Source organism: Tasmannia lanceolata, unplaced genomic scaffold (genome assembly GCF_043159265.1).
Source record: "Tasmannia lanceolata isolate RefF3 unplaced genomic scaffold, GAP_Taslan_0.1 ptg000037l, whole genome shotgun sequence".
In the NCBI taxonomy this organism is placed as follows: domain Eukaryota; kingdom Viridiplantae; phylum Streptophyta; class Magnoliopsida; order Canellales; family Winteraceae; genus Tasmannia; species Tasmannia lanceolata.
This window is the reverse complement of record NW_027518714.1, coordinates 44,468,633-44,596,093: the sequence shown is the minus strand read 5'-3', so window position 1 is coordinate 44,596,093 and position 127,461 is coordinate 44,468,633. Positions and strand designations below refer to the sequence as shown.

At 38.3% G+C, this 127,461-nt stretch overlaps 4 protein-coding genes across 6 annotated transcripts; 3 read left to right on the top strand and 1 right to left on the bottom strand.

The window, feature by feature from the left end:
- Positions 1–19,885: 19,885 nt before the first annotated feature.
- Positions 19,886–53,262, top strand: LOC143862548 (uncharacterized). Of its 2 annotated transcripts, none has more exons than XM_077373620.1 (15): positions 19,886–20,126; positions 22,893–23,064; positions 23,176–23,287; positions 23,398–23,544; positions 40,004–40,108; positions 46,453–46,536; positions 46,616–46,731; positions 46,847–46,948; positions 47,214–47,327; positions 47,529–47,585; positions 47,676–47,742; positions 47,847–47,900; positions 52,494–52,568; positions 52,774–52,809; positions 52,946–53,262. In XM_077373620.1, exons 2-15 carry the CDS (start codon positions 23,036–23,038, stop codon positions 53,057–53,059), a joined length of 1,212 nt encoding a protein of 403 aa, XP_077229735.1. In that variant the 5' UTR covers positions 19,886–20,126; positions 22,893–23,035; the 3' UTR covers positions 53,060–53,262. The 2 variants fall into 2 exon arrangements, with proteins under 2 accessions (XP_077229735.1, XP_077229734.1); XM_077373619.1 differs by having other exon boundaries at positions 19,886–20,209.
- A 1,282-nt stretch (positions 53,263–54,544) lies between these two features.
- Positions 54,545–55,483, top strand: LOC143861469 (uncharacterized). Its single transcript, XM_077372397.1, has one exon. The coding sequence runs from the start codon at positions 54,545–54,547 to the stop codon at positions 55,481–55,483; it is 939 nt and encodes a 312-aa protein (XP_077228512.1).
- Positions 55,484–61,695: 6,212 nt separating this feature from the next.
- On the top strand, positions 61,696–72,585 carry LOC143861099 (uncharacterized). Of its 2 annotated transcripts, none has more exons than XM_077371995.1 (15): positions 61,696–61,965; positions 64,514–64,623; positions 64,767–64,878; positions 64,998–65,162; positions 66,860–66,964; positions 69,425–69,508; positions 69,589–69,704; positions 69,828–69,929; positions 70,009–70,122; positions 70,260–70,316; positions 70,392–70,458; positions 70,533–70,586; positions 71,307–71,381; positions 71,505–71,540; positions 72,253–72,585. In XM_077371995.1, the coding sequence occupies exons 2-15, from the start codon at positions 64,595–64,597 to the stop codon at positions 72,397–72,399; spliced, it is 1,263 nt and encodes a 420-aa protein (XP_077228110.1). In that variant the 5' UTR covers positions 61,696–61,965; positions 64,514–64,594; the 3' UTR covers positions 72,400–72,585. The 2 variants fall into 2 exon arrangements, with proteins under 2 accessions (XP_077228110.1, XP_077228109.1); XM_077371994.1 differs by having other exon boundaries at positions 64,460–64,623.
- A 1,445-nt stretch (positions 72,586–74,030) lies between these two features.
- Positions 74,031–123,153, bottom strand: LOC143860642 (Pseudouridine synthase family protein). The gene is made up of 9 exons (XM_077371385.1): positions 121,993–123,153; positions 107,729–107,784; positions 107,566–107,648; positions 94,807–94,885; positions 86,567–86,677; positions 85,746–85,855; positions 85,464–85,547; positions 75,196–75,233; positions 74,031–74,356 (listed from the first exon to the last, which is right to left on the bottom strand). Exons 1-9 carry the CDS (start codon positions 122,903–122,905, stop codon positions 74,286–74,288), a joined length of 1,545 nt encoding a protein of 514 aa, XP_077227500.1. The 5' UTR covers positions 122,906–123,153; the 3' UTR covers positions 74,031–74,285.
- Between the last annotated feature and the right edge of the window lie 4,308 nt (positions 123,154–127,461).

Genomic DNA, 127,461 nt, shown 5'->3' with positions numbered 1-127,461 from the left:
TAGTTGCTAAAAAGATCTAATGATTAATAGCGACACAATATGTTGGTTGCTAAAAGTGCTTTAGCGTCGTGAATTTAATCTTATCGCTAATAATTACTATTAGCAACCAAAATATATCGTCGCTACAAATATATTAGTGACCGCTCCCACTGTCGCTGATGCTTAATTTAGTTGTCTTTTTTAGTTGCGTACAAACCTTTAGCTACGACTGTATGATGTCATTAGCAAAGGTTTGATGGGTCGCAAATGGGTAACATTTAGCGACTCATATTAATTTGGGTCGCTAAAGACTATTAGCGACGCTCGAATTAGCGACCACACAACGACCCAAAAAATTGGTCGCTATTACTATTAGCGACGGTATTTTTAGTATTAGTGACCTAATTTAGTGGGTCGCTAATACCAATATTTCTTGTAGTGGGTCCTAGAATTCAAATTTTATTTAAGTTCAATAAGAACTTGGGAATTATGAATGATTCTTACATAATCCTCAATCATTTTCAATGAAATTCGATAAAATTTAAATTCTAAAGAGATCCAATAGGAAATTCATTAGAAATAGGTTTCTAATAACTCCTTTAACATGTCCGGATCTTAAAATTTCAAGAGAATTAAACAAAAATTCTCGAAGAACTGGAATTTCGTACGAATTTTCAACTAATTTTTGTACAAAATTATTCATACGAAAAATGATTCCAATTCGTACGAAAAGACAGTTTCCAGGGAAATTTTCAAACATTCAAATCTGGATAAAATTTCATACAAAATTTATGGTAGTTCTGTACGAAATTACATAACATCGTTAATTTCATACGAAATTTCAGAATAAAAGATTAAGCTAGTGAAGTCTTTGAAACTTTTTGCAAGATTTGATTCTTAAGACCAGATTTTCTTGAGCGTGAGTGATGCCTAACACCTTCCACTCAAGTAACCTAGTACGACCTAAAATCTCGGCGAAGCCAAAGCATTATAATTAAAGGTACCTAGTCCGTAATCCTTGGTGGTGATTCTACAAATCTTCATCAGATTAACTTCTGATGAGGATCTTGGTTTGATCTTCACAGGAATTTCACATTTCAAAAACAACAATAAAGGGAGATCAAACCTGTAGATTAAAGAAAAAGCGCTACAGGATGAGCCTTTACCTTGTTATGATTATTTTTTAATGTTTTACTAATTTTCTCATTTCTTCAAAATTTCTAAAATTCATATTAATATATTATAAGTATTTTATTTTTTACATGTGGCAAACATGTGGTGGGTCATAATGTATTTTTTTACAATTATTTTATATTTTCACATATATTTTTAATTATCTTATTTTCTCAAAATTTATAGAAACTTATATTTCTAATGTATAATATAAGTTATATATCATTTTGTTTCAATTTTCTATTTATTTAAAATGATACTTTTTAATATTAGCCCATATTCTCCAACATATAGGCTGATATCGGATTTATTGATGTTATTTTGGCCATTTTTGGCAACCATGTACTTTTTTATCAGCCCATATTCTCTAATATATCGGCCGATATTCTATTTATATTGATGTTTATTTTAGCCATGTCTCTTAATCATATACTTTTTTTCCCATGGAATATAAGTTTAGTGAATGGTGAGGGTGGGAGGAGAGGGAGGGCCCTTAGTGGGTGTGAGCGACCAAAGGCAGATAAACAACCAAGGAACACTACTCAAAATATGAATTATTTTTCTTCCTGTTGTTTAGCTCTCTCTCTCTCTCTCTCACATCCAACCCTATTAAGTCTCTCCTCACACCCTCCTTACGCTCTTTGACCATGTTATAAACTAATATTTCATAAGAAAAAATTTCAAGGTTGCTAAGCAAGGCTTTATGTATGTAAAAAATTTAGAGGTTGCCAAACATGGCTTTACATGTCAAAAAGAAAAAAACCAATAGTGACATATCTGTATTCGCTACGGTCCGATATGACCGATGGGTCTTTTTAAACCTTTGATCCATGCCTTATGACTTTATGTGGCCGTTTTCCATCCACCTCATATAAGATATTTCCATACACGCTGAGCCATCACTAAATTAACCCATGCACCTCATAAAAAACGTATGGTGCAACGCGGGATCTTATTCTTATCCTTACATTACAGGCATGGGAGGGACCATTAAATTTATAATTACTCAAAGTAATAACCCAAAATATTACTTAATCACACTCTCTTTCTCTCTCCGTTACAATATTATTATATTCAGCAAAAAATCAACCAAAATGATAAATTCACACCCGCTGTAGGATTATTCGCGCCCTGTTAACGTGATTTGACTTCAAAAAGCGTATAAAAGGGAATAGACTTTGACGCTTTTTGACGTGAAATCACATTACAAAGGGGGTGAATAATCGTACGGTGGGTGCGAATTAACCCTACCCCAAAATCAATATAATTTTAGAAGAAAGACAGAAAGACCCAAACAAGGAAAATATGCATCAGCGTTAGAATCGCGGGATATAAAAAGGGGAAAAAACAACAGAAACCTCTCTCCCTCACAAGAAAAATCAACCGATCATCAAGTCCACGGGAGGAGAATTTTCGTTTCGATCTCACTTTTAAAAACCGCGTTCACGCCATTTAAACCTTCATAGCTTCTCAATCCACATTGATTTCTACAACAAAGGGCGAGCAGAAACTGCTATTTTAAAAGGCTCGTCTAAAACCCTGAAGATCTAGGGTTTTTAGAAATCCGTTTCGTACTTTGTTCTGATTACAGGTGCTTATTTTTCTCTTCTTTTCCTTTAATTAAGTTTTTTTCGATGCAAAGATTCCCTTCTTTATATTTGATTATCATTTTGTTAAAGGGGATAGAGGATGTTGTAATCTAGGATTATAAAATCCTGGATTTTACAAGCTAAAACTTGGATTTCATAAGCTAAAACCTAAAACCTGGATTTTATAAGCTAAAATCTGGATTGTACAATTTCATGATTGTAAAATCTAGTTTTTAGCTTCTAAAATCCATGTTTTGGATTGTAAAATCAAGAAATTGTAAAAAATCTAGGTTTTAGCTTATAAAATCCATGTATCCAAACGGCCAGTAAGAATACTCAGTTTTTTTCTGTATTAGTTGAAAGTTTTTGGTTGAAATTAGCTCTCTCTCAAGTTGCAATGCTTAGGGTTTGTTTGAGGTTATTTTCTTCTTTGTTTTGATCTTTTGATTTTTTGAATATAATATCAGTATTAGATTCTGGTTTGTTTGGAGAGTCTAAAGTCTGTGGAGAAGTTCAATAAAAAAAAAAAATTTAAGCCTTTTATGTTTGAAATCACGGCCATTTGACACATTAAGCACATATGCTTTGTTTTTTCGGCTTTGACCATTTAAATTATGCTTTTAGATTATCTTTTTTTTTTTTTTTTTGACTGATTCCATTTTTTTCAACTATTTTTAATGTAAGTTCAGTAATTTATAGAGAAAATGACCAAGAAAAGGGCTTTGATATGACAATGACCTGTCAAGGGGGGAGACTTGGAAATGACTGATGTAGAGTCTTTTGAACGAGAATGCCCCTTACTCTACATTTTTCTCTTTCCCTCTCTCTCTCTCTCTCCCTCTCTCTCTCCCCCTATCAAATCAAATTACAGGCTATGATGATTACTTTCAGTTGTTAGATTTTTTAAATTTGAGAAACCCAAAGCACTTTACAGTATACACCCACCCACCTCTCTCTCTCTCTCTCCGGCGGTCTTCTCCGGCACTCTCTCTCTCTCACCGGTTCTCTCTCTCCCCGCCACCGGCACAAAAGAGGTCGGTACCCCTCTCACTGTGACTTAATTTTTCTCTAATTTTTTTGAAATGGTTTTTTTTTTTTTTGAAATGGCCTCACTGTGACTTTCTCCTTCACTTTTGTCAAAGATCAATGGTTTAAATCAATAATTTCTGAAACATTAATGGTTTAAACCACTAAGTTTTGGAAAAAATGGTTTAAATCAATATTTGTGAGAAATCGTTTTTTAAAACCCTTAATATATCGAAAATCAGTTGTAATTTTTCAAAGATCAATGGTTTAAACCAATAGTTTATCAGAAATTTATTTTTAAACCCATAATCTGCATGGTTTAAACCACAAATTTTTAGAAAATCAATTGGAAAATTCCTAATTTCTGCAAAATGAATGGTTTAAACCTACAGTTTGTAAGAAGTTATTGATTTAAACCACTAAGTTTTGAACTATTAATGGTTTAAACCAATACTTTGGGTGAAATATCTGCTTTAGAACATTGTTAAACAATTAATGGTTTAGACCGACAATTGATAACAAATTATTGGTTTAAACCCACGTATTTTGTAAATCTGTTGATAAAGACCTACATTTTCACAGATCAATGGTTTAAACTTATAAGTTCACAGACATTATTGGTTGAAACCTCTAAATTGGGAGAAATCATTGGTTTAAACCCCTAATATTTCTGAAACCACTTAAGAAAACCTCTTATTTTTAAAAAATCAATGGTTTAAAAGCTATAGTTTCTAACACATTATTAGTTTAAACCCCTACAGTTTGAGAAATAAATGGTTTGAAGCAATAATGTCTTAAAGATCAATGATTTAAACCACTAAAGTTTGAAAAATCAATGGTTTAAACCAATAATGTGTGAGATGTCATTGGTTTAAACCCATAATATTTTAGAACTCAGTTGAGAAAACCCCTAATGTTTCAAATATCAATGGTTTAAATCAATAATTTCTCACAGATTATTGGTTTACACCCCTAAAGTTTGAACAATCAATTGTTTAAATCAATAATGTGTGAGATATCATTGGTTTAAACCACTAATATTTTAGAACTCAGTTGAGAAAATCTCTAATTTTTCAAATATCAATGGTTTAAATCAATAATTTTTCACATATTATTGGTTTACACCCCACAATCAATTGTTTAAACCAATAATGTGTGAGATATCGCTGGTTTAAACCACTAATATTTTAGAACTCAGTTGAGAAAACCTCTAATTTTTCAAATATCAATGGTTTAAATCAATAATTTCTCACAGATTATTGGTTTACACCCCACAATCAATTGTTTAAACTAATAATGTGTGAGATATTATTGGTTTAAACTCCTAATATTTTCGAACTCAGTTGAGAAAACCCCTAATGTTTCAAATATCAATGGTTTAAATCAATAATTTCTGACAGATTATTGGTTTACACCCCTAAAGTTTGAACAACCAATTGTTTAAACCAATAATGTGTGAGATATCATTGGTTTAAACCACTAATATTTTAGAACTCAGTTGAGAAAACCTCTATTTTTCAAATATCAACGGTTTAAATCAATAATTACTCACAGATTATTGGTTTACACCCCACAATCAATTGTTTAAACCAATAATGTGTGAGATATCATTGGTTTAAACTCCTAATATTTTTGAACTCAGTTGAGAAAATTCCTAATGTTTCAAATATCAATGGTTTAAATCAATAATTTCTCACAGATTATTGGTTTACACCCTAAAGTTTGAACAATCAACTGTTTAAACCAATAATGTGTGAGATATCATTGGTTTAAACCACTAGTATTTTAGAACTCAGTTGAGAAAACCTCTAATTTTTCAAATATCAATGGTTTAAATCAATAATTTCTCACAGAGGATTGGTTCACTCCAAAGTACCATTCTATTGCATTGCACCAATACTAACCTCCCTTCCATGGAAAGGTATGTAGTTCCCTTTCCATTCTCCTCTCTTTCCATTTTTAGCACATTTAAATTGCTTTAAACAACTTCTAATTAGTGTTTTATTGTCTTTACAGGAGAGAGGAACGAAGGGCTTCTTTTGTCTTACACATCGACAGCATTCTAAAGGATGTGGTATCATTTGAATACGTGGGCGGGAAGATGTTGCCTCTTATTGTTGGTCGGAGAGCAAAATATAGAGATTTTAACAATCTAATTCATAGCAAAATTGGGACCAATCGAAGTGAGGTTTCTCTATCAATAAAGTGTCGATATGTTTTCGACTCATCTCATATCATCTTATATGATATTCGAGATGACGACGACCTTGATCTAGTAATGATGCTCTTTGATAGTACGGTCATTAACACTGTGAGCCTATATGTAACTAAAGAGTTAAGATTCGGAGGAAACAATTCTCCGGAGCCTACAATTCCTTCCTCATTTGCAGAGGCTTCGAGATCGAATATTAGTACTGTCCCCGTGGTTCCTGCATCACCGATTCTAACGGCCGTTGCTCGAAAAGAGAAAAGAACGCTTGGCGGTATTCATACCATACATCGGTAAATTATAGTATTGAACAATTGTTGGGTGCGATTAATATTCATTCCTTTTATTTGTAAATCAATTACTTTAACTTTAATTGGCTACCGATCTGCAGGTATGAAGTGGACTTGAATCAGGATTTTGAAGATCCCACTTTGAATGAGACCGACGCGACTGAGACCGAGTTTGAGAAAACCCAACCAGGCAGAAACGATTGGGACTTCTGTACGGATTTTGGAGGTGATATTCATGCTATTGATTTGGTTCGACCGAACGATGACAGTAATAACGACGATGAAGAGGACTTCGGTTATGATGAAGAGGACTTCCGTTATGATGAAGAGGACTTCGGTGACGATGATGAGATGGGTGATGAGAAGGAGGATGAACCTAGTAATTATCAAGGCGATGCTTTGGAAAATACCAATATAAGGCAGCCGATGGAAGCGGATGAAATGGTTGTAGGGGGTGATGAAGTAAATGTGATCGTGGGACCTGAGGATTTCACGGTCGGGGCAATCTTTCCAAATCTTAAAGTCTTTCAGAAGAAAGTCACAGAGTACGCAATCCGGCATCGGTTTGTGTTTGTCCCGCAAGAGACAAATCCCACAAAGTACGGCGTTAGATGTAAGGATCGTACATGCCCATGGCGTATCACATGGACCACTTATACATATTATGTTAAGGTAAAAACATTTATCCCTCAACACACATGCTCAAGCACAATGAAAGGGAACGATCATCCCATGGCCACTGCAAAGTGGGCTGCTGAGTGCTCTCTAGCCTTATTCGAAAGCCCAGAAGATGTTAGGGCTCCTATGATAAGACGGTACATCAAGGCCCACTGGAGTATAACAATGTCGTATCGAAAAGCCCACATGGCAAAGATGATCATACATGAAATTATGTGTGGGAATGCCGAGGCGTCATATCGCATCCTGCCTGCATATGCTGATGAGTTGGTAAGAAGGAATCCTGGCACAGTAGTGCGGTTGTGCCGAACTCGAGAGCTGCGGCCAAGAGGGGATGATACATTTGGGCGTTTCTTTTGGTCATTTGGCCCTAGCATTAGTGCGTTCAACCGAAGTGTTAGGCCCCTCGCCCTAATTGATGGGACCCATCTGCGGGGGAAGTACAGGGGGACTCTACTAGCCGCAACTGCGATAGATGCTAACAATGGGTTATTCCCGCTGGCACTTGCAGTAGTCGAGGCCGAGACGTATGATAGCTGGGTATGGTTCCTGCATTTGTTCCGTCAGAATTTCATTTCGACAGGACAAGATGTCATCACGATTGGGTCCGACCGGATGAAGGGGTTGCCTAGAGCTGTAGCGGAAGGTCTCTCAGGGTCGCACCATTTCTATTGCATCCACCACCTCAGTGTGAACTTCCATGGAAAATTTAAGAGTGAAGATCTGCAGAAACTTTTTATGAATGCTGCATATTCCCTAAGGGAGGGTGCTTTTAAGGATGCGATGGAGAGTATTAAAACCATGAGTAAAAGCGCAGAGAAATGGATATCGGAGATTCCTAAACAAAATTGGGCCAGCGCTTATTTTGAAGGTTCTAGATATAACGTGCTGACAACTAACGCGGCTGAGAGCTTCAATGCACTTTTAAAGGGCGCAAGGGAGTTGCCTATTGCAGCACTTGTCGAACAGACAAGATGGAAACTATCTGACTTCTTTCAGTACCGTCAGAAGGCAGGTAGGAAGTGGACGACTCGTTTGACCCCAAACGCGGAAGACTGGTTGGCCGAACAATGTATTCTAGCAGGTGCTTATATGGCGCAAGTGTGGTTGGACCGTATTTGAGGTCAAGTCCAAGTACCACGTTGATGAGGTGGACTTAGAAAAGAAAACATGTACGTGTCGTTTGTTCCAAACGATGGGAATGCCGTGCTCCCATGCGATAGCAACGAGACCCATACAGTTACTGCGAGGAATGGTATCATGCCAATACGTATCGGAGGATTTACGATGGAGCAATTGATCCCACGTTAGACAGATCGCAATGGCCGGAGCGTACCCATCCTTTGCCGTTGGTATTGCCGCCAAAATCAAGATGACAGCCAGGCCGACCGAAAAAAAGTGAGAACGGAGAAAGGGATGCAAAGAGGAGTGCACCACAAGTGCGGTACTTGCGGTCAACTTGGACATAATAAGAGATCGTGCAAGAATCCGCCCATCGTAAGTCCTCAGCCAAACGCGGTCCCAATCGGGCCTTCCGCACCAATGGGAAACCGGTATGTAATTTTTAAACTTGTGTTTTCTCTTATATTATGATCCTCAATACAATCCGTGCCCCAGCTTTAAACTATTCTTCTAAATTATATTGCAGGCCCGTCCTATCCCGGCCGCCTCCGTTCTTTTAAGTACGATTCTTTTGTTTTATTTTTGGGATCATTTGAATTGAAGGGACTTGGATTTCGTTGATAGAAACTGTTTCGAGGGTCGTCATCTAGACGCAACTCCAAAACTTCTAGTCTAAGGACCAATGAACCACTGCGCAATTCAACCAGTGAGGATTCATCTGAAGATTATGAAGTTATATGGGAATGGCCTAACATTATGTGTAGGTATGTTTTTTGAGAAATTTTACTGTTTTATACCCTATAATGTACAGCCTTCAATTTGTACCTAGAAAATGGTTGATTATATAACAGCTCCGGCGTTGGATTTGGCGTAAGAAAATTGTTTGCTCTCTATATTTCTCCCATCAATGAAGTTTGCAACACAGGTTTCATTTTATATGCTACTTTCATGCCATTTGCAAATGGGGTATCCTTGATCTTTATTGCACCGGGGGCAATTATGAAGCCAAGTTTTGTTCTGCCTAAAATGGGTATCCTTGATCAAGCACACTCACTGTAAAAAAGTATAAAGCTATATAAATATAAAGCTCCAAAAATATCCAACCATCATATAGCAGCTGTAGAAATATAAAGCTAATACAGCCCAAAACATCCACAAAGAGACTATGAATATAGCAAAGGAGTCGGACCCAAAAATTTGAGCCATCAGCAAATAACTGCATCCATCTACTGCTCTGGAGGAGGTGGTGGTGGATAAGAAGAGGAACGAAACTGCCCGGGTGCTAACTCGACGGACCACCGGAGAGGTACTGATAAAGGGTAGAGAACTGGGCATCAACGTGAGTGGAGAGCGACTGGAAACGAGTAGACATCTCTGTGTCAACATGGGTAGTGAGCCGCTCAAACTGCGTGGTCATAGATCGCTCAAGGGCCTCCTGCATGGCTGCGAAACCCTGAGAGAAATCCGAAGAGGCATAGGGCGCCGCAGGGGCCTCAGTGTCCGGAGCGTCCTCGTCTTCTTCTTCATCAGGGTCAACGGCAACAACTTCATTCGCAAGTGCCATGCGCCGGAAGGTCCGATCATCAAAAGGAGCGGTGGGAGTGTCGGTGGCCTCACCCTCCAGAGTGATACCGAAGTGGTGAAATACACAGGTAAGGAGCATGCCATACGGCAGTGAGGCGCAGTATTGAGAAAGAGTCTGGAATATGAAGCGAAAGATGATGTATGGTAGACAAAGCCGGCGACCCTCAAAGATGCAATATATGAGGTATGCCTCAAGGGGTCGGATGACATCGGTCATGCCACCGCGTGGGGTGAAGTTGTTGAACATGAAGTTATGAAGCATTTTGGCCACGGGTATGAGGTCAGAAGTTTGCACAAGCATGTTGGGCCGATAGTGCTTGGTAATTCGGCCAAACACAGTGTCATGATCAAGATCTGGGAGGGAATGGATCCCATTGCCTGGCCAAAAGTAATGGTCAAAGCCGTCAGAACTAATTGCGAGAATCTCAGCAAGTTGATGAATATTGAGTTTGATGGGAGTGTTCTTGACACGAGATTCAATTCGGAAGTAAGAGGGAGTGATAGTGAGATTGGTATAGAAAAGACGAACTAACCGAGGGTAGAAAAGCTCGTAGAGATGAAGAAATTGAGTCAACCCAACAGCTTCAAATCGCGCTTGAAGGTCGAAATGGTGGAGAACGTCGGGCTCAATGAATCGGCCGGTGAGGATGCCCCGATTAGCCAGTTTTGGCCATGTCTTCTTGCCTTGGGCGGAGGAGAAGTATGAATCGGAAATAAGCTCTGTTTCCGGAACCGGAGCTTTAGCCTTGGCTTTCTTTCTTGATGGTCCTTCATCGTCTTGCCCGCCGGAGGAACTGCCAGGGTTTGGATTTTTCGTTCTAGGCATGGTTGAAAAATTAGGGTTTGAAGAGAAGGAACAAAAAGAGAGAAAAAGAGGGATTTGAAGCCCTAAATGGAATAATATGATGAAAGAAGGGGAGAGAAGGAAGAAAAACGGGTTGGATGTAGGATGGAGAGGAGAGATTGGGGAAAAGAAGAGGAAGAGACACCTAAAAGATGGAAAAATGAAAGAAAGGGGAAAGGGTTTCAAGAAAAATGGTGTGGGTAGGGTTTATGAGAGAAATGTAGGGTTTGCTAAGGAAGAAGAGGATCGAGGATGGAGGGAGGATGGATGGTGGATTTAGGGAAAAAAAGCAAAAACAAATGAGGTTTTTGAGATGGAGGAGAAAAAGGGAGAAAGAAATTAAAATGAGTTCAACGAGTCGATCCAGACATTATGCGCGCCTGGGCCGACTCTCGGAATTCCGAAAAAATAATTCGGAATTCCGAGAGAAAAACTCGGAATTCCGCAGTAACATATTCATCTGTTGGGGTTTTGTATATGGCTACTGCGGAATTCCGAATCTTTTCTCGGAATTCCGGGTTCGGAATTCGGAGAATTTTGTCGGAATTCCGCAGTAGAGTTTGGACGTTATTTTTTTTTTCAGTTTCCCCAACCGAGTCTGGGTTCAAAACTGATTATTGGCCACAAATTTACTTTTATAAGTTCGACTGAAGTAATCAACTTTCGGCTAATATTGGATCTCAAAATCTTAAGCAAATTTATAGAGTACAAACCATCATCCATGTATTTGATAAGATCCACATATAGAACAACAGAGATGTTTTCGTGTTGGAATGTGTACCACTTACATATCCGTGTAAAGCCTATCTTATTTACAACAACATTTTCTGGTTGTTGCTACAAAAAGACAAACCAAATACAATGTTGATATGAAAAACGATTTTTGGCATCTTCCCAGCCTTTACCCACATATAAACATTACAAGGATATTGTTTCTTACAAGCCTACATTTGAAATGGAATTCAACCTCGCCAAGCCTGCCTCTTTATCAAGTCCTACAAGTTCAGAACTGTGCCACACCGGCCTTCTAAGAAATCCTCCAACAATTGTCCTCTCATCAGCTCTATATCTGCCTGACTAAACTCTGGCGGAACGTCACGTGCCAGGCAGTCCATTTCCTTAAGCACAAACAGCCCGCAATCATTGCTGCAAAACAACAACACATCATCGACCACGCTCTTCCACAATTAATTTAAACTTCCAAACTGATTTTAAGTGACATTTATTACCTGTTGAGTTGCAAGGGCCTCTTCTCGACTTCCACCACTCTAAACTTGCTTACATCCAACTCCCACATACTTAAGTATATCCGTTCAAGGTATCGTATCTATAAAACAATCCATACAAGCTAAGGATTTTATATACATTGAAATATAACCAAGGAAAGTGGGACCCGAACTCACCAATGGTACAACATCTCTATAGTAGATCTGCTCTCTCAAGGAGTTGAAGATGTAGAACTTCTCATCCTCCATATCGAGGACCAGGAGAATCCAATGCTGAGGGACATGCACCGGGAATAAGACTCTTTTTAGGGTATCCGGCGGGTACTCGTTTAAGCGTTTCATAAACTTCATAAGACTATCGGAGCCAGTGTACTCTTTGCTAGTTAGACAATCCTAAAAAAATAATACAAGAGAAGTTAATGGAGTGAGCAAAACAAATTCGAACCTTGTGAACAACCACCTATAAAGAAAATGATTGGGAATGAAAACTATCTATTCTTACATAGAGGAAGGTAGAAATGGCCACACAGGCTCTTTCTCCAGGCTTTCTTTTATTTTCGTCTCGGACGTTTAGATATTCGGCGTATACATTCATAACCTACGTAAAATAACATATAGAGATTTGAGACAAATATCGATGGTGAAAGAATTCAGCTCTAGAATAAATAGCCAAATTATTTACCGGAGAACTTAACCACTCTATGGGGTTGTTAAGGATAAGCAAGTCCTCGGCACACAGGAACTCGTCGTTGACCTGTATAACTCGTTTGCTGCAAAACACCTGATAGTTTAGGATTTACAAAGGCTAGATAACTATATTGCAAAAGGGCTTCAATCCAATTTACCTTGGGGGAAGTGCAAGAAGCTTTGGGAGCAACCAATGGCATTGCGGGTCTGCCACCAGCAATGCTTTATCATTGACCTTCTTAGTCCCTAAAGCCGTATACGGTGAACTAGTGTATTGAGAGGGTTTACTTTTCCTCAAACGCTGCTTCACTCCTCTCTCAATACTCCAAATCACTTTTGCCACAAGTTTCAGTGGACTGTCAGGGATGGAAATCACATTCCGTTTTATTTCCTCCTCCAAGGAATCCTGGCTGGGGATGACTACCACCCCTCGGTCATCCCCTCCCATCATCTCCCCCTTTCCTTCATCCTGCGATTCGGCCTCCATTCCATCCGAGGGAATGATCCTCTTAAGCTCGGCTATTTCATTTTCATGTCGTACTGACCTCCTTCAAGTTCTCTAACCCTCTCCACTAACAAATCAAAATCAGCCTTGCTTATAGACACATGGTCTTCCTTTACTTCCCTATCAACATCTCTTTTTCTCCCTGTCCTCCCCTTAAAAGGTATGCTCATCTGAAAAGTGAAAATGGAAAATTAGTAACATATCACTCAGAGAATGTACTCTATAGTAATTGAATATAGACTTAAAATTCAGTACCTTAAGTAACATATCACTCAGAGACGCTATCGTTTCTTCCTCTAAAATTCGAATGTCTTGGAGGCATTCCTCAACTGTTGGAGCGGTCGCAGAAGCTTCTTTCTTATAAAGCTATCAACAATAGAGAAAATTTAGATAACTTGAATATAACGACCCTCTGCAAGAAAGAGATTGATGTTCGTTACCTCTCCCATCAGAGTATCAGCCTCATCTGCCGTGAAAGATAGCAGGCCCTCTTCTCGAGGAAGAGGTAGTAGGCACCTCACAACCTGAAATCGAATAGTTAATCTCGGTTAGAAGAAGTGAGTACTAGGGGAGTACAGAAGCTCTAGGTCTAACCTGGGTCTTCTTTAGCCTCCCATCACGGATCTGTCTGATAAGGGTTGCATGGTCACTCCTCCGTGTATTGATCCCTGTGATCCACTTTAATAGGCGTGGATGTGCATTTGGAGCTGAAGGTGCCCACAAGGTAGTATGCTCAAAGAGCCACACCTGGAATGAAGACAGACAGTCAGCCTTTAGAGAACAAAAAACCAAACTTACAAAAGAGTAATCATGTATATAATATATGTATTCTTCACCTGTAGCACAATAGCGCATCCGGTGATATATCCTGTCTTTCCGTTTTTGGAATATGAATCCAATGACTCTACCAGGAAGTCGTAGACAGGGTATGCCCAAGCAATTCTTCCCACGGTCTCTGCTCCTAAGTAGGGGAAGAGGCAGGATTTCGTCCTGTGATCCACAGGGTCAGCTCGGGCAAAAAGCACAGAGTAGCACAGAAGCAGCAACACATGTCTCACTGTTGCGTGGACCGATGCAATATCATCCAATCTGGACTCCGCCCTTATAACATCTGCAATCTCACCAAATCTCGCCCAAGCACCGGAAAACCTCTAACCTTCGACCTCCTCTGTCGAATGCCAGTCTATTCGTATTCTATCTCCTATAAGGCTTAGGCTCAATGCCAATGCTAAATCCCTGACCTCAAAGGGGAGTAATATGCCACCTATTTTAAATGCCCTAGACTTGGGTATCCAAGATCGCACGAGGACGGTCACTATTGCCTTGTGCAATTTCAGACCTTCCAAATTAAGCAAGGCCCCAAATGGGCCGCTCTCTAGCATATCGGTATGTGCTTTCCTCAACTCAAGGGACCTGAAGAATTCGTCAAACTTAGAGGGGTAGCATCTCGACGTAGCATAAGACCCCTGCAAAACAAACCATTATTAGATATATACAACATTTTAAAAAATACAAGGCTTAAAAGAATAACGGAGGCATTACCATGGTTTGATGAGATGATCACTTGGAGGAAAAGATGGAATCAAATCCACTAAATCAGATTTCGACCTGTTCAAACATAATGTGATGAAAAAAAGTTAACAACTGATTTAAACCAACTTATTTCTCAAATATTTCGGGTTTAAAATAATGATTTTTGATCAATTTTTTGTTTAAACTATTGATTTTTCAAGATTTAGGGGTTTAAACAAATGCTATATATCAAATATTGGTTTAAACAATTGTTTTTCAAAACTTAGGAGTTGATTTCAAAAATAGAAAGGGTTTAAACAAATGATTTGTCAAAAATTATTGATTTAAATCATTTATTATTCAAGATTTAGGGGTTTAAACTAATGATTGCTCACAAATTATTGGTTTAAACTATTTATTTTTCAAGAATTAGGGGTTTAAACCAATGCTTTATATCAAATATTGGTTTAAACCATTATTTTTCAAAACTTAGGGGCTGATTTCCGAAATAGAAGGGGTTTAAACAAATGATTTGTCAAAAATTATTGATTTAAACCATTTATTATTCAAGATTTAGGGGTTTAAACCAATGATTGCTCAGAAATTATTGCTTTAAACTATTGATTTTTCAAGAATTAGGGGTTTAAACCAATGCTTTATATCAAATATTGGTTTAAACCATTATTTTTCAAAACTTAGGAGCTGATTTCCGAAATAGAAGGGGTTTAAACAAATGATTTATCAAAAATTATTGATTTAAACCAATTATTATTCAAGATTTAGGGGTTTAAACCAATGATTGCTCAGAAATTATTGGTTTAAACTATTGATTTTTCAAAAATTAGGGGTTTAAACCAATGCTTTATAACAAATATTGGTTTAAACCATTATTTTTCAAAACTTAGGGGCTGATTTCCGAAATAGAAGGGGTTTAAACAAATTATTTGTCAAAAATTATTGATTTAAACAATTTATTATTCAAGATTTAGGGGTTTAAACCAATGATTGCTCATAAATTATTGGTTTAAACTATTGATTTTTCAAGATTTAGGGGTTTAAACCAATGCTTTATTTCAAATATTGGTTTAAACCATTATTTTTCAAAACTTAGGGGCTGATTTCCAAAATAGAAGTGGTTTAAACAAATTATTTATCCAAAATTATTGATTTAAACCATTTATTATTCAAGATTTAGGGGTTTAAACCAATAAGGTGAGAGAAATGATTGGTTTAAACCATATATTGTCAAAATATTAACGGTTTTCTCAACTAATTTTCGAAAAAATAGAGGTTTTAACCAATGATTTACAAGAAATATTGGTTTAAACCATCATTTTTCAAAACTTAACAGCTGTTTTCCGAAATACAAGGGATAGAAGCTGTTTTCCGAAATAGAAGGAATTAAAACCAATGACTTTTCAAACATTATTGGTTTAAACCATTTATTATTCAACATTTAAGGGTTTAAACCAATAATGTGTGAGAATTATTGGTTTAAACCATATAGTTCTGAAAAATTAGGACTTCTGTAAACTGAGTAGGGGTTTTAACAAAATATTTCTATCAAATATTGGTTGAAACCATTATATTTCAAAACTTAGGGGATTTCCAAAATATAGGGTGTTCTCAACTGATTTGGGAAAATATAAGGTTTCCTAAACTCATTTTCTCAATTTTAAACCAATGATTTCTAACAAATTATTGCTTTAAACACATAATTTGGGAAATTTTGGGAGCAATTACGGGTTTAAACCAGACTTTAGGGCTATAAACCATACATTTCTAACAAATTAATGGTTCAAACAAAACTTTAGGTCTTTAAACCATATATTTCTTAACAAAATAGGGTTTTAAACCAAACTTTAGGTCTTTAAACCATAGGTTTCTAAAAAAAATAGGATTTTAAACCAAACTTTAGGGCTTTAAACCATAGATTTCTAAAAAATAGGGGTTTTGAGAGAGAGAGAGAGAGTACCGATTTTCCCAAAACTCCTAAACTAATTTTCTCAAAACCCCTAATTTTTTGTTTCTAAACTGATTTTCTCAAAACCCTAACTTAATATCTCAAAAACTAACTGAGAGGGAGAGACTACCAACCTGGGAGAGGAGGTTCGCTCAGAATAAGAGGCTACCGGAGAGAGAGGGCCGTCGAGAGGGTGCCGTCGAGGAAGAGGGTGCCGTCCAGAAAGAGGGTGCCGTCGACAGAGAGGGTGCCGTTGAGAGAGAGGGCCGGAGAGAGGGAGAGAGAGAGGGGGTTCCGTCGACAGAGAGGGTACCGTCGAGAGAGAGAAACGCCGGAGAGAGAGTGCCAGAGAGACAACACCAACAGAGAGAGAGAGAGAGAGAGAGAGAGAGAGAGAGGTGAAAATAAAAAAGTAAAGTTTTTGAGGGTAAAATAAATGATTTTTACCTAAGGGTAGATTTGTCTTAAAAATCTCAAACCAGTCACTATCACTCTACATTGGTCATTTACAACTCTCCCCCTTCACACGTCATTATCATATCAAAGCCCTTTTTCTTGGTCATTTTCTCTAATTTATATTGTCTTAATCAATTGGAAGCTTTTAATTTGCATATTCTGTAGGAGTAATTGCTGACGGTTAGTTATGTGCTTATCGTATGATGTCTTGATTGACTCTATACACACCTGTCTTGAAAGTTCTCCTTGGAATTACTCAAATTTTGTGATTCTAGTACCTTCATCTAGCTCTACAAGTTGGGCCCACTTATACTTTGTCAATGGTCCACAAGTAGGCTCCACTTATACTTTACATAGCCCCATGTATTTCATTCCATGGATCTACCATACCAGTGGACCCACCATTTATTTCATTCCACGAATGCCACTCTATGAGGGGACCCACAGCATAACTTTTACATGTATTTTACAATTTTTTATAAGTTTGGGTGGGCCCTTACCTTGTTATGATTATTTTTTAATGTTTTACTAATTTTCTCATTTCTTCAAATTTCTAAAATTTATATTAATATATTATAAGTATTTTATTTTTTTACATGTGACACACATGTGGTGGGTCATAATGTATTAATTATTTTATATTTTCTCATATATTTTTAACAATCTTATTTTCTCAAAATTTATAGAAATATAATAGGGAAATGATATCAGCACTACTGTATTTTGATGATGCCACTCCTAACTTTATTGAAAGTACGTTATGGCCCGCACCATAGGATGATCGAAACCGTCCATTAGATGGTCATAGCCTAAATAGGTGATGCAGTGCCAACATGGCAACCACGTCATGCCTAGGTGGATTTGGTGGAGTTCCAAGGTTCCTTCCCGCATTAAAGCTTCTGACATGTGTTCTTGAGTTTTAATTTTCTTCTTCTTCCCTTTTAAGCACCCGCATTAATAGGTTGTGCCCCAAAAATCATTTCCATAGGTTGTTCTTAACCCTCCGATCTATAAAGGGTTAGGATCAACCTATGGAAGTGGATCCATATACAGATTGGAGGGCTAGGATCAACCTATGGAAATGATTTTTGGGGCACAGCCTATTTAGGCTGTGGCCCTTCTAATGGACGGTTTGGATCATACCGTACTTTTAATAAAGTGAGGAGTGCGATCATCAAAATACAGTAGTGTTGATAACATTTCCCATATAAATATAAGTTATATAACATTTTTTTTTCAATTTTCTATTTATTTAAATGATACTTTTTAATATTAGCCCATATTCTCCAATATATAGGCTGATATCGGATTTATTGATGTTATTTTGGCCATTTTTGGCAACCATGTACTTTTTTATCAACCCATATTCTCTAATATATCGGCCAATATTCGAAGGGAAATGATATCTGCTCCAAGGTGTTTCAATAAACATGCGCTCCACTTGTTTGTCGTGTAGTATTTAAAGGGTTTAAAGAGCTTTTTGAGAACCATAATATCCTCTGAAATCCTATTAAATACTACACTGACAAACAAGTGGAGTGCTTGTTTATTGAAACACCTTGGCACAGATATCATTTCCGTATTCGAATTATATTGATGTTTATTTTAGCCATGTCTGTTAAGCATGTACTTTTTTCCCATGGAGTAAAAGTTTAGCGAATGGTGGTGAGCGTGGGAGGAGAGGTAGGCACCTAAGTAGGTGTGAGCGAGGAAGGCCTTAGAAACAAACAAAGAACACTACTCAAAATATGAATTATTTTTTTTCCTGCTTGCACGCTCTTGCTCGCTCTCTGTCTCTCTCCTCACACCCTCCTTAGTCCTTACCCTCTCTCACCATGTTATAAACTAATATTTCATAGGAAAAAAATTTATGGCTGCTAAGCAATGCTTTTATGTATGTAAAAAATTTCATAGAAAAGATTTCAAGGTTGCCAAACATGGCTTTACTTACATATGTAAAAAATAAAAAAACCAATAGTGACATATCCGCATTCGCCATGGTCAGATATGGCCGATAGGTCTTTTTCAACCTCGATCCACGCCTCATGAGGTCGTTTTCCAACCACCTTGTATGAGATGTTTTCACACACATTGAGCCATCAGTAAATAAACCCATACCATATGGCTAATAAAAAACGTATGGTGATAAAAACGTATGCGAAAGGACCGTTAAATTTATAGCCATGGTCAGATATGGCCGATAGGTCTTTTTCAACCTCGATCCACGCCTCTTGAGGTCGTTTTCCAACCACCTTTTATGCAGGGGCGGAGCCAGGAATTTACGGTTGAGGGGGCCAAATTAATTTACACTTGTCTGCATCTGTCATTGGGGGGCCATGGCCACTAAACTAGCTTAGGATGCATGTGTAGCCATGCACCATATAAAGGAATTCTGCAAGTCATGGGGGCCATGGCCCCACTCAAGCTATATGTGCCTCCGCCCCTGCTTCTATGAGATATTTTCATACACATTGAGCCATCACTAAATAAACCCATACCTATGGCTAATAAAAAACGTATGTGATAAAAACGTATGCGAAAGGACCGTTAAATTTATAATTACTGAGAGTAATAACCCAAAATAGTACTTAAACACACTCTCTCTCTCTCCGTTACAATGTTTTTACATCCAGCAAAAATCAAGTGAAATGATAAATTCGCACCCCCGTAGGATTGATTATTCGCGCCCTTGTTTTGTGATTTGTCGTCAGAAAGGATAATGTGAATAGACTTTGACGCTTTTTGATGTTAAATCACATTAAAGTGGCACGGATAATCCTACAGGGTGCGAATTTATCATCTCCCAAAAGTAAATATAATTGAGTAATTCTAGGGAAACCGAGAATAGGACCTAAAATGGGACCCAGCAAATTGATTCACGCCACAACATCACAAGTGACTTCAGCAAACCCTTATTTTAGGGAAATCTGAAAAAAGTAAAATTTTTTTTTAACACATGGGCATATTCTCATTGCAGGTCCCCCCTGTAAGGTCCTATTATCGGTCTCCATATCATTTTCCACATAATTTAGAAGAAAAAGACCCAACAGGGAAAACACGCATCAGCGTTAGAATTGTGGGAAATAAAAAGGGGAAAAAACAACAGAGAACACTCTCTTTCTCTCCCAACCTCACAAGAAAAATCAAGCAATCAAGTCCACGGGAGGAGAATTTTCTTTTCGATCTCACTTTTAAAAACCGTGTTCACGCCATTTAAACCTTCATAGCTTCTCAATCCACGTTTATTCTACAACAAAGGGCGAGCAGAAACTGCTATTTTAAGGCTCGTCTAAAACCCTCTCTTCTCCCCAATTTCGAAGATCTAGGGTTTTTAGAAATCCGTTTCGTACTTTGTTCTGATTACAGGTGCTTGATTTTTCTCTTATTTTCTTTTAATTAAGTTTTTTTGGATGCAAAGTTCCCTTCTTCATATTTGATTTTTGTTGTTAGGGTTTTTCGAAGGGAGATTTTTCACCCCCCTGTAGGATTATGCGCCTCCCTTTTAAAGTGAATTGTGGCAGGCTTTAACGCTTTTTGATGTAAAATCAACTTTAAAGGGGGGCGCATAATCCTACAGGGGGGGGGTGTGAAAAAATCATCTCCCTTCTTCAAATTGTAAACGGGATAGATTCGCTGATCTCTATGAATACTCGTTTCTTTTGTATTGTCTTTCTACACAATCAATTTCTAAGAGTACTCGTTTTTTTTTTTTTCTGTATCAGTTGAAAATTTTTGGTTGAAATTAGCTCTCTCTCAAGATGCAATTTACTTTTTTAAATTATGATTACTGGTATATGTGATGCTTAGGGGGTTTGTTTGAGGTTATTTTCTTCTTTATTTTGATCTTTTGAAGCTTTGAATATAATATCAGTATTAGATTCTAGTTTGTTTGGAGAGAGTGTAAAGTTTGTGGAGAATTTCAATGAAGTGCAATAAAAAATATTTAAGCCTTTTACGTTTGAAATCACGGCCAGTTGACACATTAAGCACATATGCTTTGTTTTTTCGGCTTTGTTCGTTTAAATTATGTGGTTAGATGATCTTCTTTTTTTGTTTGTTGACTGATTCCATTTTTTTCAACTATTTTTAATTTGTTAGATGATCTTCTTTTTTTAGTTTGTTGACTGATGCCATTTTTTTCAACTATTTTTAATGTAAATTCAGTAATTTATATTGTCTAAATCAATTGGGGGCTTTTAACTAGTATATTCTGTAGGAGTAATTGCTGACGGTTAGTTATGTGCTTATCGCATGATGTCTTGATTGACTCTGTATACACATGTCTTAAAAGTTCTCCTTGGAATTACTCAAATTTTGTTATTCTTCTAGAGGAAAGCCATTGCAGAATTCTCTGTCCATGGAATTCGATGACAAAGTATGAAATGTTTTTTGCTATCTCTAACATCGCACCTTCATGGACCTTCTCAACCTTATTTTTCTTCCTCCTCTATCTCATGTATTTTTCTTGGTTAAATTCATTCCCATTTTGTTTGCCAGATCATTTCTGTTGTGAGAATTTTTTTTTTATTTACTCAGGGGATTCCTTCGCCTATTGGGGAGAGTTGGGGTGTAATTAGCATTTTCTTAAGTCTTATAGAGTTCAACCTTGGAAGAGGCCGGCGCCGGGGGGGGGGGGGGGGGTGGATATTTGGTTGTTCACTGTTTTGCAGCCAGTGTTTGTTGAATCACTGTAATATCAGTCATAGTTTTAAAACTCCGCCTTCTCATCGTGGACTCCCTTGAATCAACTCCCTTTTACCTTGGCCGCATTCCGCATTTTGCCACTTCGTTCTGCCCTTTAAAAACTCATTTGACTCTCCCAAATTTTTTCTATCCTTGAATTGAGTCTTACTCTTCACCCCTTTTTCATCATTGGGGTGACTTCTATTTTCTCTTTCCAACTTTGCTGTAGATCTTCACTAAAATACCCTAAAATGCTTTTCCTTACTAGGCCAAATGGATGATTGAGTTCTTGATCCCACGTGCCAGCATCCAAATCGGAATGGCTCTGCTTCAAATATTCTCTTGTTCCTTTCACTGTGTGAGGAGTGGAAATTTTCTTGTAATCCATTAATTAACGGGCAAAGTAAATGTTTGGGTCTACCTATGTTGACAGCATAGTTTTAAAACTACTCCGCGAAGCCGTGGTCTCCCAATAGTTGACTCACATTTACCTTGGCTGCATCCTTCTCCGAGTCCACGTTTTTTCCCGACAAAGTCATTAAAAACTACTTCGACTCTCTCAAGTTATGACCACGTCAACTGAGTACGTGATCGCGTCGTGTCGAGTTGATTAGGATTTCCTTTGGCCTTGTTTTGACCCGCATTCGCATTTTGAAAGACCGGTTGAGAGTATAGGTGCAAGTGTCAATCTGACATGGTTTCCGTTCATTATGCAATAGTAGAATTATAGTGATTTAATGTAAATGTAGTGGGTTACTTAAGTGTGATGTTGACTTCCCATAGCGAAAGCTTACTATTAGGAGACATAGAACTCGACACATGGTAATCACATGTAGACCATTTCTAGTCTAGAGGTTTGGGCCCCTCAATCTGTGAGAAATATTGTGGTGCATAGATTTTTTCTTTGAGACCTTCATGCGTTCCCACTTGCATACTTTTTTAGTCTGGTAATACAATTACAGAAATGCATGATCTTTTTGGTGCATTAACTTCTGTCATTATTTTGTCGTCATAAATGATTGTAGATGTTGGATGCATGTTTTTCTACCCTTCCTTCTCTTCTGAATAAATTGCTCTGTGAGTTTCAGTCCAAGGAGTACTCAAAATCGTATTAATATGCATTTCTCTTCAGTTTTTATTGCTTTCAACTAAGCAAAACATTCGTACCTCTAGCTTTATGTCTTTATCAGAAATATCTTTTCACTAATGGTTCAAAATGAATGCTTGTTTTCCTGCTGCCTAAATTGGGTTTCTGAATAAATTTTGTCGTGAATATAATGTGGTCATAATTTAACTGTACTTTTTATTATGGAAGGAGTCCCTTTCAATTACACCTCTGTTGACATTAAGCTCAATTGGGTTTTAGGTCCCGCACTCTATCTTTGCTGCAATGGTAGTGATGAGGCTCTGTGTCCCTCTTCTGAAGCCTTGACAACTACAAACTTATTGAAAAATGTGGAGCAGCTTGCTAGAGTTTAGCTTTCTCTCTCTCTTAATAATCAGAAAATAATGATGAAAATGGGGAGCCTTGGCCGCAGGTTTAGGAGTTCTTTTGGAATCTACCATTTTCTTGATGAAATAGAGTTTTAATCTCTGTATATTTGTCATATTTTCTTTGACTGTTTCCTATAACCTGTTGTGGGTTGCAGTGGATTTTTAAGAAAACCAAATGAAACTATGAGGCTTACTATAACAACAATCATCGGAGTTGTGGTTGGTTTCTTGATAGGCATTTCCTTTCCAACAGATTCCTTAACAAGGGTCAGTAGCTTTGCTTATAATCTGTTTTAATTTTTTCTCATTACTCATCTCACCGAATGCTCTTACATAAGAAAATATATTTATTTAATATTTGTGGCTTAATTTGGCAGCTCAACTTCTCATCTGGCCTTTTTCCTTCCATCGATCTTACATGTGTTGAAGACAGGAACACTGGCCTCTCAACCCAAGCAATATTGAACCATGCTTGGGCTAATAGAAGCAGCGCAGACAAAAATAATTTGAATGATACTTCCAAGGTATTTCCTTGTTAATTCAAAAGTGAGCTTTGGGTTCTGATTTTTTTTTTTTTTTTTTTTTTTTTTTTTTTTAAAGTTAGAAATTGTATGACTATTAATCCCATTATGTCCACTGGTTTTTTGCACAGTGCATGCTTCCTGGTAACAAACAAATGGCTTGATAAATTTTTATGCACAGATAGACACTTAAATTTACAAGCATTCAGGATGCTTGGGTACCTGTAAAAACATAACCAAACATAATATTTCTGATATTTAGCAGATATTTGCTTGTCCTTCAACATGAAGCGTGTTTTATTGCTCTTCCTGCTTTCATGTCAGAGCTGTTCTTGGAATGAGCTAATTTTGCTTTCCTACCCTGATTTTTCTGGTGGACTTTCCTACCATGATATGATGCTCATTTCAAGAGTGTTGTAGTGTTATTTATCTATATTTGACAGGTATGAGCTTGTCAATAGGAATGCTATTTTTCTTCTCCATTTTTTAGATTCAAACAAAAAATTACCATCCTTGATTGTTGTAAGGATAGCTGCGAAGATCTTTGATTGTTCTCCGATTTCTGCAATCAAAGCATATTTCATAAAGGAGTTTTATAGACATTTAGAACTAATGCCCTTGCCCGTTCCGTTGAAGGGAATTATGCCTTCTTTCTGGATTTTCAATGGTACTAAAAATCTTGGTCTGCACATCCTGCAATTCATGGGAGCTATCATTTTCCACCTTCTAGTTTGCGATCTAATATACACAACTTTTGAGATGCATGGTATAACAAGCTTTTCTTTGGTATGGAAGGAATTTCTGGAAACAAATATGAAGAAACAGAAATCAATTTCCAAGCTTTAAGGGGTTCCATATGGAAGTTTGCTGTGTTTGCTTTACAATGACATGGTCATTTTAAAAAAGGCATGCAGGTTGCAAGGTTCAAAATGTTGTAAACTCGAGCATCTCAACCAATGAACCATATAGAGCATTCCTTCTATAGGTAGGTTTTTTTTTTATTGGTAAGAATTTTATTGAAAAGAACAACAAGAAAGAGACAAGTTACAAGAAAAACAAAGAGACTGATCAGGGACCAAGAATCCGCTTAACTATATACCATCTACCCCCTTTACTTTCTTTCAAGGTTGCCAAAAATCGAAAATAAATAAATCCTTCCTTGAGACACCTCCCTTTGCCATTCTATCAGCTACGCCATTAGCTGATATCTTTACATGAGAGAAAGATGTCAATGAACCTTCAATTTTGTCCTGAATTTCATTGTACCATTGAGCGAACCTCCAAGGGACTGGTAGGCTACCCTTGAGCCTCTCGATCACATTAAGGGAATCCCCTTCAACTACCACCTGGTCCAAGATATCAGAGGCTAGCAACCTTAATCCCTGAAGCACTGCCCTCACCTCGGCATCATTAGAATCTTCTATGCCAGTTGGCCTTGAAGAAGCCCATATAATCTTTCCATTTTCATCCTTGAACATGCCTCATATTCCTGCTGGTCCAAGGTTGTTCATGCTAGAGCCATTGAAGCTAAACTTTTGAAGTCTGGGCGATGGTGGAGTCCAAACTTGGTTTTGAACTTGTGCTGCCTCTGAATGGCCACAAACCTCCCTGGCTCCCTCCACCCATACCAGAAGTCCCTCCACCCATACCATAAGTCATGGGCTGATATAAACCCACAATATGGTTAGAGCAATTACTTTCCAGAAAATTAGTTCGGTTCTTTTGGTTCAGCCTCTGGACACTGCCATTCCTTTCTTCCCACAGGACCCATAGACCTGCAAGTAACATCAATTTCCATAGAATCCTTCCTTTCTCTTCCCATGGGACCGAGAACCATCCTGCTAGAAGCACTCTAAGAGTAGCGGGCATGACCCATGATGAAATACCAAACCTTGATAGAACGCAGTTCCAAACCTCTCTTGCCAGGCTATAGTGCATGAACAAGTGGTCCACTGACTCCCCCGACAATGCATAGGGCGTAATGGTCTATTATCAACATATTGCAGTTGCATAGAAAATCCATTGTCTGAATCCTATTAAGGACAGTTGTCCATCCAAAAGCACCAACCTGGGGCCGTGAAGGAATGCCCCAAACTCTGGCAACGGGCGAAGCTATAGAACCAGAGGCAATTTGGCAACATAATGATTTGAAGTAGAATACCCCGGAAGAACTCCAGATCCACATCCTCTTGTCCTCCGCTTTCCTTCTGACGTATTGCGACTCCAAAAGCTGGATGAGGTTTGTTACGCCAACTCCGATTCTAAGAAATTCCTTCTGAACTCGATTTTCCAGGAGAGACTTTACTGCCCCTCCATTCAAAAGAGTCCTTTACCCAAGCTTCTTTGTTTACCACCACTGCAAAGAGTTCAGGAACACTTGCTTCAATGGTGCGCCACCACACCATAAGTCGTGGCAAAACAGGATTCGCTCCCCTGAATATAGTCTATATCTTATCCCTTCATTGAATTTCACTTGCTGCCTCCAACCTCGCACCACACCGTTAATCCTCAATGTCTGAATTTGTCATTGGAGCTCCAATGACCAAGTAGAGATCCATATTTACTACCAATAACCGTAGTCCAGAGATGGTGCCTCTCGTCTCCATATCTCCATAACCATTTGCCTAGGAGAGCACTGTTCACTGATTTTATCTTTCTAATTCCGAATCCCGCCATCTTTCAGCAGTTTGCACACCTCGTCCCAGTTTACCAAATACAACTTTCGCTTCTCATCAAACACCCCCCAACCCACATAGGAATCTCTTCTGAATTTGCTCTATGCGGTTAATTACTCTCATCAGGTATTTAAACACAGATAGGATATAGATTGGGATGTTGACCAAGATTGCGTTTATGAGTGTTATTCTTTCTTCAAGAGAAACCAGATTTCTCTTCCACGTAGCAAGCCTCTTTTCCACCCTCTCAATTACTGCGTCCCATTCCCTCTTTCTTGCTCTTCCAATTCCCAGTCGTAAGCCAAGGTAGGAAGTTGGAAACTTGTCAATCTTACATCCCAACTAGCCAGCTATTCTGTCAATCACTTCCAAGTCTACATGAATTCCCTAGATTCTTGACTTACTAAAATTCGATCTTTGACCATAAACGGCCTCATAGCATCGAAGGATTGCCTTTAAATAAAGAATCTTGTCTACTCCCGAAGAGCTAAAAATCAAGGTATTGTCTGCAAATTGTAGGTGAGATACCTCTAAACTTTGGGACCCTACCCCAATTCCTTCTATCAGCCCCTGGGATTTGCCTTTGTCCAACATTCTGCTCAGAACCGCATCTATCATGACAAATAAGAATGGAGATAAAGGGTCCCCTTGGCGAAGTCCCCTAGAAGACTTAAAGAAACCTTTTGGAGATCCATTACTGAGAATTGAGAACCAAGCCGAGGAAACACAACTTTTCATCCAAGCTCTTCAACGATTCCCAAAGCATCTTTTCTTGCACAAAATAAGGCATTCCTAGTCCACCCGATCATATGCTTTCTCCATATCCAACTTGCAAAGGTTGCCTTTAACTCCATTCTTGAAAGATTTATCAACCAATTCATTCGTGATCAAGGCACATTCAATGATTTGCCTTTCATGAATAAATGCCGATTGAGTCTGCGAAATAATCTTTGGGAGGAATTTCTTTAACCGTTTCGCCAAAACTTTGGATAGGACCTTATACAAGCAAGCACCCCACCATATTGATAGGGTGAAAGTTCCCATGTTGACCGCCCCCTTGATCTTAGGAATCAATGCAACGGACGTAGCACCCCACCCATTCCTCTATCTAGTTCAAGACCATTGTGAAATTCCTTAAAACAAATCAGGATGTCTTCTTTCATATATTCCAAGCACAATTGAAAAAAATGCTAAGCAAAACCCGTCCGGTCCCGGGGCTGTCTCTTCTAAGGGAAAATAGTCCTAGAATGATTTCCTCCTCCGTGAAGGGCTTCTCAAGTTCCATTTTCTCCATTTTCTCAACCCACTTATTCTATTCCCCCTCCTTGCGCTTGCTAAACTATGGGAGTATGCTGTATTTTTGCCCCCTTCTTTTAACCATTTGACTCTATATTTTTGCCTCCACTTTTATTTCCTCTTGCAACACCATTTGATTATACTCTTATTTCAAACGACCTCTCTCTTCTACTTGCTTAGGACTATCTCGACCCCCCCCCCCCACATCTTCTCTGTCTATCTGATTTATTCTGCTTAGGAGCCAGTCTTTTCTTGCTGTGATGTCATTTTGCCTCTCAAATTTCCATTCCTCTAGTTTCTTTTTTACGTATCGAAGTTTTTATCCAATTACGATCGGTGTTTAAAAACACGGGTGCGGCTCAGAACACGACCGAAGAAAATCCTAGTTGACTCGGCACGACATACTCAGTTGACGCGGTCATAATTCAGGAGAGTAAAGGAGTTTTTATTGACTCTTTAGGGCAAAACGTGGAATGCGGTTAGCGACCAAGGTAAAAGGGATTCGTCTCAGGGGAGTCAACGCGGACACGCGGGGGGGGGGGGGGGGGGGGGGGAGGTAAACTTTGATTACTACATCCGAAGGGCCATCTACTATTGCTTCATTCCACCACTCTCCCATCCTCGGTTTTAAATTTCTGCTGAAATCTGAAATTTCGGACTGGAAATTCAGATTTCGGTTGAGACCGAAACTGAAATTTGGCGAAATCCGAAATACTGAGTTTTTCGAAATTTCGGCGAGAAAGTGAATTTTTTTTTAAAATATAGAAATATTCCGAAATTTCGGTAATTTCGACCGAAACTTGGTAAATAATTAAATCATTACTTTTTATTATTACCTGATTTCAACCGAAATTTCGGTTTTGGCCAAGGCCGGAATGGATCCCGAGACCGAAATTTAAAACCATGCTCCCAACTGCTCCTCCATCTTAGGAGACTCTAGCCAAGCTACCTCAAACTGAACATGACTCCAACTTGGGATCCAAAAGATGAGGGCAATGATCCGACACGGTGTGAGGTAATGCTGCCTGGTACACTTCTGGGAGAAGGTCAAACCACTTAGGGCAGTACCGATCTAGTATGCTATTACTTGAGTGCCTAGACCATGTGAATTGAGCTCCAGATGGAAGAAGGTCAAACATCTCATGCTGATTTATGAAGACAGAGAAGTACATAATGTTTTTTTTATTCTGCCGGCCCCTTCTCTTTCCTCCACAAATCTGTTCTCATTAAAGTCGCCGCTGATACATCATGGGCAATCCCATCTGCTTCTCACCTCCAACTCTGTCCATAACTCGTTCCTCTCAGATCTCGGAGTTGGACCATATACACCTGAGAACATCCATACGGTGCTATCCGCCAACTTTTTTAACACAACTGTTGGTACGAATTTGTCCAAGCAACAATCCGTCATCTCAAAGTTCAACGAGTCAGAATCCCCCCTGATTGACCTACTACATCGATGGTTAGGAATCCCACGATGATCTTCCTCCTGACTCCTTGATCACTGTTTGATTTATTGCTTCCATTTTTGTTTCTTGGATACATAATATATCAGGTATGACCTTCCTTGTTAACTACTTGACGTGCGCCCTCTTATATAGATGGCCCAAACCATTAACCTTCCAAGATAATATCTTTATGATATTACTAATTGCCACGATCGCCTCCCCTGAGACAGAAGTCTTCATGTCCTGCCTCTTCCCCTTCCCCTTCGTCTTCGGTTGGGTATTGCACCTCCTTCATAATTCACTGAGGAATGCAATCGAACCATCTCCGTGAGTACTTTTCATGTTGCTTCTAGGTTTGTTAATTCTGACGGATCTCGGGCTCGCCTCTCCCTATCCTCCATTTGTTGGAACAACCTTTTCAAATTCTCCTCCAGCCCCCTGTATTGCAATCCTAGCACCTCATTCGTCGAAAAGATGTGTTCCACCCGTAGTTACCAGGGTGGGAAATGGATTTGGGAAGCGAAACGTGAAACAAAAATGGGAAACTCAACTCAACAAAGCCTTTGTCCCAAACTAGTTGGGGTCTGCTAAATGAATCCTTGAGAAAAAATTCATGAAGAAGGTAAAAGGAATCTACCCGGCTCTAATCCTGGTTCTAGTTGGGTTTTTCTACGTGGATCATTTTCTTCCATTCTATCCTATCCAAGGTCATGTTCTCTGTTATGTTCATAGCTATCAAGTCTTTCCTCACTGTTTCTACCCAAATTGTTTTCGGTTTGCCCCTACCTCTTTTTACTACATCAATTTGGCACGAGTCGCCTCTTCTCACCGGAGCATCCAAAGGCCTACGTTGGATATGTCCAAACCATCTTAAGCTGTGCTCTCTCATCTTCTCCTCAATTAGTGCCACCCCCACCTTTTTACGAATGTCTTCATTTTTAATTCTATCTAACCTTGTGTGGCCGCACATCCATCTAAGCATTCGCATCTCCGCTACACTCATCTTATGCACATGCTGCTTCTTGGTGGCCCAACATTCTGACCCTTACAGCATGGCTAGTCTCAAAATTGTCTTATAAAACTTTCCCTTCAACTTGGTAGGGATTTTACGGTTGCACAGAACTCCTGAGGCAAGCTTCCACTTCAACCAACCTGCTCTTATTCTATGGTTAACATCCTCTTCAATCTCTCCTTCCTTATGTAGAATTGAACCAAGAGAGCGAAAGATATCCCTCTTAGGTAAATCCTGTCCAGTCATATTTACTACATCCTCGTCTCCCTGCTTTACATTAGGGAAATGGGAGACACAGAGAAAAAAAATAGAGGGGAAACGAGAAATGGGAAAACGATAGAAAATCGCATGAGAAACACATTGAAAAATTTCATAAGAAATGCAATAGAAACATTTCAGAAACGATAGAGGAACACAAATGAAAACACATGAAACACAAGGAAAACACGAAATAGATGGGAGATGAGGATAATAGAAGATTGGAAACGAGAAGGGGAAAGAGGAAGGAGGGAGAAGAAAGATAGAAGAGGAGATACCTTGCGTCCAAGGAGGAGTTTTCCACGATTTCCATGACCTCCCAGGGCTTCCTCCCTTTTGATTTCGTATGTAATAAAAATAGTAGGTTCATATTTACTATAAATAGTTATCCTACATTTGCTAGTAACAGTTAATCTGCGATTACTATAAATAGTAAATTCGCTATTACTACTGCATGCGGTTCATATGTTGATGTGGACATCCCCCACATCTAGGAAAAAAATATAACTAAAATATAGAAATAAATCCCAATTAAAATAGCTAAACAAATCTCTCATGAAAAAAGAACTAAGTAAGATCAGTCTATGGCTACTGGATCACATCGTGCCTTAATTTCTTTTGTGTGGTTTCTTATGGATGACTCATGTTGTTAACACTCAATCATGATCCCTTTATTTGTGTAAGATCAAAAGCCTTAAAAATATATTGTAAACATGACTACTCGTATGTATAATCTATAAGTAATTTGAAAACTAAGCGGTTCTAATCTTAAGTTTATTTGTTCAACACTCGTTCAATGACCAAATAGGTTTCCTTCCTGTTTGTAATAACCCGAGGTGTCGGATTCGGCAAACCCCAAAAACTAGGATTCGTGGATTTGGTAATTTTTAAATAAAATAAAATTTTAAAACTTTAAAATTTATATATATATATATATATATATATATATATATATATAGAGAGAGAGAGAGAGAGAGAGAGAGAGAGAGAGAGAGAGAGAGAGAGAGAAAACGGTTCCTACACATATGTGTAGAGAGTTCTCTACACACTAGCTTAAAATACAGTGGGGGCCCACATTGTTTGGGTGATCCAAGCCATCCATTTTAAAGGCCCTCACATAGATAGGGTGTCTACAAAAAATCAGATTCATAGGATCATCCCAACCCTACGATTTGTGGAGGTAAAATGGATGTCTTTAAACCTTCACAAATTAGTTCATTTTTTGCCTCCAAAGTTCGAATGGTTAGGATGATCCTATGGATCTGATTTTTTGTGGACACCCTATCTATGAGAGGGCCTTAAAAATGAATGGTTTGGATCACCCAAATAATGTGGCCCCCACTGTATTTTAAGCTAGTGTGTAGATAACTTATCTACACATGTGTGTAGGAACCGTTTTCTCATATATATGAGAAAAATGTTGGTACGCTTAAGCGCACCAAACGTTGGTGCGCTCAAGGCTTTAGTGAATCTTCCCATTGGTAAAAAAAGGTGGGTCCAATGTCGATTCACGAAGGAGAGAAATAGGGTTATCGAAGTCTTTCTCGACTACTGGAAGGAAACCAGAGCGCGCCTCTCTCTTCTCCCATGGCTTGAGCCAGCCTCTCTTCTCCCTCACGCCGACGGCAAACCAGAACCAACAAACGACCAGGTGCGTACCATTTTTTGGTTTTTCATCATTGCAACCATTTTTTTTTTTCTGATTTCTACGTTTAGGGTTTGCTGATTTATGGTTCCCTAATTTTTAGGGAACCATAAATCAGCGGTAGTCTCATTTTTTCTTCTGATTTATGGTTCATTAACTCATACCATTTTTTTTTTTGATTTGCGTGTTTAGGGTTTGTGATTTAAAAAATCTTGATTTTTTCCTCAAAGAGAGGGTTAGTCTCATTTGTTCTGTGATTTGTCTGTGTTTCTATATTTTTTTTGTTGTGTGATCCTAAATATTGGTCATTTTCTGGGTTTTTTTTTTGGGTGAAATCCTAAATCATGGTTCTGGGTTTTTTTCTTTCCTTCCAAATCTTAATTTCAAACCAAGGTTTTTGTAATTCGTGGCTACTTTTTCAATGTAGGGTTTGATGTGCAAGATTTTCTGTGCTTTAGGGTTTGTGATTTAGGCTTCATTTATTTTTTCCTTTCAAAACAGGTTATCTGTGATTTATGGGGAATACTGTATTTCTTTTGGTGAACCAATATTTAGGATTTCACCAAAACTGTTTGAAAGACAGCAAGGAATAGGACTGGCATTTTTACATTTTTTGGTGAAATCCTAAGTGAAGTACGGTTCCTGTCTCATATGAGGATGATCACTGACTGGCTTGAGTTGAATTCTGTTAACACAATTTTGGTTAAATATAAATGCACTTCTGCCGATCATTGTTTTGATCCCTCAAATATGTAAAGATTCTCTGTTAGTTAGTTCCCTTAATGGAATGCATATCATCTGTTTTAAATCCGTTTAAAAAGTTTTTGTTCATAGGACCATGTAGTTGAAAAAATTGAAGATTACAAATTGTGTATGAGCACCAAGTAGCAAAGGAAGGGAATTCCATAATAAATTAGATCTGTGGTTATTGTTTTGTCCATTACATCTGAGTTACTGAGCATTCCCCCTAATAGGACAGCGTGCTATTATGGGCTGTAGAATAGGGACTATGAAGGCTCTATTCTACAATGTTATGTCATGATGATGATGCTATTAATGATGATGTACAGAGCTTCTTTTTTGATGAATTAATTGATCCAATGTAGTTTGAACAATGTAGTTATTTGTCTGGCATTCTCTTATTTTGCATGTAAGATAAACTATCCCAATGGCTTCCTCAAGCAACAACAATGGTAATTCATCCAATGTAGTTTGAACAATGTTATGTCATGATGATGATGATGATGTACAGAGCTTCTTTTTTGATGAATTAATTGATCCAATGTAGTTTGAACAATGTAGTTATTTGTCTGGCATTCTCTTATTTTGCATGTAAGATAAACTATCTCGATGGCTTCCTCAAGCAACAACAATGGTAATTCATCTGGTGTACAAGCAACGTCCAAGAACTGTCTACGTCAGCAGCCACCAGTGTTGAAAATTACCAAAAGTAACATAAACGGAAACAGAGGTCGACCATACTACAGTTGCAATATGAACTCGGTGAGTAAACATTCATTTTTTGTAATCTAGTCTTCTTTTATACAACCTGTGAGAATTCTAATGTGTAAGCAACGTTCAGGGCAAAAAATGTATCTATTTCCGTTGGGCTGACATTGATTCATACGGGATCGAGTTTGGCAGGGTGTCAAGGCCTTACAATGGACGAGAAGGAAATGCCGAGAATAGGACGATTGAAGACCACATGATAGCATTGGAGAATGAAAATACCATGTTAAAGAAAGAAATTTAGATGTATAAAGTAGTAGGAATTGTAGGTTTTTTGTCCATATTTTTCTGGAAATCAAAGTCTTAAATTGGGTTGAAACATTATGAGGGTGTTGGCAATGTACTTATTTTCATGGTTGGAGAAACATGATGGGGGTGTTGGCAATGTACTTATTTTCATGCTTGGAATGTGAATTATTGTAAGCTTGGTACTATTTTTTTCTTGTTCTTCTTGTTTGGTCTTTGCGTCTCTCATTACCATTTAAATTTAGAAACCGGAGTAAGGTCCTACCTCCAGCATGACATAAAAGGATTCATTGCCGACATGGTTTTTCAAATTTCTGAACATTTGCCTAAAAGAATTATTTGTATTTGTAACCATGACTACCATGTTTTTTCAGTTACGCTTGGATAGGAGTAGAAAGAGATAGGCTAAATGTGCCATGTTTTTTCAGCTACCTATGCCAACAATGTTAGCTATCTATCAAAGAGGCCCAAAATCTGTCATGTTGCAGAACCTTAATTCTGTTGTGGAGTTCACTACAGTTCATGCGGTTTATGCTAATGATTGGGGAATCTAACAGTATCATAAACCGCATGAACTGTAGTGAACTCCACAACAGAATTAAGGTTCTGCAACATGACAGGTTTTGGGCCTCTTTGACAGGTAGCTAACATTGTTGGTTTAGGTAGCTGAAAAAACATGGCACATTTAGCCTCTCTCTTTCTACTCCTGTCCAACCCTAACTGAAAAAACATGGTAGTCACATGGTAGTCATGGTTACAAATACAAATAATTCGGTTAGGCAAATGTTCAGCAATTTGGGAAAGCAGTTATCTTATGTCTTTCTGATTCTGTCCATTTGAAGAAAAAACATGTTGGCAATGAATCCTTTTATGTCATGCCGGGGTAGGACCTTACTCCTCCGGTTTCTAAATTTAAATGGTAATGAGAGACCCAAAGACCAAACAAGAAGAAAAGGAAAAAAATAGTACCAAGCTTACAATAATTCACATTCCAAGCATGAAAATAAGTACATTTCCAACACCCCCATCATGTTTCTCCGGCCATGAAAATAAGTACATTGCCAACACCCTCATAATGTTTCAACCCAATTTAAGACTTTGATTTCTGAAAAAATAAGGACAAAAAACCTACAATTCCTAGTACTTTATGCATCCAAATTTCATTCTTTAACATGGTATTTTCATTCTCCAATGCTATCAGATCTCCGATTCTCGGCATTTCCTTCTCGTCCATTGTAAGGCCTTGACACCCTGCCAAACTTGATCCCGTATGAATCAACGTCAGCCCAACGGAAATGGCTACACTTTTTGCCCTTAACGTTGCTTACACATTAGAGTTCCCACAAGTTGTATAAAAGAAGACTAGATTACAAAAATTGAATGTTTAGTCACCAAGTTCATATTGCAACTGTAGTATGGTCGGCCTCTGTTTTCGTTTATGTTACTTTTGGTAATTTTCAACACTGCTGGCTGCTGACATAGACAGTTCTTGGACGTTGCTTGTACACTAGATGAATTACCATTGTTGTTGCTTGAGGAAGCCATCGAGATAGTTTCTCTTACATGCAAAATAAGAGAATGTCAGCCAAATAACTAAATTGTTCAAACTACATTGGATCAATTAATTCATAAAAAAAACAGCTCTGTACATCATTAACCGCATCATCATCAAGACATAACATTGTAGAATAGAGCCTTCATAGTCCCTAGCCAATAATAGCACGTTGTCCTATTAGGGGGAATGCTCAGTAACTCAGATGTAATGGACAAAACAATAATCACAGATCTAATTTATTATGGAATTCCCTTCCTTTTCTACTTGGTGCTTATACACAATTTGCAATCTTCAATTTCTTCAACTACTTGGTCCTATGAACAAAAACTTTTTAAACGGATTTAAAACAGATGATATGCATTCCATTAAGAGAACTAACTAAAAGAGAATCTTTACATATGTGAGGGATCAAAACAATGATCGACAGAAGTGCATTTATATTTAACCAAAATTGTGTTAACAGAATTCAACTCAAGCCAGTCAGTGATCATCACCCTCATATGAGACAGGAACCGTACTTCACTTAGGATTTCACCAAAAAAATGTAAAAATGCCATAGTCCTATTCCTTGCTGTCTTCCAAACAGTTTTGGTGAAATCATAAATATTGGTTCGCCAAAAGAAATACAGTATTCCCCATAAATCACAGATAACCTGGTTTGAAAGGAAAAAATAAATGAAGCCTCAGTCACAAACCCTAAAGCACAGAAAATCTTGCACATCAAACCCTTCATTGAAAAAGTAGCCACGAATTACAAAAACCTTTGTTTGAAATTAAGATTTGGAAGGAAAGAAAAAAACCCAGAACCATGATTTAGGATTTCACCCAAAAAAAAGGGAAAACTACTAGAAACTCCCCGGATAAAAGCATATTTACACAAATCCCCCCAAAAATTTCGTAATTACCTATCACCCCATAAATAGATTTTAATTTTGCAGATTACCCATTTTACCCTTTCTATTGAGAAATTTTTGGTGATCCAAGCCATTCATTTGTTATAAATACAGTGGGCACAATTTATTTTAGTGCCATTCATTTGTTGTTCCCTGACATGGATAGGAATTGCCCAGAATATCTCCTCCGTAGGATGATCCTAAGCCTCCGATTTGTATAGGTTTAAAATGGGGATCGGAGGTTAGGATCATTCTATGGAGGTCATTTTCTGGGTACATCCTATCTGCGTCAGGGACCAACAAATGAATGCCTTGGATCACCAAAATAATGTGGGCCCATCGTATTTGTGGTCTGCACTAGGGGTGGACATGGTTCGGTTCGGTTCGGTTTTGGGCTAAACCCAGAACCGAACCATATATAATCGGTTCCCTGAAATTGGAACCAGAACCTAACCATATATGTATGGAACCGAACCGAACTATAACCATATATAATCGGTTCGGTTCGGTTCTGGGTTTACCCAACCTTCACCAATGGCCCTGTAACCCCTGTTTAGTGTTTAGTAGATGTCCATTCTGCTAAACATCTACATGTGTCATGCGACAAGGCGCAAACCATAGTAACAGTAATAGTAGTGGGCTAGTAACAGCCTGGGTGATATTTATTGTTTTTGGTCGTCATTTTACATTTGATTAAGGCATGAAAAAGCAGAAAATGAACGGTTTGGATATTCCTATGAAGTGGGCCAACAAATGAACGGTTTGGATATTCCTATGAAGTGGGCCGTACATTACTTTTTTGAAAATACTAGATTTTAGGGCCACACCCCACACCCTATAAAATCTCGTGGAAATGATATTTCCATCCCCTGCATGAATTAAAACTTATAAGGGGGTGAATTAAAATGGGCGTGGGGTGATTTTATCAAATGAGGAGGTATGGAACTTAAGGACTAAAGGTGAGGGTCGGTTCTCGGTTCGGTTTTCGGTTCCGGAATCCCAAACCCAGAACCGAACCGAATTGGCACCGGTTCCCGGATTCCGGAACCGGAACCGAACCATATAGAAATGGAACCGAACCGAACCGGCACATTCGGTTCCTCGGTTCGAACCGGAACCATGTCCACCCCTAGTCTGCACATGCATGCCCGCCCGTCCCATATAATTTCTCTAATAGAGAGATAGACCAAAAAAAGGACATCTCTATGGGGTCTGTATGGTGGGAGTGTGAGATGGACCAATGAGTTAAGAGGGGATGGATTGATGGATGGAGAGGTTTGAGAGAGAGAGAGAGAGAGAGAGAGAGAGAGAGAGAGAGAGAGAGGGAGAGAGGGAATTCAAACCACAGTTGTAAATTTCGTTTCGTTTCACCCGAAATGGATGAAACGTTTCGGTTTTGGCCGAAAACCGGAACGAAATGACGAAAATTTTGTTTCGTTCTGGATTTCGGCCGAAATTGACTGAAATCAACCAAAATTCGACCGAAATTGACCGGAAGTGACCGAAATTTACTGAAATTTATAAAAATTTGACGAAATTTACCGAAAAGTTTCGAACGAAATTGTCCAAAATTTTCCGAAATTTCGTTTCGGGGGCCAAAACGAAATGGCCGCAGAAACGAAATTTACAACTATGGTTCAAACAGTTAATGGAGGGAGAGATTTTAGGGATTTGTAAGGGTGATATAAGGGTATATTGGGTAAAAGGCAAAATTATAATCTATTTAGGGCCCTATTGGTAATTAAGAAATTTTTGGGGTGATTTGTGTACATAAGTTTTTATTTGGGGGGTTTTTAGTAGTTTTCCCAAAAAAGAAAAAACCCAGAAAACGACCAATATTTAGGATCACATAACAAAAAAAATACAGAAACACAGACAAATCGTAGAACAAATGAGACTAACCCTCCCTTTGAGGAAAAAATCGGAATTTTTTAAATCACAAACCCTAAACACACAAATCACAAAAAAATGGTCTGAACCATAAATCAGAGGAAAAATTGAACTAATGCTGATTTATGGTTCCCTGATGCAGACGAAAAAATTAGGGAACCATAAATCAGCAAACCCTAAACGTAGAAATCAGAAAAAAAATGGTACGCACCTGGTCGTTTGCTAGTTCTGGTTTGCCATCGGCGTGAGGGAGAAGAGAGTCGAAGGGAGAAGAGAGAGGCTGGGCTCAAGCCATGGGAGAAGAGAGAGGCGCGCTCTGGTTTCCTTCCAGTAGTCGAGAAAGACTTCGATAACCTTATTTCTCTCCTCTGTGAATCGATATTGGGCCCACCTTTTTTGACCAATGGGAAGCTTCACTAAGGCCTTGAGCGCACCAACGTTTGGTGCACTTAAGCGTACCAATCTCTCTCTCTCTCTCTACATGTTGTGCTTTCATATTAAAAAAGTTAAGAAGAAAATACCTTTATAGGGAAAATATTCAGGATTCTTATTTTAAAAGAGAATCCGATGAGTTGGATTCATCCGAAAAAACAAGATTCGTGTGGGACACTGCTATGACAAGAATCCAGGTGTGTCCCATTAGAATCCATGTTCGATTCTCGTGTGGAGGCGTGTCCTATGTCACAAATATCTCCGATATTTTCAAAATATAGCGTTTTTATCGCGAGATTTTGATAAAACGACAAAATCCCGAACTAATCCCGAGATTTTAAAATATAGCGATATTTTCATTTTTTATCATAAAATATCCCGATAATATCGCGATATTATCCCGGTATTTTTACGATATTTTCATTTTATATTTTTTTCTTAAATTTAATATTTTTATATATTTTTTAAATAATTTTAATTTTAACGTTTATTTCCCGATATAAACCCGAAAAAATTAATAAAAATTAATATATCCCGAGATTTTCCCTTGTCGAGAAATTCCCGAAACCAACATTTGTGACAGGGCGTGTCGACACGAATTCGGCATGGGGGGTCAAAGAATCCATGCAACAGTGTAAACTAGATCATATGGAAGCAACCTCGTCATTTTCAAAAGCCTTCCTCTCTAAGTGGAATGCTCTAGCACATGGATGATCTTCCATGGGGTTGCTGCCTTAATTTCTTTCGTATGATTTCTTGTGGATGACTCATTGTTAACACTTAAATCAAGATCTCTTTATTTCTGTTGGGGCAGAAGTATAGAAGCACGAAGCTGGTGCGGGGGCAGGGAAGCGTGGGGGTCTAGATGAGTCTAAGGTTGGGAGCGCCGTGGGAGCGTTAATGTATTATTTTCATCATATGTCTTTCATATTCAAGTGTATAAAAAATAGTAATTTTTAACTATCTTCATATAAATCTTTCAAAATTTAAGTCCATCAATAGTACTAATTTCTAACCGTCTTTATTTTCATGCCCTCTTTCCTCATGCCTTCTTAAGATTTGCCTCCGTGCTTGCTCCAATGAAGTACTTTGAACAATTGGAGGAGTTTGATGCAAGGAGGGTTACTAAAGGTGTAATAGGAGCGGGTTGGGAGCACCATGGGAGCGGTTTCCATCTCTTTGGGATTGCACTCCCTGGGATCTCCTTCCTAAGGAGCGCCAAATCGAGGTTCTGAGTCCGGAGCGGCACCCTGAGAGAAGATTCCTGCTTCTAAGGGCAGAAGCCTTAAAAATCAAAATGATATTGTAAACGAGACCGCTCGCATGTATAATATATAAGTAGTTTGAAAACTCAGCGGCTCTAATCTTAAGATAATATATTCAACACTTATTCAATGACAAAGTAGGTTTCCTTCCTGTTTGTAATATTGAAACTTGCTCATATTGAAGTAACCTGGAACCTTCCTGTTTGTAATATTGAAACTTGCTCATATTGAAGTAACCTGGAACCTTCCTGTTTGTAATATTGAAACTTGCTCATATTGAAGTAACCTGGTCATTTTTTGCAGTGGCAGTAACTCTTCATATTGTGATCTTGATGCAGATATATGTTCCAACAAATCCGCGAGGCACAGAGAGACTTCCCCCAGGCATTATTGTATCTGAATCAGACTTCTATCTCCGAAGATTGTGGGGTAAGCCCAGTGAGGTGTGTCTTCTACTGTAGCCTTTATATGAAAACATATAGCTATGGATTTGCTGTTTGTAGGAAAGTTTTGACTTGTGTGGATAATAAACACCTTTATGTGCATTTCTCAGCGAGTGTATACTCAAACCCTAAATCTTGCTCATGTGCATCCATACCTACTGATTTGTGAAAATTATACAAGCATTTAAATAACTACTTCTTCTATTTAATAATAAGTTGTTTATTTATGATTCAAGGGATATTAACAAGGTGGTTTATCATTCTTGAATAATTTGATACACAACAGAATAAGTAATAGATAAGTCAGTCTTCCTCATGCCAAATATATCTGTGGTCTGACATTCTCATGATGATTTACACACGCTACTTCTTGCAATAATTCCTTCTCATTTTCTTTAAACAGTAAATGTTATTTTGAATCGAATGAACAGTGAATGTTTCTAAAATGAATAGGCGAATTATGTTATCATGCAATAATATCTTGGAATATGTATTAAATTTGACTTGTGTCTTGAACTTGGAGGAATACTAGCTTAGTTGTCAATTCTGTTTGTTATGTTATTCTCCAAGATTGGACTGTTCCGGAATTCCACCCGTTCCGTTGTTCCATTCGGAAAAGATAACAGGATTTGGATTTTTTTTTTTGAAGAAATAGAAAGTATTTAGACAAAAAATGATGCCCGTAGGTGTAGAATGCTTTGGAATGTTGGATGTATGAGATCTTACTTGAAACTTGATGAGAAATTGTCATCTTCAACATCTTATTAGGGTTTTTTATTAAAAGCGTAGAAAATATTAAATGTATGCAAAGAGTGTTTTCCGACGTGTGTCTTCTATTGTAACATTTATACAAAGACATATAACTATGGATTTGCTGTTGGTAGTTGTACTATCTTTTAGTGCTCGTAAATTTTGATGTGTGTGGATATTAAGCAGCTTTATGTGTATTTCTCAGTGAGTGTATATTCAAACATGAAATCTTGCTCATGTGCATCCCTACCTACTGATTTGTGAAAATTATGCAAGCGTTTATACTTTATACAAATTCTTCTTCTATTTAAAAATACGTTTTTTTATTTATGAAACAAGGGATGTTAAAAAGGTGAAATAGATAAGTCAGTCTTCCTCATGCCACATATATCCGTGGTCTGTCATTCTCATGATGAATTATATACGCCACTTCATGCAATAATTCCTTCTTGTTTTCCTATACTTTTTTTTCCCTTTTAAACAAGAAATGTTATTTTGAATGGAATGAACTGTAAATGTTTCTAAAATGAAAAGGCGAAGTATGTTATCATGCCATAATATCTTGGAATCCGTATTAAATTTGACTTGTGTCTTGAACTTGAAGGAATACTATCTTAGTTGTCAATTCCGTTCTGTTTTTTTCCAAGATTGGAATGTTCCGGAATTCCATCTGTTCCAATGTTCCATTCTGGAAAAGACGACAAGGCTTGTTCTTCTGCCCTAATCATCTCTCTCTCTCTCTCTCTCTCTCTCTCTCTCTCTCTATAGCTGCTCAGATAAGCTTATCTGAGCAGAGCTCACAAACCTTTGGGGGTGATCCTAAGCATTCATTTGGAAGGCCCCATCATGGATGGGGTGTGTATAAAAAATCAGCTCCATTGGATCATCCTAACCCTTCCATTTGTGGAGGGAAAAAATGGGCAGATTTGTGGACAAACAGTATCTGTCCATTTTTCCCTCCATGTTTCTCCTCCATCGCAAACAGTAGGCATTTAACTGGGCTTTGGTTGGTTTAAAAAAAAACTGGGCTTTGGGTGGTTTTTATGATAAAGATGTGCTCTTAAAATTATGTGTCTTTCTTTTTCATATTTTGGATTCTTTTCATAAGTTTTGAGCCACGCTTGTGTGATTTTTCTTTCAAAAAAGAGTCTTCACCATGTCGACTCAGTAGAGTCTTTGTGGACAGGACCGAATCATCTTAGTCTTTCTAGAATAAAACCGAACTCTTCTCTCCTAAATTTTTTGGCTTAGATCATAAGCAGAATGGAGTCATATTAGGTTAGCCCTTGAAGGAGTTCACTAAGTCTAGCTCCAAATTGCTTCCCTCATTTCTAAATTTTGATGTCGATTGCCTTCTTGGTTCTTGACAGTATTCACGGGCCATTGAGATCATTTATTACAAGCTGCCACAAATATCTCCAGCATGTTCAAAATAGAGCGATTTTATCACTACATTTTCATAAAACGTCAAAATTCCGAAATAATCCCGAGATTTTAAAAAATAATCATATTTTTCATTTTTACCATATACCATGGATTACCACGATAATATCGTGATAATATTACGATATTTTTATTATATTTTTATTTTATATCTGTTCTTAAATTATATCATTTTAAATAATTTCATTTTTTCGTTTTTCCAATATAAACCCGAAAAAATATAAATTTTTAACATATCCTGAGATTTTCCCATGCCGAGAATATTCCGAGAACGATATTTGTGACTGAGATTACAAGTGGAATATCTTTGCAGAAGTTCATCCAATTCCTTCTCACTGGATTATATTTATCGTTGGTATCCATAATCTGTACACTTGGTAGGGGTTGTATGTCAAGAATTTCTCCCAGCCAGAAATTCTGTTATTTAAACCACTACATATTTTTTTTGCAATACCCAAATGCGACCCTTGTTTTGATGATAACGATCCTCTTAAAATTTCATTTCATTCTTTTCTTTTTCATATTCTGAACATTTTTCCAAGGAAGCAGGATTCTTCCCTGGGAGCCTTCGATTCCCGCTTTCGATTCCCGCTCTGGCAACCTGATTTTTCATAAGTCTCGAGCAATGCTTGTTTCTTTCAAAAAAGAGTTAGACAAATTTTGACTTGTATCTTTGTGGACAAGACCGAATCATCTTAGTCTTTCCAGAATTGAATCAGACTCTTCTCTCCTTGATTTTTTGGCTTAGATCCTAAGCTGAATGGAGTCTTATGTGAGTACTTGAAGGAGTTCAGTAAGGCTAGCTCCAAATTGATTCCCTCATTTCTAGATTTTGATGTTGACCGTCTTTTTGGTTCTTTTCAGTATTCACAGGCCATTGAGTTCATTTATTACAAACTATGTCACAAATATATCCGACATTTCAAAATATTGCGATTTTATCGCAACATTTTGATAAAACAACAAAATTTTGAAATAATCTCGAGATTTTTATAAATATAGCGATATTTTCATTTTTATCACCTACCATGAAAATACCACGATCATATCATGATAATATCACATTATTTTTATTTTATATTATTTTCATAAATTATATGATCATAAATTATATACCATGAGCAGGATGTGGATGGTGTTAAGGCTCCCCCCTTCGGCGACGGAAACCCCCTTTTGGCTCCCCTCCTAGGGCGACGAAAACCCTAGGGTGGGGACTGCCTCCCTCTCTCTCTCTCTCAGATATGTCTCCCTCCCTCCCTCTATCTCTCTCTCTCTATTTAGAAATCTCTCTCTCTCTCTCTCTCTCTCTCTCTCTCTCTCTGTCTCTCTCTCTCTCTCTCTCACAGCCGTGACGCTGGCCGGAGCTGGAGCCGTGGAAGGTCGTGGCTCCTCGGTGGAGGCCAGATTTGGAGCCGTGGAAGCCGGATCTGGAGAGTGACTCTCCCGTGGAGGCCGGACTGGAGCCGCGGAGGCCGTAAGGCCGGATCTGGAGTGTCAAAGGCCGTGGGTAGTTGTGGAAGGCCAGTGGGTTTCCGGATATGGAATCATGGGAGGCTGTGGAGGTCGTGGGTTGCCGGATCTGGAGGCTGTGGGTTGCCGGATTTAGCAATGGGCCTGCCTGATCTGATTGTAGGAGGCCGTGGGTTCCGGACTCAAGATCATGGGAGGTGGCCTGAGGTTGGGCTTGGTGGCCAGCGGTAATGGAGGTCGCCGGATTTTGATTTTGTTGGGGTTAGTGGAAGTAGAAAATGGAGGGGATGGTGGCAAAAACAACTATGTTGACAGATTTAATGGGGGTTCGCCTGAGTTTGGTGGTGGTGCGAGGTGGAGGCCGCCGGAGATCGGGTGGTGAAGATGGGTTGTTGGCTATCGTGCACGATTAGGGGCGCACAATAGCTCTAGTTCTTCGAGCGGGATTTTTGAAAATCGAATTTGCCAGCTAGAATGTGGTGGATAAGTCTGTGTGGTATGGCGGACACGGATCTTGTCTTGATGGGGCCCACAAGTTTGGCACTTTTTGTTTGGATTCGATACAAGTTAGGCTATTGGGTAATTTAATGGGGAATGGGGATGGGTAGCATATAACAGATCTGTAAGGCTAATCCTACTGTATGTAGGGGGCGGTACAGTTGTAGCCTGTTAGGGGGCAGCTTGTCCCTTATTTTGGCACTCTTTGGAATAATAAATGTCAATTTTCAAAAAAAAAAAAAATTTAATTTAATTTTATCGTTTTTTCTTGATATAACCTAAAAAAATAAAAAAATTTAATATATCTAGAGATTTTCCCTTGCCAAGAAATTCCCGAGAACAATATTTGTAACTTCGATTACAAGTAGAATATGTTTGCAGAAGTTCATCCAATTCCTTCTCAATGGGTTATTTCTATTGTTAGTATCCATAAAAAAAAATTAATATATCCTGAGATTTTCCCTTGCCAAGAAATTCCTGAGAACGATATTTGTAACATCGATTACAAGTAGAATATGTTTGCAAAAGTTCATCCAATTCCTTCTCAATGGGTTATACCTATTGTTGGTATCCATAATGCGCACACTTGTTAGGGATTGAATGTCAAGAATTCCTCCCAGCCAGAAATTCTATTATTTAAACCACTAGATATTTTGTGCAATACCCAAATGCAATCTTGGTAGGGGTTGACTAATAGCAACTCCTCTTAACCTGCACTATCTTGCTGAAATTCTAGTCTTTAAACCATGAGGTAGAACATATAAACTTTTTATTTTTTCGAGAAGGCAATTAGCATTAAAGAAAGAAAAGATTACAAAGGGGGCGGATGTTGCCCCTCATAAAGGTATGTGCGTTTCTTTGAAATATAATTTTATAGATGAGTTTGCATTATTGAAGTCGCCTGTAAGTATTTGAAGTAGCGGTTTCAGAGATTTGTTGTAAAGAAGTTGCTGCTTGAGATATATAGGACAGTAATTTCCAAGCTGCGAAGATGTCAAGATGAAGAAAATCAATAGCACTTCTACAATTTGATTACTCTTGAAAAATGATTAAAATCAAATGACACCATAAATCTTATGGAGCAGTTTGCCAAAGGTTTGTGATAATCACAACAGTCGGATGAACCCTGGACTTAGCGAGATTGCATTTAATGAATCGTTCTTGATGATAAGGGACACCGAAAACCTGTTTTTGAAAATTCTTATTCTAGTGAGGGACCTGATCTCTCCCTCGTTCAAGTCACTACTTCCAATCGGTCCTGAAAATGAGAATAGAATAGAGACATTGGACTCTAAAAACACTGCTGAACCCTCTGTCCCAGGGTTACTGATTGAGCAGCCATCAAAATTCATCTTGACGACATTTGGCATGTCAGGTGGAGCTATCTACAATTCCATCCCCGAGCAACAGTTCAATGGGGGGCGTGAATGCGAGATGTTGGCAGAATGATCGGCCGGACAAAGTCTAGGGTGGATGGTTTACTCCCTTTCATAACATGTCTCTTCTTTAGGATACGCCCTAACAGAATCTCCCCACTTCCCAGTAAAATCCTGAAATGAATATTCTTGAAATTCCTGCCTCACCAAGGCCCAATTGATGATGGACCTCATTATGTTCCAAATCCAGTGCTTGAGAGAGGAGGATCTGGCATCAAACACCATTGTGTTATCCTACCAAATAGCCAAACGTGTAGCAAAAAAAAAAGCCATAAACCAAAGGATTCTGCCCATCTATCTCAAGTAGCAGCTGCCTTACCCACTTCACACCAAAACATTTTAGCACTCAAAACAAAATTCTGTTAGATGACTTCCATGTAAAAATGGTAGGTTGTTAGTCTTTACTTCCTTGCATGTCAAGAAGTCCTCCATACATCTTGTATGAAGTGATTATGTGCGGAGTAGTAGTAACTAGAGTAATATGAGAATGTGAGAGTACATGAGTTGCATGGAGGTGATGGCGAGGCTTTAGATTGCCAGAAAGTTATGTTTTGAATTTATCCAAATCTACTTATTTCAACACTGGACACTCTAATAGTTTTATTAATCTGGATGAATCAAAGATTCCGAGTATGTTTTTGGAAAATATTCCATTGACGAGATGCTTTTGGTCCTAATGATTCTTGACCCTAAAGTACGCGTATGCTTAAATTCATTCAAACTTGAGTGGTTGATTGACACGTGCAGGACCTAGCCATCCAGAAGAAGTATCTTGTTACATTCACCGTTGGATATGATCAGAAAGAAAATATTAATGCAGCAGTTAAAAAGGTTAGCAAGGAAGAAAAATCTATTTTATCATTGTTTTTTATTTTGCACTTACATGATTATGAAGTGGCTGCTCCTACAGTTCTCAGAAGATTTCACTATCCTGCTATTTCATTATGATGGCCGGACTAGTGAATGGGATGAGTTTGAGTGGTCAAAGCGGGCTATTCATGTGAGCGCAAGGAAACAAACTAAATGGTGAGGAAACAATCGCTTTTTGTTTCTACTGCTTGGTGTTTTACTTACTAAAGCGTAGTCTTAAGCATGCTTTACTATGTTGACCAAAGCACCTGACTCTGAATCTTGATTCAAGGTGGTATGCTAAACGGTTTTTGCACCCTGACATTGTGGCGCAATATGAGTACATATTTATATGGGATGAAGATCTAGGAGTGGAGCATTTTAATGCAGAAGAGTATGCATTGTCCTTATTAAACAATATCCCATTTATTTAGGCTACTGATATTAGCACTACGATGGTTTAATAATTGCACAACTCGGGTTGTCTTTTCTTTTTAAATTTGCTTCTCAGAGCACCGTGATAACCTTTGACAGCTGTTTGAATAATAAAAGACAAGATGTGTTGGTGCAATTATTAAAATATGGCAGTGGCAATATCAGTGGCCTTTATTTATAATGTTTTTACTTGAAGTATAAATTACGTTTTACCTCGATTCTAGATACATTAAACTGGTGAAGAAGCACGGGTTGGAGATTTCACAGCCTGGTTTGGAACCAAACAAAGGTTTAACATGGCAGATGACAAAACGGAGAGGTGACCGTGAAGTCCACAAGTAAGTTATCTCGAAGCCCTTCCATTTCAGCTAATTTTTGTTTTGCATGAATATTTTTTCTTATCCAATTCATCCAATTCCTATAGTATAAAGCACGGGCAAAAAGCTGCAATTTTACTTCTCTTCATAGAAAGATCTTGTAATTGATAGGATTTTGTTATTTTTAGTGGGAGTTGTATTGAAATTGCTTGCTTTTACCAGAGAAACAGAGGAGAGGCCTGGTTGGTGCTCCGACCCACATTTGCCGCCCTGTGCAGCGTAGGAGATGAATTATTTATGTTTTGCATCCACTCCCTTCTTCTTTGAAGTATTCTTGAGGCAAAATTTCATTGCTCTTTACTATTACAGATTTGTTGAGATAATGGCAACCGTATTTTCTCGAGATGCGTGGCGCTGCGTTTGGCATATGATTCAGGTATGCAGATTATCTATTATCTAGTTTTGAACAAAGGTCTTTTGGCCCTCGTAGTCTTTCAATGTTCACTAAATGCCATATCTTGTGGTATCTTGTGACTGCAGAATGATTTAGTCCATGGATGGGGTCTTGACTTTGCTCTAAGAAGATGTGTAGAGGTAAGTCATGTATTCTTTTTCTCATGCTAGTAGCTTGAAAATCTTACTTGCATGCAGGATTTTACATGTATAGACTTTATATTTGTCTTGGTTGTATAAAGAAAATATATGGTTGAAAGTTCCTATTGTAGTTATGCCAGTTATTCCAAAAAGAGCTCTGTTACGGGGAACCATATCTTTTTTTGGAGTGTTTATTTACCCCTTAAGTTTATAATACTGTATTGGGACAATCATGGAGTACCATGTTTCAACCCCTCTTTTAAAGAGAGAACCCCAAGTAGTTATGTCCTACGCGCACCCATTACCATGTGCCAGCCTCTCTTTTAAAGAGAGAGCCCTGCGTAGTTATCCAAGTAGTTGTCTTGCAAAAACTGCCCATTGCCATGTGCCATTCTCTCTTTTAAAGAGAGTCGTAAGTAGTTACTAGGAAGCACGGGTACTCTCCCGGGGCTCCCGTACCCGTACCCGTACCCGACAAGTATTGGGTACGGGTACGTTCGGGTACGACCTGGACGTACCCATATTTAGAAAAAAAAAAAACCCAATTTTGGTTGTCGGGTGCGTTTAGGGTGCGCACCCACGCGTACCCGACACATCCTGCTTCTCTTATCTGGTGTATATCCTTCCTGCTTCTTTCTCCTCTCTCATCTGGTGTAAATCCTACCTGCTTCTCCCTCCTCTCCTGTACTTAGTATTTACATTTAAGTAAATGTCTTTACTATTTTACTTAAGATTTACATGTAAATAACAGAATACCCCCCCCCAATTTGGATTTATTAAAAATAGTTTCAAGACCCAAATCTAAAAGGAAAAAAAGTCAACTCTCCTGTTCTAGTACAAAATTCGAAGAAAAAGGGTCAAGTCAAAATTTTAACTTTCGTAACTTCCAAACGGTGGGGTATTTTTCAAATTTTAAAAATTCATAAAATCTATCATGTCCAAATATTATTAAATCCCTAAAGTCCGGTATAAAAAATCTCATAATTTGGTCTTTAAAAATTATCGATGCCTCATGTTATGAAATATGGAACTTAATCACTTATGAAATGAAGAGTAATATTAGAATTTTCCATTTTAGTGATGTTATTGTTATTTGATTGCTCTCCAATTATTTTTTTATTTTTATAAATATATAATAAAATATTAAAATATATTATTATATTCGGCGTACCCGAACGTACCCGCACCCGGTTTTTTTATAAAATCACGTTCCCACGTACCCGTGTCGTGTCGTACCCGTACCCATGCTTCATAGAGTAGTTATGTCCATGGATTTGGATTCGGCCGAAATGCCGAAATTTTGGCCGAAATATGTTAATTAAAAAAGTATTATTTTATTATTTCCGAAATTTTGGCCTAATTTCAGAATAATAAATATAAAAAAATAAATCCATTTCTCAAAATTTTGGCCAAAATTTGGGAAATCCGAAATTTCAGATTCGGCCCCAACTGAAATCCGAAATTTCGGACCACAATTTCTGATTTCAGCCAAAATTTAAAACCATGGTTATTTCCCTACCAAAACCACACATTGCCATGTGTAAGTTTCTTTTAAAGAGAAAGCCCCAAGTAGTTATGTAACTACCACAATCTCCCATTTCTTGAAGGAGAAAGCCATGTACATTTTGCAGGAATTAATGAATGAATCTTTTGAATGTTAATTTTTGCAATAACTTACAGTTGGAGATGCGATGCCTTGTCGTTAGGTGTGAAGCCTGGAAAATACTAGGGTGATTCTTGTATATTTATCTCTTGTGACTCTTAATATTGATTTCCCACGATTTTCCTTCTGTTTACTGTGTGATACACTCATCGAGTCATCGGCCTTGATTTTCTTATTGCTTTACTTGATTTTAAATCCCTAACAAACAACCCCCCCCCACAACAGTCCTAAATCAAGCTTAACCCTTATGACAGTCCCTTCCCTTTGTTCGTTAATTATCCTCCAACTCTTCTTGTGAGTTACATCGAAAACTTATATAGATTGGTGAAATGCTCTTCTAGTTGGGATTTAAATTGAGCTAAGTCAGGACAACAATGCATGGCAAAAGGATATCTGAGGAACATATGAATCATTATTCAAGGATACATGAAAGATGATCATATTTCTTTGCTCAACAAAGTTGAATTCTTTGAAGTAGGGGAGTATGATGGGGGACCATCCGCAACAAGAAGACAGCCACAAGAAAAACTATAGATTCAAAATGGTCTTTTTTTTTCTTGTATTTAATTAATTCTTTGTAATCTTTATTAATGTGTTATAATAGTTAGATGGTATGATGTGTCTATAGTTAGAGGGTACCATGTGTCTATCTTCCATTAAGGGAGAGCTCCCAGGTAGTCATACTCTCATACCCATCTCTCCTCTTCCATTGTCATGTGTCACCCAGGTAGTTATGTCCATGTCTCCTTTTCTCCTGCCATGTCCCATCCAAGTGCCTATCTATCCTCCTCTTTACATGTGTCAACCAAGTAGTTCTACCCATCTCTCTTCTCTTGCCATGTGTCACCCAGGTACGTATACTCATCTCTCCTCTTCTCTTTCCATGTCACCCAGGTTGTTATGCTCATCTCTCCTATTCTCTTTCCATTTGTCACCCAGGTAGTTATGCTCAAATCTCTTGTCATGTCATGTTTCACTCAGGTAGTGTCCATCTCTCCTCTTGCCATATGTCTCCCAAGTAGTTGTACCAATCTCTCTTCTCTTGCCATGTGTCACCCTAATAGTTGTACCAATCTTTCACTTTATCTTAAACATTGGTTCTTTTTACATTATTTTGACAGTGAACAAATGAACACTTGATGAATGAATGCTGCCTTTCTTGAGTTGGTGTGAGACCTTCTCTTCTTTATAAGTGTGAAGCCTTTGAAATGTAAGTGCAAAGCTTGGAACCTTATGTGATTCCAAGTAATTATCTCCTGTCTAGTTCCTCATCTCCCCCTTTTCTCCTCTCCTCCAACTTCCTACTTATTGCTTTGTGCATACTCGCTATTGACGTGCACCCCATCTCCCTAAACCATTCAACCAATTTTCACCTCCATTCTATTGATTACGAAGGCCACACTCTTGTCATTTCAACCCTTTCTTTGTCCATTTTCTTGAAACATCTTCCATCAATTTGGTATCAGAACAAAACCTAGGTTCTACATGTGGCAGTAGGATTTCTGTAGTGAGGATGACATCTGTTGAAAAGAACGATTGTTTTTATTTCAGCGACAACTCTGAGCCCTCGTTTTTAGAAAAATGTCTCTTTTTTAACTTGGCCTTGTGACTCGATCGAAAATCGCAAGATTCATACAAATTAAGATTCAATCATGGGATTTAAATCGAAATCCATAAGATTTGATTGAATCATAAGATTTGAATTGTAAATCGTAAGATTTTCAAAACAATGGGTGTGAAGCCTAGAACATGCTAGCATATATATCTCTTGTGATTCTTTGATTAAGGTATTTATTTCTATAATTTTCCTTCTATTTGCTATGAGATCCATTGATTATCCATGCCTTTCTTTTTGCTATTCTTGATTTTAAAACCCTAACAAAATCCGTTCAGCAGTCCTAAATCGAACTTAAACCCTGATGACAGCCCCTTCCCATAATTATCCTCTAAGCCATTTTACATCACAGTGTACAGTTGACACACATGGTTGGGATTGGGATAGTTCATTGGTGGGTTTGTACCTATGTTACACTGATTCTTCTGTATGGGTGAAGTACCAGTGTCATAGACGTCTCGGATTCTAGTACTTTAGGATTCACGGCGACAAATCTTGGTCTCTTATTTGTTTTTTTTTCTTAATGCTACTACCACAACTTTGCAATTACCTCATGTTGTTTTATCCATCCTAATAGAAAGTTTTTATATGAAAATAAAGCACTATATTTACTTTTTTTAAAAATGGTGATAAAACTAATATTTACTAAACCTATTAAATTTTCAGTATGTTGCTTCTTTTAATTAAAATTTGAGAATTGATTAAAATATTTTGGCGAATCCACAGATCTTTCTATTTTGAGGTTTGAGGTCACCACCAGAACATAGTGTGTACCCTAGTCCCTGAGTAGAGATCCCCTTCCATCAAGTATGCAAGCCATCAATTGTAAATTTTGTATGGGAAACCTCTTGATCAAGCCCATCTTTTTAAGCAAGGCCTAGCCAGAGATTTAGGTTCACCCCGTCACCAAGAGACTACCAATGATGGACTGGACTGTTCGTGGCTGACCAGATGGACAGTTCCGATTACCAAACAGATGTACCCCGCGTATTTATATAATTAATACCAACTTACCTTCCACCTATTTGGTTGCTCACTTAACCCTATTTAAACCATCTATCCTAATGTGGCTACTGGGGCAGTACCCATTAGATGCAATTCTATATTCATATTTGTACATTGTTCTTAAATGCTTTCCAACATTCCAAATTAGTTAAAGAGCAAACCTCATCTTAACGTGTGGGTGTTGCTTGCAAATACGGTCATGTTTTCCCGCGCTACAGTTCTCAAGTTGCACAGAATTGTTCTGTTTATTAAATTTCATATCTGTTATTTCTTGTGACTAATTTGAGCTTTTCCATATCTTTTGTAATAGCCGGCCCATGAGAAAATAGGGGTTGTGGATGCTCAGTGGATTGTTCATCAAGTTGTTCCTTCACTCGGGAACCAGGTACCCAAAACCAAAACCTGTCATTTATCTATATCCATACGTAAACTGAATCAAGTTTAAAACCGCTAATTTCTGGAGGTTTTCAATCTACCAATCTTGAACCCCACACGTCGTGGCAAAAGACTTTTTATTTCCTCAAACCGCCAGAGCATGTAAGAGATTGGTAAAACCGCTAATTTCTCTCTTCTCACATTTTCCTTTACAGGGTCAGGCGGACAATGGGAAAGCCCCATGGGAAGGGGTATGTGACTTATACAGATTCATACAGATGTGATCATACTTATTTTGCTTCTGCGAGTTTTCTGTTGCTACATATGAGATTAACATTTGTATATTGGTATATAAAGCATCTTTCTGGTGTGAAATTGCATTTGCAGGTGAGGGAGAGATGCAGAAAAGAGTGGTCGATATTCCAAGGTCGAATGAAGGACGCAGAGAATGCTTATTTTAAGGAAATGGGAATCGTTCCGCCCAATTCCACGGCACGTTAGGCAAGATTTTAGAACTCCCTGTTTATTCATACATGTAGTCCTGACTGTAGAGACTAGTTTTTTTTTTTTTTTTTCGGCAAATAATTAAAGACAGTTCTCTAAGAAAGTATCTTTTGGTGCCTAGTAAATGAAATGGAAGGGTGAAAAAAAAACGAAAGGTCATGGAAGCTGCATTGATATATGACCAGTCCCCGGTTGTACTATGATTTGGGTCCGTGGATCTCGTCGCCCACTGCAGGGTGGTCACGACCGCCTGTGTGTCACGTTGTGATCAGACGATCCTAGCCGTATGTTCATGGGTGATGAAAAATGCGCCCATTAAGGACCTTGTTTGTATTGTAGGAATTTTCTGGAAAAGTTTGGAGAGGAAACTATTTCTAAACTCTAAAATGAGACAGTTTCACCTGGGTTGCGACCTAGGAGAAAACGCTTCGTCACCCAGGTCTAAGCCTTCCAATCAAGTGAATGGTCCAGATTAGAAGTTATGAAAACCTTATAGAAAAGGTTGCCGGTAAACCTCTTTTTCTTCTTTTCCAATCTTTTGGGAGAAAATCGTGCCCTGCTCATCCTCTTCCTCCCCAAAAATCAGAGTTAGAGTCCGTGTCACCTCACCTACAATCCTCTTCGTCTCGATTTCTGCTCATCCCCTTCTCTTTTTAATACTATTAGAAACTCGCCTCTCTAACATTTTGGAAAGCAAGATCCACCTTCCACAAACACAACCCATTCAGATGTGCCATACATATTTCGGTGAAATTCATAGTAAAGTTGAGTCAATAGCTGAATTGGACAATACTTTTTGCTTCAACCTAATGAGATTATTGAAGACATTTCTTTGTCAAAATACTTAAGAATTAGGGTGTACCAGTTTTTTCCATTTGGGTCGAGAATCAGGGTTACTCGGGATTAGGGTTGGGAGTTGAATTACGGTTTCCCTTTTATGTGTAACTATGAGTCAAGGAAGGAGATTTTGGATTAACAATGTTTTAAGGAACTGAGTACTGGACTTAATAGATGGTTGCTGAAATTACAATCGATGGCTGTTTGCGTACTCAGCCTATGAATCTGACTAGGTGGATTTAGGTATGCTTTCGGAACCAACACAAGCACAGATTCATGAAAAACTCAATCCTCCAGCTCAAGATACATTGGACTTGGACAGAAGAGCTACAGAAAATGTCACACCCATTTCTTTAATTCCGTAGGTGTTCTTTCTTTAACTCCATGTGTACATTAGCATCATCCAAACCTTTCATTTGGTAGGCTGTCATGGAAAGGATAAGTGTATTAGATATAATCGGAATTAATGTGTAATAGATTAGTCTAATCATCCAATCAAGAGCCGAGACTAGTAATAGATTAAATTGCAAACGAAATACAGCCACCCTTTGATAAGAGTGGTTCACAGGTCATATTCCCCGTCACGCTATCACTGCTTGGAAGGCCCTGAAATACAAACTGAGCACCAAAAACAAAATCCAAGCTATGGGTATAGTCGTCGACCCCACCTGCCCCCTCTGTAAATCTGAGCGTGAATCTATCGATCATTTGTTCTTTAAATGTAGCTACTCTGCTTGGCTATGGAAGATGATTCTTTGGAGAAGCGGGTATCACAGACACCTCCTGCGATCTCTTGTAGATGAAGAAGAATGGATCCGTCTCCACTCTAAAGGTAAAGGTCAAGCCTCCACAGCCTTAAAGCTCTGTTTTAGTTCCTTAATTCACAACCTGTGGCTAGAAAGAAACCAGAGAACTTTTGAGAACAAATCTAGACACAAGCGTATTCTGCTGCAAGCCATTCTATCAGATATCAGTATCAGGTTAAATGCCCTGATGATCAAGGACAAAGCTTCTCCTTGGAACATTGCGTCGGCGATTAACTTTAAATATAAGTTCAATCCAGAAACATGCACCAACAAATTTTGCTCATGGATTCCGCCGGAAGAGTCGGAGCTCAAACTCAATACTGATGCTTCTTTGGAAGCAGAGGGAGGAGGGTTGGGAGGCCTCATTCGGGACTCAAAAGGAATGATTCACTCTATGTTCTCAGAAAATGTTGACAAAGAAGAGATTTTTGAACTTGAAATTCTGGCTATCGAAAGAGGAATTCACCTTGCTATGAGCCTGGACCACTTCAACATCTGGATAGAATCTGATTCAAAATTCGCGGTGGATGTTGTTCAAGGATCCATACCTCCCCCCTGGAAGAAGATAAATGTGATTATTCATATCCGGGACCTCCTTTCACACTTCAAAAAATGGCGCATCACCCATATATGGCGAGAAGGTAACTCTGTTGCTGACATCCTCTCCAAAAGATCATTTCCATGGAAAGGTTGCCCAGTTCAAGTGCTGTTTGCTCCTCCCCTTCTCCTCTCGGCAGTTGACGACGACCGAAATGGAACTCTGTTTTTGAGATTGTAGGCAATGGCTGCCTTTTTCATTTTGTTCTAGTGTTGGGATTTTCATCCCTGTGCTTTGGCTCTTAAGGCCCTTCTGATGTACTTGATTACTCATCTATGAACCTGGTAGGGGTCTTGCCTAACCCCAGCTTACCCATCAAAAAAAAAAAAAAAAGAGTTGTTCAACTAGTGGGCCCGAATCTCCCATAATAGATTAGAACGCAAACAAAATGCGCTCATCCTTACCTTAGATTGGTAAGAGTGGTTCACCTATAGTGGGCCCGATTCTCCCATAATAGATTATTAGAGTGCAAACAAAATGCGGTCATCCTTAGATTGGTAAGAGTGGTTCACCTAGTGGGCCCGAATCTCCCATAATAGATTAGAGTGCAAACAAAATACTGTCATCTTTAGATTGGTAAGAGTGGTTCACCTAGTGGGCCCCGAATCTCCCGTAATCTGAACTCAAATGTATTAGACAAGTCTAATCATCTGATTAAGAGCCTAGAAATAGATTATATGGCAATGGAAATACAGATGTTTAATGGCAAAATGTACATTTGATTGGGCAGCTATAATAATCCAAGATAATGGGCCCACCAGCTAAATGGGTTTGATCTATAATGATGGGGTCTACATATCTGCAAACTCACCACAGTGGAGTCAAAAACTTGATAGGCAAACAACGCTGTCTTGGATCCCTAGCTGAGTCAGAGATTTTGCTGTGATGCAAACACGAGGAAAACACCAAAAGGCGGCTAGTTTATTTTCTGAACTTCCAAAGGCGGCCAGTTTTCAACTTTACGGCCCTGACACGGCAATGGACATGTGTCAGACCAAATATAGACCATTTTTCCCTTCTTGTTCTGCAAGTGGTACACATTACAATCAACCTTTTTCCTACTCTAATAAGGTCTCTTTTTCTACCTGTATTAAATATACCTTATCAACATCCGCAAAATAGAAATAAGGAATAATCTTTGCCGTAGAGGCGGAGGTCGACTGCTACATGGTAAGGTGCGACTGGAATGCAGATGGGTGCGATCGGAAAATACATGGGTGCGAGTGCATTAAAGAAATCTGATTAATATTTTTTGATCTCGAAGCCTACGCCTTCAAACTTGATAAAGGAAAGAAGGACTTAATCTACGACGTTGAGCTAGGGGTGGACATGGTTCTAGTTCGAACCGGAGAACCGAACTGAACTGGCACATTTGGTTCGGTTCGGTTCGGTTCCAGCTATATATGGTTCGGTTCTGGTTCGGAAAATTTGGAACCGGTGGATATTCGGTTCGGTTCTGGGTTTGGGATCCCGGAATCAAGAACCGAACCGAGAACCGACCCTGTTTACTTGAGGAATTGGTTTAATTTGATTTTTGCATTGGATAATGGATATTAGTGCCTGTTTGTAGTCCATATATAAAACTTATCCCAAATTTGATAATGGATTGATGATGGATATTAGGAATTGCCCAAATTTGTAGTTAATAACTTCATATATAATTTGATAGGGCTTGTTTGTAGTCCATATATAAATACTATCCCAACTCTGATATGCATTGGATAATGTCGATTAGGAATTGCCCAAAAGTTTGATATGCAGGTATATATACATGTTTGTAGTCCATATATACCTGTTCACATATAATTTGATAGGGCCTGTTTGTAGTCCATATATACCTGTTTGGATGTTTGTAGTTCGGTTGGGAAAACCCAGAACCGAACCGATTATATATGGTTTTGGTTCGGTTCGGTTCCAAACTTATATGGTTCGGTTCTGGTTCCAATTTTAGGGAACCGATTATATATGGTTCGGTTTTGGGTATGCCCCAAAACCGAACCGAACCGAACCATGTCCACCCCTACATTGAACGATTAATCTACGGGTAGGAACTAGGGTTCGTTTTGAATTAAGTGGGGTTCCGATATTTTTCCGAAAGGTTCATTTCTTAACGTCGCTGTAGCCAATATCTTCTCCTTTCACCGTCTATAAGCCCAAGGATGTATTAAAAAAATCAGTTTTACAAATTTTTTTAATTTTTATGTTAGTGGGTATCCCTCAATTACATTTTCATTTCTCCCTTCTCTGCTACAAGAAGAAAAATAGAAGGCAACCCTGAGAACAATAAGAAAAATAGAAGTAAATTGTTAATGTTGAAGTTAATGTCGATGTTAACTTCGACGGAACTGATCACTTGCGGCTAATTATGCACAAATCACTTACTATAGCCATAAGTGATCTGTTCCGTCGAAGTTAACATCGATGTTAACTTCGACATTAACGTCGACGTTAACAGTTTACTTCTATTTTTCTTATTGTTGTTTTAATAACTTCGACATTAACGTCGACGTTAACAGTTTACTTCTATTTTTCTTATTGTTGTTTTAATAGAGATTTGCTAGCGACTTTTGCAAGAGGCTACTTCTCGCCTATCCTTTGCAATTGCATATGATCATGTGATGAAAGCCATTAATGTTGACTTTTGGGAGATTTGTCTTATTCATTGACCATGGTGCAAACTACTAAGGATGTGCAAAGGATGTGCGGAAGTACTTTTCTTCGAAGGTGGCTAGCAATAATAATCCAAAGGTATGTAGCAATAATAATCGCCGGTAAGTACCCAAGTTTTGGAGAAAAATTATGGGAAAAATGTTGTAAATTAGAGAAACTAGGGAAAAAAAATACGAAAGAAGGTACCTTTATAGAAAAATTACCCTAAAACCTACTAAGAAAATACATCAAGATATGAAAATTATCGGCGAAGGCCCAAAATAAAATATTCCAAATGCACCTATATACATTCCGATCACACCCATCACAATATTCCAAACGCACCTTACTTTGTATCCGCCGATTCCCGCCTCAACGACAAAGATTATTGCTGTATTTACACTTACATTCACGACGTCGACGTCGACATGAAGTGATTTACATTCTTCTTTGGCAGATTTCAAGGTATATTTAATGCAAGTAGAAAAAGAGACGCAATGAGCTGGAAAAGTTAGATGTGAAGTGTGCCACTCGGGAATCTGCTGGAAGGGCAAAATGGTCTATATTTGGTCTGACACATGTCCTTTGGCCGTTTCAAGGCATAAAGTTGAAAACTGGCCGCCTTTGGAAGTTCAGAAAATAAACTAGCCCCCTTTGGTGTTTTCCTCTGCAAAGACACTACAATTCTCATTTGCAATGCCTAGTCAAATAATTAGAGAACCAGATATCAATGGAAAATGAAATTGACACTCCCCTCTTTGAATAATGACACTCCTCACTTTCTTAAACACTTATGATCAATTGTTAACACCGTTGTTTTTACCCCTACCAATTTCTTGGCAGGTAGGGATTAGTCCTGCCCTAAATGGGCAGGGATACCCTATGTCATAAAAGAAATATCTCAGTATTTCTCAGTACGGAAATTACCGGTTTATAGAATTTATTGGCTCAAAATATCCTCCCAAAACAATAAAAAAGAAAACTTCTCGGCCGATTTATCATTTCGGACATAGGTGAGCCGACCTTAAACCCTTTAAAACCTTGGTGGATAACTTTTTTTTGGGAATTGTAATAGATTTTAGCAAGTAATAAAATTTGAAGAATACTAAGCTGAAGGACACCCTTGCACTCATTGCATCCCCCTCACCCAGCTACATTTATAAGGGCACTGAAAAATGCAAAGTTCAAGTAATGATAGATGCTGGTGGTTGACATGGATCTAATTAGGGGTGTTCATTCGGTTATAATCGAACCGAATAGACTGAAATTTGATAACCGAAATAATTTCGGTTATCAAATTTTGATAACCGAAACTGAATAACCGAATAGTGGGTGAAAAAGAGGAAAACAAGCAATATTTCGGTTTGGATCGGGGGGCTAGGATCATCCTAGCAAAATGATTTTTTTGAGCACAACCTAATTAAGTTGTGATCAATCAAATTGACGGTTTTAATCATCCTACGGAGTGCCCATATAGCACTTTTTTTTTTTAAAATAATGGTTTTATCCATAATTTCGGTTATTCGGTTAACCGAATGTTTTTTTGAGATTGCTGAACCCGAACCCGAACCCGAATAACCGCATTTCCAAAAAAAAAAAAAAACCGAAACCGAACCGAAAAGGGAAAAAACCGAACCGAACCGAATCGAATTGGTTCGGTTCGGTTATTCGGTTATAACCGAATAATGAACACCCTTAGATCCAATGGGGAGCCCTTGCAGATGGGTTTTTGAGAGGGCACCCTTCAGTTGACCATTCCTGTAAGTAAGTGTTTGATTATATCTATATGTTCAAAACAAGGGAGTGTGGATATCATTTTGGGTCAGGGAAACTTTAAAGTATCTAGCTAGTAAATTAAGATACATTTTGATTAATTTTGAACCTGGATAGAAATGTAGCTATTTAATTAGAGAACAATGACTTGCTTTAAGGGTTACAATTTTCGACATACAAAGTCTACTACCATTGGATGCTTTCAAAAGAAGAGACGTAAAGGGGGGGAAAGCTCCCAAATTGCCACAAGTAGGCCCTACTATTGGTTGATCCATACCGTTCATTTGTTGGGGTGAAGTTTAGATCTCCCATGATCTCAGGTGGGTCCCATCAACTATGATTTTTGTGAGTGGACCCAGCTCAATGGCCCCAATTGAAAAGTGTTTTTCTTGTGTATAAATGGGAGAGAATGTATCCATACCTAACATTTTTAGTCATGCGGTAGAGAAGTGCGCTACGAACTAACTTTGAAACCAAACAAGGAGAACACATGCCCTTTAAGCAGGGAAATAAAAATAAAAATAAGAAGGAAAATATAATGCTAAAAATAAACTGTGGCTGTTAGGCTCTTTGGTAACAGTCACTTTTGGGGCCCATGTGTTCTACGAGGATCTGATAGGATCCGTTCATCAAATCAGCCCCATCTTGATCGGATGAGCTAAACCTTTGGATTTCTCAATGGTGAGGTGGACGATTAGGTTCCACCAATGGTAGGGACCCCCAGCGTTTTAGTAATAATTCAGTTGATGCTCAAAAGATTTGGAAATTGTTTATTGTTCCACATGTGTTTTTCTACTTAATAACTTTGGATTTCTCACAAGTTTTACGGACGATATTTGAGAAATCAATGATTTGTTAGTGAAATTGTATTTAATTTAGAAAAATCATATTTAATTTAATAAGTGTGAAAAGATTCAAATTATTTAAGAGGTTTTTTTAATGGGGTATTAAAGATTGGAGATTTTTTTCAAGAATTTTTCAATTATTCGAAGAATTTTGTAACTATGTTATTTTATTAGGGAAGTGATATTTCCACCCCTCTTCTCAGATTGGAAATTTTTTTCAAGAATTTTTCAATTATTCAGAGAATTTTGTAACTATGTTTCCCCAGTTTTATTAGGGAAGTGATATTTCCACGCCTCTTCTCTCTGTGTGGTTGTCATTTCCTAAAAATGATCTCCTTTCATCTTTTGGCCATGTTTGGCAGCAATGAAAGTTTTTTCCATGGAATATTAGTTTATCAAGTGGTGGGAGAGTGGGAGAGGGCAGTGAAATTAGAGGGCCCGACTGAGGAGTGTTTTCCATCTTTTTCATCCACTTGGCACCATCTCCCCCTTCCTCTCCACCTTTCTCTACCCTCTCTCAACACTTGGTAATCTAATATTTGTTAAGGGACGCGCCCTCCTTTTAACAGAAATTGTGGGTAAACGCTTTTTCACGTCAAATCATGTTAAAGGGAGGTGCATTATCCTACCGGGGCGAAAAAATCATCGCCCTTGTTAAAGTATAAAAAATTAAATAATGCCATCTCCAACAGCTTAAGCTTTTGGAGTAGTTGGTTGTTTCACACGGTTTCTGAGTTAGAGGTTTTGGGTTCAAAATTCACAATTCCTTGATATTAAAAGTCCATGTGTAAGGCTAACACAGAAAAAGAGGGGTCACATGTGACAGGGAGTGTTGAAGTATAAATGATTAAATAACACAACTCCAACAGCTTAAGAGCTTAAGCTTTTGGAGTAATCGGTTGTTTGACAATATCCTATCAAAAAACTTTTGCCAAACATGGACTTATTGTTTTTCATTTTCTTGAAGATTGAAGCCTTTTTTTCTGAAGGTAAAAACAAAAGATGAAAAGGGGTGTGAATGTGGTGGGAAAGACTTAAAAAGTGTTGACTTGCCTTTTCCTCTCCTCGCTTGGCGGTTTGGCCAACCTTTTCATACATTCTCCATTCTTCACTCATTCGTTATTTATACACATTAGACCGTTGGAAACTTGGAATGCCTTTGTGGCTTTCCACCTAAATATACCATCTTCAAAAACCATTCAAAACTCTCTCTCTCTCTCTCTCTCTCTCTCTCTCTCTCTCTCTCGTGCAAGCTTTAATATAAGAGATTTCCCCACACACACACATACTCTCTCTCTCTCTCTCTTTCTCTCTCTCAGTGCAAGCTTTAATATAAGAGATTTCCACATGTGGGTATGAAGAAGAACTCGTTCATGGAGCAAGGAGAAAGAGCAGGTACTATAGTATTAACACTTTTACATGTGATATTTCAGCCTTCTTTGAGGCTCGTTTTCTTCTTCATTTCTCTTTTTATCTGTTGGATTTCGAAAGATAACAGGGGAATTAGTTTCTTATTTATCAAAGATTGCTTTAATTGAGAAGCTCGAAATGAATTTTTGCTAGCAAAAATTTTTGTTTAGCCTTTTATGTATAGAATTAGAGTCAGTCAAGGTTTGGTTTTTCTAATTTCTAGTCTTGTTCAGTTGAACTATGTCTTTCTGTTTGATTTTTGCCCATTTAATTTGAATGGGTAGGGTTTTGTGATGTATATAATTTTGAATAAATTAGTCTACCTTGTTGGAGTAATCATTGATTGTTGGAGTTATGTTTATCTTGTGACATGTCTTGATTGACTGTATATGTGAGGCGCCTTTTATAATTTTCCTTGGTATCACTCCAATTTTGTGATTCTAGTTGCTGCAAGTTGTTGTGGACTCCTCTCATCTAAAGGAGAATTCTATGAATGGAACTCCCTAGAGACTGTCAGTTGTTGAAGTAAAAATGATTAAAAAACACAGATTCTAACATCTCAAGCTTTTGGAGTAATTGGTTGTTTCACATGGTCTCAGAGTTATTGCCTCATGGCAGGTCTTGGGTTCAAAACCCAACAACTCCTTGATATTAAAAATCAATGTGTACGACCAACCCAAAAGAGGGGCCACACTTGAGGGGGAGTTTTGTTGAAGTATAAATGATTTAATAACACTGACTCTAACAGCTTGAGCCTTTGCAATAAATTGGTTGTTTCACATGAGATGGAAGACAAACAGAAAGGAGGGAGGAGGGAACTGTGAAGAAAGAATGAGAAAAGGGGGAGAAAAAGGGAATGTAACAAAAGCTAAATAAGAGGAGGCGAAGAGGAAAAAAATTGAGCAGAAAAGAGTTAAATCTAGGAGAAGTCTTTCTATCCATTCGTAGGCTGCAATCCATGGACGAATCTGCTCCACATGTGATGAGGGGCCAATTGGATTGCAGATCAGTCAAATTTATGCTGCAACATATGTCTTCTTTGTTCTTTACCTGGGTTTAGTCTATTCAGTTTCTTTTTTGATCTACATATTCTTTGATTCCTCCTTTGTAAGCCTTCACCAAATTCACTTTGTGAGTTTCCTGACATACAAGAAACACATCAATATTGCGTGAAAACCCCTCATAGATTGTTCTTCAATTCACACAACATGCCACCACACACAAATCAACTCATATTTCTTTTAGATTTAGGATAGAATTTGTGGCCACAAGTGTTATGGATATTCAGATGATTAAATAGGGATCTTCAAATTCTGTTCTTCGATAAGGTAGTGGGGCAAGTGCAGAAGCACTAATACCACAAACTACTAGACATTGCATACCTAACCTGTTGCATATGAGTAAGGGAAGGTGCTACTTAACTAGAATCCACTAGCAACATACTCTTCACTTTACTCAGGTTTTGGTCCTCTAGATAATATTGTCAGTGTTCTTGGGTTACCATCATAAATCCTGGGTAGCAATTGCCTTTTATTGTTCTCAAGTAAATGAGATTGGTCCTAGGATATGCTCTTGGGATCTAAGGGCCGCAACTTCAGGTTGTAAACTTCACAGCTGTCATAATTTTCCTGTAGCTACATTTTCTAGATATTGTCAGTATTCTTGGGTTACCATCATAAATCTTGGGTAGCAATTGCGTTTTATTGTTCTCAAGTAAATGAGGTTGGTCGTAGGATATGCTCTTGGGATCTGAAGGGCCACAACTTCAGGTTGTAAACTTCACAGCTCTCATCATTTTCCTGTAGCTACATTCTCTAGAGATTGGATGGGGAAGAGATGTTGTTTTGAGAGAGTAAAAATAAGATTTGATGCACATAATTATATGTTAATTCAGTAAGAGACATCCCTGTCAAATATTACATTTTTATACTTTTTATACCCTTAGCTCGCTCAAATCTTTAAGGCTCTGTTCGGGACTTAAATGCAAATTCAACTTTTAACCCACCTTAAGTTGAGATGCCTGTCATAGTTGGAACTGTATCCTGAGTATCTATATTTTGGTCTTTCCATGTCAGGAGTTGAGTACATTCACCTGTGAGCCGAGGCAAAAAATCTGACCCAATAATGAGCTGTCTGAGTCGACCCATTTCCGCCCCTATGAAGCGATAAATAAAATTCATACCCCTCACCTTTTTAATCTATGTTTTTCAGTTCTCATTTGCAAAGATGAAGTATGAATTGTTTCGCTCTCTTAGTTTGTGAGTGCCTCTGAAGTGACCATGAACATCTTCCCCATCCAGCTATGTGTGTTTTTCAGAAATATAATAAAACTAATAGTTAAAAAATGCACGATAATTCTCATGTTTCCTAGACACGGTTAATCATAATGTGTAGTCCTATGCATTCAGTTGTGGTTGTATTAAAGGAGTGGTATACTCTATCATATATCTTGTTTACACTAATTTCTATTGTGCTTCAGGTCATATTCTTTGTTGTATCAATTGATCTGAGAGCTTGGGTTTCTTTTCTGAAGCATTGTCAACTAGCTGAAAAATGTGGAGAAGCTCTGACTTGCAATATTGTAGATTTAATAGTGACTAAGAGTTGGGAAATCATGACCAAATTGAGGAACCTCGACTACAGGTTTAGAAAAACTGGGTCCTTTGGAGCCATCTATTTACTTAATACGATAGACTTTTATGTTCTTCTATTTCCGAGATTTTCTTAACTGTTAATCTTTTCTACTGGTGATTGAATCATGCTGTTTTACTTATTGTGTTTTGCAGTGTGACCTTAATAAAGCCAAATGAGACTATGAGGCTTATTATAGCGACTATTGTGGGAGTTGTGTTTGGATTCTTAATAGGGATTTCCTTCCAGACAGTTTACTTGACTAATGTAAAATAGCTTTGCTTATCATCTTCATTTTACATAACACTTCTGATCCTTATTGATCTTCTTCTGTTTCTCTTATATAAGAAGATATGATATTTAATAGTTATGTCTTTATTTGGCAGCTGAACTTCCCAACCAGCCTTTTTCCTTCCATTAAGCTTACGAATATCGAAGACAATAACTCTTGTCTATCAACCCAAGAAATACTCAACCATGATTGGACTTCCAAAAGTGATCAGAATAGTACCATCTTGACTCAAGTTCGTAGTTCGAATGATTCACTAAAGGTAATTATCTATTTTTGATCTTAAAATGAGTGGCAAGAGTTGAGTTCCAATTTATCATCATCATCTTTTTTACAATAAAAAAAAACTATATCACAATATTAATTTCATTTCTTCAATTATTATTTGCACCTTGTATCTTTCATTGTCTTGAAAAAAAAGGTTTGAAGGTCTGTACAGATGCAAAGATATTCATGTAAAATTTTGAACATGCAGGATGCTTGCAGAGGCATAAAAACTATATATTTATGTTTGATGCATGTAAGTAGATATTTTAAATCCCTTACACATGCATGTAAGTAAAATGTTCTATTGATGGTTTCCCAAGGCCAGATTTCTTTCGTCTGATTGCTTCACTTTGATGTTGATGTTTAATTTATGATAAAAACAGTAGGAGATATTCTAATGGTAAATGAAGGACAATGAGAATAGTGGAGCACCGCAATACATCGTAATGATAACGGATTGCCTTCAGGTCACAGATGGTTCTGGAGTCAGCTTATTTTTCTTTCCTGCCATGGCATGATAAATTGAGACTGTTTAGAGAAGCAAAAGAGGGAAATATTTTCAATAAGTTATGAGAAAGTTATGACTGTCCAAAGCATTGGTGACTTCGTTAGGTGGTAGAGCTGACATCAATGGTCGTACAACCATGGAGTAGTCTTTAATCTACATTGCTTAGATGCAGATATCATTCCCGTTATTATGGGTTTTTTTTTTTTTTTTGGATTTTTTGGGGATTTGTTTGATATTTTTCTGATTTTCTAGAAGAAAATTCAGAAATCTTGTATTTTTTTGGGTTGATGGGAGTTTTCAGGTTGTTTTTTCCAATCAAAGCTCGTGTGAGGGAGTTCTATTGACTTTTGTGGTTGTATCCTGAAATCCCATTTTTTGGTTCATGTGTGCTTTCTCTCCTCTTGGGACCTATTTTGAAGAGGCATTACTTCATTTCTTCTTATTAGAGCTCTGAGGGAGTTCCATCAACTTTTGTAGCTGCATTAGTTGGGCATTCTCCACTTCTAGGACTGCTTGTTCTGGAATTTGTGTTTTTCACTCTACTGACATTTAGGGGTTGAAAAAGACACATGCAATGTGTACAAAATCAGGATGGATAATCTCTAAGCCATTTATAATTAAGTACGCTTATCTAACCTTACAAGAATATGGGTTGCACTGTTTCAATAGCTAAGTAGTTTTATTTTTCCTCTTGAACTATTAAATTCAGAACATACTAATGTCGCGTGTTTTTTCTTTACTAAATATGATAGCATCCTCTTCTTCTTTTGTTGCTTTTTCCCTTCTATCAATAGTGAGAGCTTTATTAGAGAAAGAAGATACATGTATATGTTACATTTACAATTCACTCTATACAATCTTAATTCCTAAACCCATGATAGTAAATAAAACCCATATACTCTAAAGCATATGCTTCCACAAATATGACCCATAATAGTGTACTCAACTCAACTCAACTCAACAAAGACTTTGTCCCAAACTAGTTGGAGTCAGCTAATGAATCCTTTAGAAAATTTTCATGAAGAAGGTGAAAGGGGATCTACCCGGCTCAGATTGACTAAGTCTATGACCCATAATAGTGTAGCATCCTTATTTTACGAAGTTGATTATTCAGAAAAATCGACATGAAATATGTTCCCATTTCTGCACTGGAACTAACTACTCGTGTTATCATTTTGATGCAGATATATATTCCCACAAATCCGCGGGGCGCAGAGAGATTACCTCCAGGCATCATTGTATCTGAATCAGACTTCTACCTCCGCAGATTGTGGGGTAATCCAAGTGAGGTGTGTGTGCGCGCGCATGTGTCTTCTACTGTATCTTTTATTTGAAGACAAATATAACTATGGATTTTCTTGTTCCATCCATCTTTAGTGCTTGTAAATTTTGATGACTGTGGACACCTTTGTGTTTTCAAGTAGGTATTTATGCGCGAATGTTTTCCTCAAGTTCCCATTTCTTCTGAGTTGTTAAATTGTGCAAGCATCTTGACAATTGGATTGTCTCCAATAACAAGTTTAGTTTCCATAGGAAAAAATTAACAAATTGAATTTAATCTCTGAAATTAAGAATGCTAGCAATCTTTGATGCTAACACAATTGCATAATATATGTGGGTTCATTTGTTCCAGTATTGGGGGACTACCCATGATGTGGCATGGTCCCATTTCATGTGCCAATAAAATGCTTACATATTACCTAACTTTGTTCCCTCGGGATGATAACGAACATTTCTTATCCAAAACAAATGCAAAAACAACTTGATAAAGTGAAAGTAAAATCTGATAACTAGCCCATTCCAGTTTATCCCTGGTTTATGCATTCTCATGGATGACAGACAAGTATGAGTACATGACAGAAACAAGGTTCACTATCTATATATAGGCAACCATACTATAAACAAGGATGAAAAACGAGTATGAACTGAAGAATAATATGCACAAAAGAGAGAATTTTTTTTTTTAAAAATGTGATGGAAATTGTAATGAACAACAAAAAAAGAATTGCATAGTATAACCACTGCCCAGAAGGCCAAGAATGGTGATGCCAGCTTTTAGATGGAGATTTTAAAAAATGGTATCATCCCTTAAATTCAAGAAACACTAACATGTTATCCAATTAGATATAATAAGTCAAATGCAAGATATTGTATTCGGATTTGTGGCAAACAGATTTGAAATATTAGAGTGATTTTCTATGGGAAGAGAATTCAAGCCTTAGTCGCAGGAAACTTCTATCCAATGTGTACTATCACTGTAGAGCCATGCTCCAACTTCCACTTCTGAAGATCCTCTTAATGGGTCCTGTATCTTCATGCTTTTAGCACCTCCATTCCCTGCTCTTGAACCTGAATTTGCTTTAATTCCACTCGTGCAAATTATGCTCAACTACAAATATCTCTTGATGCATTGAGCGTTATACAATTGGGAATTTTAGTAATAGAATGATGCATTTGTTGGAGAATTTCTGAGATGTTTTGTTCTCTTTAGAGTTCAGTTTCTAAGTACGGATTTGGGGAAACAAGGTGAGATCAAGTGGGAGCAGTTTGAGGTCAATACTCGGGTATGTGGTGGTTATCAGCGTGATGGGAGAGGAGTTCAAAGTATTATTAGGTTTAGGGTGGGGGTGATAGGATTAGGTTTTGGGAGGATTTATAGTGATCGGACAAGGTCATTTTTCATGACTTCTTCAGCCATTATAGGATGGTAGTAAGATGAGTGTTTTCTGTGGGGAACTGTTATGAGATAAGGAGAGTAATAGTAGTATGGACCTGCATTTTAGGTGTGGAATCTTGTAGTTGTTTGAGATCAGGTAATTGGAAAAGTTGCTATGTAAGTTAAAGTGTTTACTCCATATGTAGGGGTAGATAGTAGGGCCTGGGATCACATTGATGTGTTCACTGCGAAGTTATTTTGTATAGCTCCTGTGTTTGTTGTGGTTACATTGTGACTTATGCTAGGCATGGGGTGCTTCTATTACACCTATAATGGGAAATTCTTATTGGGTAATGGCAATAGATAAAATCCTCAACTCAATTTAGATCAAATACAGTTCTTCATTGTTTGAGGTGGACGTTTGGTTTTGCCAAGCAGTATCCTTCATTGACATAACTAATGACATTCATTGGTGTCTTTGTGGAAGGGTATAGCATTCAATTTCATGTATTATCAACTATAAAAATTGATATTTATAAAATCATAGTTTACCATGTATTATATTTTTCTAGAGAGAGAGAGAGAGAGAGAGATTCCCATAAATTCTAAACAGTCTTATGTCTATACTTGAATACATCCTTTGTAGGGTCTGAGTGTGAGTAACTGCTTCACTTCATTCTTATCTAATTGAAAATTCTGTTCTTTAGACCATTATCTCAATCCTATAAAACTGGTACAAAACTACAAGGGATAAAAATGTAGCTAGTTAGGAGTCCTTGCCAAGATTTTTACTGTATATGATGTACTAAGTTATATGTCCTGGGGAAAAACCTCAGCCTATGATCAGTATAAAATTCTGTTTGAATCTGGAGAGACTTGGTATTGATCATTATAAAATTTTGCTTTAAAATTTATTCAGATGTGCTCATATGAATCTTCAACATTCTCTAATAGTTTTATTGATCTTGATAAACCAAAGATTTTTAGTTTCGAATACTTTCTGTATGGCATCGCTGAGGTTTGGTACCAAGGATGCTTAATCTTAGATCATGGGTTCTCTTTCATTTAATTGTGTGGTATTTTGAGCATACAGGATCCTGCCATCCAGCAGAAATACCTTGTAACATTCACCGTCAGCTATAATCAAAAAATAAATATTGATGCTGCAGTTAAAAAGGTTAGCAATAAAATAATTTCAACACCATTTTATCACTGTTTTCTCTATTGCACTTGCTTTACACTGAGCAACTTCTACAGTTCTCAGAAAATTTTACTATCCTTCTGTTCCATTACGACGGCAAGACTAGTGAATGGGATGAGTTTGAGTGGTCAAAGAGAGCAATTCATGTGAGCGCTAGGAAACAAACTAAATGGTGAGTAAATAATGGATTTGTCTATCAAAAAATTGGTGATTTACTAACTAAATCTGATCATAATTCTTAAACATGCTTGACAATATTAATCAGAGCATCTAACTCTCTGAAACTTGATTCAAGGTGGTATGCTAAAAGGTTTCTGCACCCTGACATTGTGGCGCAATACGAGTACATATTTATCTGGGATGAAGATCTAGGGGTTGAGCATTTTGATGCGGAAGAGTAAGTATTGTGCTTCTTAAACATAACCTCTTTATTGAGAGAATAAGTAGAAAGATGATTTTTCTCTCCCATATTCCAGATACATTAAACTGGTGAAGAGGCATGGACTGGAAATCTCACAGCCTGGTGTGGTATCAAACAAAACGCTACCATGGAATATGACGCGAAGGAGAGATGGAAGTGAAGTCCACAAGTAAATTGCATCTAAATTTTACTATGCATAAGTATTTTCATCTTATACAGTAATATAGTCGAAAGCATGGACCCAAAGATGTAATTTTGCTTCTGATCACAAACAGAACATCTAATATATGGCTTGGTTTTTACCAGACAAACAGAGGAGAAACCTGGCTGGTGTCCTCACCCGCATTTGCCACCATGTGCAGCGTACGATTCTACTTGCACAATTTTTTTCGCTGAATTTATCTTTAGATAAAATCTCATTGCTTCTCCCATATACAGATTTGTTGAAATAATGGCACCTGTATTCTCTCGAGATGCATGGCGCTGTGTATGGCATATGATTCAGGTATGGGGGATATCAATTTATGCAATAAGATCAGTTTAAACTGTTTCCTTAAATGCCATAACTTGTGATTGCAGAATGATTTGGTCCATGGATGGGGTCTTGATTTTGCTATTCGAAGATGCATTGATGTAAGTAATATCTATTCATGCTATGCATTTCTATAAATGTGTCATAACTATTCACTTTATATTCGAAATGTTCCCTCCCATTAGATTCAATTTTGTAATCTTTTCTACAACATTGTTTCCTTGAAATCTCACACCCATTACAAATAAAATTTCACTCTTTACCTGCATCCCTTCTCGAGCACGTACACGTGAAGAAAATGCGTAGTTTAAAAACTCCTGGAATCAATCATCGACTCGCCTTAGTCGTCTCAGTTTTATGTTCTCCAATTTGTCGTCAAAGTCCGAGTTTTTACCGAGCAAATCAATCAAAAGTCCTTTGACTAGACCTAGTTAATATAAATTGACCACGTCAATCATTGACTTGCCTGAGTTGACTCCCTTTTACCTTGGCTGAGTTCTCATCCGAGTCTATATCCATTGCTTTTGATAGACAACCAACACACGTGTAGCGTAACATGTATTCATATTTACCTTACTGTGTTCGTAAATCATTGACTTGCCTGGGTTGACTCCCTTTTACCTTGGCTGAGTTCTCGTCCGAGTCTATATCCATTGCTTTTGATAGACAACGAACACACGTGTATGGTAACATGTATTCATATTTACCTTATTGTGTTTGATCTTGCTGCAATTTTTTTCGTAAGGCATCGGTTTTTTCGTTTCTTTAGTTATCGCCTGTGACCAAATTGAGCTTTTATTTCTTTGATTTGTTAAAACTAGCCGGCCCATGAGAAAATAGGAGTCGTTGATGCTCAATGGATCGTTCATCAAGCTCTTCCTTCACTTGGGAATCAGGTAGGATAAACTTGTCATCTGTCTATATTAGTAGAGCCATGTAATCAAGTGTAAACCTTATCTTCCAATCATTCAAAAAAAAAAAATGCTTATCTTCCTGGTTTTCTTATTTTTGCTTCACAGGGTCAGGTGCTGAATGGGACAACCCCAATGCAAGGGGTATGTAATTTCCAGAATTTACACAATGCATCCTATAATATCATTCTGTTGTTATTACTGTTAGTAATTCTAAGAGGGATATTTGCTTATAACTCTCCAAGTTTCTAAGTATTTCTCAATCAGTCATTGAAAACTATTAGTGGCAAGAAAAAAAGTTCATAAATATGTCCAAAAAGGTCCTGAATAGTAATGCAAATTTTCTTGATAAAAACTCTTTAATTAATTCTAAAATCATGTTTATTTTTTCTAGAAAAAGTTTGGTACGAATGTTCTTATTAATTAATACCTATTGAGGTATTCATAAGAATATAAAAACAAAGTTTTGGAATTTTTCCTAAGAATATAAAAGCAAAGTTTTGGGTAAACAAATCATGCTTTTAGAGTTATTTGAAGCGTATTATTATAAAAAAAAACATTGTGTCTAGTCCATGTTAACACATGTAGCGTTTAGAGATTTATTGGAAATATTAAAAAAGAAATTTTTTTGGCTAAATCATGATTCTTAACGACTAATTAATGGGTTGAGATTAAAACTTTAATGGTTTATGTGGTCAAAATGCCCATATTTTTATAGAAAATGTGTAAGAAATACCTTTAAAATCATGGAGATTGAGTGCTATCAGTCAGCACCTGACCTTAACCTTTTTCTTTACAAAATCTCATATTATTATTTTAGTAATGGAGTATTAACTGAGTAGAAATTTCTTTGCAGGTGAAGGGGAGGTGTACACATGAGTGGTCAATGTTCCGAAATAGATTAGCCAATGCAGAGAAGGCATATTTTGCTCAGACAGGAGTAATTCCACCTAATTCCACAACTCGGTTTGGAGATTATTATCACAATGTACAGTCTACTTAGCAATAATTGTTTACCAGCACATGTGTGATGCATGGGACTAACAATTATTATTTTTCCAATTGTGATTGTATTATTTAGGAAGTTAATAAAGTCAATAAAAAAAGTTCACGATTAGTATTCAAATAAATTGAATAACAGAGCTTTCATGACCACAAAATGGATAAATTTGTTTAAAAATCAAGAGGAGATTGGGCATATTTTTGTAAAGAAATGGAGAGAGATATTGCTTCAAGGTGCATTACTGCAACTCGCCATCCTTAAGACAATATTCGCTCCTACCAATTGAAGAATTAATGTGCAGAGAGTTTCCGCGAATTTGCCTCCAAGATACATTTAAGCCCAGTAGTATTTCTAATGATGAAATAATCGGATCTAGATAATTATGGTATGGGATTAGCCATCAATCGGATTGTTTTCGTTAGGACTATGCACAAACGGAAACAAAGAGGAACACCTTCAGTACTGGGTTCTGTTTTCGTAGAAAAACAGATTACCAAAGAAAAATAACAATAATGACAATGTAGAAAGGCTTTGAGAACACTGAGGGGCCGTTTGGATACACGGATTTTAGAATCTAGGTTTTTAGTTTGAAAACAATGTAAAAGAGGGTTCATGATCAAGCTGTTGTATGCTGTTTTGACAACATTTCTTAGATTTTAAGTGAGAAATTCAGGTTTTAAAAATCTCTCCTGCATCCTAAGATTCCTAAAACCTGAAAATATGGAGGATCTGCTACTCACTTGCTAACAGAAAGAAGGGCAAGAAGTAAAAAACGACGCCTGGTCTTCTTCTTCTCTTGTCTCTTAGCTACAATTTTGAAGAAATCCCGGATTCTAAAATCAGCATATCCAAACGGCCCCTAAATTTTGATAGCCACCGCTGTATTTTCGTATTCTATTCTAAATGAATGATGGGCTTCTAGCCTTTCTGTAGACCCACTTGCGGCTTTTCTAGCTAAATTTTACCATTTAATTGCACCTGATCAATGGGGGCTAAATTCTTTGACTGTTAGATTGCACATGATCACGACTCTATGGTCCATATGGACTTCAGATCATGACCTTTGGCTAGATTAAAGCCCCAGTGAACCTCGTAGTGACTGTTATACTATCGGATCACGATTGAGCACCAACCATGCTCCTGATTGTTACTGATAGTTGGTACACGTCTGGTCACAATGTTGTGGTCTAGATTGCAACCATCCGTGATTGATCTCAACTGATCACCATATGTATAATCACTTAAGTTATCAACCCTAATCATGATTAACAATCTAGATATACCCGAGAAAAAAAAATTCAAGGCACATGTTTGCACCCCTCGATGATGCATAGGTGTAAAGTGCAAAGTGTAAAATGCGCCAAAAAGAGCCATTTTACTTGATGAACAATCAAGAAAAAAAATGGCTATTTGGATGTGCATCCATTGCTAACCTAGTATTTTTCTTCTTGTTTCTATTGCCCCAAACACAAAATGGCCGTTTTGGGTACCTGGATTTTCTAAGCCAAAACTTGAATTTTATAAGCTAAAACCTGGATTTTAAACACAAGAAATTGCCAGAGAGATCATGAGATGATTTGTCACAACAAAAGTCTCCCTCATCATCCGCGCAGATTGCTGTTTATAAGACATTGATTTGAAGCCTTCATCTTCCCATTGTTAAAATTTTGAAGAGAAAATAATAGAATACTAAACAGAGTGAGGTGTATGCGTTTAAGAACAAATGAATGCAGCACATTGACTGGAAGTGAAAAATGCCCTTCCCAAAAAGTTTGTATACAAGAAAATTAGAACCTGTTAGGTTATTTTCTCTATTGTAAGGACTCTAGTGTCTCCTACATCCATACATCTGAAAGTTCTAGGAGAAGTAATTATTGCATCAGCACTTAGAAGTAGCCCTTAGTGATCTGTTCTTGCAGTTCCTGAAAATCCCATGCATCATCTGCTGAATATGGCCCTGAGCAAAAAAATTAAATTTGTTGTAACCATAGTGAATTACATAAGGTCCCCTCAAAGGACCCTTTAGCAGTGTAATAATGACAGATTCATATATCTTCACAAGTGGGTGAGTAGGAAAAACTACGATGAGTGTATAACATGTTGCCGAGATCAGCATGAAAAGAAGATGGTTTCTTGGTGGCAACAGGCATGAAAAGAAGAATGTGATTTCATTTCTCTAATAGAATACATTTTATGAAAGCTACTGTTTACTCGTGTTTCACATAATGCAAACAGAATGAAAACTAACAAAATATGGAGAAAATTCCATCATAAAGGCTTATGACAAGAAGAAATGAAAGGAAATTCTGATTGGAACATAATAAAAGGCGTCTATCCTCCGTTTTTCAGACCGGACCGGAATGTTTCGGCCATTTCGCTCGAAACAAAACGAAATTGACGACTTAGGATGCAACTGACGAAGTTCTCTAGAAATTTTTTATAGTTATCAGTTTCCCTGAAGGCAAGTATTGCTAGGTAATACATAGAATAGACATGTTCAAGCCCAAAAAGCGTGAAAGATAGTGATGCAACTAATGAAGTTCTCTAGACAATTTTTTATAGTTCTTAGTTTTGCTAGAGGCAAGCTTTGCTAAGTGATACATAGAATAGACATGTTCAAACCCAAAAAGCACTTCTTAAAGACTCAAACTAAAAATAGGAATGATTAGAATTCTCATCTGAGCTTAGCTGAAAAAAGGATGGTGAATTATGAACAAGCATTGTACTTCTACTGAGAATAAATAATGAATTTGGGAAAATAAGCTTGTAACTTCAGTTGTGACGTTGAAGCCTCACCTATTGAATCCCTTCGTAGAGCAGTCAAATGAGCACAACTGCAAACAGCAAACAACGGTCAGAACTAATTAAATGCATAAGACGACTTCAAAGGAAGTTGGATACCCAAGTAAATGAAAGTAACTTTAATAAATTGTATTATCTGTGCAGTTAAAGATTAAAATTCCAACTTCCTCAGATCTCGAGATTCTTTCTCAAAGATCAATCACAGAGTTGCAAAATTATTGTTGTACCCACCAAAACTAAAAGAGCTACTCTAGTTGAATATTTTAAAGGCATGTTGCTGATCTAATGGAAGACTAATATGGTTCAAACTTCAATGAAGCTCATTAAGTCTCATTGCTTGAATATTGCCTCTTGTTGGCTGGCCTAAGCTTTATTTTGATAGTTGTAGCAAAGTAGTCCATCTTGATAATTCTAAGACTAGAGCACACTATGAGGGTAAGATGATGGATTCTAAAGGAATGTTTATAGCATACAGGTCCATTCCTTGTGGCATTTTTCTAGTCATCGCGGGGAGAAAAAAGACGCATGTATCCTTGATGTCTTCATTGTTCCCGCATTCACCAAGAAGGAAATTCTTTGCTGGACAATAAAAATCCAAATTCCACAATCAACTTGAAATAGAGACAATACCAATTGCAAAGGTAGAAAAAACATATAAGAACTTTTATCTTTGTCAACATGCTTTGTGCGCCCATCCTAGTTTAACCGAAGTTGGGCTCACTTTTCATTTTAATGTGAAGTCACAGAAATTCCAAATTTTAATGAGTCTTTGATTATGCATAGGAAGGGGAAAGTTTTTTTTTTTTTTTTTTTGTAAACCATATTACTTTCCATTTCATTTTATTAAATGTAGAGTGATATTTGGTAGGAAGTATGATTGGATTGAACAACAAAATAATCATATCTTATACATGGGATGTCAGATCAGTATGGGACCAATGCCAGTTCGTAAATCTATGTGGTATTGACATAGAGTTGGGGTACTTGGAGGGATGATTGGTCATTGTACTTATACTTTATTACATTGTACTTCTTTATTGACTCTACTGTTCTAGATATGTGCAACCGACAACGCATGTCATTAGGTGTTCGATCTAATTAAGCCACATTATGGATGGCTTTCTGCTTATGTGATGGTTTCTAAGTATGTGTTTGTGCTTATTCTAACATTTCCCGAAGTTTCATCTTAAAATTTCATCATTTGCATCTGTTTCCATCTGAAACGGATATATTTCCATTTTCCGCGCCGACTGAAAATCTTGGCTTGAACATAGGCAAAAAATAAACTAGGAGATGGCAAAAGAAACTTCCACAAGAGAAGAAGAAAGAGAGACAGTGAAGAGAGAGTTAGAGAGAAGCGTGCGTGAGAGTTAGGGATCTCTCCACACGAAAATTATTTTATATTATGTGTGTTGTGTGCATTGACCAAAATACCCTTAAGTGCTTGTGTTAACATGTTTAACACCCCCCCCCCCCCCCCAAGCCGGAGTGTATATATCATACAGTCTGAGCTTGTTACAAGCATCTTTTAACTTAGCAGGTTCTAAGGATTTAGTAAATACATATGCAAGTTGATCAGCTGATCGAGTGAACATGGTACTTATTTCCCCTCTCTGAATCCTCTGGCGAATGAAATGGCAGTCAACTTCAATGTGCTTGGTCCTTTCATGAAAGACGAGATTAGTGGCAATATGAATTGCAGACTTATTATCACAATACAATCGAGCTGGGCCTGAAGATGAGAGACCAATCTCTGATAGAAAGGAACGTAACCAGATCAGTTCTCCACTAGTATAAGACATAGCCCTATACTCTGCTTCTGCACTTGATTTGGGCACAATGTCTTGCTTCTTACTCCTCCATGATACCATATTACCTCCAACAAATGTGCAATAACCAGTCGTGGATCTCCTGTCAGCTGGAGATCCTGCCCAATCGGAATCAGTGAATCCCTCTACCCTTTCATTACCATTCTTCTTGAAACACAATCCTCTTCTTGGGGTACCCTTCAAGTACCTGATGATCTGTATTACTGCTGCCCAATGGGAAGTCCGAGGAAAATTCATAAATTGACTGACTACCCCTACAACAAAAGAAATATCAGGATGAGTAGCTGTCAAATAAATCAATTTTCCAACTACCCTCCTGTATCGTCCTAGATCATCTAACAAGTCCCCTTCTAGTGGAATGAGTTTAACATTTAGATCCATAGGTGTGGATGCTGGTTTTACGCCCATAGAACTTGTCTCCTCTAAAATATCCAAGGTGTACTTTCTTTGTGATAAGGACAATTCATACTTAGAACGAGCCACTTCAATGCCAAGGAAATATCTGAAGAATCCCAGATCCATAGTGGAAAACTCTTCTTGAAGAAAAGTTTTCAATCTTCATATGCCAACTTTGTCATCTCCTGTTATTACAATATCATCCACATATACTGTCAAGAAGATGTAGCCAGCAGTGGACTGATAGCTGAAGACAGAGTGATCAACAGCACACTGTTTCATACCAAATCTGATAACTGCAACACTGAACCTCCTAAACCATGCTCTCGGAGATTGCTTGAGACCATAGATTGCTTTTTGAAGACGACAGACTGATGAACACATCTCCCCCTGAGCAACATACCCAGGAGGTTGCTCCATATACACTTCCTCACTGAGATCACCATGAAGAAATGCATTTTTAAGATCTAGTTGATATAGCGGCTAGCCACGGTTAACAGCAATAGAAATCAAAACTCGAACAGACGGTATCTTGGCCACAGGTGAGAATGTCTCCTGATAATCAACCCCAAATGTTTGAGTGTAACCTTTAGCCACAAGTCGAGCTTTGAGCCGTTCAATGGTTCCATCAGGGAGGCACTTAATTGCAAAGACCCATAGACACCCAATAGTCTTTGCACCATAAGGCGCAGAAACCAGTCGCCACGTATTATTTGAATGAAAAGTAGCCACTTCGGCATCCATAGCCGTCCGCCAACCAGGATGAGTAAGAGCATTTGAAACAGACTTAGGCAAAGAAACAGAAGATACACTAGAAACAAATGAATGAAAGGAAGGTGATAGATGGTCATATGAAACAAACTGGGAAATGGGATGTGAAGTAGTATGTGACCGAGTGCGAGAGGCAATGGGCAGATCAGATATAGGAAAGGAAGTACTTGACGTAGGAGCTTCTGACTGAGAACGAGGATCAGCTGTGACATGATGACTGGACAGTAGATAAAACAATCTGTCGTGGTCCTCGAGTATAAACTTTCGGCTCAGGTTCTGTGCGATCCTCAGGTGTCTCTCTATCACCCACCACTGGAGAACTGTAGAGAGCTCTACAGGGCTCGGCTGCAGCGGAAATAATAGAGTAGGCACCTCAGTAGAAGTAGAAGGTGGGTTCGGAAAATAAGGGCTATCCTCAAAGAAGGTGACATCTGCAGAAACATAAGTTTCCCGCAGTCGAGGATTATAACACTTATATCCCTTTTGGGTACGAGAGTAAGCCAAAAAAGACACATTTTTCCGCCCGAGGATCTAGCTTATCAAGACCAGGTCCTAATCTATGAACGAAACATGTACACCCAAAGACACGCGGAAGTAATGGAAAGGGATCACCTAACGGGTATAATGTAGAGAGAGGCGTCTGGCCAGATAATACTGTAGAAGGGAGTCGATTCCCAAAGAAGCAAGCCGTAAGAACTGCATCTCCCCAATAGATCTTTGGTACGCACATCTCAAACATGATAGTGCGAGTAATATCCAATAAATATCGAAACTTCCTCTCTGCGACACAATTTTGCTGTGAAGTATATGCACAAGATGACTGGTGGATGATGCCATGTGAATCAAGAAATTGACGAAAACCTTTATTGTTAGAAAAATATTCTCTAGCATTATTTGTACGTAAGCAAGAAATATAACATTTAAATTGATTAACAATTTCAAAGTAAAAGCTGCGAAATGCATTAAAGACTTCAGAACAATCCTTCAGGAGGAATAACCATGTAGCTCGTGAAAAATCATCTACAAGTATAACAAAGTATCTAAATCCAAATAACGAGACGGTACGCGAAGGACCCCATAAATCAGAGTGAATAAGCTCAAAAGGTCGTGACGCACGACGAACACCACGTGAAGGAAATGACCACGATGATGCTTTCCCAATTCACAAGACTCACAAGAAAAAGACTCAACAAGTTTAGTAATAAAAGGAGATTTTCTAAGACTATCAGCAGGAGGATGGCCCAAACGGCAGTGCCACTGATAAGCATCAATGGAGGTGTGAAGCGCAGCACCAGCAGGAGTAGAATCGAGATAGTACAAGCCACCCATCTCACGAACTAAACCAATCCTTGTCCCAGTCTTCAGATCCTGAAAAACACAATAAGAAGGAAAGAAAGAAACCGAACAGTTAAGAGTTTTCGTCAATTGACGCACGAACAATAAACTAACAGGAAATGAAGGAACATAAAGAACATAAGACAAGCAAAGGTCTTTAGAGATGGAAACTGCACCAACCTCTGAAACAGTTGATGTAGTACCATCTGTTAAAGTAACAATGTGAGGTGTACCAGATGATGCTGACTGGAAAGAAGTAGTTTGAAATTACCAGTCATGTGACGGGATGCTCCTGAATCAATCAGCCACGATCCAGAAGCATCGCTAGAGAGGAAACAAGAAGAGCTACCTGGCTGGGCAAATGTGGCAGTGGGATGCTTGCCTCAATCACGTAGGCGTACAAATTCCTCATACTCAGCTCGGTCAACCATCAGAGAGTCTCGCTGGACCAAAAGAGCAGGAGCAGAAGCAAGTGGAAGAGTAGGAGCAACATATCCAGTAACAGAGTCGAGGTGGATATCAGATGATGCAACAGAAGCTATGATAGACCGATATGGGCGAAGCTCCGGATGTAAGTCATAACAATAATCGATGGTGTGACCCTCCATACGACAGTGCGTAGAATATCGAGACCCACGACCACGGCTACGGGAGCCTCCATCATGTGCACGGCCAGGTCTAGTAAAAATACGGCCATGATCCCCACCAGTAGATGTGGCAAGGGTGGATCCATCTAGGAGCTGGTCACTGGCTGCAATAGCTCTCTACGCTGTACTCGAGAAAATGCCTCAGAAAGAGACGGAAGAGACTCAGAACTATAAATTTGCTGTCGCATCTGTAGATACTCAGGCCCCAAAAAATCAAGATAGCGAACCACATGTAATTTTTCTTGACGCTCTGCAAGAACAATATGATCAACAGTGAAAGTCATAAGCATATCTAGCTGCTGGCACAATGCAATGTATGAGCTGTAATGATCGAGTGTGGACATGTCACCACGCTAAAATTTAAACCAGTCATCCGGGTGATACTTCCTTAGAGGAGTCAAGATACATCATATTAGCAGCGATCTTTGAGTCCATACAACTCCATAAGAAGGATCTGATAACTGCATCCTCTTGTTCCCATCTCGCATGAGCAAAATCTATGTTGGCTGGAGGAGACTGCTCAAGAAAACGAACATTTCCCCGACCCAGAAGATATATACGAACAGCCCTCTTCCATGCCGGGTAATTATTTCCATTAAGTCTGATAGACATCATTTGGAGAGGAGCCTCTACGGGGGCTCCACATGAGAATAGCGAGTGGAGGGAACCGTAGATGAAGCAGGGACCTCATCAACTTTCATGGATCCGAGTTGCTGTGAAGATAAATCAACTAGATCCATAGCACCAACAAAGAACAAGCAATCTCCAATACAAGGAAAAACACCACGACGAACCCAAAGAGCAATCAACTAATAACTAGAATATCATAACACATCCAATAACCACAAATAACACACTGGGTCAATCACCAACCCAAGAAAAACAACACCACTACCACCAAGGTCATAGAAATAGAATCAACACCACAATCAGTGAACAACCCACAGTTACCATTAATAATCAACAAGTCCATCAACAATCACCCACTATCAAGTAGCCAACAACCACCACTCACAATAGTCCACAATCACACCAAGTTGCTCCACCAACAACCATTACCAACAACAACCAATAAATCACCAACAACCACAAAACCTACGATTCAATCCACATCAACAATCCCAAGCAATACTTAGAATCACCAATAAAAAAAATCACCAACAACTAATAATCACCACAACGAATATCCAACAACATTAGCAATAAGAACCAAACACTTGGAACCACCAACAAAAAGAAGTAAGCAAGAAGCGGAGAATCTAGATCATGAATAAATGCAAATAGGCTGCTGATTTGAAAAGAAAATAAGGTTAGGATATGATGGAATCACTAACCAAGGTGATAGTTCACAAAAGATCACATATAGAAACTAGGACTAGGGTTGAAAAAACTAGGGTTAGGTTTGGGGTTAGACTAGGACAAAGAGGGGGCGGAATTTAAAATTTTTTTTTTAGGGTCGAAAAAAATGGCTTAGATTTGTGCGGTTAGGGTTAGGGAAGGATTTTGAGGTGTTTTGATGGAGGTCACTTCTGGTGGTGGTGGTTATGGGATGGAAAGGATTTGGGTTTTGGGAATTGAGTTTGGGGATGGATTTGGGGATTAGGCATGGGAATTGATGGAGGTCACTTCTAGTGGTGGTGGTTATGGGAAGGAAAGGATTTGGGTTTGGGAATTGAGTTTGGGGAATGGGTTTGGGGATTAGGGTTGAAAGAAAGAAAAGAGAACAAAAAAGTAGATGAAGACAGAGAAAAGATTCGTAGTACCTTTTTAATGAGGGATGAACACTTCAACCTTTTGCTCTGATACCATGTTAGATGATTACATGGTTTAAAGAGATCAAGGATCGAAGAGAAGAAGAAAGAGAGACAGTGAAGAGAGAGTTAGAGAGAAGCGTGCGTGAGAGTTAGGGTTCTCTCCACACGAAAATTATTTTATATTATGTGTTGTGTGCGATCAAAATACCCTTAAGCGCTTGTGTTAACATGTTTAACATATATATATATATATATAAAGCTGTTCTTCCACTATGCTCATCATTTTCCATTTCCACCATCAAAACCTAAAGCATTATAAAGGATGCCAACACCAAGAGGGAGCCAACATAGATAATCAAGAGATGATTGGTATTGCAGCCCATGCAATCAGCAAGAACCTTCAATCTCTTCATCAACGGACACCACAAAAACATTTTCCTAGGTTCAATTCAGAGCTGAAAACTGCTTCAAGCAATATTTTGTTAACATTAATTATACCACAGGATTCCTTTCTCCACGTCTTTAATTTTTTCTTCTTTTAGTTTCAATTTGCTCATACAATGGAACCCTTTGCGGTCCTCCACTTAAAATTCCCTCTACCACTTCTCAAGATATTTATTGAGACATTTCAGCTCCATCTCCTCATTACTTGCAATTGCTCTTTGAATCCACATTAATACTCCATCTCGTACCAATCCTTCGATGAAGATGCTTCATGTTCCAAGAAATTCTTCTCTTTCCTACACATTTCCACTAAGAAAAACACCGACCTCCAATTTCACAAAAGGATTGTTAGGAAGATCACCTACATTACACCACTAACATCATTGGGGATTCCAGGTCTGCCAAAGTTTCAATATCAGCCTCAATCTTGTGAACAATCTCAAACATCTCCTCCGTCACATTGAAAGTTCCTGAACGCAGGCATTATGCCACTCCAATTTTGCACATTTCTCACAAAAACTAGTTTGGATTGTGTCATTCCAAGGGGTGAAAGAGACCAAAGCATAGTTTCCAATCTGTTCTGAAGGTAGTACACAAATCTAACTCAAAAGCAAGATGAAAATTATTTCCCTTTCCCCAATGATTTCACCTTCACCGGAGCAGAAATATCCTGTTTTCTCATTTGCTCATCTCTCTAGCTCTCCCTCTCAAACCCAATCACTGCTTTCCAGATCTCTTTAACAATGCTCAAACCAGAGTCCTAGACACAGTTTTAAATTTCGGCTAAAATTTCGGCCGAAATATTTTGGGTTTGGTTAGGACCAAAACAAAATTCACACGAAATCAGATTTTTACAATATTTCACCGAAATTTCAGTAAAATTCAAAAATTTCGGCTTCACACCTATTTACATGAGTTCCGCCGAAATTCTCACGATTTCCACCAAAATTTCGGTGATTCCCACCAAAATTTTAGTGAATTCCACTGAAATTTTAGCTTCCTCCAAAATTATAAACCGATTTTTACAAGATTTCGGCCGAAATTTGCACTGAAACCGAAATATTTCGATTTTGGTGGTGGCTGAAACTGACACCGAAACCAAAATTTAAAACCTTGGACTCCTAGAAGAGCTTCTCACTTCATGACAGATCATTTTTTTCATTCCTTAAGTACATGGATCCCTTAATCGTAGAAGATATAAATCCATTCAGTCTGCATTCTAAGATAGTTATGGGAAGGATCTCCCTCCCATCAAACTCCCAATATCATCAACGGGACTCGCCACTAATTGAAATCTAACTAGAGATATCTTCCTTGAGAAAGCAACTTTCAACTTCAATGAGATGTGAAAACCTAAACTGCTTCATGCTCCAACACTACACAAAAATCGTTCTCAGGAATTTCTCGGCAAGAGAAAATTTCGGGATATATTATTTACTTTTTCGGGATTAAATCGGGAAAAACGATAAAATAAAATTCTTTAAAAATATATAAAAATATATTAATTAAGAAAAAATATAAAATTAAAAATATCGTAAAAATATCGTGATATTATTGCGGTAAATTAAAATATCTCAATATTTATTAAATTCTCGGATATTTTGGGATTTTTTCGTTTTGTCAAAATATCAAAGATATTCGTGACATAGCTCCAGCAGGCCCTCATATTTTCTCCTCCCCCAAATCGAACATGCCACACGATGGAAACTGAGGGCGTGTTCGGCAACTATTCTTTTACAGGATTTTCCCCTTGTTTTAGGGGTGGAGAATAAATAAAGCCAAAAAAATCTCAAAAATCTCGTTCGGCTACGTGACCCATTAAGGTCCGTTTCTAAAATTCCACCTTTTTCGACTAAAAAATAGGATTTTGCAAAGCGATAACTAACCGCTTCTAAAGATTCTCATCACTCCGTTTCTCGCCCGTTTAATCAGGCGAGAATGAGAAGCCTTGCCGAACGTGCCCTGACATAGCAACAAAGGCCAAACAGAAAGCCATTAGGCCCTAGACAGTCTCTCTTCCTAGAAAAGCTGGCATGCAACACAACTGGAGAAGCTGAGAAAGCCAAAATCTTCACAAAGAGAGTCCCCTCTCCATGGCAATCTATTTCCACTCTTCCATCCTCTCCAGCTTAATTTACCTTGCAATTTTCACCAGGTCCTTCCTTTTCACTCTGTTAAAGTATAAAAGATAAATAATGCCTTTCTCCAACAGCTTAAGCTTCTGGAGAAGTAGGTAAGTTAACATGGTATCAGAGCCAAAGGTCTCGAGTTCAAAAACCTCCCGGATAGCAAAAATCCACATGCGATGGTAGGCCCAAAGTGGGACCACATGTGCCACGTGTTTGCCAAGTGGGCCACACGTGCGGGGGAGTGTTAAAGTATAAAAGATAAATAATGCCTTTCTCCAACAGCTTAAGCTTCTGGAGAAGTTGGTAAGTTAATAACACACTCTTAATTTCTAGTGGACAGGTTTGACCTCACTTTTGAAAGAATATTAATGAACAGGGGTTAACTAGGTATTACACTCACACTCCAACTACTGATATCATTTGGAAGAGGGTTCAATGTCTGTCAGATTGCTTTCACAAGAACAATCCATAATTTTTCAGTTATGACCATGGTTTTAAATTTTGGTTTCGGCCTTGGCCGAAACAGAAATTTCAACTGAAATCCGCTAATAGAAAAAGCCGAAACCGAAATTTCAACCGAAATCCGCTAATAGAAAAAATATATATTTTATTATATCCGAAATTTCAGAATAATAATATATTTTTTAAATATTTAGACCGAAATTTCTGAAATTTCGGTTTCGGTTTCAACAGAAATTTAAAACCATGGCTATGACTATGAAACACAGTTTTATCGTTAATCAGTTACAGAACCATTGCAGATAACCATGGCGAAAAATAATGATTCCATAATACAAAACAGTTATTGAATATAAGAACGATGTCACATTCCAAATAACATAGAACAAAAGGAAATGCAGTGCAAGCAACGAATAAATCACAAGGAATAGTCATTCTGATTAAAATTAATCATTTATCATGAAACAGCAAAAAGTTAAAAACTCGACTATTACACACCTGCCAAGAGCCTTTCCAAGATCTGCGCAGAGGGACCGAATATATGTCCCTTTTGAGCATGTAACTCGGAAAATCAAATTTTGTCTGCAAACAAAGATTAAAGTTAATGCTAAATGAGGGAAATATTAAGTGATATAATAGAGAAAGAATCAACAGGATTCCTTTCTCCACAAATAAAGGTTTCAGAAACGAGGCGTCAGAAAACAATATATTGAATGCCCTACACATTGAAAACTACAGAAAATGATATCCTCGAGCACAATTAACAAAAATGATACAAACCGATCATCTAAGCTGCGTTCAATATCGAATTGAAATATTGAAATACGTCTTGGTGAAAGCTCAACCATTTCTCCTCTCCTTGCTTTCTCATACATCTTTTCACCTCCTACCTATCAGTTTGTCAAGAAGCTCATTAACAGAAAAACTATCAAATACTTACGGCACGCAAAATATTCATTTAGATTTTAGACGCAATACAATATGGGTGCAGATATAATATATACTATATAGATGGATACTTTTTCAGCTGCATCTAATGCATTTTGGTGAAATGCCTAATGTTTCCAATTTACGTCAGTTATTCAAACATCCATGTGTCAGGTAAAATGAATGTGCCCTTATCAGGTAATTGGATAGTGAACTAACATTTCAATGCACTTGGTTTGGTGCCATTCCACACCTGTACATGCAATTTTTCAGTCTGCTCCCAAAACCCAAAAGTATGTTGTATGGGCCAATGGGAAAATCATAAATAAAGATAGTGGAAAGTTACCAAACAAGTGGTGGAAACACCATTCACTTTTGGGAAATGTAAGGTTCTATTTGTAGCTATTGTCATATCTCTGTGTTTGTATATGTATCTGGTTATCATAGAGGCTACCTAAAACAACAGTTAAGCATGCCTAAAGATTAAGAGGATATGCCATAGTCAAATGGAAAGTTAAATGTACGCAACATTTTTTGTGTAAATTTTATACTACACAGCAGTGAAAAGAACTTAGTAAATTTTGGTAAGAACTCAGTAAATTTTATACTACACAGCAGTGTAAAGTTTTTTTTATAAGAACTCAATAAATTTTGGATTCAAAATAGTCACATACTTTGATGGCAGAAAACATTGGTGGAACTTGCCATATCTCCCCACAGAAAGATGCAGCCGCCTTTTTGATGTCCTCATCTTTGATATGCTCCCATGGCTCACGTTGGATTACCTACACAGCAGTGATTTACGTTGATAACCAAAACAGTAAAAACACTTAAAACTTACAGTTCTGTAAAATCCTATGGAACGCACTCAAACTAATTGAAAGAACATGTCCAACAATGAAAAGAAACATATAAAAGGCTCATAAAGCGTTAAAAATCAAATGTAAGCTCCAAGGTGTTAGATTTTATTAAGATGGAAGGCAATTTTGCAGACAGCTTCAGAAGAAAATTGTGAACCATCAATTGCTTTCACTAACAAGAGTGAAAGTAGAACCAACTCCTTTTTAGGAACGAAAACAATGCTCGTAAACAATGGTTTTTTAATTCTTACCAAAACTTCATTTTTGGTTAGAATTCAAAAAGATGCGAGTGAAGCCGAAGTGTGAGCAGTCCACCATGGAATTAAATTACTTGAAAACGTTGATCTTAATAAAGTGGTGGTGGAAGGTAACTCTTAATGTGATTAGCTGGCTAAACGAATCCCACTTGCACCCATGGTGCTTTGCTCCGTTCTTTGACGAGATCCAGGACAGAGTGTGTGGAGCTTCTCTATCTTTCCGTCATGTGCGCTGATCGACTAATCAGTAGCCGATTCTTTAGCGAGAGCTGGGGTCTCGAGGGAGGAAGTGGAGCTATTTGATTTCCTCCCCCCTTGATTTTGTTGTCCCTTATTTGTTCTGTTTCTTGTATCCTCTTGTATCTTCTCTTCTTCTCTGTATGTTTGACCATCTCGGTCATTTTGAATGGAATCTTTTGCCATTAAAAAGAAACTTCAATTTGTACTGAAATGGCATCTCAGATCACTAATCACCGATATGTATGCTCATTTACACTCGTATTTAGAAAAAAGTTCATCAGGCTTTGCTCAATAGAAGTACCAGGCACTAAGTTTGAGTCTGGAGATAATTAAATGGATTTACTTTGAATAGTGATGAAGATGTAAGGGACTGATTTTACATGTGGTCAGAGGCACCTGAGTCAATGACCCAAGGAGAAGGCAGACTGGAAAGGAGAGAAGTATTACTTTAATGGGCCAAAGTTGTGGTTGGAACAAGCCGAAGTCCCAGTACTATTGACACCGTACCTGGAAGTAGAATGAAAGGTATGATCCATTCACCAGATCTTATCTCTTTTGGAAGGAGCAATAATCAAATAAATAAAAAAAATCAAGATATAAAAACTCAAATATTATTTTGAATTCTTTCCCAGATATTTAAAAAATTCAAATTAAGAAGTTACAATTGTCGAAATAACCAAGTTACTGCTTAAGATTTACTGCCTAGTGATTAACTACAATATTTGTTGGGATACGGATGTGTGATTTTCAATCATTCCACTGTTACGGTCCATATAGTAATAAGGAAAAAGAATTACGCCAAAACAGTACTTGATTCTGATATGGATCATAGGATCTGCCAATAACTCTACCTTATAAAATAACACCTAGTTATATTGTAGTTAGTTTATTTGGTGTCATTAACTAATTCATTCTGGAACTGATTGATTGGCTTCTAATCGAATAAAACAAACATATTTTATGGGAAATCCTACGATACTTGTCATGTCGCATAGAACTGCAATAAGAAATTATTAAAATGACCTCTAATCAAGTCATGTATCGTGTAAGAGATTAACTACATAATCTAATTTGAATTCAAATTATGGGAACTCCATTTCCATTCTTGATTTTGATCAATTAATAGAAAAAAATTTACATTATTGTTTTCTTAAATTAGCTAAGGGTTGGGGTTCTCAAGTTTTTTATTTATTTACTAAATGTAACATGACGATATATAAATAGATTGAGATATGAATTGGATTCCTTTTTTTGTTTTAATCTTATCGAGGGAAACTGATTCCATTCTATGGTATGTAAGATAGATATAGATCCGAATGAGGATATGAAAGGTAAGTACCATACCAATTAGTACGAATTATTATTTATTTTTATTTTTTTTTGAAATGGTAACGAATTATTATTTATTCGAACAGTATATGGAATAGAGATGTGAAAAAACAAAAAAAACCCTTGGAAACCACATCATTTTTTATCCCTAGTTATACTATTTGTGATGCGCACATATCCGTATTTTTTCTAAGGAATTCAATTCCTTATTTCCATTTTGTAATTGAGGAACATATATTAAGTCACATCTCTTTTTCGATCATTTCAGTTGTTATTACGATTCATTTGATGCACTTATTAGCCAATGAAATCGTAGGAATATGTGATTCATCATAAAAAGGAATTATATTTTTTTTGTATAGGGATTTGCTAGCTTCCATCGCAAAGGCATTTCGCAGATGGTCTGTTGCATGTGAGAGCAGCCACCTCGTGAATGAAGACAAAATCTGCTGAAAAGTGTGCATGTGTCGCTGCTCTCACATGCAACAGACCATCCACGAAATGCCTTTTGCGATGGACGCTAGCAAATCCCTTCTGTGTAACGGGATCATTATTGACTTGTTGGATTTATTTGAAACATTTTCAGCTAAGTGATTTACATGGATCATTAATGTTCCTTTCATGGAGTTTCTCCATTATGCATATGGTTCCTAAAGTGAGGAACCGTGAAAATGATGCTAGTGCAATAACTGCGCCAAGTGCTATTTTGATGCAGCAGAGGATAGCGGAAGCTATGACACCAAATGCGCGGATACGGTAGCGAAAGCTTAAGGATAAGGTATTGGATGAATTGGAAGGAAAAGGGAGTGAAAGGGTTGTGGAAATTTTGAAAAATGATCTTGAAATGGATGAAAGGGCACTTGAAACCTATGTCACAAATATCTCTGATATTTTCGAAATATCGTGTTTTATCGCGACATTTTGATAAAACGACAAAACCCCGAAATAATACTGAGATTTAAAAAAATAGCGATATTTTCTTTTTTATCATAAAATATCCCGATAATATCGTGAAAATATACCGATATTTTTACGATATTTTATTTTATATTGTTTTCTTAAATTTAATATTTTTATATATTTTTTGATAAGTTTATTTTTACCCTTTTGTCTGATATAAACCCGAAAAAAATAATGATATATCCCGATATTTTCCCTTGCTTAGAAATTCCCGAGAATAACATGTGTCATAGCTTGAAACTAATGGAAATATTTATTGAAGGTAAGAGGGTTGTGTAGGGAAGGATTTAGGGAATAAAGGAGGTTATTAGTGAAGGTAAGGGTATACGTTTGGAGTGGTTCTTGGGTTGGTGGTTGGAAGGCATAATAGTGGTTGATTGGATCTTCCTTCGTGTTATTGAAGGATTCAAGAAATGGTAAGTCTAAGGCAAATTCGTAACAAGAAGAACAAGAATCAGTTGCAAGAAAGTTGGTTTTGTTAAAGGGAACAAGAAGGGTAGTTCAAGAAGGATATTCGGTTATAAAGAAAACCAGAAAGATGGTTGGTTCGGCTAAGGAAGCTGGTTGATGGTTTGTGTTGGAATGGGTGTAGGAGACTATTGGGTTGGTCGTGTGCAGGTTTTGGTTGGAGTTTAGAAGAGGTGTTATTGTTTGGTGTTGGGTGAAAGATGGGAAGGATCAGGTAAGCAAAGGAAGGGGTGTTGTGCTGTGAGGTTTTGAGAGATGGAATAAGGCTGAGACTATGGTTGGCTAAGAAAGGTGCAGGGAAACATGGTGAACAGGCTGGTCTCGGTTGGGGCTAGAAAGTACAAACGATGAGAGAAACTGAAGTCGCTGGTTGTCGACTAACTTGAAGAGGAAAAGAGAGGACTGGAACTTTGCTGCAACTTGGAGAATGTCTACGACTACTTACCTTAGTTTGTTTAAAGTTTTCAACTGGCTTATTTTGGAGCGTTTTGTGAAGCGGTTTGAAGAGGCTGAGAAGATGGAAACCTCGGCAAACTGAGAAGCAGGTATGGGATGCTTCTTGTGGCTGTTTTGCGTGGGGTGGAGCGGGTAAGGCTGCTTCCAAAGTGATAAAACAGACTATTCAAATTTGTTCTTGGGCAAACTTGCACTCGGGCAAGGGAAGAAGATCAAGGATAGAATCAGAAACTCTCACAGGAGTTCTTGCTTCAACTTGATCAAGGAAAGAAAGCAAAAAATGACTAAAATAACCCCACCATCTCTAAATTCGTCAAAGTCAAACCAAACTCCTAAAATTTCTCTAAAAATCCTAAATAAGAGCTATATTTGGACAACCAAACATACGGAGAATTCGTCCAACGTAGGAATACTAACTAGACTAAAATAAAGGCTATTTTCTAGCCCATAAGAAAGTCCTAAATAAAAATAAAACTAAATTAACTAAATATTAGATCCTTCTGAAATAAGGACCGTAGATTGTAACTTCGTCCGATTCTTAGGCGATCTGTGGATGATCACCCTTCGAGTAATATGATCTAGCATCCTCTCGGGCTCGATCATCGATCCATGGAGCACTGTAGTTGATCAAAGGGTCCGAAATGGTCCGATCATGGCTCCGGAGTTCTCAGTGGTGAAGAATCTTACTTGAATTTTGGCCCTGATTTTGTACCGAAATGTTTCCATGATTTTACAAGATTTCGATCGAAATTTCATACCAAAACCGAAATGTTTCCGTTTCACTGATGAATGAAACCGAAACCAAAACCAAAATTTAAACCCTTGGTTGAAACAAGATACAACAGCTCATATACTCGTGATATATTTTCATATAAAGAGTAAGATTCATGTAGAGTTTCTCATGCTTGTTTGATCGTATCAAGTAACATTACATTTGCAACTAAGTTGGGGTTCCATACTGTTACACCAACACTACTCTTCATATTTACCAGCAGATTCACTAGATCCATTTTCAGTAAGAAACTTAAACTTCCGCTTTGCTCCACTAGCTACCTTCACAAATTTAGCCCATATAAGATAATTGGTCCCAAGTAATTTCCCAGGTGTAAGTTGCATCCCTGACATCTCAATGGTGATGGAAAACTAGGCTTATTTTTACTCATTATGGAAATTCACATATAGGGATCCATTGATCTACGCATACTCACAAATAGGACAGCAACTAGTTTATACCAACATGAAACCATTCGACAACAAATAGGGAAACAAGTCACTTCTCCAACTGAATTTGTGAACAGGAAAGCAACTAATAAAAACACCAAATAGGGCAGCATCGTCGCACAGTCCACACAAAGGCAGCATAATCACCAAATAGGCAGTTAGGGAATGCAGTCCACATGAAGGGAGCATGGTTTTAAATTTCGGACCGAAATTTCGGATTTCGGTGGGGACCGAGACCGAAATTTCGGATTTCAGTGGGGACCGAAACCGAAATTCCGAATTTCGGCCTTTACCAAATTTCGGTAATTCGGTCAAAAATTTCGAGAAAATGCCATTTTTTTTTAAATGTTACCAAGTTTCAAACCGAAATTTCGGAATTTCGGTTTGAAATTTTGAACCAAAGTACCAAATTTCGGCTCGAAATTTCGGATTTTGGCGGGGTCCAAAATTAGTACCGAAACCGAAATTTAAAACCTCGAAAGGGAGCATAACAACCAAACATTGCAGTGAGAGAGCACAGTAGCCAATCCACACAAGGCAACAAAGTCACTAATTAGGGCAGCAAATAACCATTCCATGGACGGGAAGCACGGTCTAAGGAAGCACAATTGCATAGAATCACCACATAGTCATCTTCATTGCACCAATTCCCTCGACTTAATACCAAAAGATGAACACCTTGAATAGCACCCATTCATTAGGGCAAAAAACCAGAGAGAACCTTTTGTGTTTTCTACCCACAAAGAACAGAAAACCTTTAGTCTCACACAGTAGAAGACGAATCCAAAGAACATAGAAGAGAAGGGTAGATTGGAACAAGGGTTTCAAGAAGAAAGCAAAGAAAATCAGACCAAGACACTTATCATTGTGGATCTTGGCTCTGATACCATGTTAATATAAAGAACATAAATAGATCTTGGAAGTAATCCACCAAGATGTATAGTAAGAGAAGAAAAAGAAGCAAAGAGAATGAAACTCTACGGTCAGGTAAATCAAACCCCATGAATTCTATGTCTTAATACATGTATATATAGGGTTTGTATACAGAAATTATAATAACGCATTCAATGATGAGGGACCCTATCATAACCCATAACACTAACCACTAGAACAATAAACTAATTATTAAAAATAATCTCAACAAAGATGAATTCCAAAATGCCCCTAGAATCAAGGAATGTCCATTACACTCAATGCCCTTAGAGCAATTTTCATTATTATGGCATGCCCTTAGAGCAATTTTCATGATTACCGCATGCCCTTAGAGCAATTTCATGATTACCGCATGTTATCTCCTCTGATATAATCTGGTCAAGTAGAACCTTCCACATGTAAGGGGCAAGAGGGAGAACCACCCTCTATATGGAAGGCTAAGGTGCAACAAATTTTTTTTAATGGCTACTGAAGATGCTAAAGAGATCCTTTTGGCATCCATCTGTAAACTCAACTCAACTCAACTCAACTAAGCCTTTGTCCCAAACTAGTTGGGGTCGGCTAATGAATCCTTTAGAAAGTTTTCATGAAGAAGGTGAAAGGATCTACCTGGCTCAAGTTGACTAAGTCTACTCCTGACACTAGTTGGGTTTGTCTACATGGATCATTTTCTACCATTCTATCCTATCCAAGGTCATGTTCTCTGTTATGTTCCTAGCTCTCAAGTCTTTCCTCGTTGTTTCTACCCAAGTTGTTTTCGGTCAGCCCCTACCTCTTTTTACTCCATCAACTTGGCACGAGTCACTTCTTCTCACTGGAGCATCAAAAGGCCTACGTTGGATATGCCCAAACCATCTTAAGCGGTGCTCTCTCATCTTCTCCTCAATTGGTGCCACCCCCACCTTTTTACGGATGTCTTCATTTTTAATTCGATCTAACCTTGTGTGGCCGCACATCCATCTAAGCATTCGCATCTCTGCTACACTCATCTTATGCACATGCTGCTTCTTGGTGGCCCAACATTCTGAGCCATACAGCATGGCCTCACAGTTGTCTTATAAAACTTTCCCTTCAACTTGGTAGGTATTTTACGATCGCACAGGACTCCTGAAGCATGCTTCTACTTCAACCAACTTGCTCTTATTCTGTGGTTAACATCCTCTTCAATCTCTTCCTCCTTATGTAGGATTGAACCAAGATAGCGAAAGATATCCCTCTTAGGTACCTCCTGTCCAGTCATATTTACTACATCATCGCCCCGCCTCCTTACATTACTAAAGTTGCACTCCATATACGCTGTCTTAGTCCTACTCAGTCTAAAACCTTTGGATTCCAAAGTAGTTCTCCATAACTCTAACTTAGCATTAACTCTTGCCTTGGTTTCGTCAATTAATACTATGTCATGTACAAATAACATACACCACGGCACCTCGTCCTAGATACCCTCCGTAAGTTCATCCATAACTAGAGTATTAGAGCTGACCATTGATGCACTCATATTGTAATTGGAAACTCACTAGACGTGCCATCCGTAGTTCTGACACTAGTTACTTCTCCATTGTACATATCTTTAATCATATCAACATATTTAGTAGGAACTTTTTTCCTTTCAAGGACCCACCACATAACAATCCTGGGAACACTATCATACGCTTTCTCCATCTGTCCGCATTCTAAATAGAAAGCTGGCCATGTTGACCACACCAAGTCAAAAAACTAAAGAACCAGAGCACTCACATTGCACCAAATATTTCTTGCATCATTAAGTCGCATATGCCCCACCTCGGCATGCATGTTAATGAGGTTTTATAAAAACTGACATTTGGTTCTTCCTCTTATTTACTTCTATTACATTTTTGGTTTTTAAGTTGAGAAAGAGAGGTCTGCATTTTGGACATTAAAACCAAGATCAAGCGACTGAGACAACAACCTATTCCTCTGACAGATTGAAGCACAAATCCCATTTTTTATTTTGATTCGGTATGGATAAAAGCTCTTTCTATGTTATACAATTCAATTCATTTATTGACGATGATTCGATCGGATAGATCCGATATTGTTGGGGTTAATGTTGTTTCTTCATGCAACTAATTTGTACACGTAAGCATATACTAAACATACAGAATTACAAGATTGCATTTTACTTGAAAATAGGGTACAAAGGTCATCAGTTGGAACAAATAAACGGACCGGTGAATCAGCATCCCAAGTTGACGTAGACTCCCCCAACCGGAAAACGCCACTGTAACCCTTAATCATACCTTGAAATCTGCAACCAACACATGCAGAAACTTCACAGAAAATCTAGGCTGTAATAATCCATTCAACAAATGTTTCTTTTTAACTTAGTAATGGCAGAAGAAAATATCAACTAACGAGCTTCTCTATGAAATTTCCAGGTTTTGAATCAGTTACGCCTTTCAATCTGGTAATACAATAATGACATGCACAAAAGACAAGATTGATATCCGTACAAAAGACCTTTTCCATGGGAGTTAGTACATTAAAATGTATTGGGACTTGCTCCCTCTAATTCTTTTTGAGTTCACATGATTACGCTATATTTGTTGATGATTCTTCCCGACCTAGATAATTTTCATCCACCAAAAATCAGACGTTCTCTTGATGGGACCAATTCATGAGAATCAACTACTTAACTAAAGATGATACTCATCCTTGGTATTATAAAAGCCTTTTATTTTAGTGAGTGTTATTTAAGTCCATTTTAAGTTACAGGGGGAGCTTTATGTTTTTTGTTACAAAATCACTCGTCACTTTGAACAGTGAGTTGTTTGAACTCACTGTTCAAACAACTATTCAGAGTTCCTAGAGCTCCTTGTAAGGCTTGCTGGAACACTCGTTGTCGTACCTGATTAATTGCTCGTTGTTCTTCAAAACGAATGGTTTCATTTTTGAAATTTTCTAATCGGTCCAAATTATTATGAGTAGCATTAATCAAATTCTCTTTTTCTCGTTCTATCTCAGAGTATCCATTCACTCTAAACTCATTTGCTTCCATTTCCACTTTCCGTAAGCGAGCCCGGGCTTTTTCGAGCTGCTCAATGGCTCTTCCACGTAGTTCTTCTGAATTTTGAATAGTACTCAAGATCCTCTGTTTTTTATTATCTAATAAATCACTAAATGAAAGTAGATTATCTTCCCATTCATTTCACAACTAAACTTCCATGATCTCTCCCCGAACCAAACATGAATCTTTCAATTCATTTGGCTCTCACGCTCAGTTACTTAATGGGCATTCCCATATCTTTTAATGTAATGAGCCTACCTTCTCTTCTCTGTTCGTATTCCACGATATCGAAACTGATACAAGACCAGAACAGAATATTCGGAGGACTCTTCCGACCAGACAAAAATCTGTAATTGTCAGCAAAGTTGTTTATTTATTTATTTTTATTTATTATTTTATGAAATTTTTATTTTATGAAATTTTCATTTTTTTTTCTTCAAATCCAAAGAATTCTTCTTATTTTATACACAGGCCGTCAATTTAGCGTTGGATACAAAAAGGGGGCGAGGCACCCATTTGTTTTTTTTTTTTTTCAATAAATGGTTCAAATCATTTTATTGATATGAGTGTTCCCGAAGCATTTCGTCACTTGCTACACCCTTCCTTGTCTCTGGGTGCCTAGGTATCCACCGTAAGCCTTTCCTCATTTGAACCTTGCCATTCACGTTAATGCTATGCCATCCTAAGGTGCTGCTAAATGGAAGGATCTTATCAATGTCCATGAATGATAAATCATAGGTCGAACTGCAGAATCGAAAAAATTGGGTGCTATCATATACCTTTGTATCGGCTAAGGTCATGAGCTGGAGATAAGCGGACTCAAACTGCTGACATCCGCCACAGGGTAAACCACCGCCTCTCAGGCCTCCCCGACTGATTCTACCATAGAGGCCAACGATAGGATCTAAAGATCTCCAGATCTATAGATCCAATATAATTTTTTAATAGCTTCAGCTCTCTCTTTGCTTTGCTCTAACCCTCTTTCTCTGATTTTCAGATCTGAGAATGAAGGAACCTTCCTAAAGCTCAATTGTTTCTCTCTTCACTCCCTCTCTCAGATCTGCTTGCCAAGAAGAAAAATCATAGGATTTGGTGGTGGCGCTAGAAAGGGATCAGATCTGTGTAACAAAATGGTGATCGGATAAAAGTTGAGCTGAGATCGAATCTCCGGCAGGATCGCCGGAGAAGACGACTGAGGAAGAAACCCTAAGTTCCAATATTTTTTCCGTTAGAGAGACGAATGGATTTTAGTAAAAAAAATTGAAACCCTAAGTCGACTCTTTTTTACCAAAAAAACGGGCACCCGCGGGTCCACCCGGATCCGCCTAGTTTTGACCGGCCTGGTTGACCCGCGGATCATTTAGAAATGGGTCACGAATGATTGACCCGGACACGGAAATTACGAGCGGGCTAGGTCGACCCGCGGGTCCGGGTCACATTTTGCCAGGTCTACCGAAATTTCATTTTTAGACTTTTTTACAAAATTTCCAACAAAATTTTAAAAATGTACATCGAAATGTTAGAATTTGCACTGAAATTTATGAAATTTCCACCGAAATAGCCGAAATTTCAACCGAAATTGACACCAAAATTTTAGACATTTCGGTCAAAATTAAAAAAAATAAACGAAATCATAATCATATTTTTACATGATTTCGGCTGAAATTTCGGCCCGAAACCGAAACGTTTCGGTTTCGGTGGTGGCCGAAACCAACACTGAAACCGAAATTTAAAACCTTGGCTCTCTCCCCTCCAGCGAGCTCCCCTACCCTCCCCCCTGCGGCGTCCCCCCAAACCCCCAACGGCCCCCCCTCTCTCTCTCTCTGTCTTTCTTTATTTAGGCCCTGTATATTTTAATTTAATTTAGGCCCTGTTTATTTTAGATATTTTGATTGATATAGACCTTGTTTGTTTGAGATTGTGACAACCGATTGAGAGCCCAAAACTGATTATTGGATTCAAAATTTTGTGTAATTTTGAGTCAATCTGTTTGGGGCTCAAAATGTTATATTTAGGCCTTGTTTGTTTGAGATTATGACAATCGATTGAGAGCCCAAAAGGGCCAAACCTAAAACTTATTCAGGTTTCAATTGTTGCCTTGTTTTGTTGGGTTTGCTACTTTGCGTACTAAAATTGTTTTTGTTCTCAAATAGATTTAAGAATATCTTCATCCGGCGCTAGTGTCAATGCCACACATACACCTAGTGATGAAGATGTCTCGAAGCCTTTATGGAAGTATTTGTCTAGATTTGATAGAGATCTTAAGGGTGGAGAGAATGTGAAGTGGCAATGAAATTATTGTCAGAAGAGTTTTGGCAGCTCATACAGAAGGGTTAGGGCTCACTTGTTAAAGATAGCCGGACAAGGAATCGGAGCATGTTCTAAAGTGAAAATGAATGATCTAGTTGCAATGCAAAGGTTGGAGGAAGAAGCCAAAGAGATTATGAAGCAAAATGCTCCCAAGAAAGTGTCATTGCCGCCGTCATCTAGTAGTGGATCATTTGGTTGTACAAGTATGTTAGTCCCTCCAAGTTTTGATTTAAAGAAGAGAAAGAAAAGTGGAAGTGTGAGTGCAATTGAAAAAGCATTCAACATGGCAGCCCGTGATCAACTACATGCCGAGATTCCTAGGATGTTTTACTCTAGTGGCTTGCCATTTCGCCTAGCAAGGAACTCATACTACGCTAGTTCATACACTTTTGCCGCCAATAATGCACTTTCGGGTTATCTGCCTCTGGGGTACAACTTGCTAAGGACAACTCTACTACAAAGAGAGAGGGCTAATATTGATAGGTTGTTGCAACCACGGTTTGAAATTTCGGTTTTGGCATAAATTTCGAACCTAGCCGAAACCGAAATCCCGAAATTTGGTAAAGACACAAGAAATGTCAATTTTTTAGGCCGAAATTTCGGCTGAAATTTGGGAAAGGAATAAAAAATTAATATCTTTTTCAAATTTCGCAGAAATTGATGAAATTTCCGAAATTTGGTGCGTTTCGCCAATTTCGGTTTCGGTCTTGACCGAAATCCGAAATTTCGGACGAAATTTAAAACCATGGTCGCAACCTATTAGAGATACATGGAAGGAGAAAGGCGTGAGCATTGTTAGTGATGGATGGAGAGTCTCAAAGGAGGCCTCTTATTAATTTAATGGCGATAACGGAAGGTAGGCTATGTTTCTTAAGGTGATAGAATTGTTCGGAGGAAACAAAGCACAAATATTTCATTGCTAACTTGTTGAAGGAGGTAATTAATGAGGTTGGAAATGATAATGTTGTTCCAAGTAATTACCGATAATGTTCCAAATTGCAAGGAGGCCGGACAACTTGTTGAAGCTCAGTTTCCTTTCATTTTTGGACCACGTGTGATGCACACACTCAACCTTGCTTTGAAGAATATTTGTGCAACAAAGAATGTGGAAACAAATCAAGTTGCCTATGAAGAATGTGGTTGGATCTCGGATGTTTGTCATGATGTACAGGCAACTTCCCAATATCCCCCAACATATTATTTAAGATATGTGCCGTGCATGGGGTTCCAAAAGAGCTTTTTCCTCTTGTCCATAAGCATTTTCCCGGCTCTAACATAAGCGGATTCACTATCCGTCACAACTTTAACAACATTTTCCTCTCCAATTTCATCAATCATACCATCAAGCAGCTCAAATAAATTAACCGCATTGTGAGAAATACCAGAAGCACCCATGGATTTTAAAAATATGGTTCCAACGGGACTATTCACAAGAAAGTTTATGATTGATCTCCCCGGCCTATCCCCCCCATCCATCACTCATAAGAGTGCATCCATACTTCCTCTAATCCTCCCTATACTTCTCCAAATTAAAATTCATCGTCTCCATTTCCTTTTCCAAGAAAGTTACCCTCGTTTCATGGAAGGAAGGGAGCCTCAATCCCTTCCCAAAATTTATTGATGATTCCATCATCTTTTTGAATAGAGGGCTTTTTACTAGATTAAAGGGCAAGCTCTCCCCATAGATGCATTGGCAAATGTCACGAACTACCGAATCTCTATCCTTCATCATTGAATTTATGGTCACTTGCTTCTTATCGCCCTCTGATTTGAATAAGAAATCAAATTTCCCCTTCTTACCTCCCTCTAAGACCCCCACGCCTTGATCTTCTTCAATATCTAAGTCCTCAACCACATAACTATCATCAATCTTATTTTTTTCATTATCTTTCAATACCTTGACAAAAAGTTCCTTCACTTCATCCGGAAGTTTGACACAAGGCTTAACGTCTTGATGCGTACATCCCAAATGATTCTTTATCCTATGCACACCACCATGATAGGTGTGATCACAAAAATTGCACTTAAGTACGTACTTTTTCCTTTTCCGGTCTGAATCTTAGTGTAGTAATCCCATATAATATCTTTAGTACCCTTTCCGTTCACAATTTTTCAAATGAAATCTGCCCAAAATTAGAGGAATAGAAATCACTTATAACATGCACAAGAGAAAAAGGATATTAATGCCAAATCCTACAAATGGTACACAAAAAGGATATTCATGCAATTTCTAGTTGGGGACTCCACAATCAGTTGTCATAATCTAAAACAAATAGGCCCTTAGAGCACTGTTAGTTTTGGATTTTGAGGACCAATTCTGAGGCCAAATCGGATTATTGGACTCAAATTTTGAGCAATTTTCAGTCCAAAAATCTGTTGGGTAAGTGATATATTCACACCTTTTATGGGCATTCACATAGATATCAGATAGCAATATATTCACCTAATCACCCATTTTACAATGTGACAATACAAATCCAGATCAAGGGTCCCACCAGAAATGGAACATCTCTGCAAAAAAAATGAGATGTTTGTCGGATATGCTTGTCCAACCATAAATTGGAAGGGATTTGTTAGGCACATCACATCTGCTGGCTGTTGCATGAGAGAGCACACACCTCCTGAATAAGACAAAATCTGTTGAGAACTGAGTCTATGTGGACCACTCTCATGCAACAGCCAGCCAACATAGGTATTTATAAACAGATTTGCTATGGACCAACCTCATGAATAAGACAAAAACTGTTGAGAAGTGAGTCTCTATGGATACTCTCTTGCAACAGCAAGCCAATAAAATGTCTTCTGCAATGGCCCCTAACAAATCCTTTTATAAAAATAAATTTGTTGGCTGTTGCATGAGTACAGACACCTCGTGAATAAGACCAAATCTGTTATGAACTGAATGTACGTGGACACACTCTCATGCAACAGCCAGCCAATATAAGTATTTTATTTATAAAGGGATTTGTTGTGGACTATCATGCATAAGACAAAATTTGTTGCATGAGAGAGAAAACACCTCATGAGTAAGACAAAAACAGTTGAGAAGTGAGTCTATGTGGATACTCTCTCTTGCAACAGCAAGCCCACGAAAAGAGATCTGCAATGGTTCCTAACAAATCCCTTTATAAAAATAAAATTGTTTGTTGTTGCATGGGAACAGACACCTTGTGAATAAAACGACATCTGTTGAGAACTTTTAGTGTACGGTGGAGACACTCTCATGCAACAGCCAGCCAATATCGGTATTTTAAAAATCAAGGGATTTGATGTGGACCATCATGCATAAGACAAATCTGTTGCATGAGAGAGCAAACACCTCATGAATAAGACAAAACCTGTTGAGAAATGAGCTTGAGTGGATACTCTCTCTTGCAACAGCAAGCAAGCCAACAAAATGTCTTCGGCAATGGTCCTTAGCAAATCCCTTTTTAAAACAACCATTTTTTGCTCACAAAATTCACGAGGGGGGGGGGGGGGGGGATTACTTTGTGCAGAGAAAGAGAGAGAGGAAAAGAGATATTAAGTTTACGGGTGATTGCGAGCATCCGGAGGGAAATAGTCCCACTCTACAAAGTGGGGTGGGGACACCCTACGTCTTAAAAAAAAGAGATACTAAAAAAAAGCACAAATATATAAACTTACAGGGTTTAGGTTTTAGGATTTGATTTTAGCTTCGGCTTCTTCTTCTTCTTCCTAGAATCTAAAATCAAATCCTAAAACCTAAACCTAGTAAGTTTATATATATATATATATATATATATATATATATATTTTTATTTTTATTTTTTAATCTCTCTCCCTCTCTCTCTCTCGCCCTCCCCTATGGATTTTGTGAGCAAAAAAGGGTTGTTTTAAAAAGGGATTTGCTAGGGCCCATTGCCGAAGACATTTTGTTGGCTTGCTGTTGCAAGAGAGAGTATCCACACAAACTCATTTCTCAATAGGTTGTCTTATTTATGAGTTGTTTGCTCTCTCACGCAACTATGCAACAGATTTGTCTTATGTATGATGGTCCACAACAAATCCCTTGATAATTAAAATACCTATATTGGCTGGCTGTTGCATGAGTGTGTCTCGACCGTACACTAAAAGTTCTCGAACAGATGTCGTTTTTATTCACAAGGTGTCTGTTCTCTCATGAGTTTTTATTCACAAGGTGTCTGTTCTCTCATGCAACAACAAACAATTTTATTTTTATAAAGGGATTTGTTAGGGACCATCGCAAGACATTTCGTGGGCTTGCTGTTGCAAGAGAGAGTATCCACATAGACTCACTTCTCAACAGTTTTTGTCTTACTCATGAGGTGTTTTCTCTCTCATGCAACAAATTTTGTCTTATGCATGACAGTCCATAATCCCTTTATAAATAAAATACCTATATTGGCTGGTTGTTGCATGAGAGTGTGTCCACGTACACTCAGTTCTCAACAGATCTTCTCTTATTCACGAGGTGTCTATTCTCTCATGCAACAGCCAACAAATTTATTTTTTTTAAAGGATTTGTTAGGGACCATTGCAGAAGACATTTTATGGGCTTGCTGTTGCAAGAGAGTTCCACAGACTCACTTCTCAATAGTTTTTGTCTTATTGATGAGGTTGGTCCATAGCAAATCCGTTTATAAATACCTATGTTGGCTGGTTGTTGCATGAGAGTGGTCCACAGAGACTCAGTTCTCAACAGATTGTCTTATTCATGAGGTGTCTGCTCTCTCATGCAACAGCCAGCAGATGTGATGTGCCTAGCAAATCCCTTCCAATTTATGGTGGGACACGCATATCCGACAAACATCTCAATTGTTTGCAGAGATGTCCATTTATGGAGGGACCCCTGATCTAGATTTGTACTGTCACATTGTAAAAGGGGTGATTGGGTGAATATATTGCTATCTGAAATCTATGTGAACGCCCATAAAAAGTGTGAATATATCACTTACCCAACAGATTTTTGGACTGAAAATTGCTCAAAATTTGAGTCCAATAATCAGATTTGGCCTCAGAATTGGTCCTCAAAATCCAAAACCAACAGTGCTCTAAAGGCCTTTTGTTTTAGATTATGACAACTGATTGCGGAGTCCCCAACTGAAAATTGCATGAATATCCTTTTTGTGTACCATTTGTAGCATCTGGCATCAATATCATCTTTCTCTTATGCATGTTACAAGTGATTTCTATTCCTCTAATTTTGGGCAGACTCCATTTGAAAAATGAACGGAAAGGGTACTAAAGATATTATATGGGATTACTGCACTAAGATTGAGACTGGAAAAGGAAAAAAGTACGTACTTAAGTGCAATTTTTGTGATAACACCTATCATGTTGGTGTGCATAGGATAAAGAATCATTTGGGATGTACGTATCAAGACGTAAAGCCTTGTGTCAAAGTTCCGGATGAAGTGAAGGAACTTTTTGTCAGGGTATTGAAAGATAATGAAAAAAAAATAAGATTGATGATAGTTATGTGGTTGAGGACTTAGATATTGAAGAAGATCAAGGGATGGGGGTCTTAGAGGGAGGTAAGAAGGGGAAATTGGATTTCTTATTCAAATCAAAGGGTGATAAGAAGCAAGTGACCATAAATTCAATGATGAAGGATAGAGATTCGGTAGTTCTGGACATTTACTAATGCATCCATGGGGAGAGCTTGCCCTTTAATCTAGTAAAAAGCCCTCTATTCAAAAAGATGAGGGAATCAGCAATAAAGTTTGGGAAGGGATTGAGGCTCCCTTCCTACCATGAAACGAGGGTAACTTTCTTGACAAATCAAGTGGAGACGATGAATTTTAATTTAGAGAAGTATAGGGAGGATTGGAGGAAGTATGGATGCACTCTTATGAGTGATGGATGGGAGGATAGGCGGGGGAGATCAATCATAAACTTTCTTATGAATAGTCCCGCTGGAACCGTTTTTTTAAAATCCGTGGACACTTCGGGTATTTCTCACAATACGGTTAATTTATTTGAGCTGCTTGATGGTATGATTGATGAAATTGGAAAGGAAAATGTGGTTCAAGTTGTGACGGATAGTGCATCCGCTTATATTAGAGCCGGGGAAATGCTTATGGAGAAGAGGAAAAAGCTCTTTTGGAACCCATGCACGGCGCATATCTTGAATAATATGTTGGGGGATATTGGGAAGTTGCCTGTACATCATGACACACATAAGAAGGCAAGACAAATCACTATTTTTATTTATGCACATGCATGGGTGTTAGACTTAATGAGGAAGTACATGGAGCTAAGGGACTTGGCAAGGCCAGGTGCAACAAGATTTGCAACGGCATATCTCACCTTGAAATCCATTCACGAAAAGAAGGTGGAACTTAGAGCCATGTTTGCTTCGGAGGAGTGGGCTAGAAGCACATATGCAAAAAAAGCCGATGCTATTTCAGTTACGAGGATTATTTTGGGAGATGAGAGGTTTTAGCATTCCATTAAGTTTTGTTTGAAGAGTGTGCTCCCATTGGTGAAGGTTCTTAGACTTGTAGATGGAGATGGTACTCCACCTATGGGATACATTTATGAAGCTATGGATAGAGCTAAGGAGCAGATTCAAGAAAACTTGAAGAACAAGGAGCAAAGGTATATGCCGCTATGGAAGATCATTGATGATCGATGGGATAAGCAAATCCTTAGACCTCTTCATGCGGCAGCTTATTTTTTAAATCCCAAGTAAGTTTTACATTTATTGTTGATGATACTTTTACATTTATTGTTCAAGTTTCAACTTTCAAGTTTGTATTAAATTTATTTTTAAATCATTTATCATTTTTTGTAGATTTCAATATCCAAAAAATTTCAAGGCCGATAGGGAGGTGATGAAAGGGTATTACGATACCGTTGAGAGGATGATTCAAGATGAAGACACAAGAGATAATATTGATATGCAAACAGATAAGTTTAAAAAGTCGGAAGGTGATTTTAATAGGAGCATGGCAGTGTCGGCAAGAGATAAAAAGCAACCAGGTATGATTTATAAGTTATAACTTATATAATATAGAGTTTTTTTTATATTGAGGAAGTCTAAACTGAAGAGAGCCCTTGCAGAAAAGAGGTGAAAGGGCTCCCCCATTGGCTGCACATCAGCATCATGTTTGACTTTTCAGTCATTATTAATCCATGATGGTGATGTGCAGCCAATAAGAGAGCCCTTTCACCTCTTTTTTGCAAGGGCTCCCTTCAATCTAGAATTCCTCTTTTATATTATATTGTTTGGAGATGATTTTATTTGTTTTTTATTTTATTTGTGTAGCATTATGGTGGGAAAGTTATGGAAGTCATGCACCGGATCTCCAAGAGCTAGCTGTTAGAGTACTTAGCCTTACATGCAGCTCCTCTGGTTGTGAAAGGAATTGAAGCATCTTCGCGCATATACACTCGAACAAGAGGAATCGTTTGGAGCAACAAAGACTTAATGCATTAGTGTATATTAAGTATAATATCAACTTAGAGATGATGAATTTAAAGAGGCAACAAAGAGGAGAGACATATGATCCTATTTGCTTGTCGGATATGGAATCCGATGATGAATGGATCACAGAGGAGAGCCCCACTTCACTATCCGAGGATTTTTCTTGGTTAGATATGCAAGAATGTTTTAATGATGAAGAAGGGGAACCTAAACTTAGGATGAGAAGAGGTAACATAATAACTTTTGACTTTTATTTTTTATTCATTTTTCATTATATATAATTTCTTATTAATATTACTTTTATTGTTTTATTATATAGGACCAAGAGACTTGAGACTCAACCGAAAGAAGAAGGCAAATGTCAGTGGAAAGGGAAAGGAGAAACGTGTTGATCTTGATGATGAGGAAGAATGGGAAGATGGTGAAGACTCTGAAGAAGTTGAGAATGAAGAAGTTCAATTGCCGGACGATGATGGAGATGATTCGGATGAAGATAATGATGAGGGCATTGACTTTGGAGATTATTGAGTTGTCCTTTTTGTTTTATTTTTGGGAATTTGGATGGTTTGAATTTTGTTTGTTTTGATGAATTATGATAGAAAACTTTTGGAAGTTGAAATTAGAAGCTCAGAAGTTAGAACTAAATTATTTTTGTGCAAACAAATTGCAAGTTTGCAATCATATATTTACTTTTATGCGCTTCATGACTTCATCTTTTCATATATGATATAATTATAATTTTCTCAACTAAATTTCTGCATTTGTCAAAAACTCTTACGAGTCATGAGTCGAGTCGAGTCACGAGTCAGTATTTAAGAAAACAAGTCACAAGTCGAGTCACGAGTAGACAAATATGCTTCTATGCCCCCAAGCCTTTTCCTAATGATGGGTACCTACTATCCCGCGCTCTCATATTTTTTCCCAATTATTTGATGCCATAAAGAATTTTTCTCTTCTCCAAATCTCCATAGCCACTATCCAAGAAGGGCTTTATACCTTAATTTTAAATTCCCAACGCCAAGGCCTCCATGTTTCTTCAACCTGCACACCTTTTGCCACTTTATCATATGTTTAATCTTTCTTTAACTTTCTTCACCTTCCCACAGAAAATCTCTTTGCAACTTTTCCATTCTTTTAGCCACTTTGCTTGGTATTATGTAAAGTGATAGGAAATACACCGGGAGATAGAGCCGCCTTTATAAGTGTAATTCTTCCTCCAAAAGATAGATATCTTTTTTTCCAAGCTGTCAGTTTCCTTTCCATACTTTCGATTACTGGGTCCCACAAAGAAGTTTTTGGAACACCATAGCCAAGTGGTAAGCCAAGATAAGAGATCAGTAGATCCACCTCTTTACATCCAAAGATAGATGAATATAATACCACCTCTCTTGCTGCATATTAATGTCTGCCATCGAGCTTTTGGAAAAATTAAATCTTAAAGCTGATGCCATCTAGAACCACTTAAAAATTCTTTTAATGTTTCTAACATACACCTTCTCTTCCAAGAAAATGAGTGTGTCGTCATCGAACTGGAGGTGGGAGATCATCTGCCCATTTCTACTAACCTTTAAACCTTTTTTCGCCACTCTTGACAAAAGGAGACTAAAAGCTTCTATGATCATGATAAATAGATATGGGGAAATTGAATGGCCGTCTCAATCCTCTCGAACTGCCAAAGTATCCCGCTGGGGATCCATTCACCAAGATAGAGAAAAACGGTGTGGATATGCATTCTAATAATAAACGACAAAGTTTGACAGGAAGTGCTAGAAAATTGAATTTAAACATATCTTATAGGATCTTTTTATGTGCTATTATTTTATTGTAGTACATTTGAGTAAAATCAGCCTTCTAACTTCTAAGTGTATTCACACAAGATAGAGAAGCCCCTTATGAATATGAACTAATTATTCCCAGGCAAACACCTTGTCATTATTTAACATGCAAACTCATGAACATATTCTTGTCCAAGATAGCCTCAAGCCATTCTTCAATTACCACAAATATAACCAACATACCTTTGAAAAAAAAACAAATATAACCAACATAAAGCGATAATTGATGTACTGCATATGGACAAATGTACAATTATTGAAAAAAGATGTATTGCATTTTACAAGTCAAGATGTGAAATTTACTTCTAGGTTTCCACATAAACACTAGACACAGCACATTTTCTTAACCAAAAGATCAAGTATACCTTTCCACTAGCTTCGTAGCTTTACCGACACAAACAATCAGCAAACCAGTTGCCATAGGATCAAGGGTACCAGCATGGCCCACCTGTAAATAACAATTGGAAACTGTATCATTCACACCAGAAACCATTACCAACACGCACGTCTAGTCCAATAGAAGAACACCTTTTGCACTTTGACCAGGCGGCGAAGCTTTCCACAAACAGTAAATGAAGTCCATCCTGCCTTGAAATAAGGTAATGTTATTTTTTACTCTTTTATTGTGGACTAACCAGAAAATGCAAATTGCATGGTAGCGATCATATAAGGGAAGAAGCCAACTTAGAAATTTATGTGTAGATAACATAGAGATTTGAAATCATTGGATGTACAGAATGACACTCTATAGCAAGTAATATCAGGTATCTATGCATAAACAGAACATGTTTCCTTTTCTTTGAATGGTAACAAGGAGAACCTGCTCTCCCTCCTGTAGCCACCACATTTAGTAAATTATTTGTGCTAACTAAATACTTGAGGCTAAACGTTCCATTTCTATAAAAAAATGTGTCAGGCTAAACATATTGGTTTGCTCCTGCAAAGGTTCCCAAGTAAGGAAAATGTATCAAATCCAATGGTTACTAGTTGATTTTCATATTGCACAATTCTGAAACACCAAACAAGTACTTATAACAGTAAATTGAATGTAAGTTTCACTATCATTTATATGAATTTCGTACAATCTTATGTTCAACAAAATGTATAAGAAGCAGTGGAGCAATGAAAATTCAGTGACAATCAACTATTAAGAGAACTAGCATTTTTTTTCTCTTTTTGTGAGAGAAACGGAGAGAAAAGAGATAAAGTAATTGTCATAACTTTGGTAGGAAAAAATTCCACCTTTGACAGGCACAGGCTATTCATAAGACGTTTTGCTCCTTGAGGAAAAGAGCCAAGTGAGAAAACTCATAAAGGGGAATTGAAGTGTAGTAAACGAGAAGATCAGAAGCTGAATAGTCAAATTGATTTACAATATCTGGTTCATTTTCCTGATCTTACTAAAATTCCGGTTGACTAACTACAAAGGCACGGGATCTGGTTCGAAATGGTTAACAGTCAAATTGTAGATTGTAGGGATGTTTTGCTGATTAATCAATATTTATCACAGGCAGTAATTATTTGTGCGCAGAAATTAAAGAAGCTGCCCACATTGTCAAACTACCAGTTACTGCAAAAGCTTAAGCTGTTGGAGAAGGCGTTATTTAATCTTTTATACTTTAACACTCCCCCTCACGTGTGGCCCCTCTTTCTTTGGGTTGGCCTACATGTGGCCCCACTTTTGGGTTTGGCCATTGCATGTGGATTTTGCTAGAAGTAGAAGATATCACTAGCTCTTTAGCTCATATAGTCGGGCATTACTCCATTCGCTACGCTCATGGCGGTCCGGTACTACTTCCTACTTTTAGGAATATTTGAAGACTAGTATCTTCTTTAGATTTGTTATTCCTCTCGCTCGGCGAGCCTATCCTCTCAAGCGGCGAGGCCTGTGTTATCAGTCGGCGAAGCCTCACAACGGGAGGTAAGGCTCCTTTCGGAGGTTTTTGTTACATTTGTTCTCTAAAAGCGGTCGGCAAAGCCTCCCTTTCCGTACTCCGGTCCCGCGCATGTTCTCAATATTAAATTTTTATATGTTTATTTTATTTTTCCAGTTTCTTCCAGATATAAATCCGAAAATAAGAAAAAAATTAAGATATCTCGAGATACACCCTTCCCGAGGAATTCCTGAGACAATATTTGAGACTAAGCTTGAGAACATGTCTACCAAGAAAAACGAACCACTAAAAGACACCAGTAAGGATCTCTCAACACGTAAAAACGTGCCCATGATCGCTCATAATCACAAGTATGACTAATGAGATAATCAGGTTGAGAACATGTCTACCAAGAAAAACGAACCACTAAAGGACACCAATAAGGATCTCTCAATTCTCAACAAGTTAAAATGTCCCCATGATCGCTCATAATCACAAGTATGACTAATGAGATAATCAGGTGGAAAAGATACAGATAAAAATCCTTTTACCTTGTAGCTAAGCAGTAGTCCTCCAACAAAACTATTGTTTGTTATATTGGGTATTCTCTGGAAAAGATCTAACCTTAACCACAGAAACCTCGGTTCCCTATAAAGACTAGAAAATTCAGTTACAGAGCACAAATATTTCCTAAAATGACGAGTCATATCAAATTAATAACATTGAGTCCAATCAACCCTAGGCAAGTGAAAAGTGAGCTTGGGAAGTAAAAAAAACAAACGGATGAGCCTAAATACAAATTTTCATAGTAGCATACTAACCAAATGATCAAACCAAACGGAAGTTGAAGAATAAGTTCAGCCAGTGTTTAAAAACTTGTTGACTCAACTCAAAACTCGCCCGAGTCGACTCCCTTTTACATTGGCCGCATTCCGCATTGCACCACATCCGCATTCTGCGTTTTGCCTTACAGAGTCAATAAAAACTCCTTTGACTCTCCCTAGTTATGACCGCGTCAACCGTGTCCGCGCCGAGTCGACAAGGATTTTTCTTAGCTGCGTTCCGTGTCACATCCGCTTTTTTAAACACTGAGTTCAACACCAATATACCCATGATCAAAATTATTCACTCAGTAACAAACAAAAGACCCAATACTCCTAGTTTTAAAATAGATCAGATATTTGCCATCAGAAAGGGAAAGCAAGGAAATCACTCTAATAAATGAAGGCTCGTAAAATGGCAGAATGGTAAATCTGCGAGAAGTGAAAGAGCAGTGACACCTCTCACAGCCTACCTTCTTTATAATGGAAATATTTATAAACATGAATTCTGATAGAGGACACCCTGTAGGACGAACCATAGGGCTGTGGATGATAACAGGGTTTGCGTGTGGGTCCCATGTGGTCCCTTTTGTGAGGCAACCAGCAAATCTGAGGCAACTAGAAGACCCCTCTAAACCCCATTCCATCTAGCTTTATTGCCGCCACAACGACAGGCATCACTTGAGCCTCAGCAGCCTCAACTTCAACTCCAGTCTGTTTTTTAAACTCAATCACAAGAATCTGATGACATTGTCTAGCACTACCGCCAGTGAACTGGTCATTCTGGTGCAAATGAGCCACCTAAGGGACAGTCAAACCTCCCTCTCCATCCCAACGACCTTAAAATATCACCACCTAAGCAAAGCAAAAAATGGAAGAGAAGAAAAAAAAAGACAGATAGACAGGGTAGAAGCAGGACTCACATCCCGTCAACTTGAAAACAGTCACTCGTTTCTCTCTCTTTAGCAAAAAGAAGAGTTCAAGTGTCCAACGATGACTTCCAGGTCGGACTGCATCTCTCTCTCATTCCTCCCTACAAAACCATAACCTTAACCCTAATCCATTTATTGAGCCCAAAATCCCCTTCCTCCCTCTCACATAAAGATCCAGGGTTTCTCTTTCAATGCATTCTTTTCTTGGGTATGGGTGGGATTCGAGGGTGTCAGATGATGGCGATTGCCTAAGCCATGGCTTCTTGCTATGAATTGCTAATCTTGCACATCTTTCGTTCAACCGATGCTTGAAGTTTGCAAAGGTGATATGGCAAGAATTTTAGCTTTGATGTTCACCTATGGTTCTCCACACCTGTGAAGAGATAGGTGGTAGAGAGCCGACACCGTATTATTTCGTACGGAGAATTGGTCAAAGAAGGTTGCATCTATTACTTCCAATGTTGGTAGACTAAGACTAACGTCAGCCTCGATAGCTAACGGTGTTGGCAAACCAAGAACAGGTTCTCAACAGCGAGACAGAAGGGAAAAGTAAGATAGGATGTTGCCATTGTCTAAGACAACCATATGTTTCTAGAGCATGTGGAAGCTACATGCAGGAGGGATGGGACATTCCTAACTGGTGGGTGTTCGCAACAAATTTCACATGCATGAAAAGGGAAATCACACACATAAAATAAATTGAGATCAAATTTCCCTCTTGCGAAAAGAGGTTCTATTAATTTTGGGAGGGATCGTACACTTCTGGCTTCATTGGCCGTTAATTACATTTCTTGAAGGAAGAAAATACCTCTGATTATTCATCAAGAGGTTCCCTATCTAAATACAACTTTTGATTATCATCCCAAAAAGAAGGTCTTGGAGAGAGAATTTGACTCTCTGACTCTCTGATGATTTTTGGTTTCATACTTTTTTTTGTAAAAGATTCTCCTGGAAGAGAGAAATCTTTGAGTATGATTTTATTTAGACTCTTTGTAAGAGAGTTCTTCGACTCTCTTGAGTCATTTCATTTCTCCTGGATCCCAGCAGAGAAAGGTCTTTTCATCTTTCTCCCGTAAATCGGCCGAGAAATGTCTTCTTTCTTTTCATCTCTTCTCGAGAAAGATCTTATTTCTTTTCATATTTCTTCCGTAAATCAGTCAAGAAAGGTCTTCTGGCATCTTTTCATCTTTCTCCCGTAAATCGGTCGAGAAAGGTCTTCTTTCCCTTCATCTTTCTCCTGTAAATCGGTCGAGAAAGGTCTTCTAGCATCTTTTCATCTTTCTCCCGTAAATCAGTGGAGAAAGGTATTCTTTCTTTTTCATCTTTCTCCCGTAAATTAGTCGAGAAAGGTGAGACTCAAAAGGACTTCTCGCCTTTTTTAGATGTAGTCTGCAAAAAGATGGAAAAAGAACTGAAAAAAATGGAAAAGAACTGTTAGTTTTTGGGAGATCTTTACCTTCCTTTCTTTCTCCGCTTTCTTCTTTTTTTGCTCTTTCTTTACGTAACTTATTTTCTAAAAGATGCGATCCGATGCCTTTTCTCAAAAAAACGGATCTCTATTTATAGAAGTCTCTTGAAGTGGTTGGCAACTGCCACCTCAACCCTTATTCTCAACTTCACGATCTCCACTTCCCCTTTTGTGGGGAGTTACGTAACTTCTTTTTTGAAAAGTGAACAACCCACTTCTTCTTTTGCGAAAGTTACTTTATTCCCTAAAGTTTAGGGATATCTCTTCCTTTAGTCGTAGGCTCATTTTTGTTCTCTTTATTAAAATACTTTGACTTTATACTTATCGTTTTTCACTTTTGGAGAATAAGTTAACGTGTAGTCATCCCTTTTTTTCTCTCTTCTTGATTTACTATATTCCTTATTTTATAAAATTTCAAGTCCAACAGTGGGGTCAAGCAAAGGAAAGTGAATGTCTCGGGTCATGTGATGGCAATGGGAGGGGAAGGATTGGATTAGGAAGAGAAGCATCAAGCTAGAAGCTTTGGGCCAGGCATGGTGGTCAGTCGCCAAGGACAATAGAGAAGAAGGAAGAAGAAAAAGAAGACAACCCTGGAATCTCAAAGGGCAACCCAAGAGGGGGAGGGGGTGAATTGGGTTATTAAAATTTTTCCTAAATGAAAAGGGTGTGTGAAATTGATCCTAAATTATTCTAACCCTTGTTCAAGTATGCTTAAGACAATTAAAGGAAAGGATATTATCAATCACCAATAGAGATAGGGAGAGAGATAGGAGACAACGCAATGATGTAGAGTGGTTCAGTCCCTTAACCTCAAGGTCCTACTCCACTACCCAAGTACTTGGTCTTTCCTTAGGATTTTCTTCATTAATGTAGGATTCCACTATAGCCGAATCCCCAAGCCGTACAATCACCTTCTCTGCCTCCGAGAGAACAAACCCTCTTTGCACTACAAACTGGATTCACCTTTGTTGACGGGCCGAATCGTAGACCCTCGAATACAATGAAGAAGAAGGAAAGTTGTTCTCTTAAAGCCTCTTGGAAGGAAAATATTACAATGATGAGCTCACTACAAACTCTCTCAAATAGTAGACAATGAAATTCTAAACCAAATTCTAAACCAACACTCTTGAAGATTCAAAATCAAGGCATAAGTGTTGAGGAGAGGTTTGTGAAACCCAAAAATGGTAGAAAGATTTTTGTGTGGGTCTTAGGCTAATTTGAAAGCATTTCATCAATAAAAAATGGAGGTAGAAGCCCTCTTTTATAGCCCTTCAAAAGGTCTAGCCGTTGGGGGGTAAAACTATAAAAACTGGGTCGTTTGAAAAGTGGTCGTTGAGCCCCAACGGATCTATTTTCTCGCAGTCGCGGTCGTCCGGGGTATGGCGGTCGCCCATGGCCCATGCGCTGGTCATATTTTTAAAAACAAAGTTCAAGGCATGGCAGTCGACCAAGGTGTGGAGGTCGCCCAGGGTCGGTAGCCCGGGAAGGTGCAGTCTCCTACCTTCCAGCTTCTGACCATTCTTATTTTTCTCGGTCCACAAGGGGCCGGTCAACGTGGGTGGGGGGTCGGTCGACCGCGGGTTGGAAAAACTGCATTTTTAATTTGAAAGTTTGGGAAAACTTTTCAACCTTTGGGGCTTCTACTTTAAGACTAAAAAACTTAACTTTTAGGTGTCTTAAAGTTTATGCCTTGACAAAGAAAACCTCAAGAGGATTAGAGATACAACCTATATTGAACAAGTACATCTCTTGGGTTCTTCTTTGAATGTGATCTTGAGTGAGCTCCGATTGATTCTTGACTTGCTTGATATCTTCAAATATGAACTCCATCTTGTAGGATCTTTTATGGAATGACATTTTGGTCTTGCTCCCATCAAGATTGAGTTGGTCTAAGTGGTGTACAAGTGGATCTCCGAGTCATTCATAGTGTTGTGCTTGTATATTTAACTAAAGTTATCATGTTTCAACACAAGACTCAAGGCAATTTGTTAGTCCTTAAAGGCGAATCAATTTGTGTTAGTTAATTATCAAAACATGGGTGAAGGTGTGAGAAGCCCTTGGGAGAACCCTTGGGCTTACAGACCCATACTTGAATTAATTGTGTTTGGCCATCCTTGGAAGGCCCACTCCATAGGATGATCCAAAGCATCCATTTGTTGGGCCACAACGTAAATAGGTTGTGCCCCAAAAATCATTTCCATAGGATGATCCTAACCCTCCGATGTATAAAGGGGCAGCACATTACAGAAACCTCTATAGATCGTAGGGCTATGGAAATGATTTTCGGCCTAACCTATTTTACATTGTGGCCCAACAAGTGTGTCCTACTGTACTTTTTGAAAGAACAAAAAAAACTGCACTATGAGGCCACAAACCACATAAGATCTCCATATCTTAATTTGCTTGTCAAATTCATTGAGGCTATGTTTCTTTGGAAAATACTGGACTATTTTTGTTTGGTTGCCAATATAGCATTGAAATCCCTAGAGACTACCAGGGATGTGTCCTGCTTAATCTTTGCATGTATGCCGATGTGTCACCCCTGTCTCCTCCCAAAGAACGCTCATCTTGTAAATAAGTACCATCATTCTTTTATGCTCGATTGCCAAATGGAATTCTGACATGAATACAGAATAGAGATTTTTCTTCTTGTAACTGTTAATAGATCTTTAGGTCTTTATTGTAATGCCCAAGGGCATACTTGTCTTTGTACTTAGCTTTTTATTATTTATATTACATGAGTGAGGGGGAGAACCCTAACTCAATCTTTTCTCTCACCCTTTACTTTCTCTCTTTTCTCTACCTCTCTCAACATGGTATCAAAGCATGTCTCGTGATAGTGACCCTCACGCCTACAATGAGTACAATAGGGCCGAGCTCGACCTCCACGGCCACCCTCTCGGTCGCCGCCACGTTCGCCTCGGCTAGTATCACGACCACAGCCGCGACCAAAAGTGCCTCCTCCTCGGGAAGGGCGATCAGCGGCTCCAAAAGCAGCAGTAGTCGAGACATCCACTGGAGTAGGAACAGTAATGCCAAGTGCACACTGCTGAGCTCGTAAATATACCGCCTGAAGAGTGGGTACAATACCAGACCCAAGGATGTGCTGTCGAAGATGAGTGAACTCTAGTCTAAGACCCTCAAGGAAATGAACAACACGGAGCTGATCCCGCTGTCTGGCTACCGTGGTAAGATCAATGGTGAGAGGCATAAGAGCATCCAGCTGCTGGCAATAGGAGACAAACTGTCTGTAGTAATCATGGACTGTAGAATCACTGTGCCTGTGACCCATCCAGCGCGAGTAAGTATCGCAGAGACGGGCGACATTCCCCTCACCAGAATATAATGCCGCAGTGTGCTTCGATACCTTTTTGGCAGTAGGGAGATCCATCATGGTGCTAGCAATGGCAGGGGTCATACTCTGCCATAGAAGTGTACGAACAAGGGCATCATCTACATCCCAATCATCAAAGGTAGGGTCAGTCTCAGGAGGGGGATCACGACGAATAATAGAAATCTTTCGTCGGGCCTTCAGATATGTCTCCACAGCAATCTTCCAAGTCAAATAGTTGGATCCATCAAGACGGGAAGTGGTAATCGGTGGGAATGACGCATCCACCGAAGACAAAGACGACGACGCAGCCTGACGCGGCTGGGAACTAGTAGCCATAGCCGGAGTACGAATAGTAGGGTCCTCAATACTAGGGGTATCTTCCATAAGAGACCGGGAAGAAGACTGAAGAGGACCAACAACTAGCAAGTAGAGACAAGGATGAAGACTATAAGCAAGCTAATAGACCGCGGCTTCGTGAGGACAACATATGCATAAGGGAGGCATGAGACAGCCTCACCACATAAAGACAAAGTCGAGACAACTCCGAGCTACAAACATCGCAATGATGTAAGTACAAATCCAGAACAACACCATGAAGATAGTGATCAAGCCGAACAAGAAAATCTAGGGCATAGCTATGACCCAAAAGAGGAAGAAGAGATTATGATGGATCAGATTAGGGCAAGTAAGAGTGGGAAAAGAGGGTACTGTAGCAGGAACGGTAGCGATGTACTGCAGCGATTTACTGTAGCAGTATTGTAGCGGGTACTGTAGCGATTTACTGTAGCAGTATAGTAGCGGTACTGTAGCAAAGAATTGAGGGGTTATGGTTAGGGTTAGCGATGGAGAAGATGGAGGTGGAGGTTAAGGTTAGGGTTAGGGAAGAAAGAAGGAAAGAGAAGAAAAGAAAAAGAAAAAGAAAATAGACCTAGGCATCCATGCCCTAGAGCTTTGATACCATGTTGAGAGAGGTAGAGAAAAGAGAGCAAGTAAAGGGTGAGAGAAAAGATCGAGTTTTTGGCTGTCTCTGTTTTGTCCACGTTCTTGGGTCAGGATTAGATAAGTTGGATCATCGGGCCGAACGGTGTATCTTTCTAGGTTACTCTCGGACCCAAAAGGGTTATCGTTGCTACAGCCCTCGCCTGCGACGATCCTTTGTCTCGGCGGATGTTATATTCTTTGAGACTCAGTCATTTTTTAGTCCATCCATCTCGTTGGATCCCTCCCCCTCTACACTTCAGGAGGATTCCTCGCATACTCATGTTCCTGTTCCGGTTCTTCCTAATCCCATCCCTGTTTCTACACCTCCGGTGTCCAGTTCCTCCCCTACAGTTGATTCTATTGTTATGCCGACGTCAGCGCCTTGTGCAGCCCCTCTACCTCCACCATTGAAGCAGTGTCAGCGTCGGGCCAAATCTGCTGTTCATTCAGCCCCGCCCGAGCCATCATCATCTCAGCCGGAGATCCCCAATTCTGAGGTACATTCTGACTCTTCCATTGCCTCTCGCACTCGGTCTCGCAGTACTGCTCATCCCATTTCCTCTTTTGTGTCTTATGACTTTCTCACCCCTGTATTTCACAGTTTTGTTTCGTCTTTGTCCTCTATTTCTCTACCTAAGACTCTACAGGAGGCACTTGATCATCAAGGCTGGCGGGCAACTATGGATCTTGAGATGCAGGCCCTTCAGGCCAATCAGACATGGGATTTGGTCCCTCTACCATATAGTGCTCGCCTCGTTAGTTGTCGCTGGGTTTATGCAGTCAAGCACCTTCCTGATGGCACAGTTGAGCGCCTTAAGGCTCGACTTGTTGCCAAAGGGTACACGCAGACATATGGGATTGATTATGGCGAGACTTTTTCACCAGTTGCGAAAATTCCTTCTGTCCGTGTCCTGCTATCCCTTGCTGTGAATCATGGCTGGCATCTTCAACAGTTGGATGTAAAGAATGCCTTTCTTCATGGTGATTTGGAGGAAGAGGTCTATATGGAGCAACCTCCTGGATATGTTGCTCAGGGGGAGAGATCTTCTCTTGTTTGCCGTTTGAGGAAATAAATTTATGGTCTCAAACAATCTCCGAGAGCCTGGTTTGGGAAGTTCAGTGCTACACTTATTCGCTTTGGCATGAAGCAGTGCGTAGTTGATCACTCCGTCTTCAGTTTTCAGTCTCAGGCTGGTTGTGTTCTGTTGATAGTATATGTCGATGATATCATTATCACTGGTAGCGATACAGGTGGCATTCAGAGGCTCAAATCCTTCCTTCAGACAGAGTTCTCTACTGAGGATTTGGGTCGTCTTCGGTATTTCCTAGGCATTGAGGTTGCCTATTCAATTAGGGGTATCTACCTCTCACAGAGGAAGTATGTTCTGGATCTTCTTGATGAGACAGGTTGTTTGGGAGTCAAGCCTACCTCAACTCCTATGGAACAGAATATGAAATTACTCCCTGAGGAGGGAGTCCTGTTAGAAGATCCAGGGTGATACAGACGCTTAGTTGGTAAGCTCATTTATCTTACCGTTACACGTCCAGATATTACCTTTGCAGTTAGCGCTGTTAGCCAGCATATGAGCTCACTTCGCACTTCACACTAGGCGGCTGTACTTCAAATATTGAGATATCTGAAGAGTTCGCCAGGTAAAGGGTTGTTATTTCAGAGGCATGGGCACCAGAGAATTTAAGGATACACTGATGCAGACTGGGCAGGATTTCCGGCCAATAGGCGGTCTACTACAGGATATTGCACCTTTATTGGAGGTAATCTTGTTTCATGGAGAAGTAAGAAACAAGATGTCGTGTCTAAATCCAATGCCGAGGCAGAATATAGAGCTACGTCTCATACGAGTGGTGAACTCATGTGGCTACGTTCCTTACTTTCAGAGATTGGATCTCCTCCTTCTTCTTCTCCAGCCCAGTTATACTGTGACAACAAATCCGCCATTTACATTGCCACGAATCCAGTCTTCCATGAGAGGACCAAACATATTGAAGTGGATTGTCCTTTCATTAGAGATTTGATTCAGCGAGGCTACATATCTCCTGTGTTTAACAGATCTACAGATCAATTAGCAGACATGTTCACGAAGCCTCTAAGTAGAGCTAAGTTAGTTGATAATTGTAACAAGCTAGGAATGTTAGATATCTACATTCCAGCTTGAGGGGGAGTGCTAACAGGTCTTTAGGTCTTTAGGTCTTTATTGTAATGCCCAAGGGCATACTTGTCTTTGTACTTCACTCTTTATTATTTATATTACATGAGTGAGGGGGAGAACCCTAACTCAATCTTTTCTCTCACCCTTTACTTTCTCTCTTTTCTCTACCTCTCTCAACAGTCACCTTGGCTCTCACATAATGGCAAAACTACTGTGTGTTTTTCCTCTCATCAAATAATAGATTGGAGGAAATCTGACTTTTTAACTTAGTGTCACAAAACATCTAATCCATGTGGACATAGGTATCCAATTTCAAAATAATTTCTTAAGCTACATTAGCTCTGTGTCATAAACCATACTCTTCTTCAACATTTGACTTGACAACAAGTCACAAGATTTTCTCCAACAAATGTTCAGTACTAATTTGTACAAGGTCTATCTGATGGTAATATGATCCAAACTAACATCAGAAAAGCTAATACATGACGAGTCCATGTAATACCCCGACTTGGAGACGTCTTGAGGTATCTTAATATACGGGGAACAACCTCAAGAATTGAAACACAATGTGCATGCATGAATTGGTTAACAAAAATAATAGCAAGGGGGGTCTGGTCTGGTGATATATAGATCAAGTTCTACACCAAACTTTTTGGTACATGCTTGGGGATGCTAACAATGTGACACCGTTAGGGCTAAGATAATGATTCTATTCAATGAGACTAGCAAAAGCTCTAGAACGGACTAAAATTTAATTTACTAGTTTCCTCCAAAAGATCAATAGCATATTCCCACTTATAGAAAAATGTCTTCATTTGATCATCCTAAAATACAGTCCCAGAATGATTTTACCTTCCTATAACACAGTCCCAGAATGATTTTACACAATAAATCAGTCCAAGATGGTTGTCAGAACATATCCAAACAATCATATATTTAAATCATAGTTCCCCCGCATCACCGTGGAATCCCGCGAATCGACTCCCTTTTCTCTTGGCCGTGTTCCGCGTTTTGCCCTTCGGAGTCGATAAAAATTCCTTTGACTCTCCCGAGTTATGACCATGGTTTTAAATTTCGGTTTCGGCTAAAATATCGGACTTATCTGAAACTGAAATTTCAGCCGAAATTTGGTACTAGCGCACGAAATGCCTTTTTTAGGACGAAATTTCGGTAATTTCGTACGAAATTCTTTAACGGAATAAAAAATATATTTTATAAAAAATCTAGACAAAATTCCCAAAATTTCGAACGAAAGTTCGACTGAAATTTGGTAAATTTTGGGAATTTCGGTTTCGGAACGTTTAGGTTTCGGTCGAAATTTCAAACCATGGTTATGAGTGCGTCAACCGAGTACTCAGCCACATCAACCGCTTTCTTGGTTGCATCCCGGCCGAGTCCACTAGGACTTTTCTTGGCCGCATTGTGACCCGCATCCGCGTTTTTAAACACCGATTTAAATAGTCTATGACAGGACGATTATGGCATGAAATAATCCCCAAGAGTACCCAAAGAATAGATGTGGGCAGAGAATAAGAGATTAAGCAAGCTCTTTCCAAATTCTCCATCTTCTTACAAAAATGTTGTAAGTAGTTGTCCGAATCTCATAATATCTTCATCATCTACTCCCGGTAAGTGATCTTTGGATTTCTCGTACGCTTTTACCTTGCATTAGGTTGTGTTCCCACCACGCCAACACATTTTTCCTAAATTTGATAGTTAGAATTTTTAACATTTTATGATCTAGCACATCCACAAAATCAAACACTCATTCTATGATGGTCACCCAATCAATAAAATCTTCAAGTTGTTGCCTCCCCTCAAAATCAGGGATAATAACCTTAATATTTAAACTCGTAAGACCTATTTCCATGAATTGGGTGAATCTAGGGTTTCAACCATCTCATCTAGGTCAACACGCGGAATGCGATCAAAGAAAGGGTAAAATTTCAGACCTTTTGATGTGACTATTATCATCAATCTCGGGTCTCAGTGATCCAATCATTGCATTAATTGTTGAACTTTGCTTTAAGTGCCTCTAATTCTTCATATATCACCTCTACTAGAGGAGCTTGACGACTTACTCTGCCCTGAGGACTTCTGGCAACCATATAAAATCTATTCTAACAAAATCTCAACCTAAGCTAGGCTCTCATACCAAATGATGCAATTAATGGTTTTAATTATTTCCACATCATAGAACAAATGTTCAATTATAAGATATATTGGATCATAAAACGCAAAATGATGGACATCAAATTGAGAAAAATGTGTCAGCGTGGTGGGGAACAACCCAAGGCAGGGTGAGAGCTTATCAGGAAGCAAAAGATCACTTCATGGGAGAGATGAAGAAGAAATAGTCAGACAAATTTCTGTCTGACAACTATAAACAAAATTTACATCCAATGATGCAAAATTTGAAACAATGGGTTTTAAATTTGTATTTAGTTTTAAAGAAGAAGAGAGGTCTGGATTTTGGTGATTTTCCTTTGTGCAAGTGATTCTCTTGTTCTCTCTTCCATCCACTATTGATTAGGGATCTGCTTTTGTTGTTCATGTGAACCTATTCTTTATCTCTTATTTTATGTCCTAGATATGTTAAAAACATTACCCCCGCCCCGCCCCACCCCCCAAAAAAAATCTATACTATGGACTTCCCTTAGAATATGAGAGCATGAGCAATTAGAATATAAGAATTGGGATCCACCAACAAATAAATTAATAATAGTATAGCCCATAGAAACACTCTCTCCAGTTGTTGTCAACAATGAGAAAAAAGTTGAGCATATTGTAAGAGTTAAATATAACACGATGTTCCTTTAATAATGCCAACCCAAATGTTATTACAACTCCCAAAAAGCTATCAGCATCCACTCAAAAGAAGCGTTGGATAAAGAAAAGGGTGCGTGCCATTACCAATACAAGCAAAAGCAGATATCAATTCCCTTACATAAATTAAAATACATAACAAGAGTGAGAGAGATAGTAGATATATTAGGCCCTCACAAAAAAAAAAACATATAGTCATGGTGACATTTCCATATTGCACCCAAAACTATCACATAAATGAATTTATTCTTCATGTTTGCTACAAGAGAACATCTCATAATTGAATTATATATATATATTGTGTGTGTGCGCAATAAAAGAATATCACAATAGAAAATATATGCATTTTACATCCAATAAAGCCCTTAATAGAAGAAAGCTAACTAACCTTTAGGTTTGTTCACCATGACAACAGTCCCATGAGGGCCATCCCATCTTGGAGGAAGTTCAGTTTTCCCAGTCACTATATATGGTTCTCCAACAGAAACTGCACCACCACTAGGCACCTTCTTCAGACACTTGAAAAACTCCTCCACCTTCTTCTCTGATACATCCATATTTTTCGACCCACGCGTCACTCCCACATCATTCTGCTCCTCAAAAAACACCAATCCCTTATCACCACCTCCTCCCACTTCATCAACCTTCTCTTTCTTTCCTCCACTCTTACTCAATTTCTTTCCCTTGGCCGATTCTCTGGGGTCCGCAAACGCCTTGTCCAAACACTGATCAGGAAAGTACTTCTTTTCCAACTGATACACCATCCTATAATGCTTTTCTTTCTCCCATGGAAACGCTAACGCGTCATAAAAGTACAGTTCCTCTTCTCTGGCATGTAATCTTGGAAAATCCACAATCTCTGGCTTTAACTCAATGTACTTCTCGTCGTTCTCTCGGTCCTCATCTGTGTCTGAACCATACATTCTCTTCCTCCTTTTGTTGTAATACTTCCTCTTAGATTTATCCATCTCATCCAAATTTAAGGCTTTTTTTGAACTAGGTATTTTGGATTCTGAACTAGAGAGCTTTCTATCTACCCAATCATCAAAACCCATAGCCGGATTGGGTTTTTCTGGAGACTCTGATTCGGGGAAGTTTTCGGGGTTTTCCGGTTTAGGGTTAAGGGATTTTCGGCGGTGTGAGGCGGATAGTGGAGATTGAGCAGGGCGGGAGATAATGAGTTCGTATTGAAGGGGGTAAGGAGATTTGGAAGAGGAGAGGAAGCGATAAGAGATTGGATGGGTTTTTTTAAGGAGATTGAGATTGGGAGGTAGGAGAAAAGATAGGATTTTTGATGCCATAGTTTTGGGAGAGAGTGGGAGGAGATTGGGGTTTTACAGATGCTGAGATGAATGTTATTCCATCTTTGGAAGGTTAATGATTTGGGTTTTTGAGAGTTGCCGAAGATTGGAAGAGTTGGGGTGTTTTCTCGAGTGGATTTCTCAGCTTGGATTCTTCAGTATGAGGTTGCTTCACCTGTGCGAGTAAAAACATAGGTTGGGAAGTAGATAACCAAATGCTCGGAAATCCATGGGGCGCGGCTCTGTTTGGTTGCCGGGTTTTTTTTTGGTTCCTGGGATTTCTGTGGGAGAAAAAAAAAATCCCAAGAGATTGATGGGAAAAAAAAAAAGGTCCTAGAAGTATTCCGGGAAAATAAAAATCCCATGCTTGGTTGACCCTGAGTAAGAAAAAAATTCTTCTCAAGCTTATTTTTGGTTCCTGGGTTTATTTTTGTTCCTGGGATTATTTTGGGATGGGATGAAAAGGCAATCATTACATAAGTGGGATTAAAAAATTCACCACACAAGCAATCATTACAAGAGTGGGATTAAAAAAAACCTAGCGTTGAAAGGCAACCAAACATGGGATGGGACAAAAATTTTACTAAAACTTCCCGGGACAAAAATTTTACTGGCAACCAAATAGAAAAACATTTCTCACTAAAAAAAAATTTCTTTCTACTATTTAGGGGGGGATGATTGTTAATTTAAAAGGATAGAAGTACGTTCGAGAACTCCCCCTCGGGGGCTCCGTTTGGTTACCAGCTAAATTTTGGTCCCAGGAAGAGTTAGTTAAATTTTGCTCCTATCCCATGTTTGGTTGCCTTTTAGCACTAGGCTTTTTTTAATCCCACTCTTGTAATGATTGCTTGTGTGGTGAATTTTTTAATCCCACTTTTGTAATGATTGCCTTTTCATCCCATCCCAAAATAACCCCAAGAACAAAAATAAACTCAGGAACCAAAAATAAGCTTGAGAAGAATTTTTTTCTACCCAACAGTTCAAGCAACCAAACAAAGGTTTTTTTTTTCCCACCATAATCCGGTCAACCAAACATGGGATTTTTATTTTACCAGGATACTTCTAGGACGTTTTCTTTCCCACCTATCTCCCAGGGTTTTTTTTCTCCCACATAACTCTCAGGAACAAAAAAAACCCGGCAACCAAACAGAGCAAGGTTTTAAATTTCGACCGAAATCTAAAATTTCAGGTTTCGACCAACCCCAAAATCGAAATTGGTTAAACTCGAAAGGGTACAAAATTTCAATCGAAATTTCAAAATTGCGGTCGAAATTTCTATTCCAGGAAAATCTCCCAAAATAGGTTTGAATCTTTAATTAATATATTCCCCAAATTCTAGTTGAAATTATCTAAATTTTGGTCGAAATTTTGGTAATTTCGTTCGAGATCTTGTACCAGATAAATTATTATTTGAATTGATTTCATTAGATTTCGTCCGAAATTTCAAAATTTTGGTTTCGGTGAGGGACGAAACGCATTCCGAAACCAAAATTTGAATCGTTGCTTAGAAGTAAAGGAAGATAAAAAAAACCTCTAGTATTGGATTATATTATTGTAAATTGAAGGCCCCTCTAATTAAAATTTGAATAGGGTTGGTTCAAGTCATCTTCTTTCATGTGTAACTGTTTGAAATATTTTCCCCTCTAATTAAAATTTGATTAGGATCGGCTCAAGTCATCTTCTTTCATGTGTAAAAAAAGTAGGATCTTTTTGAAATATTTTTCCTTTCAAATATTTTCCACAAAATTCTTGCAACCCAAACATATGCAAGTTAAACTCGCGTAGAGTTGTGGTGCAAGCGGTCAACAAGGAGGAGGTGCAAGCAGTCAACATAGAGGAGACAGGCAATTAGGTCTCCTAGAACTTACTCAGGGTTTCCCCTGTTTAGTTAAGGATAAAAGGGGATGAGTAAAATAAAAAAAAATAAGAAAAACAAAAAGTAAAACAAATTTTTATTGGCGATTTCATGTCCAAATCCCCTTTGCTACAGTAACTTTACAAATATGATACGGTGTTGTAGAGAAATGGGCCTCTTAGGATGGGGTTTCGACGATGAAGGGGGGGTTTCGGCAATGGATGGGGATCCTGCGATGCAAGGGGTTGCGGCAATGCAAAAAATCAGGCGATGAATCATCTTCGTCACCTTCCAAAAATCCGGCAGTGCAACATCATCATCTCCGGTGATGCAAGGGGTTCCACATATATGTAGCGCCTTCATGTGGTTCATTTGCACAGAGCGAGAGAGACAGAGGATTTACCAAAGCCAAACCAAACGAAAATCTTCGTTTTTTACGCTTTTCATAAGGAGGCTTTTGACTGAAGGTTATCCTCTTCCGGCAAGATCGTTATGTGCAGCGGAACAAAAATCGCATAGAACTTTAAATTTTTCTTTTCGATCTTGCTATTGCTCAAGATCCTAGAGTCTAGATTAGTTAATTATGTTAATTAAACATAAATAAATACCTCTTTGGAAAAAAAAAAAAGGAACCACCTGCTTGATCTACTCCTCGAACGGTTGTGATCATTCTAAACGCCGCGAACCCCACAAGTTGAATTGATGGATTCTTTTCTTTGCCCCGTTGACTGTGGATGTGAATAACTCTTATTCACTTCAACAAGATCTGATCTAGCCAGCACCTTTATTGTAGAGATCAGAGAATTGAATTGGATTCCTTTATCTTTGAAATTGTGGAGTGAAATTCCAACAATTGGAGAAGATGAAGAGAGAGAGAGGAGAGAGAGAGAGAGAGAGAGAGAGAGAGAGAGAGGAAAACGATTTTCCAAGGAGAGGAGAAGTGGCTGACGAATTTTGGAGATGAAATACACCCAAAATTCATTCATCCCTCTCTCTTAAATAATAATAAGAGTTTGGTTTGATCTTCCCCTTGTTTATCTCTCCCAATGCCTATCCAATACAAAGACTAGTTGCATTCATTCATTCCTCTCTCTTAAATAATAATAAGAGTTTGGTTTGATCTTTCCCTTGTTTATCTCTCCCAATTCCTATCCAATACGAAGACTAGTTGCATTAAGACTCCTTGACGAATTGGGACTCTTCCCAAACATCCAAGGCTTTGTGGGGACGCCCAAGAAACCTTGGGGAATGTGTATTGAAGTCACACTCCAACTCTCTTTGGTCCTATCTCATAAGAGTTGGTGTTGGTGATGAATTGCTTACTTTGTAAATCCTACATTTTAGCAATTCTTATCCAAAGAGGAGTTTGAGCGCAACTCAAAGTCCTTGAGAAATTGCAAACGTTTTCCCCAGCTCTCCAATTGTTTTGGGCGTGTGGTGGGCCCCACCAACCTTATCCAAATGTGTAGTTCTATCTCAATTCTCAATTCCGTTCCAATTCCGCAACTTTTGCAAAACCGGTTTAGAAATAACTATCCTCATTTGGATTTCACATTATTATACTTATTATTAATCATATTAATAATATATAATAATGTATAATAAATGAATAATTAATTAATCATTAATTATCTATTTAGTTAATTACTAACTAGCATCCAATAGGAGTTAGTTCGGCTCCAATTTGTCTTCGAAAAATTCTCTCATTGTTTCTTGTAAACTATTAACAAATATATGTATATACATATATCAACATTGATTTAACGAATCGTATCCATCCGTGCAAATACATAAAATGCAAAACCCTGATCTGTTTGGATGTTATCGGGTCATTCGAGTTATGAGTGGGATCGTCGCAGAGATCTAACGGTCGATCCTGCAGAAGCCTATGGTGGGCCCCACAGAGTGAGAGACATCGGGCTTAGTACACAACATGGCATACATCAAGCCACCCACCATAAATGCATGGGAACTGATACTAATTTTCTGTCTCCTCAGACATCCCAAGGGACATCGTCTTGGAGAGCATGTTTCCATGCCAAAAGATTGTTAACCCCTTCTAGGAATCTGCCACGATAAACCTACCCAGTATCTCATCCAACTCTCCTTGTGACATGCCAAACAATCTGTTTCCGTTCCTTAAACACTTAAAGGCCCTAAAATGTAGGACTTCCAAGTCCTTCATGGTCAAGAGACTAAAAAGCTATATCTCCCATGTAGGACAATATCCCTATATAATTAGCAATGAGTGGGATGTTATTATCGCATAATACCAAGAACATCACAACACTCCCACTAACCTTCTTATAAACACAAGCCTCCTACAAGTTTTGTGAGAAGCAAAACTCTTTGACCATCTCACAAAAACGAGGTTCTAACTACGCGACACCTGCTTCAATCCGTAGCTGAACTTAAAGCCATTTGCACATGTGGGACCCGATCTCGAGGCGGGACAGTGGGATGAGACCCCACGGTATCTCGATCTCCACACGAGTTGGAGAGCTCCGCAGTGGCTCTCTCAAAATAGTGCCCTCACAGTATGAGAACCTACATCCCCGAGAAGACGACCTATAACATCCCCACATAGATCCAAGGATCCGATGGGAAGCTGAAAAGAAGAGTCGCCATTAGGTCTGTGCCTGGTTACGAGTGGGGAAGGTGTTAGGCACCCCACTCGCCCGAGAAAACTCTGTCTCTTATG

Bases quoted from the DNA above. Each gene is read 5' to 3' on its own strand.
- LOC143862548 (XM_077373620.1), top strand. From the start codon at position 23,036: ATGATGAAAATGGGGAGCCTTGGCCGCAG. The intron at 23,288-23,397 runs GTCAGTAGCTTT...TTAATTTGGCAG, and splicing joins CAACAGATTCCTTAACAAGG to CTCAACTTCTCATCTGGCCT. The intron at 47,586-47,675 runs GTAGGAGATGAA...TTACTATTACAG, and splicing joins CATTTGCCGCCCTGTGCAGC to ATTTGTTGAGATAATGGCAA.
- LOC143861469 (XM_077372397.1), top strand. From the start codon at position 54,545: ATGGGTATAGTCGTCGACCCCACCTGCCCCCTCTGTAAATCTGAGCGT.
- LOC143861099 (XM_077371995.1), top strand. From the start codon at position 64,595: ATGACCAAATTGAGGAACCTCGACTACAG. The intron at 64,879-64,997 runs GTAAAATAGCTT...TTTATTTGGCAG, and splicing joins AGACAGTTTACTTGACTAAT to CTGAACTTCCCAACCAGCCT. The intron at 70,587-71,306 runs GTAAGTAATATC...TGTTAAAACTAG, and splicing joins CTATTCGAAGATGCATTGAT to CCGGCCCATGAGAAAATAGG.
- LOC143860642 (XM_077371385.1), bottom strand. From the start codon at position 122,905: ATGGCATCAAAAATCCTATCTTTTCTCCTACCTCCCAATCTCAATCTC. The intron at 107,649-107,728 runs GTGTTCTTCTAT...TGTTATTTACAG, and splicing joins GCCTGGTCAAAGTGCAAAAG to GTGGGCCATGCTGGTACCCT. The intron at 74,357-75,195 runs GTGAGGCTTCAA...TTTTTTGCTCAG, and splicing joins TCTACGAAGGGATTCAATAG to GGCCATATTCAGCAGATGAT.